This window comes from Ammospiza nelsoni, chromosome 2, assembly GCF_027579445.1.
Source record: "Ammospiza nelsoni isolate bAmmNel1 chromosome 2, bAmmNel1.pri, whole genome shotgun sequence".
In the NCBI taxonomy this organism is placed as follows: Eukaryota; Metazoa; Chordata; class Aves; order Passeriformes; family Passerellidae; genus Ammospiza; species Ammospiza nelsoni.
Window position 1 is genome coordinate 107,066,418 of NC_080634.1, and position 144,179 is coordinate 107,210,596.

Genomic DNA, 144,179 nt, shown 5'->3' on the forward strand with positions numbered 1-144,179 from the left:
TGTTTCTGGAATGACCAGGAATTACACCGACACCTTCCAGGAGGTCTTGGCACAGAGCTCACTGGGGAGCAGGGCATGAGATATTTGAGTGAAGACACTTTCTGTGAGGTTATCCATGCTGCTGAGCATGGTCAAAGACACAACACTCCTGGGCACACAAAACCACTTCCCATACCTTTTAATGCTTTTATAGCCTACAATGGGACAAGTTCTAGTTTGTGAATCTGCTATTTTCTGACACTTCAGCTTCATCACATGCAGCCAGCTGCTCCAGAACTCAGCTTCAACTGCAGCCTCACGTCCCTGTAACCTCCTTCCAGCCCTGTTTAGCTCTCCATGCTGCTTCACATGGTCGTTTTGCCATGGAGCCACCCTTTCTGATACTGCACATCCTCTCAGCTGCAGTTCAGGCAGCCCCAGTCCCTCCTGGGTGGCTCCTGCTCTGTCACTCCCTGCCACTCCAGGGCTGCTGTAACAGGGGCCGTGGGGCATCTGCTCCCCAGCACTGGGACCTTGGGACCCTCAGGTGCTTGCAGGGGTTGGTTGTATCTTGGCCAGACCTTTGTGAAGGTCTGGGAACCCTCTTGGAGGAACAGATTTGGGCAAAGGGATGATGCTTTCTGTAGATGAGAGGAGGGATGCAGCAGTTCTGAGTGTGGAGAATCCCATGAGATATTTGTGCACAATTTTTAATGTATGGAGAGGGTCATGACCCTGCAGTACTTAAACTCCCAATTTAAACCATGAGGAAACCCTGATGGGTTAATTACTTTGATGGACATCCACTGCACAATTTTGCTTCCAGCTCACTCATTTAGGGTCAGTATCATTATATTTGCCTGTCGAAACAGAGGCACATTTTTGACCTTGGAAGCAACTTGTCAGTAATAATTTATCACTCTCACATTTACACAAATGAATAATCTCTACCTTCCTCACACTAATTTGTAATAAAATATTCTGTTGTGAGTGATAATTTTGCCTAGGAAAATTAATTAAATCATTTAGCAAAATGAACCCTACTACTTTCCTTGAAAAGTCTTAAAGAATCAGTCTAAAGATGGTTCTGTTTCCTGTATTGTTGCTTCTAATGATTACTCCTTGAAATTTGCAGGTCAGTATTTCAGGCTTTTTAGGTCTTTCCAAAAGGTGCACTGAAGTTATTATGTTTGAATAATATGAGGAAGAGAAACTGGTATTTTCAATAATACTCTAATATTTTCATATAGGTGTATTTATTGTGAAATCAGCCTTTTAATTTACAGCACCTCCTATTGTTTTGACAGAATGCGACTGAAAAAAACCAAAATATAAGTTTTTACCAAGTTTAGAGAATTAAATAAATATTTTATAAAGTTGTTTTTGTTTGTCCATTTCACAAGAAAAGTAGTTTTCACTTTTATATACTCCTGGTTTTGTTATACTGGCACACAAATTTAAAAACCAAAGCAAACCCAAACAACTCATATTGAAAGTGAAACGCTAGGTCAGCAATCTGATGTATTGCTATGGCAACAAATGCTGCCTTCATGCAGCCCATGAAGCACCAATGCATAAACTTTTACACCTAAAGTTTTACAAATCTGAGGTTCTTGTTAAAGAAATTATAAAATGTGTGGTCAGTCATCAATTCCTGCTGATTCCTGGAGTTCCTCTCCAAGGTAATACATCTGAGATTAAAGTTTTGATTAATGGTGTTCCTGGGGTTAAAACAACTTTTCACAGAATTGAGAATTTTCCTAAATAAGAAAGAGTTGTCTTGCACAGATGTTTGGATGAAAGATCTATCACAAACAAACAAACAATGGTTTATGTTTGGGTAATTTTTCCATGTATCTTTTAAATAACAACAAAGCTCCAAGAAGAAGACAAATGACAGAAATTGGCACTTTTTTTTATTTTTTCCTCTAAACAGAAACATGAGGGCTGTGATAGGGTCAAGGATAACTATGATATATTGCTTTACCACAGGAAACACTGAAATATTGTAGATTTATTTTCAACCCTGAAGTTTTTCTTTCATCTCTGAATTACACATCATTACTTTCTCAATGTAATGCCCTGTTCTTACCCTGTCAACACCTTCCAATAGTCCCCAACAACCCATTTCCTCACCAGCTTCATGTTAGAAGCGTCCACAAGACAGCTGCACTCCTACATAACACACAGAGGTCCAGAGAAGACAAACACCCCAGGTCATAAATGTGCTTTGTCCACATTTCACTCTCTTAATTTTGATTCTGCACTCTGTGAGCACAGAAAGTTTATTAATTAGCTAAAGGAAGGGATTAAACTGTGGAGGCAAGAGAAGCGTAAAAGGAGGGACGTGTATTTTGCTTTAGCCTCTTTACCTGCTCATTGGAAAGGAGTGAGCTGGGCTGGAATTGTTGCTAGTGAAAATAAGTGGGATCAACACTGATGTCCCATTTAAGTCTGTCATAATTTGCTTCCCACTCTATTTTGGACCTGCAATAGCAATATTATTATGTTGCTAATATCTCTGGTCTGAATTGTCTCTCTAGAAAGAACCTTTCCCAGAAGGCAAATTGGAGAAGGAGCTTAAACAATCTGAAATAGCTTCCCTATTGCTGCAGAGAGACTAGCTGGGAAATTTGGGAGGCTCTGTTAATACTGAAGTTGTGTAGTCTCAATTCCCCACCACTACTTCACCCAAGTCCAAAAGTTAGACAAAATATCTTACCTTGCCCATAGTAGCAAGACCAGGTATTTTTTCTGATACTGTTTTGAGACTCCAAAAAATACCAGGCTTGCCTCCATTCAGGCATCTGTTTCCTGAGGGATGGACTGAGGGAAACAATAATAAAGGAATAAACCAGATTAAAGTAATATCAATGGATATTACAATGAATATATATCTTTGCTCTTCTGCAGAAGCAATATATTCATAACAGCATATTGGAGTTGGTCCCTGCTGATGAGACTTGGCTCTATGGTGGATAGGTAATGGAAAACAGCAGGAGAGATGCTTCCAAGAATGACAAAGATTTCTGATCATGTAGGGCCACAGATATCACCATGTTTTTTTTTTTCTAGATTAAAATCTGAAAGGTGTGATACCAGAATGTAAAGCACAAAATTTTGTCCACAGGTGGGTGTGGACACTCATTTTCCTCTGTGCAATAATAATCCAATTTCTGATCATCAAAAGACTACTGTATCTCCATCTATTTATTTGTCAGAAAACAATGTAGAGGGTTGGTTTAGTCTTCTTAAGTCAGCAAATTTAATTTCAGTAAACTATCTGATGAAGAATCTTTGGGCTATTTAACTATATTTAAGTACTGCATATTACAGCTAACACAATATATTGAATATAAAACGATTGTAGTCTGTCTTTATAGAACTTTATAGAGCTATAACATGCTCAGTTATAGCTTGTGCATATCTGTATCTCTATAGATACAGAAATGACAGATCTAATACTGCAAAAGCAATACTTTGTAGAATGTCTGTTTCACTGTCTAGCATCTGAAGCATTATTGCTTGAAGCTTTACAGGATAAAAAGTTTTCTGATCTCTTGCTGAAATGTTAAATCAGCTTGAGACTGGAAAGAGAAGGAGATTTCTTGTGTATATTAATGATCAGTGGGAACTAGAATGGCAAAATATGCTTTTGCTGCAGAAACTTTCAGCCTGGAATTCTTCTGATGACCTTCTCAGAACTACTGAAACTTTTAAAGGAAACAGAATTTGCTGATAATAAGAAAATCAGATGTAAAACCTTACGTGCTGCTGGTTTCCTTTACATAAAAGAATTCCATTATATTGAAGTAACTTGTGTATGAGATATTCCATAAATGTAATTTACTGACTATAACTGGAGAAGTAACCACTTAAGGAAGAATTAAATTTTGTAAACCGTCCTCTATAATTATTCAACAAAGTCTTTAATTCAAGCAGATTGATGCAGTGCACTATAGTATGGCATATTATTCAGCATTCCTGAAGACAGGGACATTAGAAATAAATTTCAGGACTGTGTACATGGAGTGTTGTAGTTAGTGCAAATGTTAGATGGGGTGGTTGGGCCAAGAATAGCTTGTTCTGCATATTTGCCTAGGTGTAAATAGAAAATTACTGTTGTAATTAAAATTGCAATTTATTTTATTACTATAACAGTTTTTATTGCTGACAGTAAAATTTACACATTCTTATGTGTAATTACATTTCCAAATACTAATTTACTTCAATGTGACTTTTTTGCTGCTCAGTAAATCATTCAAATCAATATTTCTCTGAGATACCTTCATTAGTTTTAAGAACTGTTGCTTCTATATTACCACAGCTAGCAATTCACTAAATATCTTGCTGTGAGCTGAAGGGAATGGCTTTTGTTTCCTCTTTTTCAACTGAACATTTTAATAAAACACACTTGATTCCTTCCCTGTAAGTTAGTTTCGGGGCATTTCATCCCAGTTATTTTGAAAAGTGCCAGTGAGACAGATTTTGTATGCAGAGTAGAGATTTGAAATTTCAAAACAACCCCACTTGAATCAGGTTACTATTGCAGTCATAGACTTGTTGCAAATATATTTAAAATGTGTCACAGAATAATTCTACAAAAGAAGTTATCTTCACATTTTTGCTACCCACTCTTTAAATGAGCCACATTTTCAAAATTCTGTTTTTCCTCATTTGCTGCCTATAATTATTAAAAATGGGTTTCGTATCTTCCATTTTAACCCAGTGTTTCAGGAAAACAACAACAAATAGCAGGCAAATCAGAGATACTTCTGCTTTGCCTTAATTTACTGATTTTTTTGAAGTGTGAATTTTAACGTTCAGTTAAAGCACTCTTCAGGAAACTCTTATACTTGCTTCACTTTGCCTCAAACCCAAAAATGCTAAAGCAATGCAAAGTAACTTATCAGCAAGATACATAGAGAAAAGGCTTCATGACTAGTGAAGAGTGGAATTAATGTGTCCCTGGTGCTGGGTCCTGAAGGGCTCTCTAAAGTCTTTTATTTCTGACCAAGATGCACTTTCACAATGAGGGGCACGAACAGGAACTCCCTCTTCTCTCTTACTATAGATAATGTCTGATGTCCTTTTAGCCTTTATCTCTTTCAAGTCTGCCTGACATTGCCCTGGGTGTTGACACAGTACTAGGGAAGAAAGAATCTACACATCCACGGGTATGCACAGAGTGCAATCTCATAGCCTCCTTTGCCAAGACCTAAATTGGCAAGAGCATTTCTTTAATTTTGTTATTTACTTTGTATTTATGGTCCCTTAACAAAATATCTTAACAAAAATCATTAAAGAGGATGCTCAGAGGCAGGAAGGTTAAATGTACATTTCCACAGGAGTTTCAGATATAGTTTACTCTGATTATGCTTTCAAGAATCTGGACCAGACTCAAGCAATCTGTGGCCTGTACCCCACACATTCTTTCATTCATGGACTGAATTCTTCAGTAAAAACTTGAATACTTGTGATCTTACCTGTCAGTTGCTTTCTCATGCCACTCTGCAGATCCATTCCACAAAGCCAGCCACCAAGTGGCACAAACAGGAAAACTGAACAATTTTTTTTGTTACAATCAGTAGAGAAAGGTGGAAGAGAGAGCTCTACTTTGGTAGGCAGAGATAGAGGGTGTAAATACATTTATTTGAAACTCACTGCTGATAAACACAAGTGCCTGACAGTCTATCCAGAAACTTAATTGGGCATCTGTGATTTAGAAAATTTCAATAAACTCTGTAAGTACATGCAGGAACACAGAGATGTTCCCATGTGCTCTCTCGCACACACACTTGAAGTAAATATTAGAACTTTTAGATTTCATTATCTCATTTCCACCTATAGAGCTGGCATAATTATTCTCTGCTTTTAATAGCCTATGTGGATACAAAGACCAGAATAAACTCTGCTTAAATTCTGTGAAGTCAGTGGAGTTACAGCAGATAGCAATTTTATTTATTGCTTTCAGTCATTCAATCCAAGCCCCATGTAAGGAATAACTAATCCAGTGTGAAGTTAAAATAATTTTACATATATGGTTAAACGGTAAAATATTTTTATGGTTTTTTTCCCTTGCTTATGATATAAGAAAATAGCTAATATACTAACTTAATCCTACTTTTCTTAATTCAGCAAACACAGAACATGATGAGAAGATGCTTTAATAGCCCTTTTCTTTTAATAATAAAATTCTTTTAATAATATTAAAATTCTTTTAATAATAAAAGAATTATTCAGAATAAATTATGTTAGCAGTATTTGTCCTGATCAGATCAGTGCAAATCCAGCTTTTAAAAAAGATATTTTTCCCATGCCTCCTCTTCCTGTTGAAAGTGGGAAGGAATTATGCCAAAAATAAAGGTAGCAGTAATTACAAATAAAAGCTTCTATGAGCAATGAAGAACTTTACAGTGACTGCATAATAGCCTGGAAGTAAATAAGGTATAGACATATATTTAATTTACTAGTGTGTGCAATTACACCAGATAAAAACTGAAAATGAATACAACTGAATCTGGGTTCTGTGACTGATTTGCACAGAAGTGGATTTTATCACTTGCTTACTATGTCTAATAATACAGGAGAAGTTTATAGCATTTTAATTGGTTTAGGTTATTGGTTCTTAAGTATACACTGTGTAATTTTTCCTTGATATCAAAACCCACGGTTGACTGGAACATAATTTGCTCTTCATCTTCCATTTCAGTGGCTCTGTTAATTCCATTCTATCATTCCTATCAATTACTAAATGACACTAAATGAGCATTCAAAATAATTTGCCTTGAATTCTTTGTTTTCTGACTTATACCCTATTTTTGAGTTGATTGGCAGCATGGGAGAAACAACTGTAGGAAACTGTTCTCTTTACTTCTGACTTGCCTCTCTAAAGAACAGATATGTTAATTAATTTTCTTCTTGTTTCCTTCTCTCTTGTCCTGTTAGCCCATTCTTGTTTTACCACTTAGAAATTCTGACTTCCTCAGCTTTCCAGGAAAGCTGCAGTTTTACAGGATAGAAAAATACAAAATTAATTTGTGCCATATCAGACAATGGACCACCACTGACAAAAGACCATGCAGCTTCCTTTGGTGGCTTGAACTAAGTTTTTTTCCTCAAATTGTTTGTAATGGAAATTTTATATCAGGAAATTCAGAAAATGGATGCATGAAAATATAGGAGACTGATAGGGTTTCTTATGTAAGGACATTCAGCCCACAGATAGCTCTCTGAATGGTCAGGTTTACATATTAAGAGACAAGAGGGAGATTTAAGGAAAAGTTATTGGATATGTTTGTTGCAGAACTTTAATAACTGGGAATTCATATTTCATGGGATCAGATACTGGAATCAATATGAGGATTGTCTGTTTTCTCTATTAAAAATGAGAGGAGTGAAAAAAAAGATTTGCAGGCAGAATCAACTTGAATATATGAAGGAAACTTAAATGTAAAAACTTGGTAAAACACTGTGAGATACACTGTTTGTGTTTAACCTGTTCCATATTTGGAGATTTCCCTACTTTGTTTGAAGGCAATGTAAATTTTCCGTCTAATGGCAATCAGTGCTTGAAATGACAGCTGATATTCTGTTTCAGTGTATCATTAGTACTGTAAAAATGCAGTGAAACTTTTAAAATTAAAATATACATGAAAAAAGAAATATCAGAATTACTGTATGCTAAAGCATGTTCATTTATAGCTTGTGCAGATACAAATGCTTGAATATGTGGAAAGGAAATCGTTTCAGTGCTTAATTACTCTGTGCAGTGATAAGACTTTAAGGCTTGAACAGTGGTGGTTTGGTCTTAAAAGTCACAAAAGAGAGTGATCTCATCTGATTTTATTAAAATAATCTCAGATAATTTTGAAATGAATAGGTTGATCTGAAAGCTGCAAAATTATGAGTAGATGCCTGATATTTTAAGGACCTTTTTGAAATTAATCTAGATTGAATGCTAATAAGGCAATGGAAAGGTGACAGTGGGGATATTTATTCTGATCTCAGCTGACTGGGGCAGAATTCACATGTCAGTGCTCTCACCAATGAGGCCTCTAGTGGGAGAATAAATGGAAGACTTCACTTCTAGCACATTGCAGTCCTGCAATGCAATCAAATAGTGCTGAAATGTTATAACACTCTCCTAACAATGGGCAGAGGTCCCTGAAATTGCTCCAGCACAAAAACATTCTATAATATGTACAGCTAATGAGAGCTGAATATGGGGAATAATTCAGGATGAAAGTTCTGCTCCTGTAGCCCAGACACATCAGACTTTTTCTGCTTACACATTGTGCATTTGTTATATGCTGCCTTGATTAATGCTGGTTTGGAAACTTCTGTGTCTGTGGAAAACACGTGTGTGGGCTTCTGTGCAAGCCAGGTACAGCTGTAACAAACACATCTGTGCTAACAGATGTGGAAGGGAGAGTAAGACAAACCCAGCCCTGAGGGATTTTAATAAACTGAATTTAATGGGAATTGAAGGCTCTTAGATCACTTTAGGACTTTAAATAAATCAGTTTTGCACCAAACTGGTTGTTGGATTAATTCTTCTAGTTTGAATTCAATGGTGTTCCACAGCATACTGAAAACCTTAATCAGATTTGGGCATGAACAAAGAAGAAAAATACAGCACCTGATTAAAAAAAATAACTGCTTGATATAAGTAGATGAGCTGTGATATAGTCTCTTTTTACTTGAGGATCTAAGAGCCTTTACTGGTAAGCAGATCAAAGAGATACCTATTAAATAGGAACCCATAAAGGAGACACATAGTGCCTATTTTGTGTATTTGTTACTGCAAATGCAAATGAGTGATTTTGCAGTCAGGGAGGATCAGATACCTGTAGTTATTAATTGAGTAGTTTTTAGAAAATGCTTGGAAATGCAAAAAAAAAGGTAAAGCACAAATAGTACTTTTAAAACTGTTTCCTTGGAACAGTATTTGCTGCTTATCACAATTTTTAGTTTGTTATGCTCTACAAATATATATATATATATACTAAATTTTATTTTTTTTTAATGTACTGATGGGACTCTAATTCCAATGTTGAACACTAACATTTGTTTTTATATTTTGTCTTGTGAGTGTGTAATTTTTAATATTTCCTTGTGACTGGAAAGATAGTAATGCTGCAAGTAAGTTGCTGCTGGAGTAATAGAAGATTAATTAGACCATGTAGTCTGACAACATCAAGAATAAAAGTTTGATTTAAAAAACTGCATTCTTGAATACATAAATCTTTTTCCAGATATAAGCATTCCTAGATCATCTCTCTTATCATCTTGTAAATCACATAGAGTTTTCAATAATTGCTGTGGTCTGTGTTATTTGACTAGAACTTATGTTAAAAGCAAAGCAATCTCTAAGTACCATGTCTTTGAATGTTATGAGACAGGCAGTTTAACTGTTGCTTGAATTACTTGATAAAGTGATGAGTGGAAACTGTATTTCCATTTACAGATATAAAATTGTTGGAGAATTTTTCTCAGACATGGCTTATAGAGTTTTGTTCAGACAAGCCATAATCATATACAGCTGATTGAAAAGTAAAAGGCAGCTGTAAGCAGCTAATTCTCAAAGCCTGTTCCTGTAAACAACAAAATTCTCAGGCATGTTTCTGTAAACAGCAGAAGTTCTCAGGTTGTTTTTTAATAACAAGTAAATATTTTGTCCTTGGATAGTATGGGAAAGCAAAAGTGACAAACATGGATGCCTTGAGAACCATTCATATCAGGATGAGAAAACAAGTCTTGGTCTCAATAACAAACCACACGTATTGAAAACAAAAGGGGGGGTTGATGTTTAATCTGTAACCAATGATGAGCTCGGGTTTTGCAATATGTATGAACTTAATTAACACAGTTATAAAATGTGCATGTTGGATCAATAAATTGGAGTTCGATGCTGATCAAAGAATGGGTCGTCTCCCTTCGCTTCTACATAAAATTTACAAATGCATTACATGTTAGCATAGTAGATACTGTACTAATATTTTCTCTTTCAGGGATGGAAAGCAAGCCACGATCCCTCATTAATATCCATAAGTCCTTTCCTATTTTCTGGATGACATCATTGTTTTTCAATGCAGAAAGAGATCAATATAGAGTATGCTACCTAAGGCTGAGCTCCCTTAAATTTTCCCTGAAGGGTAGGTAGTGGTATATTGTTAAATACTAAATGCTTTGTTGAAGAGAAATAAAAAGAAATTTTATTTTTGAAAAGTAATGACAGTTTCATAGAAAGTATACAGGAATTAATTCTAACAGAGCTTAATAAATGCTAGCTTGCATTCTTTCCATTTAGAATCTTGGTGGAGAGCTCTTATCCACCTACATTTAGGGCCTTGATAGTCTGTCACAGAGAGAGAAACTCAGAAATTTGCAACATCATCTGTCCAGCTGCAGAACCAGGCAACTGGGACCACTCAGATACAGCCCTACAGGATCTGCAGTCACTCCCAATATAAATTCACTGAACTTCACCTGTGGATGGAACAGAAGATCAAAAGCACAGTACTAATAAATATGTAAGACTATATACACTGGTTAGGGTTGAAGTTTCCTTTTTACTGTAAGGCTAAGTGGTTTTTCTCAGAGGCTTTTAGAAAACATGACAATATCTGGTGCAAACTGAAAGGCACTAACAGTTTGTCACCACAGCTATGGACAGTTCTCCCATATCTCTCAGATTCTTTCCTCTGTGTCTCATTAGTTTACTTCTGGTTACATTATTCAAAGGTTGTATGGGGCTTTGAGTGACCCTGTCTAGTGAGAAGTGACTCTGCCAAAGGCAGGGGGATTGGGTGATCTTTGATGTCCCTTCCACCTCAAGCCATTCTATGATTCTATGAGTCTAATGAAAGTGGATGCTAGCTCCTGACTTGCAGTGCCTTGAATTAAAAATACACTGCAGACAAAAACCTGAGCTGTAAGTCATCCTCTCTGAAAGAGCACATATCCGTAAGCTGTTAACTTCCAAAATGTGACAGCCATTTCCATTCTGTGTACTGGGAATGCTCCCTGACACAATTCCCACAGGTAACAGCTTCTGGGAGAGGCAAGACAATGGCAAGGCAGCATTTTCTCGAGTTAACAGCAGAGATAATTGAGGTTCCAGTGCCCAGGAACATTTGGACCCTAGAGGGAAAAGGGATCCAAGAAAACCAGTTGTTGTTTAAGGACAGCTTACTACAGAGACAGTTCATCCCAACAAACAGCAAGTCAGGGAAAATTTGACAAACCAGGAGATCTTAGAAAATCTGAAACAACCTAAAAAGGAAGTATGCAAAGGGTGGAATCAGGGATAGATGTTGCAGGAAGGATGCAGAGACGCTGCCTGAGCATGCAAAGATGCAGTCAGGAAATTCAAAGCTACCTTGAGTGGAACCTGGACAGGCATGTCAAGACATCAGGAAAAGCTTCCTGAATTTCATGAGCAGAAAGAATGAGGAAATGTGTCTCCACTGTTTAATTAGGAAGGACCCCCGGAGGCACAGGACACACAAAAAAGTGCTGAGTCTTCTTCACTTTAGTCTTTACTAGTATGACCAACCTTCAGGAATCCCAGGCCTTGGAGACCAGGGTGGAATGTCTGGAGCCAATTAAAACTACCACTGGTGGAAGATAATCAGATCAGATAATTCTGGTCATACAGAAGCCCATGGGCCACGAGAGCTGGGGAAGCTGGCAGATGTCACTGTGAGGCTATTCTTAATTATCTTCAGATGATCTGGTGGCTAGGAGACAATTCTGAGGGCTGGAAGGGGAAAAAATGTCACTTTTGTGTTCAAGAAAGGCAACAAAAAGGACACAGACTGATCAGCTAATCCTGTAGATAATTTTCAGAGACATGAATGACAAGAAGGTGATTTGGAGTAGTCAGCATGGATTCAAAGAGGGAAAGTCATGTTTAATGAACCCAGTCACTCTCTAAAGTAAAGTGACTAGCTGGGTGGTTGAGGAAAGAGCACTGGATATTCCCTCCTTGATGTCAGAGGGTCGTGCTGCCATCCAGAGGGATCTTGGCAGGCTGGAAAAATCAGCTGGTGGGCATCTCTTACAGTTCAAATAAAGGAAGTTCAAAGTTATTTATGCTGGGGAGGAGCAACCCAAGGTACCAGTGAGTGCTGGAGACCACCCAGTGATGCTCTGCAGAAAAGGAGACTTGGGGGTCCTGGTGGACACTGAGATGAACACGAGCCAGCAAAGCATTCTTACTAGATATGAGAAATAAAAGCTGTTAACAAGTCTTATTCACAAACTCTTACTCTGAAATATGAAAAGGTGTTTTCCAAAATCCTGAATTTCAAGGAAAAATCAAGATGTTTTGTTTCCTGTTTTGAGACTATGTGTTTTCTCTTTACTCTATTTCACTTTGTGTCCAAGCTGTTTCTATTTTTGTCTCTTCAGTGTTGTTATAAATGAGGTACTTCAGCTACTTTATATTCTCAATACAATTTCATCAGTCTAAATATTACTAATACACACAAAACCTGTTAGTCTTTCAACCATTTAATAAAAATCATTACAGCCCTTGATTTTTATGGCACTTTTAGTTTTTATTTTTATAAAGAAAAACCATCTACAATACTCCTCATGACTCTCAATGATTTTTCAGTCATATAACTAAAGCTCCAAGGTCTACCCAGATAAATTAGTGAAGTATGGGTCATTAGCAAAATGTGAATTAATGCGAAGTGCACAATAGGCTGCACATTTTATCCTTTCTCCAGATGGTTAATTAAATATTTGAAGGCACAATATGACAAAAGTTTGACAATATTATTACTTAATGGCAGTGAATATGAAAAGGGTTTAATTGTTCTATTTCTCTCTTTCATCATTGATTAAAATAATGTATTTCAATGAAATTTGGCACTGGTCAGCATCTCAGTATTTTCTCCTAGTTGAAAATTAGATCAGCTTCCATTAAAATAAGTAAAAATTATAATTTGCTGAACAAATTGGAATGTCACATTAAAAAGTACAGTCTTACAATATGTAACTTCTTTAAGGTGGAAATTAAACATCCCATATATATGCAACACTTTTAATTCCTAGGTATGTTCTTAAAAAACACGTTAGAACTCCTTCACTATTTATTAATAAAAAACCTTATCACTGAACATTATTATCTTGCAGTCATTCCCAGAACATTTCACAAAAATTGAGATTGCAGCTGTTTATTTGATGTGATGTATAAAGTAATGCTTATTTAAGAATTTTTTTAAAACATTACAGTTGCAGATTTTTAATTTATATTTCACTTACAATAGTTTTAAATTAAAGACCAATTATTAAAATTATTTTAATACAAATTTTTTAAACTGGTAAAATCTGTTTATGTGATTAGAGTAAGAACCAGCAGACCCTGGTGATTTGGTTTTCTAAACACCTCAGTCTGAGATGCAGACCCTGTGGCTTCACAGCAAGGCTCCTTGCAGGCTCTTCCTGCATCTGATAGGATACCATGTAGACCTATATTTTTTAGTCTGTAGTCTTACCTTATAAATGAGACTAGTTTTAGGACTGCATAATTACCTCAAATACAAGGAAAAAAAAATCTCTTTTGAATTGTGGTGAATAATGACATTGAACAGACAGGACCAGGAAGACACAGGGATTGTGAACTCTCTGTGAAGTCTGGATGGAAATCTAGGAAAAAAGATCAATCTGGGAAGGGAGATGAAATTTATAAATCAGAGCTTGCTAAAAATATCAATAATCTGTGTGTGTTCCATTTTTAACAAGTTCATTCAGGAGCTCAGGAACTGCTTTAGTGATTAACACCCTGCATGTTTGTACTGCAGAACCATGGCCATATTCTGAAGAATTGTTATGTGGCTTAACAGCACTGTAAATTCAGAAGCCATCTGAAGCTTATAAAGGATTTTAAAATATTGGTTGAAAGAGCCATCCAGGACCAAATAACTCACTTAAAACTTAATGCTCCTTAGAGAAAGCACACTTTGTTATTGAAATCTTTTGAGTGGCATAATTCTGAAAATCCCCCACAGTGCCTTTTTGACACATTCATTGTTTAAAGAGAGCATAAAAGTGTATGGAGATAAGAGACAATGGATATTAAAGATGAAGAATATAAGTGTTTTGAAAAAAGAAATAACCCTAAAAGTGGTGTATCTCTATTAATTTAGTAAAGCTCTATTAATTACACTCCAAATTTCCCTCCATCAATATCCATAAATAAGAGAAAACAGAAGGAAGATACCAGAGACCAGAACTTTTAAAATGTTAAGCACAGAGAAATATCCATAGCCTTAATAAAGATTTTAAATTACAGAAGTGAGTTTAGTAGTGACTACAATATTAGACCTTAGGAAAGTGCTATAAAGTGTGTATATTCTTTAACTCTTAATGAAGACTTCACAGTAACCTAGCTCTGTTTACACACAACCAACATAGACTCTTCAGGACAGGACAAACCTTTCATTCTCTGTAGAATTTGTTTCTCTAGTTTCTCCCTGAGAGTGAGTACATTGTTCAAAACTCATCCAGGTTTGCAACAGGTGCAGCTGAGACAGGAAATCCTGGGACTGGTTTGCGCTTCTAAAACGTGGGACTCTAAACTCTGTTGGGAAAAATTTATTCACCCTTTTGCCTCTCAGTCCCATCCCATCATGGGAAAGAACCTCCCTGCCTTGCCAGTGGGTCTGGAATCACTTGCAGTGTACAGTGTACAACCTCTGGCAGTGATTTCCTTATAAATAGCCTGCCCACTTGTAACACTTGAGCAGCACTGAGGATTTATAGTGAAATCCCAAGTACAGAAGTGCAGATGTCAAGGTGTGCAGAGCAGGTTCTGTTCCCAGAGTCTGGGGAATGACCCCAATCTCCCTGTGGTCAGTTCTGGAAGAGCACTGGCACTCTGCATCTCTATTCTGAATTGTGCATAATTTCTGGAAGGAGCTGAAGTCTGAGAAGAAAAAATAATTCCAAGGTTGGTAATTTAGTAATTTAAAAGAATGTCTTGACTCTACTAAATTTTATTCTATTCTTTAACTCTCTTGTGTGGTGAGTGATCCACTTGCATTCACTGCAGCTGAATTTAAAGAGTTGTGTAAAAAATCTATTGAAAAATTTTATCCTATTTTCCTTTCCTAGCTTGGGGCTTTTTTAACAGAATGGAATGTTCAGTACTGCAGTTCATAATAATGTACTGAATAGGGTTCAGATTTACAGCTGAATCTTGTATATTCATAGAATTCTTGCCTTTGGTAGTTGGGATTTAATTAATGTAAATGTACACAAACATATGTATATATAGTATGCATATATACACTTACATACACATATACACACACATTTTATCTATGCAACTCCATCTTAGCAATAGAGTAGATTTTTTAGAATTTGCCTATACCACAGGCCCACAGAGTGACTGTGGCACCCATGGAGATCACCCAGTACAGCCCTTTGCTCAGGGCAGCATCAACTACAGCAGGTCACTCAGACCTCTGATCACCCAAATATTAATATGTGCAAAAATGGAGATTTTAAAGTTTTCAAATTTTTTAGTTTCTTTCAAATACTTTTGAGGTTGAGAACTACATGATTTCTGAAAATGGTTAGATCAAATTTACCTGCTCACTCAGGGAAAAAAGAACTGAAATAAAGACTTAATATTCTCTTTGGTTAAGATAACAGGATAATGACTTGTTGGCATTAATATTTAATTTGTGCTGATCTAACTTGAATAATTAATGTTATTCTCATATTAAAATGCAGAAGGTGTATACTTCCTATTTTCTAGCCTGAATATAGTAGGAGCTTAGCTGTCAAATGACTTGTCATAGAGCCAAACATTTGCACAGATACTACTACCTGAGATCACATTTGAAAGGGGAAAAATGCTGTTATTATAGCAAAGCTCCAAATAATTATAGCATATGAAACAAAAGGTCAAGCCAAGGTGTTTTCTCACTGAAGAAACTCTTGGTATTACAAGAAAGAAAATCACTTTTGGTGAGCCCTTTTGACTACTGATTGTTAAATCTAAAGCTCATCAGAGACCAATTGGCGCATTTCAAGAGAAAATATGTAATGAGGTAGATTTAGATGTTTCTTTAAAACTACTTTCTTCTCTCATTTGTCTTTTTTCACTTCCTCAGAACAGATGAGGTACTTGCAGAAGCTGAACAGAGGTAAATATCTAGTGATGGTCTAAAAAGGGATCAGTTCCTTAGGGTACTCCAAGTCTATATGGAATCATTACTCTATGGGACAATTTGGCTTAAAATGGACTAGAAAAAATCTGCTATATTTGAGTTGATCAGAGGAAGGAAACTGCTTCTGCATCCTAAGAGCATATTTATATGACTGTGTTATGTCTTTTACATCCCCTAAGTCTTTGGCCAATATCAACATTTTGGCAAGAACACACTCCCAGGAGGACGAAGAGTGAATAATTCCAGTTACTAGATTGAGTGACAGTCATTCCTACAGCAAAGACCTTTTTTTTTTGTTGCGTGTTATTTACACATTAAAAAATACTAGAACACCTTTTTTTCTAGTCCATATTGGAAATTAGAATAGAAAAAGTAATATATAAGGAGACAAAGCTAAAGGCAGAAGAAATTTTAATAAAACATCAAAAAGTATGTACTCTCACAAGAATCTTCAAGGTTGGAAAAGACCTCCAAGTTAATTAGGTCCAACATTTGAACAAACACCACCATGTCAACTAAGCCATGGCCGAGTTCCACATCCAGATGTTTCTTGAACACTTCCTCCACCACCTCCCTGGACAGCCCGTTCCAATGTTTAATCATCCTTTTAGTGAAAAAATTCTTACTGATGTCCAACCTGAATCCCCCTGACCCAGCCTGAGGCCAGTTCCTCTTGTCCCATCACTGATTGCCTGGAAGAAGAAACCAACCCCACCTGGCTACACCCTGCATTCAGGGAGTTGTAGAGTGATAAGATCTCCTCTCAACCTCCTTTTCCCCAGGCTTTACATTCCCAGCTCCATCATAGGAATCTCTGGACCATTCCCCAGCTTCCTTGCCCTTCTCTGCACTCACTCCAGCCCTTCAATGTCTTTCTTGTAGTGAGTGTCCCAAAACTGGACACAGGATTTGAGGTGTGGCCTCACCAGTGCCAAGTACAGGGCACATGCACATACACACATTTATGTACATCCATGCAAAACAGAAAAAAATGGGAATCAGTGATCTATTCTTCTGTTCTGTTTGGAAAATAATTTTTTAAACCTGAAGAGAAAATTCCTCACAGTAGTTTGTTGTGAATATAGGAGTACATGCAAATTACTGCAGAAAGCAATCTTATAAAATCAGATTCTCCAAAATAAACAGGCAGAGGTATCCACTGTACAACCTGACAGTTTAACAGCTGAAATAATAGAGACATTCATGTGAATCTATACAGAAAAAAAAACAAACACAAAGAACCAAAAAACAAGAAATGAAACAAGTAGTAATCAAAACATATATTATATTGGCACTACTTAAATACTTTACTTCAGGTGGTCAAACCAACAGAATCCAGCAGGATTTTAAACAGGAGGTGCCTAGGCTGCTTTTCAGAGTTGAATTTTACAGGTCAGGCAGACATTTGCAATTATTCAGAACTTTGATAAACATATTTTAAGAAACAAGGCATGGAAGCAGAGGCTTTGGGTAGATAAGCTAGCATTATCAGAAATAAAGTATATGATAATTAACATGTGCAATCCAAGTTGTTGAGAATATGACTATAATCTAAAATGACAGTTTGTTGTTTTCTCAACAAATTATTTAAACCTATTATAGTTCACCCAACTACACATTTGTGCTTACACTGACTTAACTGATTTAGGTTAATTGTAATCTTTATTGCTAAGCAGGACAAGACAACTGTTTGAGAGTTCATAAAGCCTCTAAAACTACAAAAATCAGCCCAGTTATAAATTCAGAAACATCAATAATTTTGAAAGACGATATCACAGATCAATTTTCAAAATCTAACCTACTAGACCATCTGTTTATGATGAACAATTTTTGCCTAAGTGCAACCTTTTTTATCCCTGAAGTTATTTTCCTTACTTTTGTCTTGTATCCACATATAGAGACTTGTTTAAAGGTGACACAAAGACATATTCAGTCAAAAAAGAGCACTCGGGGATTTCTACACGCTTTTTTTAAAGGAGTGTTTTACCAAAAAATAGGTTGTGATGCACTAAGAAATTAATCTATATGTGATTGTTGGCAAGACAGGCCCCCATAAACTGGCATTTTTTATTATAATTACTGCAGACCAATGCAAATTTTTCTTTAACCTGGATTAATCTGTAGCTGTGTAGACTAACAGTAAGAAATTGTGTGGCATATCATGCTGGGAGTGCAGCAAATTAGTCTGTAAAATTTCATTTATATCTGCACAAGCCAATCAATCTCTGCAGTGTTAGGGGATTATAAAATTAATTTTCAGAAAGTGTTATGAGGTTTATATACAGTTCTGGTGGTATTTCCACCTTTTCTATTATCCTTCATACAGAAGCATAAGAGGATGTATACATCTATTTCTTTATTTTAATTATAGAACATAAATGAAAAAAGCTTTTCTAAGAATGAACTATGAATTGTTTATTGGATTCAGATTTATCTGTCCTTTAACACTTTAACTAAAATTACTGGTAATACTTCATAAGCAGAGAATGAGAAGCCAGTCACATAATCTACACTCTTCATTTTAATTTCAGTTAATATTTTGTATGAATTGTAATTTATACAATATTTATTAAAGGTAAAATTGCAAAGACAATTCTAGTATTATTTGGTGCTTTTCCATCATAGAAAAAAATCCACAGAACCATCTGTTGAGCAGAAGTTATCTTTTGCTTGAAATGAATTTTGATACATTTTCTATCAAATAAGCAATCTTATGAAGTTCAACTTCCTTTGCACTTCATAATGAAAAAGATCCAATCTAACTAACATTTATTTACTCATGGGCAAAACCATCTAGAATAAACCTACAAACAACCAGAGGAAGTTACAAGAATAGCATCTTTTTTACTATGTTATAAAAAACAACCAAAAAAATCTGATTTCTACATCTTGTTAATAAACTTTTAAACAATCTTCATTCTTGCAGCAGTTAAAAAATACTGGCTAAACATGAATATAATGTGAACATAAGCACTTCCAAGGAAGTAAGTGAGGCCACTCACAATGTTCTAACTTGGGCACGAGTATTATTGAATTACAGCCTAATAGAGTTTCTTGAGGAATATTCACTATTTAAAGATCAGGCTATAAATAACACTACTGCCTGGGCACACCACTATTAAAAAGGCTGGAGCAGAGGTGAACTGCAGCCAGCATGAAAAAAAAAAAAAAAAGAGTAAAGATATTAGAGGCAAGAAGAGATTATCTAGAAAAAATAGATCTGTCTAAATACAGGCAAGAGAAACAATCATAAATTTCTGAATATGGGCAGCAAAAGCAAAGAGACAGTGAAAAAGAGAGTCTGAGAATTAAATAGCAAAATGAGTAAAAATAATAATAAACCTGTTTTCAAACACACGCAGAGTAGAAAACTTGTCAGAGAATCTTGTATCTGCATAAAAGCAGAAGTGTTTATCAATTCTTTTGAGCACTGTTCACTTCAGGAGACACCCACACCAGAAGAGGATCTGTCTGAAACTGAAACAGCTGTAGATGTTAAACAAAGCTACACTAAAAAACTGCTTAGGCCAAATGTCATTAATCCAAGAGGACTGCAGGACCTGAGAGCTGAAGCAATAAAGCACACAACCTCTCTTTTAAGATGCTTTGATACTTCTGACTAAAAGTTGAAATATGATTCTCTTGTTTAAAGAATTGTTTATGGATTTCTCCTGGAACTGCAGCCCTCTAGTTCTGTTGTGCTAAGTGGAAATTAGTAGACACTTTTAGGAAAGAAGGGAATTAGTAGATACGGCTTAAAAATAATCAGTAGGAAAGGTTCAAAGGGACTTTTACAAAAGTCTTGTTTTTTGGGAGTGGTGATATTTGTAGTTCTTGAGCAGTTGAACAGAGGTGATTTCTGCAGTCTTCTTGAATTACTGGAAGGCTTTTGATATTGCAAGACCAAAGGCTTTTAAGGAAATTAAATGATCATGGCTCAGGTAGTAAAGGAAGAGTTTTCACAATATTGGGAACACTGGAATTCTACAGGCATCTTTGTTGGGTCTTATGCTGTATTTGTGAACTATTTTAGAAAAGAATATATAAGAGAACAAAAACATTTTGACATTAGTTTCTTGTTTTAGGGACAAGGACAAATCTAGATAGCTGGAGAAGGATCTTATGGTGCTCCCTGACTAATTAAAATGTCAGAAGGAACTCAACATTGAGCAATGTGTTTGCCAATGACAAGCAAAACTCATTCTACAGATAAATCACATGCTCACAGAATACCTTGGAGCTGATATTATCACTCAGGTATGACTTGAGTTTTTTGTTGGAAGATTCCTATGATATGCTTTCTTTTATTTACTGCTGCTCAAAATTAGGTTCATGCCATGAAACTGATAGGTAGGGAATACAAAATAAAATGGACTCACCTTATCATTATGTGAGTGTTTGAGACAGGAAACTGCTCCTGAAGTCCCTTCATCATGACACTGCACAATGCCATGGCTAATTTTCATGTGCAGTGTGATGTTCTGGTACATTCATCTCAAGGAAGATATGTTTGATCTTATTAAGCTTCAAAGAGAAAGCTGATCAAATATTGTGAAGAGCCTGTGTATGGGGAATAAGGAGTTCAACTAGGAATTGTCAGCGTGGAAAAGATATGCTTTAAGTGAGGTCTACAAAATAATTAGTGGCATGGTGAGCAAATCATTGTTCATATTGTCTTTCAGCATAAGAATTAATGGTGAGCCTGAAAATGCCTCTGTTAGCCAGTTTAAAAGCCAAATGATCTGATTTTGCTGATAGAAGAACTGTGGCACTTCTGTCAGAATGTTGTGGCTGCTAAATTTGGGGCTTGAGGGAAGACTGGGTAACTGCTTCAAAATGATTTAGTGATGATTACCTAATGTGTAAATTTTCACTCAGAATATTACATTAACAAGAGAAAATATGTGAAGCCAAGAACTTAATGATAGCCTAATTAAAACTTAATAATATCATCAAAAATGCAACAAAAAGTTGTTCAATTAAAATAATACTGAGATTGACAGAGCAAATTAATAGACAATAGCTGCATCACTAATAGTACATCTAAAACTATTATGCAAGAAAACTTACTAATGTTTACCCGTTGCTTTTTTCATTTTGATTATTCTGCAAAAATCCCTGTGGATTTCCAGGCTGACAGCAACAGTTTTCCTGAGGCATAGCAGCAGGGAAAAGGTTATCAGTGACATTCTCAGTTTTTTTGGCAAGGAACAATGTGCTGGTGGCAAGAGTAATTTCTCCTCACTCTTAGATCTGCTTTTATGTTTAGCAAGGTCTGATTCCACTTCACTGGTTCCCAGGTAAAGTTTGAAAATTGTGCAGTAGCATTTTACAGTAATTACTAACAGAAAGTGCTCTTGTTTGTTGTGCAGTGATAAGCCAGAGTTTTCAGACCTCTTACAGATCTGGTGTGTGTAGAGATTAGGGAAACACACTGTGGAAACAAATTAGAAATAGCTCACATGTAGGTAAGCTCAGAATAGTGCTGAGAACAGTGCTGAGACCCTGCATTATCAGGGCAATAAAGACTTATGGACTTCTTCTCGTAATAAAGTTGTGTTCTGTATGCTGCAAAAGAAAACAGATCCAGTTCTTGGAATTAAAATAGCCAAATAAAAAAAAAAATACAGACAAGATGTGTACAATTGTGTTTTTTTTTTTTTTTTTTTATTCTTATGAGTTCTGTTAGAAACCAAACCCTGCTGCCTTGATCTCACACAGCATGGTTATAATTATTATCTCTAAACAACTTAATATATCTCTAAACAAATTAATATATATTGCTTCTTAATTCCAGCAAACCCACACAGTGTTTCTGTGACTTAACCAAGAAGGTAAAATTGAGGGTTTCACTTCTAGCTGTGAATATGTGATATTTGCCTTTGGGTTTTCCCTCATGACTTCTCCATCCTGCACTTTTCTCTTTGGCTGAAAGCTATCAAGGGTCTCCTATCAGGAATGGCCTGACAGAGTTCTGAGGGTGTTTCTGGAGGAGTTAGGATTTGCTTCTCAGACAAAATAGAAATATTTTATGATGAAAAGTTAATTTTTGTAATGCCTTAAGTAATCTTGCCTGATTTCCTGCCAGGACAATGAACCTTCTGTCTTGAGAGAAACATTTTAGGTTTGCTTTTCTCATCTGCTCACAGAACAGGGCAAATACAGAACAATGATGCCGAGTTTCTTTGTTATTGTCAGGTCCTTCCATACTATGAGGATCTTAGAAACATGGGTGAACACTGTTGATCAGTTTATTTGTCATTTTTCATCATACCCTTCTAAAAACCAACATCAAGGGCTTTGTCATCTGACTGCTGAACCTTGTCAGAGCCTTGTTGCTGACTGAAGAGTAGCGCCCAACAGAGGACAACAGGGGACACCTGCAGGAGTTGCCTTGATCTTAGTCAGCACTGGGGGAACTTGTGGCACTTCATAGCAGCCTGTGGCAGTGTAAAATGGAGTTCCTGGGTAACAGAAATTTAATTTTGAAATTAAACTATTATGTGGTGTTTTTTTCAAGAAAGCATGTGGAAGGCCTTGAACTCAGTGGAAAAAAAGAAACAAACAAACCTCCCCAAACAAACAAAGAAACACACATACACAAATCAGAAACACAACCAAGCAACTCCCCCACAAACAAACAAACAAACAAACAGGACCCCACCTCCAAAAGATCCCTGTAAGATCTCCATGTTGAGCTTTGTTTCCTTCTATAATAGGAAAAACTCAACCAACCAACCAACCAACCAACCAACAAAAAACCCAACCAACCAAAAACTCAATCAGAAACTGTTCAGAAAAATAAAATATACTAAAATGTGCTTTCTAGTAAGAAAGGAAACACATGGATCATTGCTGTTTAGAATTGCTGTGCTATCTAAGATTTTCAACTTACTACTAGGTACCATGAAAAAAACCCCAATTCCTTAACTCTCCTTTCAGCCAGGAGGAGTTCTAGCACTTTCCTATTACTGTCAAAACCATAAATAACAATTTATAGTGTGGATATTTGGAGTTCTCTATTCAGGTTCTTCTTGAGTAAAAGTACATTTCATGCTGAATATTAAGAAGGTATTTTGGAGAACTAGCCCAACATTGTGTGCTACCTTCTTGAGAAAGGTAACATTTCTGCTTTAAATAAGACCCTCCTCTTCAAAAACACTCACTATTGTAAACAATTTTTCTCAGTATGTGAAAAATTTATGTCACATATTACAAAATATGTGACAAATATATGTCACATTTTACAAAATATTGAAAGTATAGTCTTAAAAGATAGTATAGAAAGCAGTGGTATCTTTATAAATAGAACAAAAAACACATGAAAAATTACAGAAGGATGGAAAGAAGCCACCTGTTCAGCCACCTTATTCATTCCTTACTAGTGAAAGGCTGTTCTCTAAGGTGCACACCTAGTGTTTATTAGCCCTTTCCAAAGCATCAAGCAGTGTAGCTGCATTTTATTCCCATGGGAGATTATTCAGTGATTTCAGTGATCTTACTGTCAGGAAGATTATCAGCATGCTATTTAACCTCAATTTTCCTTATCCTAATTTAGTGTCATTACTCTCAGTTACCCCATCATAACATGTTTTGAGATGTAATATGAACAAATAGATACTTAACAACAAGATAAACATCCCATCAGCCTTGCAAAGGGAGGATTATTTTTAGATTCTCTTTAAACTCAGAGGGTCTAGTCTGATGTCTCAGCTGAGGCAATAAAAATAGTACAAAAAAAATAATGTTACTGTCAAATAATGCATTTTCATAGATAGCTACCATATAACAATTACTGCAGGAGGTCCAGGTTGGTAACTCTTCCTTTTTTGCAATTGGTTATCCCTGGGTGACAATGCTTGTAATCATTTTGCTAACTCAGATTTTGCTAAAAAATAAACTCTGTGCTGCAATAATACATGTACAAAAAAAAAAAAAAAAAAAAAGAAAACAAACCAAAAAACCCAACTAGCCTCAGGATGTACAAAATAATGTGCAGAAAAAAAAGTCAGAATACTCCCTTATCAAAAAGAACAGCAGATTCTTGTTTTCTTTATTGGTATTTTGTCTTAGGCTGTTGAGTTTAGAATGCTGAAAAGCCAAATCAGCTGGTTGTTATACCAAAAAAAGATCAAATCCACAGTGTTGTAGTACAGTAGCAGTTGTAGTTGTAGTAGAAGGACTCAACTAATGCTGTTGATAAGTTCCCCTACTAAGAGAGCTCATTCCTGTGTAGTTTGGAGGCATACTAATAAATTGACAAAGCTGACTGATGTATGCCCTAGAGAGAGGGATATGAACTGAACCTGCCCTAGATGTCATCATTATGAACAGTAAAAAAGCACTGGACAGCTTTTTAATGACCTAAAAATGTGGGTAAAAGTCAAAAGTTTTCCAGGCAACCTCACACAGCATAAATTATTGCACTTCATTCCACCCCCAACCTCTCCCAAAAATTTTAATTGGAGTATACTTGTTTCACTGCCAATTACATCTACAAAAACTATTAAGACAGGGCTTCACACATTCTATTACAAGTCAGGTGTTGAGCTACCTTTTTGTCTTGCCTTTCCTAAGGCATTCCTCATCCATGCCCAAGGCACAAGTTTGTCCATCTGAATGGCTGTGCTAAACATGTATGCTCATGTTCCAGTTTCCCAAATTCCATTTTTTTCAGTTTTTCTAGCCACAGACATCAGAGTCTGTATAAGTGCAACAGGAGGAAGGAAAGGATAGACATTCCTGCCTTACAAGATCAGGCTTCTCTCCTGTCACGATAATCTCTCAATTATTCAGATGTAAGAGCTCAATGATGTGAAAATGAAAATTCACGTGAGTAAATCCAAGCAGGCAGTTTAAGGGTAGCAATCCAGTACAAATCTTAACAGATTTCCCTATATATGTGTATATATTTGTATATGAATTTTTCATTCAGTGTTTGTTAACATAAAACCATTCTTAGAAGAACTGTTTAAATTCCCTGTTGCCAGATTCAAAGCTCTGCATTTCATAGTCAATCTGATTTTATTGCTTACCTATAACTTTTTAAAAACACATATACAGAGACGTGCAATTTTCTTGCACTAGGAAAACTCCACAATTACTGAAGGCACTTCAGTTACTTTGAAGAGCTCATCTTTGGCCAGGAATCAACATAAATATTTTCAGTCCAGAAAAAAACTATCAAGAAGGTATCACTGTCGCAAAACTGGATGTGATTATAAAATATATTTTACAAACCTAATGATAGCATTTCTTGCTTAGTGACAGCTATAACAATGATTTGCTGCAAGATCACATCACAATTTTCAATAACCTTTCCATTCTCAGCATTTGGACACTGGCATGAAAGATAGTGTAATTCAGGGGAAGAGAAAGAGAGGGCGTCATCCATTTGTGTCTTCACCTTTTACTATCCAATTTATCCAACAGATTTTAAAACCAATACATGAAAAACCATTTACAATTCACAGAGTGAACAGATGGCACGGCAGCATTGTAAAAGTGTGTATACACACCGAATGAACTGGTGTTCTGCTCCAGTTAAGAAGCTGTCAACATTTGTATTACAAACCTCAGATTTCAAGGGTTTGTAAGCTGTCTCTTTTAGGTAACATCTGGAAAGATTGGCTTACAAGCTACATACCTAGGTACCATGTAGAAAAATTAATAAAACCAGGATGTTTATTACTTTCCTATCCTTTACACTCATTTAATAATATTTTAAATGTTATCTGAGACTTAAATTCCTGAGAGAGTGCATTTATTTTCCAGAGGGATTTGTATGGGTAGGTGAGTGTGTGAGTGGTTGTGCTGGCTGGGCACAGGAGAGTGTGTCCCAAATCTCCTCCTTTCCACAGGAGGCTTTAAGCATGACTGCTGAAACCTGCCCAAGCACCCAAACACCCCATACCTGGGATATTACTGTCTTCTGGGGCATTTCCAGACCCTGTGTGAAACGATTCCCCGGAACAAAAGTGATCAAGAAGCCAAACACAAATGATAAACCATTTTGTCACCAACACCTTTTCATAAAAATCCTTTCTTTAGGATTTTCCCTTCTGGGAAGCTGAGGCCCCAGAAAAAGAATATTAGCAATGGCTATCTGCTGCTGTGGAATGTAACAGGTGCACCTGTGACTGGCCCATGTTGGATGTGTATTGTTAGTGGCCAATCCCGGACCGAGCTCTCTCTGGGACAGAATCAGAGAGAGCTCCTTTGTTATTCATTCTTTTCTATTCTTAGCTTAGCTAGCTTCTGAGAACTTTCCTTCTTTTAGTGTAGTTATAATGTAATATATATATCATAAAATAATAAATCAAGCCTTCTGAACATGAGGTCAAGATTCTCGCCTCTCTCTTCACCCTGAAGACCCTTGCAAGCCCTGTACACCATTTTAGGTAGCACTATGCCCAAAGTAGCATAATGTTTGGGTTAAATACTACTTTTGGGCTTAGAAAGATTGCAAGCTGTGCTGAAACAATTAGTTTTTCACACTAATAGTGGTTTACACAGGGACAGGGGCAGCTTGAATTGCATGAAAATCCTGCTTATAGAAGGTGTCAATTTTGGCCACAAGTTGAAATCAGAAGATTGTAACATTTTGCCTTGAGAAAATGTAATGGCAGCTCAGGAGGGATTTCAGGATTTGGCTCACTAACCAAACAATTTTAAATTATATGCTGCTAAGCACTAAACTGCTTACAGGATTAGTATCAACATATTGTGCCCACCAGCTGTAGGTTTGAATCTGTACCATGATCTCTGTGGCTGGCAATAATCTTGAATTGAACATAAAGCCAAACTTTGGTCTTACTTGATAAATGGGCCTACATTGTTTAGTTTTGAAGTAAAAGTGAGAAATCAGTAAATATTGTAGTTATAGATTCATTGAAGCTATTCTATGAAGGGGTGTTTTGGACCATGAAAGAATATATAGAAAAAGCAAAGTTAATTATATGTACTAGAAGCAATAATGTGATTTTCAACTTGGATAACTGCAACCTCATTCTTTCAGGAGGAAACATCAGGAAATGAACAAACTAACCAACCAGTCAAATTGGAAATAACGTTTTTAGTGCCATTTAGAGGAAAAGAAATACAGTGCAATCAATCTGAGCTGCACCCACTGAGACACCCATATGTTAAAGAGATTCTTTCAATGGAATTATGAATCATTCCCCTAAAGTCCTAAATTAGGATTTTCACAAGTGTTTGTATCCAAATGCTCCTAGAATTCCATGACTACTGTATGCACCAGGCACATTTGAAATTTCCGTCTTGGATGGAATATGTATTACAAAAACTCTTCTGTTTCAGGACGTTGTCAAGAAAACCTTGAAGCATTTAAGAAAAACGAAATAGAGATAAAAGGCTAGAAAGGAGTGGGAGATTAATGTAAAACAATAATTAACGTGAATATTTTACAGAGCGAGTAAGTAGTGAGTACCAGTATTTGCTGGTATATCCAGTTATAATTTATTATGCAGCCAACATCCAAGTGAGAATGGGATAAATAATCAAAAAATTTCTGATTAATATAATGTGACTTTAAGCAAATAGCTAAAATCTGAAAGAGGAAAGTTAAGAGTAACAACTTCAAATATGGAAAGTGATGATAAATACCTACAGAGGTAAGAATACAAACATTAGGACTTTAAATGAAGATCTCATTATCTTTTAGCAGATGAGATCTGCTCAGCTTCTGTTCCTCACAGAACTAGATGGGAGATGAAAACTGAAGGTTGTGTCTTTCAATGAATGCAGCAGCAATGTCCTTGTTTTCATTTCCCTCGGATTTACTGAAACAACAAGAGTTGCTCTTCCCGGTCTCAGAGAGCCGCATGTACCTGTCTGCCTGTTCCCAGTAAGAACCCATTTCCTAAGGTCAACTCTCACTCAGGTATTAAATTCTTAACACATGATTTGATCTCTTTTGCCACACAGATGCTGTGCCCAGGCTGTGCCCCTTACCTTGCTCTGACCCACGACCCCAAGTACGCCAGGTGTCCTCCAGCTGTGTCCTTTGCTCCATCCGTGAATTTGGGGTCTGTGATGAACTCGCTTTGATTCCCTGCTGGCTGCTTGTAGTACCTTAAGCTTGTATTTTGAAATTAATGCATTTTGATTTCTGAGGAAAAGATAATTAAAATACATAGCGTTGATCCTTTTCATCCTTTTTGAGGAAACCTGAGATTCAAATATCTCAGTACAATATTAAGATAAACCCTGTGTTTCCCAAGATTTCTCTAGAGATTGTAGGGACTAAATTACATGGTTTCCATGTATCAGAAAATACCTTTTGAAATATTCTTTGGAACTTGAAATCTTAATAATTGACATATTTTGCTGGAATAACAAATTAAAGATGGCTATCTGTTAAAGAAAAATGTTATTATGAAGTTTATTTTGTCCAAGCAGAAAATAAGTTCTACAATTTAGACTGAGTCTTCCATGCAGTAAGATTTTCAGGAAAATCAAAGCTGGAAATCTCTTACTGACTGTGGCATAATCCAGGAATTTTCTCAAAGGCTGATGTTAAAATACTCTGGAAAAACTGGAATTTGATGACCTTTATTGATAAAATATTATAGAAGACATTAAATGCTGTTTGTTCTTTAAAGATTTTTTAAAATTATAACAGCCTTGAAACATTGTGTCCAACAGACACAATCCAGAAAATTAGCTACCTTCTCTCTCCTTGCTTAAAAAGTGAAACAAACATACAGGACAGACTGGAATTTTCAGACATTTGGCAATGTCTGAGAGAAAAAGAGATTTATTTTGAGAGACTGCAAGGTAATCTGAAGTGTCTGAGTGTGCAAAAATGACCTGAACTCTAGACTGAAATTCTCTGTGCCACCATCTTTCCAACTTTTCTGACATCTGTGGATGTCTGCAGAACAGATCAGTGTGTACTGCTGTTTTTCTGTGCTAATAATGCGGGTCAGGTTCAGCTGTTAATGCGTTTCCTTCAAGGTATTTGAAAGTCTGGGTATATCTAAATTAGAAATAAATGTATGTCTGCACTGCACAATCCAGCTTCTCTAGGACTTTGCTGATTCCTGTGCCAAAATAATTAATAAAAATATCAATAAGTATTTGCTGAATTGGTGAGCAGTGCATGCAAAACATTATCAATAACTTAATTTCAACCTAATATTTTTTTTCTTCCAGGACTCTTGAGTATTGACCTTTTATGAGGCCCTTTCTTGTGTCATATTTTTATTTATTCTCCTCTTTTCCCTCCTAATTAATAAGTTTCCTAATCTGATATTTTATAAAATTCTAATGTTGTTTAAATAATAACATACACAAAACAACCGTTATAAAAACAAATATATTAAATCTAGGTGCTAGCATCTCTTTTTATTTCCTTTTATTTCTTTCATTTCCTCACTCCATTAGCACTGGCTGGCATGGAAAATGCTTCTGGACATCGCATGCCTTGTGGTTGCACAGATGCTCAGCCCTTCATTCAGGTCAGGGCTGCATTGGCCCTTGCAGAGAGCTGTATATTACAGATGTCAGAATAATGAGCCTGAAAGAACCAAGATCACTTCACTGTCTTTTTAAAGCATAAATGTTCCTGAGACTGCAATTTCATGCACCAATTGTTTCAGATTTCTGAAATGAAGATTACCAGGTCCCTTCCCTCACTCAAGAGGACTATAGTCTTTGAGTTTCTACTACCTCTTTTGTGATAATTTCTGTTTCCATATTATTATTACTTGTTTCTAATCCTAGATTCAACAATAATTTTTTCTTTCCTGAGATTTTCTTCAATAACAATGGAGAGGCTATTGAATCTGAGCAGTGTTCTCATTTTTTAGTGATCTTTTAGCTCTACTTTAAACATTAATGCTGTTGAGAGCATACTTGTATGGTTTTCTTAAATTTCTGGCCAGTGACATTTTTGACATTTTTTTGTTTTACTGTGCTTCTGGTTTCTAATTATTTTATGGACAATAAATTTACTGTTGGTCCAGTTACATGGTTAGACATGGTCCAGTCATTCTTTGGACAGGTGCACTGTCCACATGTTCTTTCTCACCAACTTCTGTGTTGTTTAAACATTGCCGTTTAGATACTAAGTACATAAAATTAATTTTTTATTATGTAATTCAATGAACTCTACTAATATGGGCTTACTCCCTTTCCCCCCAATTTAATATTCAGGAAATGTTCCTATTTTTTTCACTTCCCTGGTCATCATTGTCTTCTGCTGCCCAAATTCCTGAAGCAGTTTTCCACAGTTATGGCATCATGTCCATACTTCATTTCCTAGCTGGAAGAGGTGGAGGTTTTCACTGTGTTTAAACATATAGCTATACTGTCTGGTAAATGAGTGTTCCCCCCATCTTCCTTTCCAAACTCCTGGTGCTCATTCTTTTATTCATAGTTTCATCCACTGTCAAACTTTAGGTCACCCAATTTCCCTCTTTTAAACCTATAGAGTAAATTGATTTTCTACTAATACTCTTGTCTAATTTTTTAGTTTTAATGGTAAAATCTTCATATTTTGATTCAATTATAGGTCTGTCTTGGATTGCAGAGCCACATGAAAACTCTTTACCCATTAACCACTAGCTACTGACAGGGTATTTTTACCTGTAACCCAGGAAAATATGCCTGTTGCAAGGTGTGACAAGACTCTGGGGACTGATGAAAAATAAATGCAGCTATCCCAGGCATTATCTGAAAGCTGCACTGAAATACATTTGCTAAGTTTCACCATAAATATTTTTACCTCCGTCCCCAGCACCAACTGAGGAATCCAGTGGCTATTGTGTGAGGCTAAATGCCTCAGTGAGAAAGAAAAAACCTTTCCTTCCCATAAAAAAGATAAATCAGTACTTAGGACTGCACAGAAGAGGTGAATACAGCACATTTCCCTTCCCCTCCCCCTTTTATTAGTTTGTAATCACCTGTTTCATGAAGCAGACATGAGTCTCATCTGGTATCTCACTATGGTGAATGGTGTTTGATATTTTGTGAACCATTTTGCCACCCAGCTGCCCACAGATTGTTGCAGTAAACATACATTTCTTCAAACAAATGAGGCATTTTACAGGAGTCCCATGTTGCATCAGCTATCAGTTTTGTAGCTGCAGACATTTAAATGAAATTTTCAAAGAACTCAGTTCTGTTCCTCCTAGAACGAGCATCTTTCTCTCTTTAGTCACTGTTAGTTTGAGAATTGGAGGACATGCAAAGATGAAAGAAAATCCTGGTATTGCTGTCACTTGTCCAAGCCAACCAACTGCATATCTTAACAATGGAGAATGGAAAAAAAATTATTTACTGCTACTCAGACATATTGCATAAGCTTTTTGTATGTTTACATCATTATCTATGCAGCATACATAGATATATTTACACCTTATCTGAAGAGCTGACAAAATAGATACCAAAAGTGGCTCATGAGAAAGGCAACTAATGCATTTTTATGTCCAATTTTATAAGCCCATTGAACATGGTAATGGGATAATTTTAGTACATGGGTGTTTTAATTGATATACATATTAATGAAGATATTAGTTAGCTTAAAATCTATTTGATCTATTGTGCATATATTTATCTTCTTGTTTCAATGATAAATCAAGGACAACAATAGTATTTATTTCATGTGTTATTGTATTTTCATGACTTTAATTTAATACTTGGTATAAAAATGTGTTTTGGCCTGTATAGGATAAAAGAAATGTGTAAGATTTTACTAGGAACACAAAGCATTGATCAAGTTAAACTTCTGTGCACATTTTAAAAGTCATCATTCACATGTGATAATATTTTTGAGCATCTTCTGTTACTCAGATTAAGAAAGTTAAAAAGTTATTGAATAATTCAAGTAAGAAAAGTTTAATTCAGGTTAGAAGGACTTCTATAAAGCAAGATAAGTATACTGTTAGTTTAAAAGTTGAAGCATAGATATTTGAGAATGAAATCTTGTTTACAAGCCCTGTTAGAATAGTGGAACACTACTGTTCCTGGTTTATCTCAATTTGCTCTATTCATAATATTATTTTATCTCAAGTCCCAAATTTTCCTAAAACTATTATGGAACATCCTTTATCAGATTTTCATACAGAATAAAAACTCTGACTCTTCTAGGTAAATACATAGCAATACATACAGTACATAGCAATAAATACATAGCAATACATACAGTAGTACAGGAGTACTCCTGTGTATTGTGCAAAATGCAGGAGATGTGTTTCTGTTTAAAATGAGATAGCAAGTTTCATTCGACCTCTCAGCTTGGTTTGTTTAAGACGGATTGACATTTTCCACTTGCTTGGAAGTGGTCTCCTCCTCTTTGTCTGCAGGTGGTCTCACTGTAGCAAACTGAAGGACCGCCCTGCAGCTTTTTTTCTGTGAATGCATCTCTACCTACAGGCATAGCTTCTTGACATAATGCTTCTGCAATTCTAAATGTCCATGTTTCACTCAAATCTGGTTGACAATCAGTTGCTGGTGTCGACAGAAATGGGACACATATGTTCTGATAATCCCAGCTATTTAACCTTGGCTGTCAGATTGGAGTGCACATATCTAAAGTCAAACTGAAACTGCATCCTGAGGCTTTGCTCTTTCCCAGCAAAACACCTGAGGAAAGCAACTTGAAAGCTGGGTCAGAACGGAAGATCAACACAGTACTGCATAGTCTCTGTTACACTAGGAAAGGAATGCTGTTATCTGACTTGACACTCAAGATAAAGAGCTTTGCTGATAATGCAAGATGAATTTCTTTTGATTAATACGATAACTGTGCCAGACTCCAACTTCACCTCTCCACTGTGTATGAGAATACCCAGTCTAAGCAAACTGCACCATACTCTGCATCATTCTCCATAGTGTTATGCAGAATAGCAAAAGATATTCTGCTGCTAATGAACAGAGGTACTTAGAGGAGGATTCATGGTTATAGCCTGCAGGCAAGCAAACAACATTAAGAGTAAAGAGTGTCATTTAAACGCTAAGGGTTATTTAAGACTGCTGGAGTAAAATTACTTTAAAGGGCTGAGTTAACAGCTTCAGCTATAAAGATGTATCTTAGAGATATTTTTCTTGAAGTGATTGTATGCTTATTTCTGTCATCTTTCCCAGTCCATTTCTCTTTACTTCCTAAGACTTCATAAATGATTCTTACAATTCAGTAAGCTGAGGATAAGCACTCTTCTACATGAAGGAGGGGAAATGAGGGCCATTGTCTGTGGAATATTTCCACGCTGCTTCTCTTGTTATCTTGTATCTTGTTATCTTGTATGCAGGTGCTGCTGGCCTGGTTACATTAATGTTCCATTGTTTTCTCACATGCACAAACTTCTCATTGTGATTGCTGCTGCTACCAATGCTTCACAGCCTGTGCCTTTTCTGCTTCCTCATGGCAGAAATGTTCCCCAGATTTCCTCATTCCCAGAAGAAAGAACTTAGAAATTATGTTAATAAAAAAGATGCTGAACCTTTGAAGCCCCTGTTCTGCCAAAGCAGGAGGGTGTTGTGGGTATCACTGTGGATAGACAAGCATGAAGTCAGCAGAGGCAGAGAAGAAAGAAGGGGCATAAACGAGAATTTCCATGTGTGCTAGACAGTGAGGGCTGTGACTTTCTGAAGCAGAACTGGGGAGAAACTAGCAGCAGGAGAGCCGAAAGAGAAAGGGAGGGAAGCCAGGGGAACCAGGGCTGGGCAAGCACCGTGGAGCAGATACCTGAGGTACTGCTCTGCTACAGATGTAGTTGGGGTGGTTTAGGGCCTCCCGCAGAAGCTGAGCTGCTCTCTTGTCTCATGTCCTGAAGGAAGGAAAATAATTTTTTGTGAGTCAAATAGGTGGAAGTGGTTCACAAGCTGAAATGCAGCATGCCTGTGACAGGGAAGGAAAACAAGGGGTTCCAGAGCACTGCCAGAGACAGGGCAGGAAGGATGGAGCCTGCTGGCACTTGGGCTTCAAAAAAAGGCATGCACGAAGTTTTAAGAAGGTAGAAACAGAAGTGGGTAGTACTTGAGAGTAAGCAAGCTGAGCTGTTATAAAACAGTGACTGGAAAGCAAGCATTTTGGCAGTGCTGGTTGTGAAATTTCTCTTTGCAAATAGCTAAAGCATAAAGTACTGTTTGATGTTTCTAAAATCCTATCTCTACCTCTCAATATCTTTTTCCTTCAACCAGAAGTGTAGCAGACTTTACACACAGACTGAAGACATTTCCAGAAATGTATTTCCTACCTGGGTTAAAGATAAAAACATAATTATTGTAAGTCCTGACCTGGACATGGTACCAGAAGTTTGAGGATAAGGTGACTTTGTTACCACTTGTTTCTGTGGAAATGACCAAAGGATCCACTTTATCAAAAGTGCAGGCTGTTTCTTAGGGACAGGTATATCTACCTGTGTAACTAAGAAGAACTCCTTGGGTTAAAACAAGTACATTATCAGTGCAGAGGACTACAGTGCACAGCAGCATGTACTGCAATTTTCTTACCTTTAGCACTTCATATAAAAATAGATACATCAAAATATTTGTCCCAAAATGCCCCCTCAGCTGTTAATTTATCAGCCATTTATAAATTAAAACAAAGGGCAGTGACAAGCAATAATTTTTGTATGTTTTATCAGTCTTTCTAATGGATTATTTCATTAAATAGTATAAATTGGCCATCTGAAACTGTATCTCTGTGAGGTAGGATTTGTATCCTTCTCTCCTTTCATCATCCTAAGCTAACATCAATTTTCAAGAGCAGAATTGAGAGATAAAGAAATCAAATAACTTCTCATGCCATTCCCTTAATGTGAATGAAGCACAATGTTATTTCAGCTAAGTATTCAAAGCCCCAACAATATTTCATCTTCAGTAAGTTGCTGAAAAATGATCAGTGCCAGCAGATCCAGGCTGATATATTCCTACAAGTAAGAACTGCCAGGACATACAAAAGGCTCCCTGTGTTCTTCAAATGTCTTGCTTTACAACAGAAAATGGACAGTACATTTGAGCTAACTATGGATAACTGTTTTATAAACCACTTTATAAGTAGTTGTTGCTACATTATGGATTAGTAAGAGCTTAGTTCCTAAACTGAATATTGATTAGGTTATACGCTGTGGTTTCTCTTTAGTGGTTGTATTTATCTCAATTGTCTTGGCTTATATCTCTCTGATTTTCTTTCACCACCCCTTAAACCAAAGTAATCTTAGTTGAACTCTATGTCTGGTCTCAGATGCATGCCATGAAGTCCAGAAGGGCTAAACTACCCACAAACAGATGTTACAAGGCTGGGAATTTGCTATGGCAAGACTAACTGGGATGGACTAATTGCATTCTGGCAGCAGCAGCTCTCCTGCAAAGCTGTGCCGTGGTAATTCCTGTGGATTACAGTCATCACCAATGACAAAGCACCTTCCTGTGGATTTGTGGATTTTTTTCCACAAACACTAAATCACTGGAATTCCGTTCTAGGACAACAATATAGAAAAGCACAATAATGCTTTACTACTAGGTTGTGGAGGGTCTAGCACTGGTTAAATGCAAGTGCACCTGCTAGAATATACTTACTCATTTCCTGCTGTGAGATAGGATTAGGAGGATGGCAAAGCAGGCTCAAAACTTGAAAATGGTATAAAGAAAAGTTTATTAATGATAACTAAAATAAAGAATAAAAAGAATTAGAAAAAAACTTTTAGAACACTTCTCCCTCTCTACAGCCTTTCCCACTAACAATATAAAGAGACAAAACCTCAAATTTTTAGTCAGTTTACCACCTCTAGAATAGTCTTATTTCAGTTTATTTAGGGAGAGGAGTCTCTCTTGAAAAGCTATGGAAACTTCTCTACAAGAAACAGTTCTTTTGTGGCTTTAATTTCTATAAATAACAGCTGCCCAGAAATCTGCATCGATGAAACCCCTCCCATTTTTTGAAGCCTTCCCACAGCTGTGTTCATGGGCCATGTCAACTTATGGGGTATTTTAAGGATAAGTTGTTCAAAAGCAAAAGTTCTCTCCATCTATCTCTGAGATCATCTTTATTTTTGGGAACAGAGACCTTCTCTGGGGGCAAAGGGCCTGAATTCATCACCCCTATCTCTTTCTGTTTGAGCTTCATCACAGCTATTTCAACATTTACCTGCTTCAGCAAGGATGCTTTACTTATACCTACAATTTGAACAATCTATCACCCCATATTTTCAATGAGTTACAGGGATATTTCAGTATATTATTGTCCATCACCATGGCTTATAAAACAATTTTTAGCCTAAAATTAAGCTCCAAAAAATCTAGGAAAAAACTATTGATATTAATATTTTTTGGGCTTGATAGTAATTTGGGCATGTTATAAAGACATTGTTAAAAATAATTTAATAAATGAAGTATACTTTGCAATTTTATTATACAGGCACATTTGAGATAATAGAATTGCAGAAGTAACGCTGATACAGAAAAATCCATTTGCTGATGACATCAGTGTCATAGTTTATCTGCATTACAAAATTTAATTAGTTAGGCAATTGTTAGGCAGTTTTTACTTTAATTATTTTTTATAGAGCCTGGACTGTATGCTACAGAATGCATCTCATTCTTCATACTTCTCTAAAATTCCTTTCCCTGTTCTGAAAAAATTCTCAAATTGTAGATACTCTTTGGATATTTTTTTTTCTCCTTATACTCTTTCCTTTTGTTGTCTTCTCTCCCCAAGATGGATTTTTACTTTTTATTTTAATCATAAAGACTTAAGGAATGGAGTATAATATAAAATAAACTTGTTTGGTGAAAATCTATAGACATCCCATCCCATGGCAACAAATCTATAAAATAATGCAGTGTGGGTTCACCATTTGAGTACATTGAAGCTACACAAAATAATTAATTTCCTGTAGTGTATTACAGGAAAATAATTACAAGATCCAGCACTGAATTACTGCTACAGTCTTAATCATCTCCTATCCACCATGAGGTAATCTTGAGCCAATTATAGATCCAGCTGGAAATGATTTAAAGCTAGATAGCTCTTCAGGTTTTTCTTGGCCAAGTGTAGGAATAGAAATGTCTTGACAGCGTAATTAATAGAAGCACCACTAACATTAAAATGCACACTATGTAACACTCCATGTGCCAGGTGCAATGCTGTGTCTTTTTGACTTAATGCTACAATTTGAAGCAGCTATGAAATGCCTTTATGTTATTCTCAGTAAGACTGAGAATTAAATTTCTTACTTAAAACAGGGGTAGTTTAGTGGTTTAAGGTTAATCAAGTTAAAATGCAATGTTATACCGGAGATTCCTTGGAGATTTTTAAAAAATGAAGCATTCTTCTAACTTGAAACATTTAAAGTTACTAATATTGGTGTTTGCTAAAACATCTGTTGTGAAATATAAAATATTCCTGAACTACTTTTTCAATAAATTCTCTGTTTCCACATCTGAGCATTGTCAGAAAGTTTCCAGGATGTCTTGCAGATCTTTATGTAAATGAAAGAAGGATATATCATCTACCCATAATACTCCTTCCAGAAAAATTGGAATAGCCAGTTTCCAATAAGTTAACTGTAGTACTTTTCTTCAGTCTCACGTAGAAAAACTATTTCACCCTGGTAATTCAATCAAATTTCTGTTACTCAAAGCCAATCTGTGTCTTCCATTTTGTCTTGTGCCTTTACAGTAGCTGGCACAAGATTTTTTTTTTATAACCATTCAGAAGTTTTTTTCCAGTCTCTGAGACCTTTAACACACACTTGTTCATGGTGCCTTTCTTTTATTTTCTCTTTCCTTGCTGCTTTTCTGACTCTAAAGACCAGATATCCCTTCTTTGTCTTCATTTCTCTTTCACATTTTTAAACAGGCAAAAAAGCCAGCTCAACTAAACTATCCAATGGTTTTAATATTTCAGTTTGTAAATTCTCAGAAGCCAAAGTCATTTCAAAGTCATGAAGCTTGACTATTCAGTCTTCAGTTCCACAACCAGATGTCTGCTCCATTTTCTCTGAGGCACCTCTGACATTCACTGTGCACACTGTGTGGAACTCATCTTTTGTAGCAATTATGGAAAACCTTCATCCACTTTTTAATTTTTGGTTTGCATGCCTACATTTCAGTTATGTGTGAAATTCTTTCAATGTCTGATCTTTATTTAGAGTTACACATGATGAAAAACTTAGGTACCTGTGGTATTTGCTGGGTGCCCAGGACAAAGGAGGAATTGAGAATCTGACTCCACGTTGTTAGAAGGAGAAGGCTTAACAAGATACTAACTAAAAACTCGTGACTCTCCAGAGCCTCGACACAGCTGGACTGTGATTGGTCATTATATAAAAACAATTCACCTGTTGGATAAACAATCTCCAACCACATTCCAAAGCAGCAAAACACAGGAGAAGTGGATATTATTATTTTCATTTTCCTCTTAGGCTTCTCAGCTTCTCATGAGAAGAAATCCTGGTGAGGGGTTTTTCAGAAAATATGACAGTGACAGGTATCTTAGAAACAATTCCTTTATCTGTGAAGAATGTTTGTTAGATTGGCCAAAGCTCATTCTTGCTGATGCCATGTGCTAGGTGCAGTCAGCTCTGTGCAGTTATGGAGGCTTATGTTAGGGTAGTTTCAAACTTGAGCATGAAACCTGTTCTGTGTATTCAAGCTTGACTGTATCATCAGTGCCTGCCTTTTAGGAAGTAGCTTTACAGTTTCAAACTGGATCCTCAGAGCAGAAAGGTAGTACAGCACTGACTACTTTGAGTGACTGATTTCTGATCTGGGGTGACTGCAGCATAGTGGGAATGTACATAAGTTATTTTTCTTGGAGCCAGCCCACCTCTGGGTATCCATTTATTACAGCAGCAGGAAGTGCAGTTTGGCATCGTCATGTTGTTAGGACTGATTCCAAATCTTTGACTTCTGAAAAGCTGACAAAATACTAACAACCTGCGTTGGAAAAGAATGAGCCATATGTTTAATAAGCCTCTTTTCACAAAATTTACTAACTAAAAAAAGTTACAAATGTTTGGATCTGCAAAGCAGTGATTTATCAGGGATGACACTTGGAGTTGTTAAGATTACCTGGGGCTATGATCAGGATGGATAATCTTTTTGAACTAGTTTTCCTGCTATTCCCAACTCTTATTAGTCAGTGGTAGGCTTTCCTTCTTCTTCACTCAGTCTTGATGTGCTCCAATTTAGTTATCTTAGCTCCCTCAGAAACAATATGTTGATCTTTGCTGTAGAGTAGGAATTGATGATTTCTGGATATTTTTACCCTTTTCCTCCTTAGCCTTGTCTTCTCTTCCAAAGAAAGAATTCTGTGAAGGAAGTTTATTTTGTTTTAAGAATAATTGAAACCATGCCTTTTAACAAATTTTGAAGTTCTTCAGCCAGTTCAAAAACTAATCCTTTTTCGTAAAAGTCTTTGCACCTTTTCAATAAATCATAATTTACTTTTTCTTTAGGAGATTGCTGTGAAAATGCTGACAAAATTAAACTGACTGAACTCAGAACCTAATAACATCAAGTATGATGCAGCCTGAGCATCTTAGAGCTGCAAGATAGGCAGCATTATTGATTGGGAGGTTTTGCTAAATGCAGCTTAGCTGTCAGCCAGCTGCCTCACATCCAGACAACAGCCTAAATATAGGGTCAGAGAGCTCAAATCAGGGTCACCAGGCTGTGTAAGACAGCCTTAGCTGCCCGACTGCTGGTGAGCAGAATAAAGTCTGAGAAAGCTTCCAGGCCAACCACTGCCCCTTTCAGTAGGTGACATGTCACACAGAATGATCAGCAGTTCTGCATGTGCATCTGGGCAGCCTAGGGGACAGGGTGTTGATTTTGTGCTTAAGGAAATAATTGTATCAGTTATAAAGCTAATAATTTGGTGTATACAGAAATAATAGAACTAATACTGAAACAGTAGAAATTAGGCTGAAAAGATGAGGGTTTGATGCACAAATTTTCCTCCACTTAAGGAGGTTTTTAAAATGCATGCATACTAATCTGTGTCTACTAGCAACTTTTAGAGACTTTCACAATTGCTAAAATGTAGAAGCCATTAATCGTAATAGAGCTTACTAAGACATTTCTTCATTTGTGCAATTGAATTTAGAAAAATTAACTAGTGGGATAAGAATTCTTACTGTGACAAGATGAAAAAGCAAGCTATAAAAATGGTGGAAGAGAAAACATTGAAAATTAATTTTTTTCTGTTTGGTTGTTTTCTAAATAATTGGAGAATATTTTAAAGAAAAAGAAATCCCTCAAACTTTACTAACCCATTAAAGAATTAAGGATTTGAACTTCTCCCAAACTTCCAAGTTTTACTCTTATTCAAAATGACATTTGGGTTTTGGTTTTAGCACAGTTTATCCACCATATAATGCTGGAAGATTTTTTTTTTTCTTCTGTATTCTGTTCCTCCTTACTGCATTTTTTTCCCTTTACTTTCTTGTGTTCAACTGCCCTTCTCCAGAATTAGGGCCATTTACACAACCCTAGGTGAGTACAGTTGGTGCAGGGAGAGATTTGTCAGCAGGGGTAAGGAGGGGTTGTTGTCAATGCAGGACAGTGTGTGTGTGTTCATGTGTGTGTGTGTCTCTAGGTATGGACAGGCTCCAGGCTACAGCTACAAGAAGAACCAGACACTTTGAAGTGTTCATGTGTCTGCAGAGAATTTGGTCCAGTCCATGTGATACTTCAGGCAGACAACCAAAAATACTCCTTTTATATTGATAACTAAAATCTGGCATCTGAAAGTCAAGAATCCTTCTCCTTTTAATCTTCACGCTCTAGAAATATTTGTGTCTGTAAATCCTGGAATGCTTAGTTTCTAAATCAAGTTGTCAAGGACTGGGTTCATATTCCACTTGGTTGTAACTTATTTTCGTTCTTTATCTATAGCACAAAGAAATAGTTTTTGTAGTGAGTTTAAAGAATTCCTTGTCCTTATATTTTTTAATAATATAATTTTGAAGGTACCAGAATATTTATTAGTTTTAAGTAAGAGTTATAATCTTTTTTGAAAAATAAGAATTGCACCATAGAGTATGTATTGTCCTCTGTTATAAAAAATATGTAGATAAATACCTATTAAAAGAAACCCAAAAAACTCCCCTGTGTTAAATAACTGAAAAGGCCTTGTTTTCTGGAATATTTCTAGACCTCATCTTATGATGGACCTTAAGAAATCATGTTTTCCATCTTGCAGGAGAACTTTAATCTAATTGTAGGGAGTTTCATTGTGCCTACAGATTTATCCTTCAGGTCATGGTTTTCAACCTAGACCTTTTGGAAAGTTTTCATATATTGACAAACAACCCAAAGACAAACACCTTGGACAAAAATCTCTCTAATTTGTATACTTAGAAAGAGATACAGAATAGTAGTTTTAGAAAGTTTTGTAGGGCGGTGATTAGATTATCTCTATAACTCATTGGAATTTTGAAATAAACCTTGAATCAACTCTGGCACTGCTGAGAAAATCCTACTATGAATCTCTGTTTGCTATTCAATGACTAAATAAATTTGAAAACCTGTCCTTTAAGCCTGGAGATCAACCCAAATATCTGGGGAAAAACAGCATAAAGAGTACAGACCTGGCATCCTTGTTGCTGAAGAAAGAGCAATTAGGTGGGCTTGGTGAGGTGACACATTTAGGTACACATTAGGTACTCTAGCTATTAGTGCTTTTAAATGTCTTTCTGTTTTGACTAACAATGATAGAAAAGCTAAGGTAAAATGCTATTATGCTACTCTCTCCCAGACATGTTTGCCTTACTCTTATTAATGACCTCCTCAACTTTGAACCATTTTGTGAAGAACTTGGGAGCATAACATTTACCTAAAACTTGATGCAGCCATCTAAAGACCCAGAGATTTTATCTTTAAATTTGAGAAATCACTGATGGAATACAAGAAAAAGATTGGAGTTATAATACTTCTTTTGAGAAATTTGATAGTCCAGAGACATAAAAGGGAAATGGGATCATGGAAAAGTCTATTGACACAATAACAAAATAAATACTATGTTTTTTTTTTTTGACAGATCAGTTGGCTTTTTAAATATCAGTATTTTCATTGTTTGACAACACTCCCAGTATTGTGGGGAGATTTTTAACTAGAAACAGAGGAATGGGAATCAGAAAGTATAGATCATCAAGGTATGACAGTAAAACTGCACTTATTTGCTACTCCTAGGTGAAAGCTGTCTCAGCATTTCAAGATATTTCTTACGCCTCTTAACAAACTCAATATCTTTAGCAACATGAGGCTCTTCTAATTAAGGCAAAGTAGAAAAAATATTCTTTTATTTCAAGTAGTATTGAATTTACGTGGAATATTTCAATATATATTTGCCACTAAGTTGCTGGTATTAAAGTCAGTTCATTATATCCATACTGTCAACCAAATTAAATATTGCCCTTAGGCCACAGAGCCAAATGCTTTTAGGAATGTGGCTTTAGTGCATTTAGCCACAATGCCTGTCTTAGAAAAGCTAATTTTTGCAAGCGTCTGTGCACTGAACAAGACTATAGGAAACTGTCTGGCACAAGAAAAGGGAGAAGTCTTTACCCCAGAATGTCTAATGCTGCCTCTCTGTGCTGTGTCCACAGACAAAGGGGCTGTCAGGCTCTGAATCTGGAATAACGTGGTTAAATCAATGGAATTACTCTGGATTTTCTCCAACTCAAGGGCATGCAGCTTTTGGCAGTGAGTACTCACCAGCTCATAGAAACCTGACCCTCACTTTATGTGTTAGCACAGCTCTCTTATCTCATTTCTGGCAGTTTTATTAAGTAAAATTGGCTTAAATAAACTGGCATGTGATTTAAGATCAGTTACTTCAGAAAACTCCAGTGCTGGAGTTACTACTTTGAAGGCCCACAAAAAGTCAAAACCTTACACTTAATAATATGAATATCTATAAACTCAAAGTCTAAACTATATGTCTCTGTATAATATATAAGCTCCTAGTTAATGAAGGCTTGAAAATACTCAAATGTACAGATGTGAGCAATGTTTGAAATCAATCCAGTTCCATGTCAGGAATGCATACCATGTCTACAGGACAAAAAAATTTTTTTTTGAAAGTGCTAATGTTTTTCCACCTGTCTGCTCTGCACATTGTCTGAGCATTTTCCAAGTGTGTTTCAAAGTATTAGCTGCAAACTTGACTTGAACAGTATAGGTTGCTACATCGTCACTAGTTCAGTAAAGGGATGAAAATGACTGATTTGCTCAATGACAACAATTTATCTTAAAATTTTCTCTCAAAAAAATTTCTCCTTCTGCCTAGTTCCTCTTAATATTTGTTTACATTATCAAAGGAGACCTTTATTTTCTAGCAAGTTGGTAAAACATTTAGTCTAAAATTCCTTAGCATCTATGTGTAGGGGGATAGAATATAGGAAAATAAAGATGGCGTAGAAAGTAATCTTATCCCTAAGGAGCTGCAGCTGAGCCAATTATCAAAGATTAGGAGCAGGCCTGACTTTAACAGGCCACAGCTGTAACCAATGAGAAGAAGATGCTATAAAAGAGTGGGGTGGCTGGGTGAGAAGGAACTGGAGTCTGTTGGCTGCTTTGGGAGAAGAAAGGGGCAGTGCTCTGAGGAGATGCCTGTGAGAAAAGACCAAGAAGGTATGAAGCTTTTGTGATAGGAGACAGCAGTATGGCATGCCTACAATAAGATAACAACATCTATGGATGTAGAGAAACTGGAAATAAGGGCCTGGGGCTGATTGGTGTCCTTCTTTAGGGCCATGAAAGAGGTAAAGAAAATGCATGTCTGTATTTCCTCTAGATTCAGTCCTCAGGAAACAGTGAAAGATAATGATGATCAAGTCTGCCTATTGATCAGTGCAAAAGAGGAGATCACATCCTTGCATGTACCTACTTACAGGAGTCCCTCAAACAGTTAGCACTCAATGGATGGTTTCTGCAGTGGTATCCTTCCCTCTGCCTTGGGAAACCTGCAGATTCTCAGCTTAGAATGGAAAGGACTCAACAAATCCCTGTCCCTTGAATAAGCTTGTGCCTCTCTACATGGGACAGACTGGCCTGCCGGTAAAGATGTGCAGGTAATTCTGGGCTGGCTGTGGTTAGCAGCTGATGGCTGGTAAGGAGTTAGACAAGGTGGAACAAAGATTAGACAGACAGAGCAGCACCTTGAAAAATTATTCTTCGTGTGTTTACCAGGAGTCAATGCACTCAGCCATAAATGGACAGAAAGGGCAGTGGGAGTTGAACTTGATAGAAAAGTTAGCAGAGAGGATACCCGCTATAAAAGAAACAGATCAAATTTTGCTCAAAAGTCAAACTGAATCTTGTCTACCTCATCAGTCATCATTTTATTATATTCAGGTAATACTGTGGTGCCTGATCAAGCCAGGCTAAGATGTACAGAATAGGAGCTATGGAACATTTCCCCTCACGTGTAGGGAAGATCCTGCTGCTTTCAACAATGAAGTCAAAAGTCTCTGAAAGAAGGAATGAGTAAGAATCAATGAACTGTGTTAATGAATGGGTTTTATTGTATTGACACTTCTCAGGGTAGCAAATTTATAGGAGGGAGAGGGAGGCCTTTGATTTTCTACCATTGCTTTTTAAAGTCCTTTTTGGCTGAACGAAATTCAAGTTTGCTAATACATTTAAAAGAAGAACATCTTTTTAATAGAGAACTATACATAGGCAATATAATGCATGGTAGTCAATTGTCAGGAATTATTAACAATAGATCATCACAGATTTATAATTTTTTCTTTAAGAAAGATCAAGAAAGGTCAGATATGAACCTTTCCTTCTTGACTAGTCTCAAATATCTAGCCAAATAAGTAGTGGTGTAAGTAGAAATTAGCTGGCTTTAAGGTGTTTATAAGGGTAAAACATCATTCACTCACTTACTACCTATCTAAAATTTGGCCTTTAAAATCAGATGTAAAACTCAAATCAGCTTTAAAGGAAGTGGAACATCAGCCTTACCACTAGTTTCAGTAGAGGATCAGTTCTGAAGAATAAAGTCTTTGACGTTCCTCCATGGCAAAAGCCTGTTGGGACTCTAAACCTTTGGAAAATGGTAAAAATTCCTTTATATGGAAAAACTTGGGACTTTTTTTGTATATTTTTCTTGATGAATATTTGTAGCAAGGACTTGAGTAGTGCATTAAAAATGGTGTAAAATGCCTCACTTGTAAAATTGTCATCTCTAAGGATTTTTTTTACTTGAAAACATTTATAAGATGCTTATTATTTATAATACCTCTGTCAGTATAATTCTATTTATGTCTTTTCACAAACCCATTACTTTAAACCTTAGGAACTGCATAGAGATTTATATTACCTGGAGTTGATATTCTATTTGATGGACTTTGATTTTACCTTTTAATGATTGGTTCTACACTCTTGTAAACATTTCAGCTATAGAATCATAGAGTATCCAGAGTTGGAAGATGCCCATAAGGATCTTGAAGTCCAAGTCCTGATGCTGCACAGAACAACAGCCAAAATCACACCATGTTTTTACATAGTGGTAGTGATACTAACAAACAGTGTGTTCTACTTAGAGTGGTAAGAATTCTGTAGTAGAGGCAGTCCAGAATGTTTAATGGTCTTCCTCAGGTGACCATTAATATTGTTCCAGTTTATATGCTGGAGTAATATGTGTTCCTCTCTACAATGAATTTATTTCATTGGAGCCTGAGAGTTATTTTGATTCAGTGTCATTCCTACTCTTCAGTTTTGTTTATACACCTTATGAAATTTTTAAGAGATGTATCAATGTTCAGTTAGGAAAAGCTTCCACATTACCTATGAGAATCTATTGTTACCTGATACTTCAGTTTCAGTGGTGGCCTTTTTCAATTTACTTTTCCAAAGGATGAATTTATGTATGAGATTTTTTTGGTTTTCTTGAGGTAACCTTTTCTTTCTAACACCTGATGGCTTGCTGATACATGAATGTGCAAGAGATACCTTTCATAACTTTTCTCACTTATCTCAGAAAAAAAAAGTACCCTAATGCAGCCAGTTTCTATGATATTCCCAATTCTCTAATCACATGTCAGTCTTAAATTTGTGTTAAATATTTCACAAGACTTCTAGTTATGTGTGTGCATTGTGCTGACTCAGTACTTTAAACTTCAGAAATGTTTCACTGTAAAAAAAAAAAAAAAAAGAGATAAAGTACAAAATAAAAGAAAAAAAGCCCCAGCTATAATATTTCAAACTCAGAGCTGTGTATATCTCTTCCTTACTGACTTTTCTTTCTACCTCAGTTCTATTCAGCTGGCCTTGAGTAATCCAAACAATCAACATATTAATAAATAACCTCTGACTTCTTAAGTTAAAAACCATCAAATCCAGCAGGTTTTCAATAAAACCAAAGGAATGTGAAGAAGATAACATTAAGGCCTTAGAGGTGAAAAACCAATGTTCCCCAGTTTTCACATGTCACATTAAATGACATGTCCTGCTATGTTATGATTTCCTTCTGAAAACCTTTAATTTACCCTTTATGGCATATCTTCACTTTTTCTTTCAAGAAATTAAAAAAACGTTTGTCTTCAGTTTTGATGCATTCCTCATTCTTATCAGAGGGTGTTTTTCAACACCATTTTGTCAGTATTTAAGCTTTTTCCCATGTTATTCAATCTGTCTATTTTTCAGTTTCTCTGCTACAAGTCTGTATTCCTCTACCTGCAATCCTACAGGCTCTGCGTGTGTGAAAATCTGGAACAAGTCAACTAAACAAAACTTGATTAATTAAGCACAGTTGTTAAGTAACAGCAGTTGGGGATGAAGAAAGGAAATGGCTGGATCTGTGTAAAATGTATCTTCCTGTGTGAATCAGATGAGAACATTCAGTGCAGAGACCACTTCTTGTTTATTTTTCAGCAACTGAAAAATGTAATCTATATTCAGAATCTCAGCACTACTGCTGTTAACAATTTGTTCTTAATAGAAGCAATAATTGAACACCACTTCTTATAAATGAAATCCTAATTGCATTCTCATTATTTCATTGTCATCATTTTCTTGGATAACAAGTTTCCTGAAGGTGCAATTTCATCTTCTATTTTTAATTTTAATAAAATACTTAATGCATTGAGACCAGCTGTTGTTTTGAAAGAAAAAATAACAAGGAACATGTAGAATTCACATATGTTTTTCCTTTTTGGAATTGATAATTGAAATTGTAAGACTGTAGAAAAATGTTAGTGTAAGGTACCCAAAAGACACAGTCTTCATACCTAACATATGTTTACAGTTCCTCTCAGGAAAATGAGTGTTAGGCTTCATACTGAGTTTCCAGTAATTTGGAATTTTGCAGATATTAATTTATGAGTGGGATCCGATTTTCAAAAATGCAGTAAGGCTATGTCAGGTGACTGGGGTCAAAGGAGGATCCAGTGAGGTGGTATCCAATGAGGTTAACTGGCTAGACAGATGAGAGAATGTGGGAGAATAGATTGTAAGAGATTAGAGAGATAGTGCTGTGGGCAATCTCACCCCTGATAAGCTGCAGCTGTGTGAGACAGGTGACCAGCATTGAAGGAGAAGAAGCACAGAATGCTGATGTGCATTGACCAATCACAATAGAGTAAATAGGCACACAGGTGTTGTGCATGTGAGATTCAGAGTATAAAAGGTTTTACTGGGGAATAATAATAGTGCTGATGTTTATCACCATCTTTGATATTAGTTTTGTGCCCTTTGTTAAGGAGAGCGAGTGGGTGCTGTCTACCTGGACTTCAGCAAATCTTCTGGCACTGCCTCCTGTGATGTCCTCCAGCAGACAAGTTCAGAAACTACATTCTGGACAAGTGCACATTGAGGTGGGTTAAGAACTGGCTGAATGACAGATCCCAGAGGATCATAATCAAAGGCACAGGGTCTAGTTGGAGGCCTGTCACTGATGGTGTCTACCAAGGTTCAATACTGGGCCCAGTATTGTTGAATTTAGCCATTAATGTCTTGCAGGAAAGGGCAGAGGCCTCCTCAGCGGGCTCACTGCAGACCCAGAGCTGGCGGGAGTGGCCAATACCCCCAGAGCTGGGCAGCCCTTCAGAAGGGCCTGACAGGCTGGAGAGAGGGGCAGAGGAATGGTCTGGGATTCAGACAAGGCAAATGCAGGGCCCTGCACTGGGGAAGGACCAGCCCAGGCAGCAGCACAGGCTGGGGGTGCCCTGCTGGAAAGCAGCTCTGCAGAGAAGGGCCTGGGGTCCCATGGACAATGAGCTGTCCATGAGCCAGCAGTGCCCTGGGGCCGAGAGGGCCAATGGATCCTGGGGTGCATTAGGGACAGCAGGGCAGGGAGGTGATCCTGCCCCTCCACCCAGCCCAGTGAGGCCTGTCTGCAGGGCTGGGTCCAGCTCTGGGCTCCTCAGCACAAGACAAACAGAGATTTCTGGAGCAGGTCCAGTGGAGGGCAACAGCAACGATGAAGCGACTGGAGCACCTCTCTTAGAAGGAAAGGCTGAGGGAGTTGGGCCTGTTCAGTCTCAAGAAGAGAAATACTGACGAGATACCTCATCAATATATGTCAGTATCTGAAGGGAGGGTGCCAAAAGGATCAGGCCAGGCTGTTCTCAGTGGTGCTGAACAGTAGAACAAGCAGCAGATGCTGGAAAAGAGGAAGTTCAGCCCAAACATGAGGAAGAATTTCTTTGCTGTGCAGGTGATGGAGCACTGGAGCAGGTTACCCACAGAGGTTGCAGTCTCCCTCACTGGAGATATTCAAGAAACATGTAGACACAATCACACAATCCTGTGCCGTGTGCTCTGGGATAGTCCTTCTTGAGCAGGGAGGCTGGGCCAGATGACCTTGCTAGCAGTCCCATCCTGCAATAGTCATTCTGTGAATGTATGAGTATAAAGTGCCCTTCTGAGGCCAAAGTTGGCTCACAATGATGACATATTAATTTGCTATAGATTAGATAAAATTTGCCTTATTAAGCCCCCACTTTAAAATATAGCTTTGGCAAGCACAGTCAATATAGGAAACCCATAACTGGTCAGCATTCCCTTTGATCTCTGTGGTACAAGTGCAAGCACTGTGATATATCTGTGTCTGCAGGGAAACAGGAGATCCTTACATGAATCAGAAATACGTGAACTCCTGCCTCACTTCCCAAGAGACAAAACACCTCAAACCCCACATAATACTAACCAATATAATAACTTCTGATGCCACCAAAGCAGGATTTTATTGTCATGCAGAAAGCCAACGCAGGGATAGACTGAGAAGCTTTCAGATTTGAAGCACCCACATATGGAGCTATACAATACTCAGGACAGCATCCAGCACCCACAGCCGTGTTCGCAGTCTGTCAGTACGTGACTCCATTCTAGCAAACCTCTCACAAAGGCTGTCAGTGTGTGACGCACCACAATGAGGTCTCTGGCTCTCGCTGGAAGATTTTCCTGGCTTCTGTGCCTCAGCTCCACACAGCCAGTTTTCTCTCATAAAAAAGATCCTCTTTTCTCTGTTCCCCAGCCATGTTCAGGCTATCACTTGTTATTTTTTCCAGTTTGTCCTGGTCTCAGTCCCTGAGAGACTATTTGTTTTTTCAAGTGGAGATGAAGGAATCTTTCTTTCATTTCCAAATCCTATGATCTTTGCTACAACTCCAGAAAGCTGCACTTGACAAATTCACGGGTTTCTGAAGGGGAAAAGAAAGAATTCAACCAAAGCAGAGAAATATGGAGGCACAAAATATATTTTACACTCCAAAAGAGACATTAGGCTGACTAATTTAAAAAATGTATTCTTTAGCTGCTTTAATGCAAGACCATAAAGAATATTTTAATTTTTTAATCAAAATATTCTAATATTTAAACTAAATATTATTCTAAATATTCAAATGTTCTCTTATGTAATAGTCTCCAAATATAATGCTAATATTCCCCAAATATAAAATTTCTATAATGTTCTTTTCTACGAATCATATAGACAAAAAAAATTCTCCCCGCTACAATCTGGGGGGAAAAAGGGAAGCATAAGAAACTAAATTGAATGTTTACAGGACTATGTATGTAAATTTTTCAACATTTTCAAGACCTTCATATTGAGCATATTCATTTTGGAAAATGCTGGCAGAAATAGATTATTATATGAAGGTTTGCCATGAGAAAACAGATTGTTTACTGAAAAGTTGATTGCCCACATGAGAAGGAAGATTCCTTTCTCAGTGTGGACTTGGAAAATGCATTGCCTGAGATTTGAACAATAAAAAATAAAATATAAAGTGAGTACAAGTGTCCAGAAAATTTTTAGTTACACATATGTTTGTTCCTGAGACTTTATTTCTGAAACCTTTAAGATTTCTTATATCTGTAATAGAGCCTGCCTGAATTTGCTAAGTATCAACTCATTTTTTTCAGCTGGAAAGCCAGCTTTTCCTTCAAATTAGCTCATTTTTTTAAAATAAGTATGTAAGAAATCAAATGAAGGAAAGAAAGAGTTGAGACAAACACTCAGAAGTACTTCATAAAAAGTATTTAATAAAATAGTAATTTGGTCCTCTAAAAAAGTAAATCTTAAAGTATTGAGTTATACTTTTAGGTGTGGACTATGAAATTTTGAAATAACCAAGAGATTTTTGCTGTGTATTTTTGTTTGTATCAAGTTGCTTTATGCTTCAAGAAATAAGAATCTTGTGCTGAATTTTACTAGAATGTCATTAGGTTTTTGACCTGCAGACATTTGCCCATCTGTTGGGTAAATTAGCTTTCAGTGAATGAAACAAGAGCAATGCAGGCAGAAATTAGTGTATTTTAATTAACCTACTTTTTGAACCCTAAACTTATCTTACTCTTGTAGCACTTATGTAAGGTTATGCTTTTATACATGGTAGTGAAAAAACTAAACTTTTCTAAACTAAAAGTCTCTTGAGGAAAGAGGTGATAATTTATTAAAATTATTACTTTAATACCTGGAGAGTTAATATGTGCGATGGAATGTGAATTTCAATACAAGTTTATCTACAAAATGCTGGATGTACAGGAAGAAAAGAGGATCATGATCAGTGACAGAAAGGTCTTAATTTACCATCTTTGCCTTAAAGTAGATGGTGCTGAGCAGTCACAGATTAAGAGGTGAGGAGGGATACATAAAATCATAGTGAATAAACTCCACTTGTATGAATATGGGTCACTATAGAAGTAGAATTGTAGCTATCTGAATTTCCTTATCTTCCTTAGAGTTGAAAAACTCGGTCTCTGGGGTTAGTGCAATTTTCCATCCTGTTGCTGGAGACTTTCAATTCTTAATGCTGTTTAGATGAGTGGTTGATAAGCTAAATGAGAATTACACCGAAATGACGAGCAAACTGCCTGTTTCCTTATCCAGTGTGAACACTGGCATACCAAGATATATGAGATTCTTCTTTCACCATTCCTGTAAAGTTTTCTCATTTTCCTCTTTCATAATAGAGGCCATTCTTAATTCCACATCAATCCCAGGATGGCTCTTCATTCACACAAAAATGGAATAGTTAATTTCAAATAACCAGGTGTTACACTTATGACCCAAATAAAAAATTACACTTCTCTTCCTCCCAAATAATTTTATAGAATAATGACCTTTACCCATTGACTTGTGTCTTGAGTTTTGAGCGTGCCTCATCCATATGGATTCTAACCAGGAGCTAAGGTCTATGATGGCACAAACAAGGTGAAGCTCCTCTGAAAACATCTTCCATGTAGTTGTGCCCCTTTTCTTGTTGAAAGGGTTTAAAAGTGACTTAGGAAGATTCAGCTTTTGTCAAATTGAGACACAGTGCAGATGATTCTACGTGAGCTGTCTTCAAACACTGAATTTTCATACACTGGAGTAAAGAAAAATCTTGGACTGGACATCAAAATAGTCACACTTTTAAAAAACCTTGAAATGGTCAATGAGCATTAATCTTGTAGTTTTCTTAGAGCACTGGCCACCCACCATCCAACCTGTCTTTGAGTCTGTCACATAATTTCTTTGAGCTTCTGTGTTTGATTTCTGTCTTAGCCTACTATTTGTCAGTGTACTAAAGGCTGAGACTGATATTTAAAATTTATTTTTAAAACTATTTTGATAGTATCTGATTCAAAATTTCACATTTAGTAGAACAAAAAAATATATCATTCTAAAAGAAAAATTCTTGCAGAGCCAAGTTTCTTTGCTGCAAATTACAATTTATTAAGGTTTAGTTTCAGTAGGTAGCTCAGCCTCACACAGCCACTTGCTCACTACCCCCTGGTGGGATGGGGGACAGAATTGGAAGGGTAAAAGTGTGGAGTCCCAAGGGTTGAAATAGAGATTGTATAGGTAAATCCAAAAAGCCAGGGCAAAAATTTTGAGTGGAAAATGTGCAGGGGATATTTATTCTCAGTGATCTCAGCTAAACAATTTTGCAGAAAATGTAACAGGTTTTCTCTGCTGCTTGAAGAAATAAATATTCTGTGTCTTCTCCACTGATAATGTACTATACAAGTGAAAAAAACAATCCTGGAAGTATTACTTTGCATTGTCAAAAATATCAGTTTGATAGAGATGTGGCTATTTTTCAACTCTTCCTCCTAGTTTTACTCTAAGATCACTTTTTTTGAACATTAATTTTTTTCAGATACTGTAAAGTGTGATTCAGTAGTTGCACCATTGTTATTTGGGTAAGAGACAAAGAGAGAAATTGTTCTGCTGCAGAACTGGTAAGGAATTAGAACTAGACTCATTGCCTTCAAATTCTAAGAGGAAATTTTACAGTGTCTTTCACTGGAACATTGATAATACACAATTAGAGCTGAAATAAATTCCTTGGAAGCTGACAAAATGATCTCTCATTTGGAATGACCTTTATTTGCTTTCATTCACAGTGTTTGGGACATCACTCAAGACTTAGAAAACATTTTCACCTTCTTTCTTCAAAGACATTTATTAATGCTCCAATTTTATTTTTATAATGCAGCTCTATCCCTGACACACTCCAGAATGTGTCCTTTTCTCCTCTTCTATTTATTTTACTGTTATAGTTAGTGGCTTGTGCAATTAGGATTAATGATCAAATTAAAAGGTATCCCAGTGGGTGACTTAAGTTAAATATTCGTACTACACCAGTAATGCCTTGTAATATCTAACAGATCTAGAAAGCTCAATTAAATCTTTACTTGAGAAAGGCTACTGAACCTCACCAGTGAGCCAGGACTGCTGGGAAATGATGGACAGCAGCTTCCCAAGCTCATCTGCTAGCTCCCTCATCACCCTGGGATGGATCCCATCTGGTCCCATAGATTTGTGAACTCAGCAGTTCTCTGACTGCCTCCTCCTGGATAAAAGGGACCATTCCGCTCCCTGACACCCTCTGCTAACCCAGGAGGACAGCTGTCCTGAGGACAAGCCATGTTCCCACTAAACACTGAGGCTAAGGAAGCGTTAAGCGCTTCCACATTCTCATCTGCATTTACTAAGTTCTCTCCCACATCCAGTAGGGAACAAAGGTTGGTCTTACCCTTCCTTTTGCTGTTAATATATTTGTAAGAACAGTTCTTATTATCCTTTACAAAGGTTGCCGAATTAAATTTGAACTGAGCTTCGGTCTCTCTAATTTTTTTTCCTACATGCCCTAGCAACCCCCTTAAAAACTTCCTGAGAGACCTGACCCTCCTTCCAAAGATGATGCATCCTGTTTTTACTCCGAAGTTCCTTCAGAACCTTGTTGCCCATCCAGGCTGGACGTTTGCTTTGTTGATTCATCTTTTGGCACTCAGGGACAGTCTGTTCCTGTGCCCTCAGGATCTCTGTTTTGAAGAACAACCACCTTTCCTGGACTCCTTGGTTTCAAGGGCTGCTTCCCAAGGAACTCTCTGATTAAGTCTCCTGAATAGGCCAAAATCTGCTCTCTGGAAGTCCAATGTAAGAATCTTATTGATGTTCCTCCTCATTTCACCAAACATCAAGAACTCTGCAATTTCATGTTCACTGTGCCCCAAGCGGCGTCCAACCTCCACAAACATCAACTGCATATTATGAGTAAGATAAGAGATGCCAAAGATTTTATACACTCATGCTAACCCAAAGGGTTTGTATGTCTAGTAATGGTGATTTTTTTTTTTATACCATAGATGAAGGAGAAGGACAGAACTTGATAAATAATTGAGTTTGTTCCAAAAAATTCAGTGGCAAAAACTAAGAAATATACATGAAAGAGGGTGAAGAGAATGGATTTGCCAGAGCTAAGGAGTGTAGGAGGAGATGAAAGTAGAGATGTGGCTTTGAAAGAAAGCTTTGAAACAAAGAAGCAGCATGGATAAGGGAGATTTGAGATGATACACTGAGAGAGAAGCCATAGAGAACTGAGTTTCAAGTGCAGCTGAGCTGGAAGCATTGAGAGTGAGACTGTATTATGGGAAATAGGAAATTAAGTTGAATATTCACAGTGGGGATGACAGCAGAGAGCACAGCTGGAGATGTAGAGAGTGGAGAAGCTTCAGGGTTTGGATATGAGGGTCCTGCAAGTGAAAACAATGGGGATACCAGCAATAAAAAAGGCTGATATCATCACACTATTAATAGGGAAAAGAAATGTGATATTATTCACATTGAGTCATATTCTCTGTGACTTAAATGCTCTTCACCAAACAGAGTTTACCTACAAGGTACACCACTAAGAGATCTTGAGGAACAATGATATCAGAAGAATATAAGCATTTTAGGTGTAACAGGATCTGTAGGAGATGGGGAAACAAGTTTGAGGGTATGGCACAGAAAGTCGCATTAGAGACTGAAAGAGGTAATTAGTGTGGGGGATCTTATCTGAGAGAAAATAAAATGAAAAACTAAGAATGTAACCTGAGAAATGTCATTGTTTTTTATCAGTTCTGCCTTCCTAAAGATGTATAAAATACATTTATTGCACCAAAGAGTTGCTACAATGCCAGTGGGCTACAGATACAGGAGTAGAAGGTTTGGTGCTTAAAACAAATGAAATTGCCTCTTGGGAGAAATGTGTGATAGTCTGCATTTTTAATTTCGTTTTAAGATATTGATTAAATCTATTTGCATCTTCTATTAAAGTGGAAACAAGCTGAATCCTAATCTCATTTTTTCAGTGCTCTAGGAATTTCGGAAAAAATAATTCAAAAAGCCTGAACTCTACTTTGAAGAATCAGCATGAATTTTGAGAAACCTCATATCTAGACACACAGGGCTGCATCTTTGAATTTTTTTTTTATGGAGTGTGTTTGTGGTAAATATGTTCAATTAGTGCTTTAAACCACCACAATTCAGGCAGTCACCTAGCATAAAGTCCGTAGTTCCTATTCTCCTCTGCATTTTATAAAGAGGAAACTTTATAAAGGGGATTTCTTATTAAAAGAATGCATTGATTTCCTAAAAATGCCTAGAGAGTAACAACACTTAAAGGCAGGTTGGTGTTTTGTACCTTCGACATTCTTGGGGTGTCCTGTGAAGGACCTGACATTGGACTTGAGGATCCTGATGGATCCTTTCCAACTCTGCATATTCTATTATTCTGTGATGTCCGACAGATTAGCAGACTGGGCTGTTTGTTTGTTTAAATAGAGAATATACTTCTGGTTAGTTTTTTATGACCGCTCTTTGAGAAAATCAAGATGCAGCTCTACTTAGTGATTCTTGAAATTTCTTTGAGAGGAATAACCCTTGACTGTGGGGGTAAACAGGTTAGCAGTGCTTCTCCTCACTCCTGGGAAATAGAATCATTGTGGTAAAGAGATGTTACTGATCAAGGGTGTAAAGGGATGCCACTGAGGTCAAATATATATCTGAGTTCAGAGAAGGAAAAAATCAGACATAACTATGGATAGGAAGCCCTTATGAAAGGCAGAAGACCAAAAAAAGAGCAAAAGTTTCAACCACAGAAGTACAGAAAATCAGTTAGCAAACAAAGGCCAGCTAAGGAACATATTTGGAAAGGATTTATGTTAAAAAAAATAAATTGAATTAAACAGAATACTGAAATTTTGCCTTGGACAGAAAAGGAAAGTTTTTTCTTCAACTGTAAGATAACACTAAATTATGTGATATGCTAATTTGTAATATTAAGATGAGTTGGGGGAAATAAGGAAGATACCTTAATTTTGAGATTTCTGAGGCTGAGATTTTTTTACACGAAGAATGATGGCTTGATATTTGAAAGTTGTTCTTTTGTTTACTAATGGAAAGAAGAAAAACGGCAAAAACTATTATAGATTATATATAAATGGATAAATAAATAGTCTGATTTATAAAGAACCTACCTGAGGAATGATTCTTTGTGGCTTTTCTCCATATCATGCCTTTTGAGATCTTTTTTTTACCATGTTTTGCTAAGGCGAACATTGAGAGAAGAAATGACATAAATAAGAGTACCAAAGTCATAACAGATACCCCAGATTTGTGTTTCAGTATTCTGTTTTTTCAGCAATAAAATATATCTCTCAATAACTCTGTTGCTACAATAGCTTATTGTTGGCTGAAGTCAAATCTTACGGAAACAGAAAATGTTAATTGGGCATTGCACAGCCTGATTATAAACTGATGAACAACAAAATATATTTCTTTGGTTTGATGACCATATTAGATTAAATCCTAGATGTGTGTTTTGGGATAAATGGCAGTGCAAAGCTTAATGGCAGAATGGAAAATTAATTTTTTTTTTTGGTTGTTTTTTCTTTTTAAGTATTTGGTAAGACATCAAGTGTCTTGTTAAGATTGCTTTGAAAGCAATTTCAAAGCTATAACCAGATCTGAATAACCAGATCTATGAAATAACATATAGTTCATGCAAAGAAAAACTCATTTGTGAAAAACTAAGTACCTTCTCTTTAATAATACTGTGTGTGACTTCTCCCTCTGCTGTCCTCAGGTTTGTCCTTGGCAAAATGCTGTCAAAATGCAGAGGGCACATGCAGAAATTAACCCACAAGGCATTTAATTTAAGATACACCAAAACTCATGAGAATAAATTGATCGGTTTTTTAAACACCAATTAAATTACCAGCATTACCAATATTTATAGTTTGTGGAACAGTGGCAGAATGAGTCTGCATTAGAGATTGCATACTCTGCTCCTCAGTTTAAAATACTTCCATGGAGCTCAGATGGATTTTTTGAGTGGAATGGCAGGAGAAATAACAAGATAAACAGGCAAAATTATAGCAGTAAAGTAGGGAGACTCTTTCAGGAAAAGAAAAAGTTACACTAGTATTTCTTCTTTTGAAACATACATAGGTGCTTTTGATCACATTGTATTACAATCCATTCCTTCTCCACCAAAATTCACAGATCTTATTATTCCCTGCCTCTACAGGGACAGGATACTTTGTAGATGAATAAAGAACTAAACAGTCTCTTTGAACTGTGAGGGGAAAAAAGGAACTTTTCTTTGAAAATATTAGTAAGTAATACTGTGCTAACAACAAAATTGCCAATCACTTCTGATGAACATATGTAATCATAGAGCTTGTATTTGAAAATTAATAGTCAAATGGATGGATATAATAAAATCTAGAGAAAGGGACACTGAGGCTGGGAGTACACTTGTTGAGAAATACATTTCTTCAAAAGAACCATAAGTTTATAAGTAGATAGATAGATAAAGTAAGAGCAGAACAAAAGCAGACTGGAGTCTCAGTTTATGGAAATAAATTTACATTAATTCCTCAATCTGAATGCCGCTGTCTTTCTGCATTTGTATTCTCATCCATAGTGGAATGCTTCTGCCACCAAAGATAAGGCAATCAATGTGGACTCAACTCTGATTTATGATTAGTTAACTCTTAAGCCTCTTTCAAATCTCTGCAGCCTAAGCAATCTTTTTAACTGTAAGGACATGACATCCATAATAAAAAACCTCAGCATTCAAGAATCAAAAATGTTCTTTCTATTATTTCTTCATTTATGGTATTATAGTATTACTTTGGCAACCCCACTGATAAATGTTGATTTCCTCTAAAAACTGTGGAATGGATTATGGGCAGAAACACTATTAAATCCACATATGCTGTATGGTATCCATAAGCTTCATCTCCAATGTAGTCTTTATGACATATTGTAAGAGATTTGTTACTGCTTTCCATATTGTTTCCATATCAAGTGACATGTGAAGAGACAGTGAACAGCAGTAAATTATAGCCCGGTTCTAAATTTCACTTACTATAAAACATTACTCCCTGCAGGCTGACTGTAAACATTCAGACAAGTATTTTTTTTCCTCTGCTACATTTGGAGTTGTACAATTAAAATCCCCAGAATGGAGTGATAGCTTTGCTCAGGTGAAATCTGAACAGAAAGGGTATTTGATGTGAATGACATTTCTCTAGTGCTTTTGACAAGAGTAATACCAGAAAGTTTACTTATTTAAGCAAATGTTACTCAAAGCTCATATACATCGGAGTCAACACAAATGCCAGTATATTCAAAGAGGATGGGGGAATTATTGTTTTTATAAAAATGATGAGATGTTTAACCAATAACATATTAAACACGAATTGCTCAAGAAGTGTTTTAAAAATGTATTCTGAATTTGGAAGTGTTACTGTCAATTTTATCCTTAAAAGAGATTCACTCATTTAAACAAACGGAGCCACAAAATTTTTTGCCAAGAGCCACAACACTCATTTTTCCCCCATATTTTCTTACTTCTGAACTCACTCAGAATAGAGCATTTGCTTTTCAAACTGCTGGAGTCACCCCCTAACATAGTGGAGTCCCTATGATAATGCTGGTGGTCAGGAAGAAGCAATTCAACAACCTTAGTAAATCTGTGCTCTTAGGTCACAGACAAAACAATTTCCTCATAGATATTAATAATTTTGTACATGTAGGTACCTGCTGGAAAAGCAAAAGCAGATTATTTCATCATGAAGGAACTTGAAAGGAATGTGAAAACAGTGTGGATTTTTGTGAAAAAGTGCAGTTTTTTAGCTCAGATCTGTTTAGGGAGTGCTGCCATGATACTCTGAGCATGCAAACTAGGCACCCAGGAGTGTAATTACAAATGTGAGTTTGCATCACATCTCCTGTGAACAGAGGAAAAAGTGTCAAATCCATACCAAATCTATAGAAGTGGTTTTTTTTCTTTGCCAAGCTTAAATAATTAAGACAGAAAATATTTTGCACCTCATTAATTCCTAATCATTCCTTAGGGTTGCTGTTTTGCTTTGAGCTTGGACTTTTTAAATTATTGTTATTTTATTGAATTTTCATTTCATTATCCTAGATGTCATCTTTTGACAAGCTAGATCTAAGTTAAGGTCTAATCTAAATCAAATTGGTTTTCCTTCATTGCTTTGTTCAAAATAGTGACATAAATAGCCGAAATTACTCCTAAATATTTTCAGCCTTGAAACAGTAGCATAAATTCTGTCCACTGTGTATGTGCCTGTGATTGTCCCTCATGAACATTGCACCAGTGCCTGCTCCCACCAAAAAAAAATCCCAAAACCCAAAACAAATGCCCAAATAACTCTTATAGTCTTAGTTAAATAAATTATTTATGAAAATTTTTATACCTTTGCTTATTGGAATAACTTTCATATTTAAAGTATAAATAGTAGTTCTTATAGTAGATCTTTATCTATAGTATCAAAAGTAACTTTTTAATTACTTCCATTAAAACCAATTAAATGCAGGAGAGAGTGTCTTTCAACATATTTTAACAATAATTTATTTAAGTGTGCTGTCCCTGATCCATTCTGAATTTATAAAGGGAAAGCTTAATGGAACAAGAAACAAAATATTTTGAAAAACCAACTTGTTTGAAATTGTTTTTGAACAGGAAATATGTTGCTCTTGGGTATTCCTAGTCTCAGAAATTCAGACATGATTATTATAGTTTTTTCCATGTGGAAAGGCCAGGGCAAAATTCCAAAATTCAAAAATATCAATGCCCAGAATTCCTAACCTGCATAAATTATTTATTTGTAGAACCACACATACGTTGGAAGGATGAGCCTTTGGAGCTGATTGCCAACTGGCTGCCTTTTTTGGCAGATGCATACTCCAACCCATTTCAGAGTTTTCCTTAATTTGCTCAGGGTATTGGTATGAAACCTTCACATCACTGCATTCCCTTGCAGGTCTTGGAGCCAGCTCAAGTCTGTGATAGTTCTTTGTGACAGACTGAGCAGGCTCTTCTACCAAGAGCAAAGCAACCAATATGGAATCATTGCTGCCTGAGGTAATCACACCACATTAAAAAAAAGAGATTAACAAAAACTGAGGTGAACAAATCCGAGCAAACTAGTAAGAAATCAGGTATTTTGCTCTTCTATGTTTATCCTTGTTCTTTGTAAAATATTCAGGATAAAAGTTAAAAAGCCAGATAAATGTGTATGTTGCTCATATAGTTTAGCTTGGGACTGTGTAATACTTTCACTTTTCCTACCAAAGGCACACTCAGGTGAGCTGATTGTGACATTCCAACTGTCATTCCGTCTGTGACATTCCTGTGCTCACGTGAAACTTCCCAGCCATGGTACACAGTGTGTGACAATAGGTCTAATTCAATAAATATTGCCCTGTTTCCATGTGTTTATCATGTTTAAATCACCTAGATATAAAAAAACCTCTTAATTCTCCTGAAAAATATTCCAGAGATGGAAAGAAAATCTTGAAATATCTCACATATTCCATGTTTGGTAGGACATCTGTGGAAAATAACATTGAGGCAATTATAAAGTAGAAGAACTGTACCATTTTATCATAAAAAGTATATTTATTCAGGAAAATGCAATAATTGTGAATTGCAAGTCCCCCGTCTCTTCTATGTCATCTAAATTGTTATTGTTTATGCCATTATAGGTCAATGCATGTTCAGGTCTGGAAAATAAATTCAGAATAATTGAACTTGATGTTCATTCACCATCATTCTTTTTTACCAGATATTTTTGATGGCAAGTTTGCAAGTCTTGGAATGCTTTCTTCATAGGAAAATAAATAAACACATAAATAAACAAATAAATAAATTAATAAATTAATAAATATTTGAGGAATTCTTGAATCCAGTAATTTCTTTCAAAGTATATTTAAATTGCGGTATTTTCCTTTGCTGATACATGTGGAAGAGGGAAGGGAAGGGAAGGGAAGGGAAGGGAAGGGAAGGGAAGGGAAGGGAAGGGAAGGGAAGGGAAGGGAAGGGAAGGGAAGGGAAGGGAAGGGAAGGGAAGGGAAGGGAAGGGAAGGGAAGGGAAGGGAAGGGAAGGGAAGGGAAGGATGCTAATATGAAAATGTAAGTTTTCTCAATTGTTATAAAATACAGTAACACTTCTGGATTTTCTGTCATCCTTGGGGACTCATTGACTATCTAGTAGATCTGAATCTCTGTTTTCTGAAATCAGAACTCAAATGTTCCCCTGGGGACAAGAGAAGGAATATTCTGAATATTTTGTTACACTGTGTATTTTTCCTGTCATTTCAATGGCAAACACCACCAGATTCCACAATGCAGCAGTTTTTCCAACTGATTTAAACAGCTCAATACCATCTGACATCTGATAAAACCCTGCTATTAGTCTCATCAAGAGAATTAATTGGGGGTGTATATTTTGATAAATTATGTTAAAGCAGTAAAATGAATAGGAATTTAACTTGGCTATGAGATGGAAGCCCCAAGTCCATTTCCACGAAAAGACTTTTTTTTAATGGCATACATAGATTATTTATGTGGGAGTGAGGGAATCAAGGAAACTGAGGGAAGTGATGAGAGAAGAGTGAGTAGGGTAAGGAAAAGTACATTTATCAAGCAGAGACCAGACTAAGAAATCAAGTGGTGCTTTCTTTTGCAGATGGGAGAAGTGCATCAGCTATGCCCTTTCATAAAACAGGTGAGACTGATTTGTCCCAATGTGTTCATCCTCAAGGCAGTTGCCTTAGATCTGGTAACTAAACACTGCTGCCTCACAGAAAAAAACCCCAAACTCCAAACTACCAAGGACACCCGTCTTAAAGGACATATTGCTGCCATAGAGATATAACTCAGTGACACAAAAAGCACTGGGGAGAGAATCACATTTATCTTTGGGATTTTTAGCAGTAAAAATTCTTGTGTACCTCAAATATTATTGAGCAGGACTTCCTTGTGTCTTCTAATATGTGCTTCCTCAGAAAAATAGTACAGATGTCCTCTCAGGTAAAAAAGCTTTATTTTTGGACTGCATGATCAGATTTTCTGCTATTGTTTAACTAAAAAGCAGTGGCTTGCAATGCAATAGTGTCAGCTACAAAACTATAATGCAGCTGTGATCAGTAATCTTCTGAGTCCTTTGTGTGAAGGTAAGTAGGAAATTGTTACCAAGGAAAATTAATGAGTCTGAGAGACCTCAACTTTACTTCCTTTTGCTTTTCTTGGATTTTAGAATTGCCGGTACTTTTGTGAGTAAATTTTAAAAGATGTAAAGTAATGTTACCTAAGCAAGTAAAAAAATAAATCATTTATTAAATTTTTCCCTTGTCAGACTATTCAGATCTCAGTCACCCAATCTGGCAGTGCCTAGATTGATTGAGTTAACACAACACCAGTAGGCAGTGCATTTATCTTTGTTTGCAAACCTGCACACTGGAAGCCAGTGCTTAAAACCTGTGTAGCATTATGTATTCATGCACTTCTCATTTTGTAGTCACCAAGGTATTCTGTTTTCTTGTTCTATACAGCAAAGCCTACTGTTTGTTTTTGGTGCACTTCCAAATGTGTGAGGTTTGCACTTCTCCTTGAATTATGTAGTTATGGTTCCAGTTTATTTTTCTTTATTCTACAAAGGGATTTTTCTTCCCTTTCTACTCTGGAACAGGAAAAGAAATGGTTTCAGCTGTTTTTTTGTTTGTTTGTTGGTTTGGGGTTTTTAAAAATGAACCTACACAGTGCTTAGTCAATTGAATTTTATTACTCATTGTTTAACTATAATTTGTAAGTTTTTTTCCTATCCCTTTGCATAAGGTTTTAGAAAATAATAGATGAAAAAATTAAAGATTAATCTAACAAGTTTATGTTTTTTCAATAAAAATGGTAATTTCCTACGCTTAAAAAAATGGATTTTGAAATGGAATTATTACCACATCCCTATCTTCATGTTTGTATATATGTATGGGTATATTTGTGCATGTGACTCCTGTTAAATAAGGTCCACTGATTAAACACACAAATTAATGGCAGTGGATATTAATACCTCTTTGTAATTCATGTTATTGAAGGCAGCAGAGGGAACTTGACTCTGCTCCCTTATGTATTGTTAACCACTCCATCAAAATAGAGTCAATGGGCAACATTCTCCTCCTCTTTTTCCCAGCTGAAGAAATCAAAACCCTACCTAGCAACAGAGCTCAGAGGGCAGACTGCCATGCAAGCTGCTCACCAGTTTTGGGTAATCAAGCCCCGAGGTACAGGCTGATATTGATGAACTGAAGATGGCCACTTGTCTTCTGAGAAAAGATGTGTTATGCCTTATAAAGCTCTGAAACGTGATCTGTTCAAATATGCCTGCATCAATCTCTATTTTTAAAGGAAACAAAGCCTACCTGCTCCAGTTTCCTGATTGCTAATACTTAAAAAATACAAATACTTATAGCCCATAACTTATTTTACAAAACTAATTGGAATTTGCCATACATTTCTTTCAATCCTTATGTTTTATGGATGGAAATATCTTTTCAGCTTCTCTGTACTGTTCCAGAATGTCATCATATTCAATAGGTTAGGCTCAGTCTTCATCAGGACTGTGTTATATGAGACACAGATTTAAGACAGGTAATATTTATTTAATCGTGTAGAGGGCTGGAAAGACATATTCTACATCACTAATAAATCTATTCATTGGTAGATAGTTGATAGTTCTATGGAAACTGGTTTTTTGAAGAAATGTCCTGCTGTGATAAACAGAGACACACAGAGGTCATGGCTTGTGGACAGGACAGAAAAGCAATCTTGTTCTCCTGATGAAAAAGCAGTGGCAAATGAGCAAATGGAAGTGCTGAACCAGCATGACTTGTCTGCCTGCCAGGAACAGCTATTTTGGTGCATTGCCAGGTGGACAAATGCTGAATTGCTCCTGGCCTGTGAAGGTGGAGGGAAGTAATCCAAGCGTAGGTTAGCAGAGCTGGCATGACTCAGAAATAAGAGAGGAGAAGCCTGGCTCATATCCAGGTGAAGGAATAGCAGGGTGGATCAAGGGGTGAAGAAATGCAGTTTATAAGTCCATAAATGAACCTTTTCCCTTGGAACCAGTGGTGCAGCCACATCACAATATGAGGTCTAGAGATGAAATAATGACCAAGGCTGATTTTGAGAGATTCAGTAAGAATAATTTTTCTTTATGATCAAAGTGTATTAATTTTGACTCTACCTCCCCACACAACCTTTCTGCTATTTTACAACTGTCTTTTGCTTGGAAACACTAAGCTGCTGTGCATTGCTGGTGCAGGCTGTGTGTAGATGCTGCCAGGCTCAGCACACGTGGCAAATAATGCAATTCCCACAATGTGAACTCTTGCCAGCTGACATATGTGTTGTGAACCTCAGCTACAGAGCTACCTTAAAAGCAGTCCAGATGAATGCAGTCTCCCAATGAATGCAAATCTAGAGTAATAAAATTATGATTCCCAAGACAAAGTAGCGATAATATGGTTATTTAACAGGGACAAGATAAAACAATCTCAAGGTGCACCAAAGAACATTTAGATTGGATCTTGGAAAAGAAAAATTCTTCACCACAGGGCTGCCAGGCACTGGAAAGTGCTCCCCAGGGAGTGGTGAAGTAACCATCCTTGGAGGTTTTTAAAAGAAGCTTAGTTGTGGCACTCAGGGATGTGATTTAGTGCAGGGCTTGGCAGTGCTGGGCTAGTCCAGTGTTGGACTTGATAATCTTAGAGGTCTTTTATAACCTAAATATTCTCTGATTCTATGATTTTGATCACATAATAACATATTGTACCTTTCAAATTATTTTGCTTGCTGAAGTTTGCAAGACTCACTCATTTTTTTCCCTGTTTGGAAATGATCTGTTTCCTGAGGAGAGCACAGAATTAAAACTGCAAAGGTATATACACATGCTGTGGTGACGCAATAGCATGCAAGAAGTAACACCTGTAGGAATTTCTCCCTTCTACCATGTGAAAACATTCATGGCTTGGGAGATCCAAATTCAATTGGTTCGTGCTCATGGCAGGGTGAGTTGGGACTGGATGATCTTAAAGCTCTATTCCAAACCTTTAATATTCCATGTTTCTATGAATTCTCCTTCTCTGCTTCATGAATTTCCATCTGTATTTCAAGTTTCTGAATAGGGCTCACACCACTGTAATTGCAGTAGTCCACATAGGCTTCTCTAATGTTTTTTTCTCTTCTGGATGAATATTTAGTAGTGGAGGGACTGAATCTCTGTCATCTTCTGAGTTTTACAGTTAGTGCAGAGCAGCATTTTTATGTTTTGGGTGCTTGGGTTCTTGTTTTTCTTGAGAGTGAGGAATGAAAAGCCGAAGGGAATATTAATTTAGCAGTTATTAATTTGAAATTATGTATTTTTGTGTGCTTTTCATGAGTTGTTCTACTTTCTATTAAAAATATGTAAGTGTTAGTGGTTTTCTGGGAAGTGTGGCACCTGAGTGTAACATCTGTTCTGGAATATATTTTTTTTTTTTTTGTAGAAGTGGAAAAGCATCAAGAGAATACAATGAATTAGCTTATAATTAAGACATTGTAGCTTGGTGAGTCCCTAGAAACCAGAAGGTGGTAGGTTCAAATTGACTGAGGGGGACAAAAAAATTTGAATTGTCCCCCTCCCATGGTGTTTGGATGCCCAACCTCCCTGTTACTTGACCATAAACACTGCTGCTTGTGTCAGTTGTGTGAAACCAGCCCTTTATTTTCTTCACTTTTCACATCTTCTCTGAAATCTTCTCTCAAAATATTATATTTTGGCTCAGAGAAAAGCAATTTCATCTAAGCTTGGTTTTGGGAAGACAAAAGCCCAAATAAATAATGTTTATTCAATTATTTTTTTCTAAATGGGCTTAATCAGTCAATGAAGTGGGCATGGGGGAGGGAGGTGGGGGCATCATTGATCTGTGTTTCCCAGCCTGATCCTCCTAAAAATTTCCCCCTTCTAGACCAAAAAAGCAAAATATGTGTTTATTTATTTAGAACATAAACAGAGATGAAAATCAACACACAGGAAAAATTGCAGTTTGGATAAAGGGAGGTCTATTTACTTCCCCACAAGTAGCACTGTCTAAATCCTTTACTCAGTATACTGAAATCCTTACAGTGCTTTGCAGGGCTTTGTCTGCAACTTGTAAATACACAGGAAAGAAGAAAAACAGCAGTAAGAGACTAAGGCAGTAGTAATGAACTGTGGAGTCAAACTGCTGATAACAACAGGAGTTTAATATCAGCCATTAACCTCTGCAATATCTCTGCATTCAACTTGGAACCAGATCTCAGAAAATATTACCTTCCCTATGGATATGCAACTGAGAGAAATATTCACTTCTAGAGTACATGCAATTGCAATATCTACTGTTGGTTAAGAGTGTTGAGGACAAAAGAGCTGAAATAACAGTGAAGCTTAAAATGTAGGGACGCTCAAAATTTTGCAAGCAATATTTTTTTTGGTGGAAGAGTTTGTCACTTCTGTGTAGCTAAATGATTTCTCCTGCAGAGTATGCAGGTTATCTTCAATAGTTAAAGATGGATTTTTGAACTGCAGGAGGCAGGGAAGTGCCTGTCTTGCTGAAACTTCAAGCAAATTCTCAGAGTTAACTGAGTAACTAAAAGAGTTCATGTGCAAGTACAAACACACTACAGGAAAAACATATTTCTAAGTGTAGTAGAGGAAAGAGAGGGAGACTAAGCATTTCCTTTATTATCATATTTTAAGCAGCTCTTTTCTTTGAAAAGACTGCTGCTAGCTCATATGATGGCTTGAGTTTTCATTATGAGTAGTGGCCAAGTTTTTCAGGAAGAGATGATGTATTTTACTGACTAGACTTCACCTTCTTCCAGCTTTGTCAGACAAGCTTCTGGGAACAGAGTCTGAAGTAATTCAACAAGGGTAACAAAAATAGTAATACTTCCTGCCAAACACTACCTTGCATTTATCTTTAGGTTATTTTGGATACAACTAATGTTATTGCTATGAAAATAATATCAAAGGTGGGGATTTTTTTCAGTTTTGGAACTTCTTACAGGTCTAATTTATTGCTCTGGACACATTTAACTCTTTGAACCATTATTATGCTTACTGCACTGTAAACCTTGATTCCCTAAGCTCAATTCTTCTGGAAATTGTAAAGGGACTTATGTATTAAAATATATGAAACTTTCAAACTTCCATTAAGTTCCTTTTGTTACTAAGTTTTACATTCAGAATGTAGAAGCAGAGAAATCTGTTGTTCTTTCATTCTATGAATATTTGAAAACTTTTCTCCAGCCCTATTGGTCTTTGAGAGGGTTTCAAATTATCTCATAACTTGGCCACCTTAAAGCACCATGGTATTTTAATAATGAAATGCAAACAAAATAACAGCAACAACAAAAACCCAAAATCTGTCTCCTGGAAATGCTGCAGTAATTTTGTGATGCAATTAATGTATAATTAATTGTTAATGTAAGCATTACTCTTAGCCTGTCATCTTATGATATTCTTTTCAAAATGGATCACAAGATGAAAGGAAAACAAATGATGACCTTTCAGCATGACTTAGCTTGCTTACATAATATTTCTTCCCGTCCAGCTAATTTCTCTCCTTCAGGGGAAAGGTGAGGGCAATTATTTGAATTGCTGAAAAAGTGGGAAAAATCTTCAAGATGTTTTGCTTGAAGCAGAGAGAAACCAAAATTAAAAAATTAAATAACCAGCCTCCAAACCCCCAAGAAAACAAACATCTATGTGGCTAACAACATTTCTATATTTTTCCATCTTATGGGTTTAATTAAATTGTGTGCTTTGGGTTTAGATACTGAAAAGAAAATATTAAATTTCAACAAGAAAACCTCAGACCAAACAACTCCTGTAAGAGTTTTAGCACCAAAAGGAAAAAAAACCCCTCTTTTAAAATTCCTAAACATTAGAGTTTTTCACCATATTAAGTGTGGTTCTTCATCACTGTCTCATCTCAATGGTAGCTTTTTTCTACTCTTCTGTTCCATCAAGAGAAAATAGTCTTATTTCAGAGGCTAGTTCTTAGCACTTTGTAGACTCCATTTTCTAAATCACACTGATTTCTATCTATCATCTTTTTGTCTAGTTCAAGTTCCTTCCTAAGTTAACTTTTGCCTATCCAATGGATTTTATTGATAACCATAAGCAATCTATTCCAAACATCTCTTTTAATCTTCCATCTTGCAGATTCATAATAAGGTTATTTTTAATTGATTCAAATTACAATGATGGTATGTATCAAGGCTGTTCTAAAAAAATGAAAGCAAGATTTAAACCAAGAAAAGGGTTGGGAAATCTTTTATATGAATTCACCTTTTTCATCCTTAAAAATTGTCAAATTTTGTAGTTTTTCATGCAAAGTGAATAGGGCACTAACTCCAAAATCAAAAAGTAACATACTGGGATTTTCAGAATCCCAGTGGTGAAGGAGTTGAAGCTTTAAAAAAAATCCAGTATTTAAAATATTGAGATAAACTAAAAGAGTTTGAACTATTATAAACATGATGTGTACCATCTTTTCAGTAAAATTTTGCTGTTGGGTATAATGCTGAATGCATTAATGCCAATTATTTAGTTTTTTTAAAAAGTGTAAAAAAAGAGTACTATTCTCTTGGGCAAGACATTATTCAGGATAATGAAAATTTGTTAGTTGACATGTTTATGGTATGCTGAAAGCACAGTAGAAAATATAAAAAAAACCACTTCGACTTCTACATGATAAATTTGTTCACTCTTGCTAAAATAGTGTGTTTATTTTTAGCTCTTCAGGAAGTGTTATCACCAAGCTAATGATACAGTCATAACTTTCCACTTTGATGTCTTAATCAAAGTTCTTCTTTCTTTTAAAAATTAAAAGTTACTTCTTGGGATTCAAAGGGTGGCTAAACTCCTTAAAACAAGGTGGTGAGACAAAATTCTTGGGGAAACCCCTAATGCACACCTGGATTATATGACCAAAAGCCAAGGAAATGTAAGACTAGGTTTCTTTCACATGCCCATCTCCCACTGAAAAATGGAAAGGGAATAACATCAGTTTCCTATAAATATTTCAGAAAAAAAGGCTAATGTAACAGGCAGAGTTTTTAGCAATATATGCACCATCTTTTTCCTGCTTCTTTCACCCAGTACTGTCTCCCATGCCAGGATAATTTTTTTCATTAGCTATCCTTTCCAGAAGCTAATAACAATAAAAATATGTGGTGTCAGAAGCCAAGAAACTGCTTGGTATATATAAGAATATTTTTTTATATACAGGCCACAACCATATCCTAATTATTGGGTGTTGTTCTAATTTGATTAAAGGACTTTAACATGCAAGTTTTTTTGCAAGATTGAAGCTGAAGATTATTGACACGAGCAGACCAGTGTTATTGGTGTGATGAACTATTAGGTATTTGAAAAGGGAGGTCACTTTAAAGAATGTAATGAATCATGGTTTATTAAACTTCAAATCAATATTGTTAAAAAGAGACACCTTTTTTTGCTCTCAGCCTAATTCTTTTTCCTGTTGCTTTTAGATATTTTTGTCTTTATTTTCATCCTCCTTTTAATGAAGATCCTTCCTGTACATCTTTGTCTCCTCACACTGCTTTTATTCTCTCTTTCCTTTTAGTACCATTTTGCTTGTTCTCTCTTTATACTCCTATTTAGTAAAGGACAGTGACTGCAAACTTTTCCTGCAAGTCACTACTACCTTTCAGCAGATGGCACTGTTATTTAGTCTAACCAGCAGGGCAAGATAATTAACTTAAGCTCCTTTCTTAAACAATGAAATAAAGACACCTTTTTGACTGCATTTCCACCTTACAAACAAAAACAGTGGCAAAATTACTGCTAAAATGCTGCAGCATTATTTTAACCACGCAGAAATATGTTGCTAGATGCCAGACCTCCTTTAAAGGGGCTCTGGAGCCGTTTAGAAAAACTGCTTCTCTTAGCAAACAAGTTTTGGGGGTGTGGGGGCAAATTTATAGCATGCACATAACCTCATTACCCTGCAGCCTTGCTGTGGTTGGTATGGTTACCTTTGTGTGGGTGAGAGCAGCGCTCCAGGCGGGAGTGCAGCTGCCCTGCCCGCGTGTGGTACCCGCTGGCCTGGCACCGAGCCCACCAGGCTCCGCACTGCAGGTTCCCAGCGACGCCTGGGGAGCCTGGTGGAGAACAAGCAAGCGCTCTGCCAAGGCTGTCAGGAAAACATGCAACTTCTGTCAGCTCCAATTACAAGGAGAAGATGAATCACATCTCTTAGCTCTGTCCCTGGTGGCACCCTGGCTGCTGGAAGGCAGCTGTAAGCAGGAGTTTCTCCAGTCTGCTGCCAGCCCCACTGTTTTTCCAGCAGCTCCATTTTGAGGTTCCCTGAGGTGGAAAACCATATTCTATTAGTTTGCTCCAACTGATCCATGAACTACTACTTGCAGTGTGCTCCCATGATAGTTCTCTTACAGTTAGCACAGGTTCCTTTACCTCTAACACATCCTGTGGCCTTCCAGGTTCAGCTGCCTTTTGTGCTCTTGCCAGAGCAAACTCTGAATGGTAGAGTTGCAACTATTACCCCTTGTTGTGCTTCCACCATTTGGGAAAGAGCAGGAAAAGTGGACTGGGATGGGAAAAAATTTGATGTGAACAGGGGACTCCCTGCGGTCAGCAATACTGGGCTGAAGGGGCTCACCTCAAGTATAGGCATGTAAATAAGAGACAGCCTACAGGACATGGTCCTGGGCAAAGCTCTCACAACTTTTCTGGATGGTTCTCTGAAACACCTGAACAGCAGGATGCACTAGAGGTCTGTGTGAAGTTACAGGACTGCTGCCTCACTCAGATGATATGGGCAGGGTGGTACAGCTCACACAGCACGATGATGGGCAGCTAGAGGCTCTGGGAAGTGTGGCTGGGAAGGTAGAGAGAGTGAGCTGCCTTTTATGGGAGCTACAGGAATGCATAAAGCTCTGCCTAGACACCAACAATGAGCAGTCATGAGCTGGGCCAAGAGCAAGCTGACAAATATTGGTGATTTTGTGGTGGGTGTCTGCTACACACCACCTGATCTGGATGTAATAGGAGATGAAGTCTTCTTTGGACAAGTGGGAGCACCCTTATTTTTGCCAGATCTGGTCCTCATGGGCAACCTAAACCATCCTAATATCTGCTGGAGGGGCAACACAGGTTTGGGTACAGTAGTGAAAAATTGCTAACACAGATGATCAAGGAGTCCACAAGGAGAGGACACTCTGACAGGTCAGATTGATCCAAGAACTGATCAGGGATGTGAGGGTCTGCAGCAGCCTTGATTGCAGGGAACATGAGATGGTGAAGTTCACGATACTCAGAAGAGAAAGCAAGGCTAAAAGCACAGTATCATCCCTGGTCTTCATGAAAGCAGAGTTTAGCACTTTCAGGAGCCTGCTTTAAAAAATCTGATGTAATACAATCCAGGCAAAAAAAAAAAAAAAAAAAACAAAAGCAGACTTCAGGAAGGCTGGTTGACTTTCAAAAGTTGCAGGAGGCCTTCATGGATGAACCAGGATCTCCTGACTAGGCTCAAATGTTAAAAGGAAGTAGATAAAAGATGGGGGCAGCATTGGACAAGCCAGAAAGAACATAGAAATACTGTCCAAGTATGTGGGGATAGTATTATGAAAGCCAAAATCCACTTGAATTTACAACTGGCAAGGGATATAAAGAGAGACTTCTGTGGGCCCAGTGCCAGCAGAGTTAAGAGCCTTTTCTCCCTTTTCCCTTCACTCTCACTTACCTCAACCCTCCTAAACATTACTGTTGCTCTCAACAGCAGGCTCTTCTTCTAATTTACTTTACTCCAGCCACCACCATGCAAGATGCACAGTTTTTTCAATATCATGTCTTTTCCTATTTGCCATCTGAGTTGTATTGTTTTCTATAATTCTCATCTCTGCTTCTCATTTCTTTCATGGTCCTGTCTTTTTCTCTTGACTATCAAGACACTTTCTAGAGGAAGTGATAGTCCACCACCTCCCAGAAAAACACATAATTAAGGCAAATTAAGTTGCCAGGTTTTGTCTCTGATTCATAAGCTGAGAATGGAGGTACAGAAGCAAAGCCTTTTAGATGCTGTACTTTTGTTTCTGAAAAACTTCCTGCTGCTATTCCCATGCCCTCCATTGCTCTTACACAGCTTCCTTCTGTGTTTCATGCTTCCTGGTGCATGTCCATGTCCCATCCTGTCAGAGTATTTCCATTGTCCATTTGCCATTCACTGAACAGTAACCAAAGTCTTTCATCCTTCAGTCATGATTCTGTAAGTTTGCCTGAAAGACTTTTAAATTTCATTACGTTTTTGTCTGTCTGCTTAATAATTAGAAAATCTTATGAATTCCTTTAACTTCAGATGTGACTTTCCTACTCCTGCATTCATCTTAGCTATGATTCTGCAAATCTTTTTTAGGATTACTCGCTCATCACAGGTTCCTTTCATCAAGACTTAATCCTTACTCCAAATGTTGCGTTGCAATTGCTTTCCAGTCCTTCTAAAAGGGAGAAAGTTAATGTTGGAAAGCTTCCAAGTGCATCAAAGTGAGGAAAGGGTGCTAAACAGTAATGAATCCGTGAGCAGATGGTGTGGCTGTGTGATTGCTATGGAAAATATTTAGATTTTAATCAACATACAAATATTAGGAGAGAAAAAAAATAATCTCAATTCTGCTAGTATTTTTATTTAAACATATTTTTCCTGGAAATGTAATATGAAAACCATGTTTTTACAAGACTGTCATTTAATGCCATCAAGAGTATCACTGCAGAAGAAGTTGTTTTTCAAATCACATAATTGCATCCTTATTAGAATAATTTTATGGCATATAAACATCATTTACATATGAATTGTAGTAGTATCCTATTATCTTTCTTGCTGAAATAACTTTTCTCACAAGAATTTTAGGTTTCTGGATTAAAAGGAACAAAAATATTTTGCACACTGAGAGATGAATTAATTTACTATAAATTTAATACAATCTAACTTGATGGTTGCAAAAAGCCCTTTATCTGTTGGACTACAGATGAACAGAAACTGCCCTTTTATTGGGCCAAGCAGGAGAAAATGTGGATGGAAAATGTGACTATTGTTTTCTGGAGAAGCCAGAATATAACACAACAACAGCATCAATTTTTATTAACAGTTATTGTCCTTTTTGGCATGAAATGTTTAAGATTTTAAAATATTTAATATTTCAAAAATTACCTTCAAAAATAATGTGATGAAATCTGATCTGTGTTCCTTGTTTAAACAGATCATCTAGAATTGGATGAGAGTTCTTAAGCTTTTGAACAAGCAAATTAATTTATACTCCATTAATTTGCCATTCTTACATTGCTTTGTTTTTTCAGTAAAAATACTGTCTTACAGCCAAAATATTTGCTGTCAGAAAACAAAACAGATTTTAGCATAAACCCCCAAAACTCAATAGTTTTGAAACATTTTGCTGTAAATATCAAAAGGACACATTCAAAATATTTTGCCTGCCCCTCTGGAAAAATGAATTACCCCTCCTGTTTCCCTTCCACCACCCAAAGCTGACATAAGTTGCTTTATTATAGGTAAGAGTGTCAATACTTAGCATTCTTTGATTCAGAAACATCCCAGCATCCTCCTCTGGCTCAGACCAGAATAAAACCTGCTCTAAGAGGAAGCGTCTTATACAAAGGAAGATTTTATTTATGTACTAAAAAATCACAAAATGTGACAGTATTTGGAAATTTCCAATTTAGAAATTTCAGAATTTAGAAGATGGAATTTAGAAATTTCCAATTTCAAGTATTTGGAAGCAAATTTATTTATGAGATATAAAACCATTTAAACTACTTAACTACTTCATGAGCATTGATATATCAGTAATATTCCACATCTCCACCATAGATTTTACTTGATTTAATTCTGTAATGTTGTTGGAGCTCCCATTTTCATCCATGTTCTTATCCTTTGATTTAGTCTTACCATTGATGAGAAGAAAAATGCTCTCTACCTTAGTGGAAGTTCAATATTTATTAGAAACAACATTTTTTAAAATTTTGAAAGTCTTCTGGAATATCTGAGCATTTTTTTAATATCTGAAAATTCTCTTGTATATTTCCTCCTTATGACTTTTCTTTGCCATAATATTGCTGAAACATTTTGCAGTTTTTCAGACAAGATGTTATTTTAAGAATTTTTGTTCATGTTAAATAACAAATTTTAAAAAGACCAATTTTTTAATTTTGTGCTTTTACATAATCAGGGAGAATTACTGTTTTACTCAGGGGAAATTATTGTTGTTTTCCATCCTTGACTGGTATTGCTTTGCAAGGAACTGAAACTTTAAATTAGTTTTTGATTTTTTTTTTTTTTTTAATACTACAGATTATTTCCTTTAACCACTTTCTTATAATTTTTGATGAAGCAAAATATCCTTATCTACTGTATAACATCTGACATGAGATGAATTATTAATAATGGCAAACTAGCTACCTTAGCAAGTTGTGCCTCTTGTGCTTTTGAAAGTAGGACTCTTCACACAGGTAGAATAAATGTTTTCTAATTTTTTTTCATTTATCTAGAAGGAAAAAGTGGTTGGAGGGCAGGGGTCTAGGTCAAATAAGACACTGAGTTTTGCATACACCTAGGAAAAAAGTATGTATTTGAAAATCCCCAAACTTTGTTTTTCCTTATCAGAATGTATTTGCCTATTAGGGTGTCTTTGGAGAAAATGTATGGCTATAACCTAGGTAAGAGAATACCACATTTCAGAAGCACTGAAGAGTATCAGCACTTTTATTTTCATTCTAAAAACTAATTACAATACGAAAGTTAATTTTTAATTAGATGCAACTCATTTAATGATGATATAAAATTACTTCCCAGCTATAATAATGTAGTTAGATAAGGTATATTTTAATTAGTTCAGATATCTTAAATTGGAAGTACAGGAAGGCATCGATTTGGACAAATGCACAGTTAGATGCATTCCAAGTAGGAGGACTGCAATTTATTCACATGACCAAACACAAAGGTAAAAGCCTTTTTGGACTATTAATAACCAACTGAAGAACCTGGTTCTAAAAATCCTGAAGGAAGCATATGGTAAGGAATTTTTTACAGTAATTATAGTGGCATCAATTAAATCCTTACTCCACTAGAATAATAGTTATACAGAATATTTTGAACCAGAGCAAAGTATATGCTTATATCTCTATCAACTGTATTTTAAATTGAGCTTTCTCAATGGCAATGTGGGAATTTCAAAGCTTGTTCCCACTTTCTTTTTCAGTTTAACTCTCTGCAAGGAGATTGTTGCAATTTCAGATCAAGAGGTAAAATGTCAGAGGAGATTTACAGCAGGTTGACCAGACTTCAGTGAGATTTAGAAGATTTTACAGGAATTTCATTATTAGATACATATCCAAAGCCAGTGGGATTCTTTGTGATGCTCATGAATTGCTTCAGTGTGACAGGACTAGAAAGCCTGTAATGATTTTATGCCATCTGCAGGGGGGAAACACAAGAGCTTTTATGAAGCTGATGTGACCAAAAGTGACCAAATATAGTCCAGGATTTCCCATCTCAGGACAAGCTGGTAATAGAAATTCCTGGATAGTACACATCAATAAATTTACTTCTATAACTCAAATGAACAATGAACAGTTTACTGAGATACATTTTCTGTGGTTAAGTCTGGTGGTCAGGCTGGACAGGACACTTTTAACCTGCTTCATCATCTTCCTTGGTACTGAGGTCAGACTGACAGATCTGAAATTCCTGTCCTTCCAATCCTTCTTGTAGCTGAGTGTTACATTTGCTAATTTCCAGTCAGCAGGGACTTCCTCAGTTAACCAGAAGTGCTTGTAAATGAATGACTGAAAGCAGCTTGGCAAGCTCTTTTGCCAGCCCAAAGATTTGTGGGTGTCTGTTTGGCATAGCAGGTCACTAACCATTCCTCCTGCATCATTCGCTCAGCATTCACTCATTCACTCTCCATCACTGACTTCCAGCTCTGAGGGATCCTGAGGGATCCTGAGTACAACTGGTTTTGTTACTAAAGACTGAAGACAAGAAGGCATAAAGTACTTCATGCTTTTCCTCATCGCTGGCAGTGTGCTACCCTTTGCATCCAGCCCAGGTTATTTTTTTTTTTGCTGTTAATCTATCTATAGAAAGTGATATCCAGTGGTCAAAGATTTTGACATGTCCATGGTTTTTCCTCTTCCCTACATCCCTTGTGTTGCAGACATCTTTTATGAAAAGTCCTTTCTTAGGATTTTTCCTTCTGAGAAGCTGCAGTTTCAGCAACAAAATGTAAACAATGATTATCTGCTGCTGTGGAATGCAACAGGTTCAAACAGGTTCACCTGTGATTGGCCCATCTTGGATGTTTATAATTAATGGCCAATCAAGGACCGAGGTATCTTGGACAGAGTCCGAGAGAGATGTTTTTTGTAATCATTCTTTTATATTCGTAGATTAGCTAGGCTTCTGAGAGGAAACCTTTCCTTCTATTTCTATTTCTTTTTAGTATAGTTATAATGTAATATATATATATATATATAAAATAAAATAATAAATCAAGCCTTCTGAAACATGGAGTCAACATTCTCGTCTCTTCCCTCATCCAAGAACCTTTGTGACCACGGTCACACCCTTGTTTACAGGGTTTTCCTTATAAAGCATCCTTCTCCCTGAGTGTTGTTTCAGCAGCTGAAGGACAATGCAGGGCTGCTCTCTTCCCTGGAATTCCTAAACCCTCTTCCTGCAGCAGCCCCACGGCCCCTCTTATCAGAGAGAGATGAGGGGGCCAGGACATCAGGGAGCACACTGGGGCAGTGCTTCACTGCAAGGATGTGCCAGCATGAGGACCAGGGTGTGCCTCAGATAAAACATCATTTGGCAGCTTTCCTGTCTGCTTCTTCCCCTTCTTTCTCAATTTTTTGTTTAGGATTATTTGGTGTGAAGATTAGCAACCTTCCCTCATTTGCACACACAAGCTTTTCTAACTTGGCAAGTAAGGTAGAAAAAGATGAAAAGGGAAACAAGCTGTGCATCCAGCTTAGGTATGTAACATACCAGTGATATTTATATAGTCTTTATCTGTGGCCTGAGACTGTCATTGCTTCTCCAGCCAGAAGAACTTGGATTGTATTAGATATCCTCATGAGAGTTCCTCCTAACTTTTCCCCCTATCACTGACAATCATTATCATTATAGCTTAACATTACAGGTTATCACTGTAGCTTAATTTGTACAGCTTCAGTCACTGTGGGAAAGTGAATATATTCCTTTCTGGGAAAGGGAAAGAACTGTGTGCTATCTCAGAAAGGCTGTGGGGTAGGTACCAATCCAAAGCTCAAAATGTCCTCCCTTTTTCTGTAAATAACTGCAGTGCAACTAATGTAGAAGAGGAAAGAGCAGTCCTATAGCAGCAAAATAGAAAAGAAACCTCTAGAGTTTCAGGAAAGTCACAACATAGTAATTAAGAAATTTGCATCCTCTGTCCTTTCAAACAAAACGAGAAGTTCCACAGAAATGAAGGCAAATGATAGAAGCCATTCTTTCTGTTTATGTGTTTTCCTTTGCCATAAAAATGCACAAGGATGTCTCTGGTTACCTCTCAGTTTAAAGTTGAGTCATTTGCACTGGAACAGCTTGATTTGTCAAAGCAAAAATTCATCTGGTCTGGCAGACAATCTTTTGTTTCTGAGCAATCATGGGTATTCACAGGAGGTGGGGACTGCTTTCCTCAGCCCTGCTATGGCTGCAGCCCTTTGGCTGCTTGGCATCTCTGTGAAAGACAGTCCTGAGTGATTCCCTGCTGAACCAGCTTCAGCGTTCCATGGCAATGCAGAGCTCACTGATGCAGAACATGCTAATCACATCCCGAGCAAAGTTCAGCAGGGGTGTCCTCACCACTGGAAGGAGATGCAGCCTAAATGACTGAACTGCTCTATTGAGGTGGCAAAGAGCACACAAAATCTTCTCTGCCCACTAAAAATTCAGGGCAGTAAATCTATTCTAACAACTTGACACTGATTCTTGTCAAAGTGTGTGGGACAAGAATTTTTATTCTCAGTAGTTTTATGTGCATTTTTATGCTGTCTCATGCTCTGTGTCTTTCCAGCTCCCCCTCCTTGTCCTCCTGCCCACACCATCAGGTAAAATTACACAAACCATCAGGTAAAATTACACAAACCTATCTGATAATTCATATCAAAGAGCAAACCTGCACATCATCCTTCACAATTCTCTCTGGCAACACAAGAAATATCAAAATACAATTCCTCACAGTTAATAATTTATAAAATCAACACTCCTTGTCATTCTACAGGCAAAGTATTTAAAATATTTTTAAATTAACTTGTCTTTAATCTAGAGACTGTATATTTTTTAAAACATTATACTTTTTCCATTTATAACACACACATTTGTGTGGACATAAGTGTATGTACACATAAAAGAAATGCTTTCTTTCCAGAAATGCTCTGGTCTCCAAGTCAATTTTAAAGATACAGCAAAGACATGGGATAACAGCAGAGATTTTGAGAATTTTGCATCTAAGGATTGACAAATGCAGCATGATGAATAAATTAATTTTATATTATTCCAAAAATCTGGAAATGAATACATTAACAAATTAAATTTCAAGAGAACCATAATTTGCTGTCTGAGTTCACAGTCAGATCAATGAAAGAATTATGCAAAGAGTGATAGGACTAAACAATTTCAAATTATATCATTTATGTCGGTGGCAGATGCAAAAGTTTGCATCTAGAAGTTTTAATAGACATTGTTAGGGGTTAGTATTACAGAAATTAAAAAGTTTTCACCAAAAGATATATATATATATATATATATATATGTGTGTGTGTATGTGTGTGTGTGTGTGTATTTATGGTGGGAAAGTATCTAAAAGGATTTTTTACTTGAATCTGGAAAGGACATTGAAACTTCCATCAGGATGGCTGATTTTGTCTTTTGTGGGTTGGATTTTTCTGTTTTTAATTTATTTTTAAGGAAAAGAGAAAGGACTGGACTCTCATTTGTCATTGCAGAAACTCTCTCTCCAGCCTCAAAAGTTGCAATCTTTCTTTCAAAGTCTTCAAAATTCTCTTGCACTGAGCATCTTTCCAACTCTGCAATTTTTCTGCCCTTCTCCTTACATTATTTTTTATAACATCAAACACCAGCTACTTATTTTTACATAAGTGTCTTACAGGCTATCCTTCCTTTGGTTATATCTCTATATATCTACCTTATTATAAACAGATAAACTCACATGACTTACTGTGGTTTGAACATAAAGTTCTTAGGTATTTTTTCTTATTTTTTGACTTTCCTTGTCTTTAGTCTTTTCTAGTGACATTTTTTTTCCCTTCAAAATGCATGCAGTTATTTCATTCTTCTTTTTCAAGTCCACAAGACTCTATCAATAATTTGTTTTTTTCTAACAAGCTTATTCTTTCTATTTTTCATAAACATGGGATTACGACCTGATCTGTTTAATGCAGACCCTGCCCATGGCAGAGGGGTTGGAACTAATGATCTTGAAGGTCTCTTCCAACCTTATCCTTTTTATGATTCTATGACTTTTAGTAAAATTATATTGGGTTTTTATTCGTTACCCATGATATTGTCAGCTACAATCTGTGCCCTGCTGCATTGTATCTGACAGAAATATCTTCCTCATCTACATTTTATCATTCAATATCTGTTTGTCATTCCTTCCTTCAGGTGGATTAAGGTATTATCTCTGGATTGGGAGAACTCACATTGTGAGACTTTTCCCATTTCAATCTACATTACTGTCTTTCCTATTAAATTGAGGGGAAATTTCTTCTGATTCCACAAAAAATCCCACTGAGAAGTTTCATTTTTCTTTAAGAACAGTATTTCCAAAGGATTGTAAGCAGAATTCATGTTTATGTTTCTCAAACTTGTTTTCCTGTCAGGGTATTTATTGTAAGAAATCCATAAACTTCACTGTTGTACATAATGTACATGACGTTTTTATAATTTTTTCTTTAGTTGAAAAAATAGAGCCTAGATTAAGCAGGGAACTGGTTCAATTGTCTGTGCTTAGGTAAGGCACTGTTTGTGCAAAAGTTTGCCTCAGGTGCTTTCTTAGCAGTCAGAAGTTATTTCATGGTCATTTTCTGATTTATAAAAGAAGGGCTTTAAGTTCTTGCAGGAAGACTGAACTCAGAAGGTACCAGTTGCCATCCCAGCCACCTCTGCTCTGAACATCCATAAACTACCAATAAAAGTCAGAACTTTATATTAACAACCAATTAATTGGTTGTTAAACCAATTCAACAAAGGTACACTACAGCTAGGAAATGATTAACTATTTATTCTGCTTTCCATGCTAGTTAGTTTCAATACAGTCAATCCACATGAAGAAGTGCTTTGCTCATGAGAAAAGAAGTAGCTGCTCTACCTTTCTGCTTCCAGCTCAGTTCCTTTAAAAAATGTACTTTACTGCTAAGACTCCACACATCATTATTCATTTTCACAAGAGAGAAAGATTTTTTGTGTGTTACAACTCCAATAAAAAGTAGTAGGGGTAAACAATACACCTTACTGCTTACCAAACACCCATTTATGGCTTTCTGCATGTCCAGCTTTGCAAAGTCACTCACACAATTCAAACTGCCTGGGAAGATGCTCAACTCAAAGTCAAAAATACCTGGTTGAAGGGGAAAATTGTCACTTGGCTTAGAATAAGTGCTGTCTGTCAATCTGCAAGAATGCAAACCTGCTTTCTTTTATTACTTTCTCCTTTTCTTAATCTCTGACAGGGAGCGAGGAAAAATATGCTGATTGTGAGGAACTAAGGCAATTTTGTTTAGAATTATTCAGTTTACAGAAGGACCAGTTCTGCTGACTTTAGGTGACCCTCTAGGTCTGTTTCTTCCCATAGGCTTTTCCTGAGGGAAAACAAAAATTCTTCAAAGAAGTTTGGTACAGCTGGTAGCTATGTCAAGTAAAGTTCAGGCTTCAGAAAAAGCCTGCTTGTTGGCTGCCAAGTCTAATTATTGTTGCTTTATTGGATGTGCATATGTCTGGAACAAGGAATACACACATTTTTATTAATAAGTTCAAAAATTGAAATGACAGCTAAATCATTAAGTTGTGTATTTCAACTTCAGTTTTGTGTTTGGCAAGTACTCCTTTATATTAATGGCTATTATTAATTTTACTTTGAAAAAATTATAAATATTCATTGTTGCTTGGTTTATAACACTAATTGAAAATGCTTAACATAGACACATAAACAGTCTGGTGTATGTTAAAGCACTTACACCAAACCTGCTGGTTCTCCTGAGCCTTCTGTGCAATAAAGTAGCAGAGGCACTTTTAAAAAATAAAACAAAACAAAACCTCAAAAAGCCAACCAAAGGTTTTTTAAAAACCTTTGAGTGTTTTGTAATAATTTTGGATTATATTCTTTTTTTCTGAAAGCACTGAAAATTTCTAAGTTTCTTAAAACTTAGAAATATACGCATTAATATATACCTGATTAATAAACATCATAATATACACATGTTTATAATATACTTCTTAGATAGTCTTTTCAACTTAAAAATAACATTATTACATTTTCAATTGACTACTGTAGTCTTTGTCATTAGAATTCTAGTGTCAACTTTTGTACCAATTTCTGAGATCACAACAAATATTAAGTTTCATTTTGGGCTTTGATTTTTTTTTATTTTATTGGAGTTTGTTGTTGTTTTGGGTTGAGCTTTACATGTTGACCATCCACATGAACTTAAACCCACTAGTAAGCACTCATTACAGTACCTTGTTTTAAGAGTATCTTTAATTTTTTTATTAGCAATAATTTCACTGAAAGACTGAAATCCCAAACAGAATATATATATATCTATATAAATATATGTGTGTATCTATATATATATATATGTGTGTGTGTGTGTATATATATATCTATATATGTGTGTGTTTATATATCTATATATATATCTATATATATATATCTGTGTGTGTATATATAGATAGATATAGATATATAGATATAAATTTATAGATGTGAACTGCTCACAAAGCCTGGATAAGTGGATTGAAAGCCATATGCATTTTAGTTTTATCAACCTTAAGAATTCCTATGTAAACCTGTATATTCTATGCTGCTGGATCAGCATATCTGACTGCCACAAATTACACCCGAAGTTACTCTCCATCAGGAATGTTTCAGATTTGTGCTCTGAGGCTGTGGAAATCACTTGTTTGGATGAGGTGGTGGCCCCAGAGAGCACAGAGCATGTTCTCTGTGGGACTGTATTTATACTGAGGTAGAAAAGAGTTCACAGGTTTTTCCATTTGACTTTTTATTTTGAATAAATATAGCTGTGCTGGATTTAGAGCAGCAAGAAACTCCTGGGTTTGGTAATGAAAATAAAAGTATAGATTTAATCTATCAAGAGGTGAAAGCTTTGAGCCCACACAAATTATTTTTATTTTGGCCATAATCACTGTCCCTTTCCAGCAGGTGTGTAATATCCTCTGTCTAGAATGGAAACCCTAAGAAATGTCATTGTACTCCAGTGCTTGTACCCTTTCTAATAATAGTTCAGAAACAGGCATAAATTCATGGGTTGCACTGCTTGGGGTTTTCTAATTATCATTATCCATAGCTTTTTTAGCCATAGAAAGGATGTTTTCCACTTTGTAAAACTGTACTTTCTGGTTTGTTTCTGTGGTACTGCAACATCATAGCGTGGTAAAGCATGGCTGAACTATTTTGTTGGATCTTGGAAAACCCTAACAGCACAGACCAGGAATTAAAATGTTTTAGAAGTTTAAATTGACATCTCTGTTGCACTGCCTTCCAGCCATCAGAGGAATATAAAGATTTTTAACTATGCTAAGAAATTTTTTTTCAGGGAAGAAAACCAGAAATACAACAAAACAATTAGGTGATGTGAAATTATAGTAATTTTTTATGTAACAAAGCTCTTAATTTACAGAAATCAGATGAAAATAAAGATCACCATGGATTTTTATACTATGCAATGTGACCTACCTCTTTTTAAAAATAAAAATTATTTTCTTGTATGAAAAATCTGGATTGCTTTGTATTATAGCTATGACATAAGTTCATTTAAAAATATATCAGACTAAACATTTATGGAAGAAAAACATATTCACTTGAAGCTCAGCTCAGGAAACTTAGTAGCTGTGGGATAAATTGAAACACACCTTTCTCAAATAGTTTGGCTTCTTATTATTCCTGAATGTGGAGGGCCTCCATTATTTTGGGGAAAATGCAGAAATGGAAAAAAATCTTAACTAAAATTTTACAAGTTTTTCTCAAATCTCCTTACACAGTTCTTAAGTTCTTGGGTATCATGAAATTAGGAGCTGAGTATTGCCTTGAAAATACTGAAAAGCTGTGATTCTTCATCTCTATGCATGCACCTTATCAGGCTTCCCAAATTTAAAATTACACTGAATTACTGTCATGGAAGACCCCAGGAAACACGTGGAGAACAAGAAGTCGCACGTCTTTCAAAAGAGATGAATTATACCATAAAACGTATTTGGCTTTCATAACATACACTTACATTCATGCCTGGGGGAGGAGGGGCCGTGGCGGGGAAGGCTCAGATCCACTTTGTAAGAGCAGGAATACCAAATACAATCATTACATTCACCCTACACCAGTACCTGTTTCCTGGCCCACAGGCTGTTTCCAGGCAACTCATACATTCTTCCCTCTTTCCCATTATTCATACACTGCAAACTTTCCAGAGCATTAACCTGCAATCTTTCATCTCTCTGTAACACCTGCCTCACAGTCCTTGCATGCTTGCTGCAATCCTGAGTGCTTTCCCCAGCACACTTGTGTCAAAAAATCATCCTTCTAGGACTTTAGTTATATTGTCTAGCTCATGCTTCTTTTAATTAGTTTATCTCTTGCAATATTCAAGCACACTTTCCTGCCATATAGCTACTAGTCAAAAGGCTGTCTTAATTATGTTAATCAGACTTTCCCAGCTAATACAATTAGCTATAATTAGCTGATCCCTTTTCTCCTACACTTTGTTCCCCCAGGGGCATTAGAAGTTATTAGACTGGATGAATACCCAATCCCTCTTGCATGACTATCCTCCAGAAGAGCCCCAGGGCCAGAATGCAGGAGCTGCACTGCCCATGCTCTTGCCTGACCCCGCCTGAATGAGCAGCAGAAGAACCTTGAAGAGGCTTTGACTGAAAATGTGCCTTCCATTATAATCACTTTACATGGAGGATGGAAGTCATGGCAAGGCATTCTGCTTAATCATTAAAGTGTATTTTAAAGTTGCTGTGGACTTCCCTGCAGTACTAAGCTAGTGATTGTCACCAGCTCTGCTGCAGAGGCACAGGCTGCAGATGCACACACTGCAGTTTCTGCTGCACAGCTCTTGCTTTTCTTACACTGCAGACAAAGCTCCCTTACAGGTACAGAGCTGATTGTCAACTGCCTGGCATGCAGAGTGGTCCTGTACTGTTAGATGAGTCACAAAGCTGCATTTACAGTGAATGAGTTGCAAAGGAATCATGTCCCATCTGGCATTGTTGTTCTGTCACTGTTTTGCCACGAGTGACCACCACACTGCTAAAGCAATCTCCAGAGATCTCACATGATATTTCTCTATAAGTACTGTCACCACCTGTTGTAGCCATGACATTTTCTGAAAAATCCTTTCCTTAGGATTTTTTTCTCCTGAGAAGCAGAGAGGCCTCGGGAACAAAATGTAAACATTGATTATCTGCTGCTGTGGAATGCAACAGGTGCATCTGTGATTGGCCCATGTGGTTGTTTCTAATTAATGGCCAATCACAGCCAGCTGGCTTGGACTCTCTGTCCAGGACACAAGCCTTTGTTATTGATTCTTTTTTTTTCTATTCTTAGCTAGCCTTCTGATGAAATCCTTTCTTCTATTCTTTTAGTATAGTTTTAATATAACATATATCATAAAATAATAAATCAAGCCTTCTGAAACATGGAGTCAACATTCTTGTCTCTTCCCTCATCCTCGGACCCCTGTGAATGCTGTCACAACCTGTTGCAAAGGCACATTGCTCACAAGCTAGAGGTTCCAAATGCTTTGTACAGGCTTATGATGCAGAAGGCATATGTAAGATCTACAAAGGATGCAAATACATAAAAAAAAAAAAAAAAATTGAAGAGGTAATTTGGCTACTCTGGATGACCTGAAAATACATGATCCAACAACACAATAAAGCTTTTGAAAGCCTGGTATAATGGAATAGAGAAAGGAAGTGAGCATTTCTCAAAAGCATGCTTATCACCACAAAACAGAAGTACCTGCAACTTACTGACAAATAGAAAAAAATCGGTGAAATTACTATTAGAAAAGGGAAATATAAATGAGTAAAAGTAAAATAAATGTGTGCCAGGAGCAGTCCTCAATTAGCAGGGATAATGGTAGATGACAGAATAACCTATTGAAGCCCAAACTCAGCCCTTTACTGACACCATTCATCTCTTCCTGCCTTTTATATGCTCAGTGTGCATACAAATGATCACATAGTGACACTGTGACACAGACAGCAAGATTTGAAAGGGTATATCTGCTAGCATCATCCTGAGTCACATTCTTTGCATATGTTATAATTCAAATAATTTTTACCATTGTGACTGTAAGTTCAGGCTGCTGACAGTGAAATTGTAAATGGCCATGCTCCAGGGACAGAGAGCCTTCTCATACATCTCAGCCTCAGGGAGGACTTTCAAACTGAAACCACAAACTGATTTGAGTACCTACTGCCATCCTTCATTTGTGTATTTAATGACAATAAAGTGATGCCTGTGACCTCTGTGAAAATGACAGTTTTAGGTTTAGAATCTACATGTTCCAAGGCACGTGTATTGCAAATAGAAATGCTTCTTTTCATGGACAGCTTTGCAGTATTGCAGGGGGAGGATTGAAGGAAAGTGTGTCAAATGAGACTGCAGCAAGGAAGAGAAAAGATCAGCAGATCTTGCAGTGGGAGGGATGAGTTAAGCACAGTTATACCTTGAGATTGTCTAGAGATTAAGAAAGGGCCTAGAATATTTGCTGAAAGTATGTCTCTCTGTAAATTTCTGTGTTGTATTCAAGATCTTGTTTCTTGGCAAAATGGAAAGACACTTTATATATGAAGCAAATAATTTATTGCTGATAAAACTGATACTTTTACACTGTAATCCAGGAATCATTAATAGTTCAGACATATTTATTATGTAAAAAGAAAGAACCTTCTATATGAAAGAGTCAATGATACAGTTAAAATTGCTATACATACACTTAGTTTCTATCCCTTGGTGCAGTGCTTACCCTTCCCCTGGTTCTCTGGGCCCTGATGTTGGTGGTTTCACTCTCGTGGTGATGGTGGGGTATTTTCAGGGGGTTGTTGGCACCTGAGTCCTCTGCTAGTAGGAACTTGATGATCACCATGGTGTTTTCTTCTTCCTCACATTAGAGATCCATATGTGGTCGTATGTATGCGTTTCTATTAATTTTAAGGGAATATGCTTTTACATCTTCCTCTTTCTTATTTGCCTCTGTATCCACATTATATTCATTATTTATTATATGGTGCATTTTACTTATGGCTTTAAAGATGTTGATTGTTGCTTTTATAGTATGTGTATAGATATATGTAAGCCTTTAGTTTATGTATCTCTGTCTTTCTGCATTCATATACAGAAATTGACACTGTTTTCTACATTGCATTTTTGCAGACTTGCAAGTGAATTCTTTTGGAAGATTGAGAGACACAAAGTTTTACATTCAGTATTTTTAACATGGTTTCTGTGTGGCAAGCATATCCCAGAAAATAATTCCTTCCACTTTTGTCTGGGAAATGACCCTGTGCTCCAAATTCTTCACATGTAAGTTATAACTGCTGGGGTTTCATTAGATATTGGTTGAATTGTCACAAGCAGATCTAATGGAATGCAAATTAGCATTAATTGATTTTAGCTCATCACATGTGATACACACTTCTGAATTAGGCTAAAAGAATTTTAAACTGATCTGTAAACTTAATTTATCCTGAAGGACAGATTACATTAAATTTAACTTAGTGGGAAAACATACATACACAGATGAACTTTAGAAATAATTTTCTAGTACACATCTTATCTGCCTCATATCTGTGTAAGAAATGAATCTATTGCAAGGGGCTGTGTAGTTTCAATACAATTTACTTTTCCATTCACAGCCAGAAACACTGGGACACAATGAAAACAGAGTTTGGCAGTAAAGTGCAGCCACGTTATAGAGCAGGGTACCCTGGAAGTGTCAAAGCCTTTGAGTGTCACCATGATTAGTGATAAAGAGTGGAACAGTAACAAGATGTGTCATAAAGGGGACACCTGTGAGATGGTGGAAGTGACTTACAGACTGAGGCACAGCAGACACAGCAGGAAAAAAGAAATACTACTGTGAAAGAAAAGTAAAAACAGTTTAATTTAAAAAAGTAAATCTGGAAGCAGGGGGAGTCAATACCAAACAGAACTGAGAGAGGAGCCTGGGAGAAATTGCAATAGATGTGCCAGAACAGAAGGAGCATGTGGGGGAGGCACCTCTTCTCTAAAACAAGGTTACAGACAAATCTTTTACCTTTCCATTTGTCCCCTGTAAGGAAATAACTTTGCTCTCAGGTTTGTTTGCAGTGATGTGAACACTCCTAAACCTTATTTCAGATGGAAGGAGCCAGTTTAGCAAAGAGTACTCATTAAAATGTCTAAAGCTTATCTGACTTCTTTGAATTGAAACACATTATAAACCTATATTCATAGGAATATATTCTATATTCATTTATAGTAGTGGAGGCACCTGATTGAAGAGGGAAAAGGCAACCAGCAATAGGCTGAGGAGCTGCTAGAAGCATCATAGACATTGCCAGAAGAGAATGCATTTGTCTATTACTGTCTTGCAGAAAGTTTCCCTGGTACCCAGGGCAGAACAGACTTCTCAAGTGCGGTGTGTCCTCTTGGTAGCTAACTGCATGTCCACCCCTGGATGACAAGAACTGTACAAAAATCAATGTTTAATTAAAGTAAGTGGTAGAAAGCAAGAAGAGAGAAACAAAAAAATCCCCTGCCCAACCAAACTGAAACAAAAAGCCCAAACTGAAACAAAACCTCAAAGAAACCAGCAGAGGGATACAAAGTGTGCTGGAAGGAAGGGGTTAAAAGTGAAGGATTTGGTGAGGAGGACAATAGGTTTGCTCAAGTGACCTTGTAGCTGGGAATGCCAAGGCTTGGAGAATATGGAAAATCCTCTCCTTTGCCTACTGCTGTTTATCCTTTGTCTGTTTTGAAAAGTAGAATTTCTGTGCAGAGATGACATAGGTGTTTACAGAGACCTGGACACCCTCTCCCAGATGTGCTTGACCTCCCTGTCTTGGGAGAGAGATCAAATCAGAGATCATAAAAGCAGAGAGGAAAAGCACAACCATGGGAAAGATTGCACACGTGCCAGGCCTTTTGGATATGTGAGGCTGGCAGAGGCCTGGGACTTTTTGGAATAAACTTGGCAATGTGTGCGTCTGCTTTACCCAGAGTGGTTATGGAATAAATCTACTCTCTCACTTCAGCTGTGGGTTTTGGCCATCTTCATTACCTGCTGACACTGGGTTCACACCATGTACCAGCAATTCTGCTCTGTACAGAAATCTGACCAGCAGCAGGAGGTTTGGAAAATCCTGCTCTGTGCATTAGGCATGTACATGACTATACTAGAGGAAATGGAATATTTTATTCACAATGAAATAGGCATGGCTGCAATGGATTATAATGTCGATTTCCTGTCCTACAGAAAGTTTTAAGTGTAGGCTGCAGCTTTTCCATCATACAGGTGTTTGTATGACTCCACCTCTTTTTTCAATTTTATTTGAAATTAGAGAGCAAAGGGGAAAAACTCACTAAAGAACATGCTGTAATCCTCTGTGAAGGCTTGCATTCACTGAAAGAATTAGAGTATGACAGTAGTATGAATATTTATGGATATTGAGCATGAGTATAGCAAATATATGTTTATAGTTACAAGTAAAGATATATGCATATGTACATATATGAATATCCAAAAATCATATATAAATGAATTTTAATTAATAATTCTTACTCTTTACCTCTTCTTTGGGATTCTAGAGACATATATTTCTATTTAGCTTGCTTTCGGCTATGTAGTTTGTAAATAAAATTTGTAAGAATCTATGACTTGTAACATTTTTTAAGGCAGATGTGAGTATTGTATCTAATACCAGAGTATTACAGCTAATATGAATAATTTATTTTTCTGTATTTTGTTTCTTGATGGCTGAGTTAGTATAATTTTAATTCAGTGTATTAGACCAGTTTTGTATTTTCTTTCAGCTCAAAAAAACAATCAACGTGGTAATCCCAACTCATATAAGTAAATATTTTTTGGCCTTCTGCTAATCTAAGAAATTCTCTTCTCCTACACATTATTAGGACAGAAGACAAGATTGTGTATTTAGAAATATCTTCCAGGTGGAAGCATTTGCAGCTGGAGATGAAATAGGGACTGTGGACTATTTACCCCTTAAAATTATCTCTCCATTTGCAGGAGATAGTGACAGTGTCTCTCATTCGACAGGACTCAGTTCAAGCTTTTTTAAATTGAGTCTCCAGTTTTGGTTTGAGCAGGGAATAATTTTAACTGGTCTCACTTTTATTTGTATTACCTAGCTACATTCTGCTTTATCTTAACCACTAATAATATTATCCCTTCTATTTTATTGTGGCAGCTGACTCCAGGCAAACAAATTAATGTCAAATTGAGCATGAATTTATTACATATAGTCATTACTTTAGTACATAATTCCATAATTAATAATGATAATTACAAACAGTAATTTAAAATCCAAAATAATGTATGGCAAATTCTTTACATTTCAACTCCTATTGAAAACTTTCTTCATCATTTCTGTTTGTAAATTCATCATCAAGCTGAAACTTTAGCACTCAGCTTCCTGAGTAGCAGGTTTTGAACATGCTCAGCCCTCTCTTTTCTCTTTCCTCTTTTGCATCCATAGACATGGAATAGGATCTCATCAAAGACATATAGGAAGACCATGTGAAAAAACCTTGCATATAGTTAAATATACTGGAATACTCAAAGTTACTTCATGGTGAAATTCAAGCCTGGCCATCACTTGAAAAAGAAGGGCCTAGGTGCTGCCACCTAATAATTCCCTGTCTAATTTGGGCATTTGTCTAATTTGGGGATTGGTTTCAAGTGTCAGAAATCTGATATTATTACTAAAATTCATTAAAAAATAAAAAGATGGTAATGGTCTTGACAGCAGAGACAGGTAGTATATTCTCCTATTATTTATAGTGGTTTGGAATACTGGTGCAGCATATGTGTTCTGGAAATTAGATATAGAACTGTATTTAAGGTCAATTGAAGAATCATATACTGTTAATCCTTTCATTATTGTTTTGATGAAGAAACAGTAATGCAGGCTGATTTGCACAAGTAAGGTTAAAAGCTGACTGGAGAAGAATTTATAAGCATCAATATATTTAATTAAATTTCATGTGTAAGTGAACTTCTGTACTTGTAAGTTTGTATGTAACCCATACTTGTAAGTTTGGGTTATTGATCCAGTAAAATATTACTTGAAAAGCAAAAATGCTCTGGCACTGGCTATCTGAATTATTTTCATACACATTTAGTTGTACAGAATCAAACCAGGTCTCAGAATCTGCATAGAGCATGTGTCCAAATTATTTGAACCAGGCTCTTTAGCTGTCCTAGAGAGGAGGAAGAGCTTTATGCATTAAAACAACTCAAGTAGCTTTGTCCTAGCAGTGATTTCAGTAATCAAAACAAATATTTTTCTTGCTGTACTGTTGAAGTTTCAGGTGAGTCAGCAGCCATGCACCAATTAGAATTCACCACCAAGGACTGCAAAGGTCATGGCTGGAGCAGCACCAGCCCTCACTCTCTCTCCATTATCGAACTTTCCTATACAGGTAAATGTGTCCTTTGCATCTTTGCTTAAAAAAAAATTGGTCATACACTGCAGAAACTAAAAAAGGGTTCAGTGAGCTGTTCTGGGAGAAGAGCTGAAGGAGATTGCACCAGAATGACTTCTCAGAAATGTCTGAAATTCACATATTCAAAATAAATATTTTGAAATACTTAAAATAACGAAGTAGCAATACTTACTCTAAAAATATATATTAAAGAAAATGTTCTGTTTACAGCCCTGTCCTATTTACTAATCAATGTCAGAATCTGTACATGGCAAAATTTTCCTTGATCCTGGGTATGTAAACAGCCTGCAAAATAATGAATATTTGACTAGTCTGTGTTCTTCTTTTGATTTCCTAATATTAAAACATATTGCATATTAAATCTTAAGTTTACTCTTTCTTCAGTTATGAAACAGATGCTGTACAATTAATTTCATAGAATTTCTTAAAATTTAGCCTTTGAAGTCTCTTAGATTCCTCCCACAAGCTGGATCCTGAATGCAGCAGGACATTGGCCGGGTCTGTAAAAGCCTTGCTGCCCTGGGCAGCTCTGCACGGGGAGGGGACCCAGGAGCAGAGGGTGACAGCACCACAGGCACAGCAGCAAGGACTGACATCCTGCAGGGCCCGAGCAAGATAAAGCCCAGGGATGGCAACCAGAGCCAGTCAAGAGCTCACTGATTGACAAGCAAGTCCATGGAGAGGACAAGCCAGAAAGTCACATAAGCAGATCAAGATCCTGATCACCAAGAACAAGCAAAGTTGCAAAATAAGTCAGATAATGAACTATGAACAGGGACAACTGGACTGTTAAATCATACAAATACTTATGACTCACTCTCAATGTATATTTTTAATTCTGGAAAATGTTGAAGCAGAAAATAATATAATTAATAATATAAAATAATTAATTTTTGTTTTATTTCTAATATAATAGTAGAAATAAAGTAATAGAGAAACAAGGCTCCACAAACTGGGAATTCCACATGATTTTCAAAGTAATTTGCTATATTCAACTTTATTGTTACTTAGGGAAACTGATCTCAAGTTTTGGTTCCAGTATTTTTACTACTCACTGTAGATTTGTGTAGTGATTTTAATTTCTCGTACTCATGAACCACCGCTTATGAAAACAAGTTTTAAAGCCTGTGGTTCCTTTTGGCATTTCTTGTAGTTTTCTCCAAGAAGCAATTTCTGAGAATTCATAATTCAAAGCCTTATGACTGGCATATTTTTATTTCTGTAGCCATGCTCTAGTCTGATGACCTAATTAGATAAATTTGACAAACCAATATGCCAACAGTCATGCAAAGCATATAATTTTTGTATTTTGATGATTATCTTCTTTCCAAGATGATGTAAAAAAAATTGTTTTAGAGATAACCATAGAAAGCAAAAAATAAAAATCAAAAAATTTTAAGAAAATGTGTGCTATATGAGTTGAGGCTTTTAGTCCTTTTTCTTGGCCTTCCTTTTCTCCTTCATGTAAAGACAAAATGGCTTGATTGTGTCATTCTTATTAACACATATTGGTGTAATTTTAGTTCTCATTATACTCTGTGTACCTGATTTCTGTGGCCAAAGGTCTTTATTGGTGTAGCTGGACTACTTCTGTAGCCTGAAGTGCTGATGTTTCTACTGCTAATTGGTTTTCATGTTTACTTCCCCTGAAGTACTTAAGAATGGATTTGTATCATCCATCTCTAAGTGGAGAGGAAATGTTCCAGCATTAAGCTTTATTACATTTCTAGCTCCTTCCTTAATACTTCCTCCTTACCACCTGCTTGGCTTCATACTGTTTGTTCTCTTTGTCTCTTAATTTAAGCTTGCTAATCATCTGTTAATGCAGTTTCAACGAAACATCCCTTGCATGAAACCCCATCAGCTACCTCATTACCAGATCTTATTGAAGTCTCTCCACCTATTACCACCTGGCCAAACTTCCATTATGCTTTGTCATTGAGAGTGTGGGCAAGGAGAGATTCAGTTACGTGAGCACTAATAGGAAATAAAAAAAAATTAATTTGACTTAACCTTGGTACAATGAATAAATGTTTCACGTCTTGAAAAAATAGAGTCCAGCTTAAATTACACTTCCAGGCATCTGTTTGCTTGCCAATTTAGCTGGATATGACATTCAGGTACTAGAAATGCATGCAAAAGCCAAATCAAGAACATGTAATGAAGTATTCAGAAAGACTAGCCATTCCAAATAATCTCTGGCATTAGGGGATACAAGGCAAAAATGCAATTTAGTAATATTACCACTTATTTGCATTTTAGTTCTTGGGTTAATAATTATTTGTTCTTCTCATCTTACACTGAGACAAGAAATAAACAAGCTATAAAAAAAAGTCACAGGTTATGATGTCAATATATAAAAGTGTCAGTTTTGCAGAATTCTATAATTTTCTTTGTACAAGACTGTCTTTTGCTTTAGGTATACCTAAGTAAAGTTCCTAGAACAGCTGTGAGATTATTATTTAAAGACAAACTTTGCACTGCAGATGCTAAAAAGTAGTCCAATGAAAGTTTCACAGGCTTTGTAGTATTTTAAAGATATTAATTTTTGCCTTCTCAAAGTTATTAATTAGGAGGTTTAAATTACTGTGTCATAGTCACATGGACAAACTCTACAAGAAATGCAGCAGCAACACAAAGCACAAAGGGTAGTTATGTGAGTACAAGAATTTAGTCATTACAATTTAACCCATGTATTGCAGGACAGAACTATAGTTACCATAAGATTTAATCTCTAAATAACATATTGCACATGAAGACTGTCAATTGCTTGCTGTGGTGGGTGGACCTATTTGTTCGATCCCTCTGCAGAAGCTGAGTAAATGTTTTGCCTTGCCAGTATATTTTTCATGCTCCAGATATGGGAACAATTCAATTTCCGTGGTGGCAGCAGTTTTGGACCTTTCTTTGAATGATACTGACAAGTGTAAAATCTCTGTGAGGTTGTAATATCAGAATAGAAATTCAGTGAATTTCTCAAAATGCCAACAAAAGAAATAAATATTTATTCAGATATCTGATGAGATAAACAAGTTTTTTTCAGAGAAAGAACACTGTGGAAAATTTTCACTAATGAAAAGCAGTGAAATATCTCATATTTCAACCTAAATTTCAAAGTGTTTCCTTACCTTATGTAATAGAATTGAACTTCAAATTGTTCTAATCTGATATCTCATATAATGCAGACTGTAGAATGTTTTTATTATTCCTGTATGAAATCCAGCATCCTCTAAGTGCAAAGCCTCTAAATTTACATGTTCAGATTTCATATAAAATATTAATTTCTTTGAGTTCTACATAAGAATGATTTGTAAACTTATTGTCATGAAGTCTACATAGTTATTATGTGTATCTTTACTTCAATGGGGATCTACAATATCATCTTCCATCAAGACAAATAGTCTTGATTTGCATCTCAGAGAATTTTTCTCTTCTTTCTAGTTAGTTCTGATGGCTAATCACAGTCTCAATTAAAAAAAAAATCCCTAATTTGAATATGCTTTTCAACCAGTAACTTTTTAATGGTCTTCTCTGCTAGATCAACAAATTCTTTGGGAGAAAAAATTCATGTGGTGAAGAAGACTTGATCCATTATGTGCAGACCTTCCAGCCAAATTAATAGAGTCTCTAAAATCTATCTTCAGACTTTTTTACTAGCCCTTCCATTTGTGGTTCTCTTCTTATTATTGTCCATCACTTTTTAAGTAAGATTTTCATAACTGAATTTCATTCTTTATTTATGTACCATCCCTTTTGGGTTTGTTTTTAATTAAAGATATATTTCCCTTCTTTATCATGGTTCTGTTTATACTTCAAAATTCCATATATCCTTGACAGGTTTGTGTTCCTGCTGTGCAGTGTCCACTTCACAGATCAGTATTGTCTTCCTTTATGAATTAGATCTGAGGGAATTTTTTAAATTTAATTTTTCATCAGTCAACCCACGACAAGTTCAGAATTTAAAATAATGTCAAAATTAATGTTAATAATTGAATAAACTGTTTAGATAGATCCAGTGTATAAATTCTTACATAAAACTCCTTCTTCCTGTCTTCCAGTTGGTCAGTTCTTAATCCCTTTTTTCAAGGGATTGTGAATACTATCTGCTAATTATTTAAGTCCATACAACTGTAAATCTTGCTTTTGTAACATGTAAGTATATTACATCTGTGGTTGCCTCTGTCAGTCCAAATTGAAATCTCATAAAAAATTAAATTAGTTTTATTTTATAAGACTGTCCTCCATCATGTGTTATTGATTGCATTTATATTCCTCTTAATTTAATTATGTATTGATTGAATCATGTCAGCTTTCCATTCTTCTGCTCAAGGATGACAACCTGGTAATCATATATAAATATATATACTTAAGCTGGGTCAACCTACTGTCTCCACTGGGACATTATTAATCTTTTATCTCGAAAAATTACACTTCTATTCTACTATTGGTGTCATTTTCTATTAATCACTACCCATAAATAATAAATAGAAGGAAGCTTGACAGAACCCCTGCTGAATGTTTACAAGCCTTGGGTTCATTTATGTTATTTGGACCTGCTAATTTAAGAGGTCTTAATGAAGAAAAGAAAAAACATGAAGAGTGACATTCATATGATAGGTTTTTATTTGCTTAAACATCATATTTGGGGCTTTGATCAGGATCCTCCGTCTCAAAACATCTGATTTATGAACAAAGTGTGATCACAAGATCTTTGTTACCTTGAGCACAGCAGACACACAACAATTATTCAGAGATTGTTGGCACGATTTTCCAGCTGGTCTCAGATCTCCCTCCTACTTTCCTGTGAGTGATAGGGAATGCCTCTCTACAGTAAGTGTTTTCTGTTTCTGTTGTGTAGAAATGCACTTGAACTCCATAGAGTGTTCTGAACTCTCTTATTGGCAACATTAATTATTTTCTCTTGCTCTTGCTCAGGTTGTCCCGTAAGCAGGGCTTTGAATGGGGCTCCCCATGCTCTGGCCAACAGCCTCCAAGACACAGAAAACTTTGTCCTTCAGACTGGTGTGGAAGGGTCCCATCCTCCCAGCTGCCCCTGATCTGCCGTCACTGACACAGAGACAGAAAGGGAAATGGAGACAGAGCTGGGTGGGTGCAGCTGATTCAGCCTGGAAGAGCTTTGATCTGCTTGCTTTCTTACAGACTCTGCTCCCTCTGTGGTCCTGCCTACCAGGGCACTTAATATTCCTAATTAATTCATTCTATCACTGCAATCACCTCCGCAATAAAAAGCTTTACTGGTAATAGAAGAACTTTTGTGTCCTGAAGGAAGCCCAGTGTGAGGGACAAAGGCTCAGATATCAACAGAACAGACACAATTATCTATATGTTCTTTACCTGACACTTTAAAAAATAGGTGCTTATGTACAAATCAGTATGCACTTATTCAACTATCTAAATCCATTAGAAATGGATCGATTAACCACTTATTTTTCTGTTTGTCACTATAAGGAGTGCTACTTCTATCACAGGAATGACAATATATCACTTTTCCATCTGAAGAGTTTTATAGCAGACCACCTCTCAGCCAGACTGAGAAAAAAGTATTTAAAGTTACTAGTAAAATTACTCATAGTTACTATGCAGTGAGCAGGCAAAAGGAGTGCCCTAAGCCAGGGGTAATGGATGATCAAAAGTTTTGATTGCATAGTGATAGTGTTGAACTACCTGATTTCCACTTATCATAAAAACAAAATCCAGAATTTTCTTCGTGAAATTAATAGAAAAAAACAAACAAAAAAAATTCGGACATGAAATTAATAGCAGAAAGTTAGTTGTTTGAAGATTCACTGGAAATACATACATCAGTATTCTTCTAATTAAATTTTTACTGTGTTGTCACAATGGTGTGGTGGTTTAGATTTTCAAATCAGTAAGGCTAATATTGTATTTACTGCTTAGTGTTTGTACCCATCAGAGCACAAATTCATAGTATTCATCCATTTAGCCTTTTCATTGCTAACACTAAGAGAAAAAGAACCACTGAAACATGCAGTTCTTCTCACAACCAATGTATTTTATCCTTAGGGGTATCCACACTTTTAAAGTTACATCATTGCATTAATCCTTCATTTCTACAACACATTAAAAATATTCACTTCATATCTGTTTTTATAACCAGTTGGTGTAAAGTTTATAAAAAGTTGGTGTAAAGTTTAGATACATGCCCCCAAATCATTGAGTACCTCCCAAATCTTGTTATTCTAGAAGTATGTGCATGTATCACTTGAAAAAAATACTAAAAATGTAAAGTACAACTCTAGTTATGATGGTTAGTTTTCTATATTAAAAGGAAAATGTGAGCCACCAAAATCAATACTTCCATTGGAATTATTATTTCTTCCACAGCTCTGAATACAAATAGACTGAGATCATTAAGCTTTTACCATTTATGGTCCTTAAAAATCTATATCCTAATCTCAGAACCCAGTGTGTAATACCACAGAACAAAACTACTCAATGAGAAACATGCTGAGCTGGGGACAGCCTTCAGAGAGCAGAAAAAGTAAGTCAGCCCAAATTTCTGACAATGTAAGACTAATAAAAATAAGAGTTCTCTCATGAGATTGGAAAGAACTACACTGAGTCACTTCCAGAGGCATTCTGATGAGTAAGGTGACTTTTGTCAATGATTTACTTGCATTTTTTACATTTACTTGCCCAGAGTGGTCTCGATTGGCTGGATGTGATCCTGCTGTGCCCTTCCCAGAAGTGACTGCTCCTGGCTCCCAGCTCCCATTAAATGCATAACTCGGAGGAAACCCCTCCTAGGGAATTTTGCCATGGGAGGAGCTCAAGACTCCTCTTGCATGGGAGCTCTGTGGGAACTGGGAGTTTCCAGGCCATGAAGATGCCCTTGGCCACAGTCCTTGTGTTTTGGAATCACAGCTCACAGATCCCTTGTGAGCAAAGCAAAGTTTTAATTTACACACTGAGTGATAGTAAAGCAAAGCTGACACATCTTAAATTAGAATAATACAAATAATCATACCTCCAAAAGTAAACTCATGAGAAGATGATTACCTTCAACATCCACTTGTTTTCTGATTGAAATACGTTTTTGTCACATTATCAGCATCTCTTTTAAATGGCCTTTCACTTTTGGAGTATCCCTTTCATTTTAATTACAGGTTATATATTGGATTACAGGTTATATATTTGTCATCCTTATTAATCATTACGCAAATTATTTGTTAGATATTTTGAATAAAACGTATTTCGTCTAAAAGGTGAATAAAAGCTAACTATATTTATTAACAGGTAAGCTGCATTCAATAATGAGGTAGTTCCATCTGCTTCAGGTTTGGGTGGACTTATGATTGTCATCTGTGGCAACTCAATTCTGTGGGCTGATTTCTTTATAATTTTGGAGCGATGTAGCTTCATCCTTCTATTTTCTTTAAAAAGGTAGATAGAATTTGTAATAACTGATGGTGTCTGCCTTCTTTATAATGTGCTGAGCTCATGCATAATCTAAAAATAAAGAGAAACATGAAATTATAAACACTATTCTCATATGGAGATTAGTATATTTGTTTGATTTAATTTCTTTTAGCTCTTTAAATCTGCAAGGATTTTGCCTCTTCTATGAATTAATGTTTTGAAATGGATGACCTGTGAATGTGTGAGGGACAGCCTTTAACCTGACAGGGATAAAGCTGCTGTAATTAGACTGACAAGGGAAAAGAAAGGAAATTTGAATGAAACTCTCATTTTCTAATAGACATGGTTCAGGCAGGTTGTATCATGTGGATTCCCACTGTCTGTGATTTGACAAGCTGTGGCCCTTGTTGAAGAGACCTCTTCAAAGGAAGCAGCAAATTTCTCATCTTCAGGTGCAGAAGCAACATAAAACCAATTCTAGAACAAGAGGAAAAAATGTCAGATACAGAAATGAGGTCACTGAGCTGGTTCCAGCATCTCTTTACATCTCAGCAATGTGGCCACAGAAGATTAAGCACCAAATCATACTGCATAATTCTTTACCAGTGTCACCTTATCATTCTATTAATTCATGGTATGAGAGATAATTTTAAAAGAATTTCTGTTTCAGCTTTTGTGCAAATGCCAAAGAAAAATAAAAGATGACCTTGAAACTCATTGAAAGTCATGGTTAGGGACTCAGGCCAAGTTAGAAAAAGTGCTTTCTCGGTACTTTTTCCATGAGACCCTATACACTGGGAATTATAGATTATTTTTGGGAAAAAATAGTTGTCAGAGGTTTATGTTATGTTTAGCTTTGATACACATATATTCACTGGGCAGAATATATTTACTATCCAGTTTCAAAATAACCACAACTTAGTTAAGGAATTTCACAGGAAGCTGAAATACATTATAGTTTATTCATCTTCTTTACATTTTTTGGAGGGCAGCCAAAAGGGGATTTTCCTGAATACTTAGAGCTTTTTCTATAATAAATATTTTTTTTTCCTAGAGGAATTTTCAGTTTAGTTTTATTTTCCTATTACTTTCAATGTATAGGCAAAGACACAATGTATCATATAAAATTATCCTGGATAAGAAAATAGAAGCTCTCTGATAGGATTAACTCCTTCATGAAATGCCAATGGTGAAAATTTCAATCAATATACATTTTCAAACTTGATGACTGCATTTATTCCTAACCTCACTTGGATTTCAGGAAAATTTCTTACGTTAATACAGAATTTTAGCACATGCTCTACCTATTCTTCAAACCTTTATGCTTCCATTTATTCTAGTAGTGTTAACACTCCCCATAATTTCTAATATATTTATTATGCTACATATCCCCAGTAGTCTGTAGAGCTCTTTGACTTCACAGGGATAGGAGCTGATCTTCTAGCAGGACCAAAATAATTTACTTCTGTTCATGATGTCCTTTTCTTAAAAGGCATATTTGTGACTTTCTTTTACTGCAAAAAGGAGTTTAATTCTTACTCATCACCAGAAAGGCAACATGGCAGCTACATTTAGTCTTCAGCACTGACAAATGCTTAATATAGAAATGTCTTACATCAAAGTGTAGAACCTATCAGTGTAAAATCCTGAACATTCTCAATGAGAAGAAGTCAGCCCAAGTTTAATTAATTAAGCTCTCAATTTATTTTCTTTATCACATGTTTGTTTCTAAGTCTGTGTATACTCAAGGGCTTTATCTAAAAGAGAATATTGTGTTGATGCTTTTTTAAATTAAGTAAAGATAATAGTAATTAAATCTGTCTGAAAACTGGGGTGGATGTTTATTAATGCTTTGTGAGCGTGTCATCTAGATTTTCAATGAAAAAGAATTTTTGATTTTTTATCAAAACAAATTTGTAGGTTAAATCTAAAACCAATAGTAAAGAAGAAGTGTTAAAAACACTCATGGAATTTGGGATTTTCCTTGTGTTATAATTTTTAAATGAATATTTGCAATTTTTCAATGAATAATCTCCTTCTTGTGACACACATGACAAGAGAAAAGCTGTTTTCTTGTCCATGGCACATGCAGCTATAGAGTTAGTGTAACATTCTTATCCTACCAATAAAATTACTCTCTGTTAATAGGGGAGGATTACAGCTGATAGAGCATCTGAGACAGATTAATTTGTTGCTTTTTCTTTCTGCTAGGACTAGCAGATAAGGTGACAATTAGTGTCATTTAAGTTTCTCTTTCTGTTGGTACAGATGTTTATGACTGTATTTAAATAGTCATTTACACCCTATTTTGAAGCTGCATTTCCAGCTGTATACTTATATTAGGCCAGGTGAATCCACTGAAGGGTGAATTGTGATGACAAGAAGAAAATAAAATGTTCATTTACTTCCTTACCTAGACAAGCCTACAGTTATATGTGTGCATTATAATTTGTAGCTCCTTAGGCATGTCATAGCATAATTTTTCACCTATTTTTTGAATACACTTAGAAGATATTATACAAACACATAGCATTTCAATTGAGGGAAGGGCATTAAGTGACAAAAGCAATAACACACAGTGCCTGTGATGCAAAATGCACTGCTATGCTATGAGTTCTTTGTTGTTACAAGGTTGTGTCAAAAAACGTCAGAAAAATATAATCTTTTCTTGTATTTGCAGGGTTCCCAGACAAAGGAAGGAACAATGAATCTGACTCCATGTTCTTAGAAGGCTAATTTATTATTTTAAGATACTGTATTATATTAAAGAATACTATACTAAACTATATTAAAGAATACAGAAAGGATACTTACAGAAGGTTAGAAAGATAATAACGAAAACTCGTGACTCCTTCCAATGTCTTGACACAGCTTGACCCTGATTGGCCAATAAGTCAAAACAATTCACATGAAACCAATGAAACAATCATCTGTTGGATAAACAATCTCCAAACACATTCCACGTGTGAGCACAACACAGGAGAAGCAAATGAGATAAGAATTTGTTTTCCTTTTTCTCTGAGGCTTCTCATCTTCTCAGGAGAAAATCCTGGGCCAAGGGATTTTTCAGGAAATATGACTTACACAATCTTGTCCTCTGAGAATCTTGATGGTTTTGGCTGGGATTGAGCTAATTTTCCTCAGAGTGTCTGGCATGGTGCTATGTTTGGATTGTGTCACCCAAGCAGTGTTGATAAGACAGGGATCTTTAGCCATGGCTGAGCAGAGCCCTATCAGTGTCAATTAAGGTCTTTTCCTCCTGCTGTACGGCCAGGGAGGATGTTGAGGGATGTGCCATAGCTTAGGAGGGGACATGACCAGGCAGATGACTGGAGCTAACCAAAGAGATATTTCACACCACAGAGAAAAATGAGCATGTCTGGAGTTATGGCATTTCTATTTCAAAGTCCCCATCATGCCTGATGGCCTGGCTTTCCTGGGGATGGCTCCAAGCAGCTGCATAGCCATGGGAAGCAGTGAATCAACTCCTTCTTTTTCTTTGCCTGCATGTGTAGCTTTGGCTTTACCTACCAAATTGCCTTTATCCCATCCCATGAGTTGTGTTGCTTTACCCTCCCTGCTCTCTCCCCAGGAGCTGCAGGGAGCAGCACATCCTGCAGTGATAAGGGCTGTGTGGGGCAGACATACACATTGGGGTTAAACCACAACAGGAGCTAACCTGCAGGGCTTTTCCAAAGTGCTAATCCTCAGAGATGAGTGCTCAGCCTGTGTTGAGCCTGTTGAAGGGATTTTTGTCTCCATACCTGCAGATGGCTCTGTGATCAGAAGGATGGAAGGAAGAAGCCTCTGTTAACACAAAGGATATCATTATTGCTGCTGTCCTCAGCGTGCTGTCCGAGTTAGCACTTCAGAAACGGCACCACATTTTTAAAAGTAGTTTGAATGCTGCTAATATGAAATTAATATTGACTAATATTGTCAAAACTGTGCAACTCCTGCACTCTGACACCTTTTGCCTGTGTTGGGGCAGAAGTAAAGAGTGTCCCCCACCAATTTCCTGTTGTCTTAATAGTATATGATGTTTTAACTTCCACTTCTCTCAATTTTTCTGCCTTTCCCTATCTCAATCACTCTGCATAGTGAAAAGTCCATGTATTAAAAAGGCATGTTGAGGCTTTCTAGCCAAATTTCCACTCAAACTAACCGGACTTTCAATTCTATTATGTACAAAAGAAAATATTGATTTACCCACTGTCAGTAAGACTTTATTATACAACATGAGGATGAAACAGATTGTATCATTGAGAGCTGCATATTATAAATGAAATTGCTGTGAACAGTGAGAAAATCTAGAAGAATTGGAAATCTCTGCCTTACTTTTGGTTACCTAAACTGTGTCAATTTATGATATTTAGTAGTCAGAGAACTTGTTAAAAACCATCAATTAATATTCACAAGAATTCCAATTATACTTAGCGTAAAGACAGAAATCTAACTATCTTGCAAGGACTGCTTTGGACACTGTGGCATATGCTACTATGATTTTGTTTTTCAAAAACATTATTTACCTGCCCATGTCCTGCACATGGCCTAAAAGTAAATTTCCATGAGTCTTTCTCAATGAACAAGTCGATTATCCTTCAACAATCAAATTATATTCCTGCTTGACTCAAAACTAGAGAGATTTTTTCTTCTTTCATCCACCTATGAATATTTATTACCCTGCTAGGTGAGTCTAATAAGAGTCTGATTTAAAACCCATTCAACTCAAAGGAGGCTTTCAGATTATTTTAATGGGATTTGATGCTGACCTTAAGACTTTGTGTCAGTAGACATTGCTGGAGCTGTAAGCATCCTGAAGAGATTGGGAATGAACACAAAGGAGCAGAGGCGGGGTTGCATGTATAAAAAACTGGGTGTTTCAGTTTTCACTAAGAGGTTTTTGTTTGGCTGCTATATCAGCTGAGGCTGACTTTGGTATCTTACAGGGTGTCAGAAGTCTGCTTATTTCTGTGTATTTTATTTACCTACATTCTCTTTGATACCCACAAGAAAAATGAGATTGTACTGTGCTGCAAACAACAGAGGGATATAGGCTGGAGTATCTGTCTAAGCTGTGGTTTGAAGATTCTTCCACAAAATAATGGGAGACTATACCTAGCAGAAATTTACAGAAGGAACTCTAGAAAAATATCTCTTGAACCAAAGTATTTATTTTTTAAATACACGTATATATGTGTACAAGATGAAAAGCAACCCTTAAGTTTATTATTCATATATGAACAAATAAAATAATATATAGGCGTTTAAATATTCTCAATGTCCACATGGAAACCAGTAATGAATATTACATCAGGTCCAAATGAGGGCCATGGAGATGGGCAGAGATCTGAAATATTTCTCCTGCTAAGAAGTTGATGTTTAGTCTGTAAAAGGGAAAGCTCCAGAAAGATTTTATTGTTGTCTTTCAGTACTTAAAGGGGCTTATAAGAAACATCAATAAATACCTTTTCCCAGGGCTTGTAGAAGTCTGTGTATTCTTTATAATATTCCCTGAACTATGGCTCTGTATAAATGAGAAAGCATGAATATAAGTAAAAGTGGATTTTAAAAAATATTTTAAGATGCAAATTTGCATTTGTTCCTCGGCACAATTTAAAGCAAAAAACATAATTAGACTGGAATTAAGGATTGTCAGTTTGTTGTTAAATTTATGTTTACACTAATTATTTTTATAATATTTAAGAATATTTTTAAACAGAATTAGAAAGTTTGTCAAAATAAATTGAAGTATGATCAGCAAATATATAAAATTAACACAAATTATTTCTGTTCTGCATTTTGCATTTATTATTTCCTGTTGAATTTGAGATGCTTTAAATGAAATATGTCTTCCTTCTATTGCCACTGAAAGACGGAGCTAAAAAGGATTATGCGGTATAAATATCTTATTATATCAAATGACAATATGGTGTACTTCCACTAATAAGTAATTAAAGACCTGAACAAAAATTTACCAAAAAAAGTGTTAAAAATGGGGGATTGCACAAAATCTCTGTAATATGAGTAGACATCAAATTGCAGTGTGGATGTCTCCTCCATCATGATACTCCATGGGCTAAAAGGAGGCAGCTCAGTCAGGTTCAAGTGTCCTAAATCCAGCAGTGAAAGGACTCTGCAGGGGTGTTGGGGTGGCCTTTGAAGCTCCACATCCTAGGGCCTAAGGAACAATAACTACATTAAATAAAAGTGCAGGTTTAAAATTTCCTGTTTCAATGTTCATTTCACAGTCTGCTTTTACACCAATTAGGGCAGCATGTGGTCCATGACATGTCTTGGTCTCCAAGTGTTTTAGGCCATTGAACAGTAATTTCCATTTTATAGAAAAGATAGTGAAAGAGACTGAACACATGGTTTCCATGAATGAGTCTTGAATTTCAAGGTAGAGTTTCAGAAAAAAAAAATTCAGTATCTTCTTCAGACACATGAGGATGATTTCAAACTCCTAATAAGAGTGTGTCAACTGGCTTTGAATTCTACATTCAGAAATATGAAGTTCTGCAGGATGTTGCAGTCATATTTTTAAGCTGTTTTCATATATAGGTAATAGACGCTAGAAATATTTTCTATATTAAAATAGAGTATGAAAAAGGTTCAAAGACACTGTTTTTCAAATTTTTATTACGCATATGTATGCGTGTGTTTTTGTACTCAGAATGTGAACCTCTATCATAAAGATGGTAATTATTTTGCTTGGTAGGGCTATTATTGCTCTACCATTTTATATCTTTGGAAAGATATCAAATTTTGTTCTATTTCTAGGCCTTAAATAGTCTACTATTCTTAATTAAATATTCTCTTGTTAACTGCATAAGGACAGTAACATATCCTTTAGCTTCAGCTAAATTCCTTGGGTTTTTTTTGAAAAGCTAAAGGTGGTGAGTTTATTTGAGTTATGTTTACTTTGAGGTTCTGTTTCATTACTAGAATAAATAGAGACATACTTGGGTCATTATTTAAGCTACTGTATATGCTGTTTTCCCTCCTGCATCTGACTATCACTTAAAGAAGCTGAATATACTATTGAACAACACAGCAAGTCACTTTGTGTACGATTAAAATATTTAATTTCTGACCAGATTTCCTTCCTTCACCAAAGGTATACATTAGGCCTTTAATGGTGCATGAAGACAAATTCCAGTTGCAAATGCACAAGCCTTCTTAATATTTTAGGGAACCAATAATTAGCATTTTGGAATTGTGTGTGTGCATCTCACAAGCAATCTGGTTCTCCTCCTCCTTCTTCCTGTTTTTCAGTCAGTAGCTGGTGTCACACCAGCCATCTGCAGTTCTGCAGGCAGGTGCAGGGTCAGCATCACAGCTCCAAGAATGGGGTTCAGAGAGAGATGAAAAAATTGCTAAGCAACTAAGAAGAATTTCCAGCATAATTAAAAACCTCCACCAGCATTCATTTCTAAAAATATGCATGTTTTTATTTGGGTTTTTTTCCTAACGTTTCTCTGGACATGGTTTGCTCAGAAGAAACAACACATGGACTTGCTTGCAAATTTAAACTGTGTAGGAATAATGGGAAATATATAAAGCTAGCCATAAAACAAAGGGGGAAAATCCACATGGTTTGTTGAAGGCTTGTGCCTTGGAGTTAAAAGACCATTCCACAGTATTGATTGCCTTGGGAGCATGATGCTGCTCTCTAAGAGCAGTAGGCACCAACCAAAATGCTGAGGTGGAGCAAGTGTCAGATAAGCACAGCACAGGAGATCAGGCTAGTGAACTCTCCAATCTTTACACATTGTTGCACCTGCTCAAATTTCAGGGTTTTTTTAGTGGACTGAACACTTCCTACAAACTCCTCCACTTTCTGCACATTTCCTCTCCCTTTAATTTGGACCTATCAGTGGGGTTTTAGGCAAAGAGGATTAAAATAGCACCATCCTCTATGTAAATAATTATAAACGTAACGAGTACACCTTGCATGAAATAAATTCTGCTCCCACACCTGTCCAAAAAGCAAGGGGTTCAGTGAAGTATACAACTGGAGATTTCATATGCATTGAAAAGCACTTCCTCCTTGTCAGGCAAATAGAATTTTCTTTCAACATCTTCTGAAAATACTGCTGTTGGGTGAAATTTTGGTAGTAGGTAGGAAAAGATTTTTTCCCCCTTTTTTTTATAGACAAAGTGATTTCAGGATCAGTAAGTCTAGCTAGCATTCACTGGTGAAATTTTCATATGAAAAATATATTCTAGTTGAAATTATTTATGTATCTAATGATGAAAACTTTTGGTATTACTGCCTAGTGGTAGCCCTAATAATTTTTCTTTGATTTTGATATCATATCAGGGCTTTAGTGACCCCCTAAATTATAAGAGGTTTTAGCATATAAAAATATCAACTTTGATTATTTTAAGTTTCACTAGTAAAATCTCAAATGTGAATGATGTTATTAATGAAACGTAGATCAATAAAATTGAGAAAAGTATAAATTTCTTCAAAATATTGTGATTTAGATGAAATGGAAATCCTGGGGTATTTTTAGACTAAAGCCAAGAAGTCTCACTTAAAGGTCATTAAATTTGTATATGCACATAATTAAATCATAGGTGGCATTTCAATTTAGCAATTAGAAAGGTTAGGCAAGGCATCAATGTCTTTTCAGTGAAAATCCTTGCTAAATGACACTATTAGCAAAAAAAGAAATTGTGTTCTTTAATTGTGTTCCAAACTTATCTTAACCTCAAAACGTGAACTGATTGTATAAATTTGTAATTATCTAGCCCTGATTTTTTTGGTTTTTGTTAGTTTGATTGGTTTTTTCTTCAATAAAGTTACTTGCTGAGATGCTTCTACTGCTATAACATAAGCAAAACATAAAATAAATCTTATTTCAAATGTAGGGCATACATTTAGTATATTGACATTACTTCTTCATTTTCTCCTGTGCATTATCTAATGCATTTGCATTGTTTGATTTCCATTTATATGCTGATATTTCAGAAGAATGTTCATCCATTCCAGAAATTTAGATGCCTAGTCATACACAAATTTTGATCTGATTCTCCTTTTGCCTACAAAGACATCACTTTCCTATTCTAAATCTAATTTACAAATTAAAATATCATTTTAAAATGAGTATATGAAGGTCTTTTGAGAAGATGTACTGTTTAATAATTCATTTCCTATGTGCTCTCATGCTGAGCAGCAAGTGTTAAAAATGATTAATCCAGTCTGGCTACCAAAAGGTCCTTTCTTAACTTATTCCAGCAGGCAAACATAGGTGAAATTCTTGTGAAGAGTGAGCTCAATAAATGTAAACAGGCACATGTGAGGGCATGGCGTGGGGTTTAACCAACTAAACTGGACGTGAGGTGCTGCTGGACATGGCAAGAGAAATTGCTGGGTACGAGAGATAACAGAGGAGAAGCTGACAAGTGTTATGGGTGCACTGTGAATAATGGCCAGATTTTGCACGCAGTTACTCACCAGTGAGGGGAGAGATGGCCAAAGCTCATAAATAATTGAAGGATCAGCTGGGGATCTTTCAGAAGTGAGGTATAGCAAGGTCAGCAAGCCCTCAGCAACCACAATCTGAGATACCAAACTGGAGTAAAAAAAGCAATTCCAGTAGGGAAAGTGTAATGAACAACAGGGTGTAGAATTGGGATGAAACACAGGTGGAGAAAGGGAGGGATGAAGATGGATGTGGAAAACAGGCATGGGAAATGCAGGGGAGCTGGAACAAGAGAGGCTGATTGAGGGCAAGGAATGTGTTCTCCACGTCACTGCTGATGGGACACGGCCACAGGGAGCCTCTGCATCCATGAGTCCTGGATGAAATTATTAATTTTTTTTTTTTTTAAAGGTCTGAGATGGAAAAATGTCCTCTCTGCATTCCAGGAAGAATTCCATTCTCATGGAATTCCCTGAGTCACAAAGTCTGCCAGGTCTGGCTGCCTTCTACTATAGCTTTCACACGTTAATCAGGATGAACACTATGTTGTCCTCTAGTCTCTAATTCATCCTTAAATGAGCCATCAGCAGAAAAATTGATTTTTTTCATGAGAAAAACAATTCATACTTGAGGTAATGACTTTTACTATTTGTGTTAAGGCCCCTAAAATCATAGCAAATTAGCTAGGAACAAATGATACAAAATATACCCATCTTATTTTCTAATAAATCTAGGCTTAAAAGTCAAATCTCTGCCAGGAAAAAAGCTAGGTTATGTAATTTAGTATTTAAACAGGCCTATTTCTAAATCTTATTATATTTTGCTGCTGGTTTCTGCTGCAAGCCAGAAATTAAGTGTGTGAACTCTCTTAGGAGGCTGCAAAGTCTGACAGGAAACATTAATACTTTTTTTTGTAATATGCAAGTATTTTGACAAATATATTTGAAATTATATGTAATAAAATTTATATGTATTTATTACTCCTTGAAGGACGATTATTTTTTTATCATTTTACCAGAAAATTTATCAGCACTGGTTTTATTTCCCTGATTGTGTAAACCAATTTCCAAGCACATTTACCTTCTATCCTGCACCATTACCAGCAGTATGAAGTAATTTGTAGATAAGTCATTAATCATTTCCTTTTATGTTTCATGCAATAATATTAATCATGAGCAAACAAATCGAGTAATCACATAGCTCTAATATGTGATTCCCTCAGGACCCCAGTGGTAATTTACTAATTACCACCATGACACAATATTGTAGGCTCAATCAAAAAGTGCAGTTTACTACTTTAATAATCTTTTAATTCCCAAGCTGCAGCAGCAATAGCTGGCCATGAACACGCCCCCTACTTCAATGGACCCTGCAAGGTTCACAGTGCCAGGAAAAAAGAGACAAAGAGGTTGCAGAAATGACCAAACCACTAGTAACTTTAGTGTGGATCTTTTCCTGAAGAATTAATGAAATTATTAACTTTTTCAGATAATTATTTATTTAGCAGGAAAAAAAAAATCTAGTTCCTGCATATGATCTGATGCACAATAACTATAATGCTGACTAAACCCAGAGAAAATAAAGCAGAGAGGCTATCATAATCTATGTCACTCTGATAACATGGTTTCTTAAAAGTTTTACATCTACTTTTCATTTTTCATTCATCTGTTATGATATTATCATAAATGTGAACACAATGAGGAAGGGTAACCAAAGTGAGCAGCCAGTGCTGTAAAAGGAGTACAATGTGATATGCACTTTGGTGTACAGTCAAATAATCACATTTTTTTTACATGACCTTAAGCAAAGATATTTTTTCCTTGTACTTAGTTGTTGTAGAGTTGTGCTAACCTTTGTATTTCAGCAGGGGTCCACAGAGCCTTATACAATGTTTCAGAGGGGCTGTTTTAACAAAAAAAAAGGTTCACAGTTCTTTGTGTGTAAATACACTAATGTAGGTTGAACATGGCAAACATTGCTAAGCATCTATTCTAAACATTTTCTGCAGTCACTTGTTGGAACAAATGCTCTGCATCTGTGAGGAGTTACCTACATGTCATTGTAGAAGCATTAATAACATATATTTTGGTGTTTCATTTCTTGGCAGTCTTGAAATCCTCTGTGCCTTTTTAAATTCTTCTGTCATACAATCATAAAACTACCAAAAGACACTTGTTTTTCTTCAAAGCATGCATGGCTCATGGACATTTTCATTAAGCTTTATTCAGCATCTGATTATTCCCTCCTAATCCAGAAATTCATCAGAAGTTCTTACCAGCAAGTATTGAAACAAATTTCTACATCTCTCAAACAAAATTCTCAAACAAATTTCTACATCTCTCAGTAGTGATGAAATGTTTGGGAAGGCTTTGGCTGGAAATTTTTCTGTGCTATGATGTGTTGTCAGTTCTGAAAGGGGTTTCTTTTGTTTGTTTGTTTGGGGTTTTGTAATCAGCTGCCTTTATTATAAAAGGTATGCATTTTAGTTTAAAAAACTTCCTTAAAGACAATGAAAATAGAAGACCTTATCAAGTAGACTCTGAATATTTTGCTATTTCACATATTATTCTAGCTTCATCATAATCCTACTGCAAACCCTTTCTTGGTTTAATGTTTGCATAATCTCTTCTTCAGTCAGTGTTTTCTTCCAGAAGTCTTAAGGGCAAAATATTATCTACTCCTCTTATTCTATTGGTGAAAAGATATTTTATTTAATATAATACTTTCAGTTATGAAGTCATTAATATCGTGGTATTTCAAAGAATTCTACTTGGGATAAGGGTTAATGTGTTATCTCTTAAGAGAAAAACTTGTGTGCTGAAAGAATATTACAGAGGTGAATTTCATCTGAATGCCTGACTTAACTATGGACCCCTACATGATTATGGCATCTCCAGCATATTCTGAGTGGGAAGAAATTTGAACAGCACAAATCTATTCCTCTGCTAACTGTGTTACCCTGCAGCAGAAGCTTTGTCACTGAGATCAGCAATATCACTGACAAGCAGGATGTTGACATCTGACCATTGACTTCCTGAGGCTTTGTTGTTATGTTAAATTAAGATTAAAATTCATCATATACAGAGACTTGATGAACCATAGGAGATTCATATAAACTGACCTCTTTTTGCATTGTCAGTGATGCTTAGGCCCCTTGAAAATGCTGGGGGTTTTTGTTTTATTTTGTTAGGCTTTTTTTTTTTTTTTTTTTTTTTTTTTTTTTTTGGTAGAAATCAGCCTTTTGTTTTTCCCCCACTGTTCAAAATTCAGTTTCATAAATACATTTTTTGAAACTTGTAAATTTATTAAAGAGTGACTAGGGATGAATAGATGATATAACAACACTAAAGCAAGAGTTTGGTGAGTTCTTCCTGCTGTGTGTGCTATTGCTCTTTGGTATTTATCCCAGAAGAGTTTGGAGGAGACAAAAGTATAAAACTAAGGAATTAAGAGCAGAAAGTAGGGCAGTAGTCACAAAACATTGAATTTAGTGCATAATGGGTACAGTGCACTGACAGCAATCTGTCAGCTGCACTCTTAGCTGGGCACTTGATAAATACTACCAGTAATTCTTAGTGGAGTAAGAGATGGGAAATGTGACTACAAAGAGGAACAGTGAATTCACTCAGGAGAGTGACATGATTTGGTGGTGCTTCCTTAAGCCTAAAGGTCTTCTGGACCCGGACAGCTGTGGGAGTCACCTGCACTCCCCAACAGATAAAACAGACAGCCTGTGCAAGCTGGAGAGCTGCCTCAGTCTCTGAGTGTTAATCTTGTCACAAAATTCTTCTTTCAACCTGGTTAGCTTTTGTTTAATCAACATAAAAACAAGATCCAGTAGTTTCTCACGGAATTCCAGAATGGTTTGGGTTGGAAGGGTCCTGAAGGATCATCTGCTTCCAACAATCCCTGCTATGGGCAAGAGCACTCCAGTAGACCGGGTTGCTCAGAGCCCCATTCAGCCTGGTCTTGAACACCACCAAGAACAAGGCATCCACAGCTTCTCTGGGCAGTCTGCTCCAGTGTCTCACCACCCTCAGAGTTATGTTTTTTCCTTAAATCTAATCTAAATCTGCTCTCTTTTAGTTTAAAGCCAGTGTCCCTTGTCCTATCACTACATACTCTTACACATAGTCCCTCTTCAACTCAGTAGTAGGCTGCTAGAAGGTATCCCCAGAGCTTTCTCTTCTCCAGGATGAACTACTCTCAGCCCATACTCATGGCAAAGCTGCTCCAGCCCTGTGATGATCTCCTTCTTATGCCCCTCTTCCTTGCAGGACTTTATCCCACAGTCTGCTCTCCTGATGTACAGTGAGCTTGTTTGTGAACCCTCCTCACACCCCTAAGGATGTTGAATTCCACTGCTCCGTGGTCACTGCAGCCCAGGCTGCAGCCCAGGATGCTCCTTCCCATTTCCCAGCACAACCCCTCAGTGTGGGTGAGAACAAGGTCCTGCACAGCCCCTGTCCGTGTTGTGTCCTGTGTCACCTGGAGAAGGAAGTTATCATCAGCACATCCCAGGAGCCTCTGGGATCACCTGTGCCCTGCTGTTTTGTTCCTTCATCCTGTATCAGGGTGGTTAAAGCTCCCCACGAGGACCACAGCTTGTGAATATGAGGCTGCTCCTATCTGTATGCAGAAGCATCATCTGCTCAGTTGTCCTGGTCAGGCAGCCTGCAGCAGATCCCCACTGTAATGTCTCCTGTCCCTGCTGTCCCTTTGGTCCTTACCCATAAACTCTAGGTCAGCTTCCCATCCATCCTCAGGCAGAGCTCCATGCATCCCACATGGACAATCTGGAGACTGCAACTTCTTTTTCAGAAGGGTATGTATATTTGACAAGATTTTTTTCCAGAGAAAAATAAAAGCTATTGCCTCTACCAGCTGCTCTGAAACTCTTGACTGTGGTATGACAAGTGATAATACTCTTTCCCTTATGACAGTGTAGAAATGGTAAAATAGTGCCATGTTCAACATAGGAATAATTCAGGCCCTTTAAAATTTGGATCTAAATCCTTGATGCAAAAATGGTTGCAAGAAAGTACTTGTTTGACTCATTGACAATTTGCTAAATGTAGCAAAGAAAATTGAACATATGCATTAGATTTGCTAGGTGAGTTTCTTTTTTACAGGTAAGGAAGAACTATTTAATTTTTTTCTGGTCATTGATCTCACCTATTATTTTTCATTCAAGAATACACAAAGTGGGAGTGACTGATTGCATGGGTGGGTGTTTTTTAGTGAAAGTTAATCTACCACAGATATTGAACAGCCTTTCTTATTTTAAAGAAATTACTGATTTTACATGCTTAATTTCATTAATCCTATTCTGCTTTTATGTAAACACCTCACTGTTATGTGAGTGTTTGTAAATAAAGGTTCAGAAATAATCTGTGTACAACACTTTGGAGAAAAGCAGCACCACAATTTTTATTTCAATAGTTACAATTAGTGGATGAAATGTGCATTAATCTGGAGATATAGATATGCAGAATTTGTTTTATATATACAGTTTATTTAGGCCAGCCATCCACAAACAGAATCTTTTCTGGTCTGTAAGACTGTTAATGAAAATTGAGGTGGAATATTAGCAAGAGAAACTAGGAAAATAAAAATATTTGTTCAGGGTCCTCCAAGGAAAGTGTTCAATTTTCTCATATTGAGAAGGGTAAAGCTTTGAAGTATCAAGCACAGGATTCCATTTGATCTCAATTCTCTGAGTATACCATGAAAAAGGAAACATGCCTTTGGGAAAACAGAATGGAAACATTGTTGTAGAAAGTTAATGACAAGTTTTATTTGCCCAAACTAATAACAATCATAATAATTAGGATTAAAGCATAAAGGTCTGGTAAAAAGCCTATATCTTCAACATTAATAATCAGCAGCAATTAAGTTGTTTTCCCACCAAGTACTTCTATTTGCTCCTCAATGCAATTTTTAAAATGGTTTACCAAAGGAGAAGAAAACCCAAAACTGATTAGCTAAAAATATAGATGCCAAATGCAGAAGATAGTCTGAGAAAATAACATGAATAAAATGCATCCTTGTCAAAACGTGCTGCTTGCTGCAGAACAGCAGCGCAGCTGATGTGGAGAGCTGTCTCATTGCTGTGTAAAACTTTCAGAGCCTTAATTAAAGTGAGAAGAAACGAATTGTCTTTTTTCTGTTCTATCAGCCACAAACTGCAGCATTCTTGTTGAGCATTCCAGCTTGAGACACATATGGAGAACTATCTATTATTTGATATCCCAAATTTCAACAGAGGCTTCAAAAAAATTGTCAGTATCTGTAACTCACTGATACATCTGACTTTATTTTCATCAGCAGGTATTTTTTTCTCACTCTGAGATGAGTTGATAATTGCAAGTTTAAGGGCTTCTGGACATGTTAGTTCTATGCACAATTTGTTTAAAACTCTTTTGCCTATTGGGTGTTCCAGTAGGCAGCAAGGAAGAAATAGGCTGCCTTGAATCCTTAAGAAATGAGAAGGAGAGAGGCATATTTTTCAAATGTACCAGAGATAATTTCTTCTTAATCATTCAAAGAAATTCCTCAGCTACATGCACAAATGCATCTCATCAAGTGAAAAAGCATTCTATCTTTTCAGGTTAAATGTAGAAATGAGTTTTCTATTCCTCTCAAGTGCACACACAAAAGTGAAGGGTCACAGAACTGTCTTCTTGGCTAAGAATTAGCACATTGAAACTCTGAGCCCTAAATTTAAATGAAGAAAATGAAAAATCTGAGTTATCTTTTGTAGAATTTCAAAGAATTTCTGTTCTGTGAAAGCCTTAAGAAAATCCTCCAATACCTTGGTATTTCCAGAATTACTGTGATAGTGTGAGATTCCCAAATGTCCTGCTAGAAATTTTAAAAGATATTTCAGTTTGATGGACTCAAGAAAATGAGAAATCTGATCTCTGAGCAGATCAGCTGAGGGCTCATATAACTTTACTTACTGAGCTCTGATCCCACAAAATGGAGACACAGAAAGGTATAAAAGAACCTAGAGAGCTAAGTGTCTTATAAAGCTCTGAAGGAACTGGAACAAAGCTTACCTTCGGTATCGGATAACAATTTGTCTCACAACTGCCTTCATCCATCTCCAAATCTGTGATGAAAATGTTGTCATGAAAAGGCTGCTGTCATGGCAGGAGAATTTCACTGTTGGTATGAATGAAAATGTATTCAATCCTGCTGTCAATATTCTGTGTCATTTTCCTAAATATGTTTTTATTTCTCAGTGAGTGAGGCAGATATTGCTACTTTCAACATGACTTAACTAGTTTGTTCCCATTTGAGGCAATGGGCTCTTTCATAAATAACTTACATAACTCATGGTTCATGATGGTTTTCTAAGCTATAAGTAGCATCTAAATTATTAGTTAACTGCTCCTGATCTTAAGAGATATAAACTAAACCAGAAATGATAAAATTGAGCTTAATGACTGATACAGAGTCAGAAAGAAATATATATGCATACTTATTCTTTAAAAATGCTGATTTCCACATTATTATAAAACTGATAAGAACAATGTATTCAGTATTTATGTCAGTTTTGGCAGTCACAGACATATTTTCATTATAATTAGATATGTTTTATTAACTATAAAACCCTTATTTCTTATGCTAAAGCATTCAACCTACTGATCATGTATACAGCAGATCTGGATTGTCCCAATGTGGATATTAGAATTTTTTTTAAAACAAGTAATGAGTTTAGTGGTTTGATATCTTAATCATAGCATCTTTTCTGTTTTTTAAGGGAGGGCAACACAAGAAGTTTTGTTCACTTTGATGCTTTTAAATGCTCTTAAGATAAAATGACTTTTGTGATTAAAAATGTACCTTGCCTATTCCTATTGAAACTGTTGCTTCTTGAAGCATTGCAGAACTGGGGTAAATTCAGGCTACTCTATTTTGCACTCTTTGCGGAAAATTGTTTTATCACATTTAAATAGTTCCGTAATCTGTAGCCTAACTGATGTTTTTTGAGTGGAGCCCAAAATGCCAATTTAAGTTGCTTATCAAAGCTTTTTCTGCCTAAAACCCTTTCTGTCTCTTGTGGAGACTAACAGGAATTCTTCAACTAGAAAACTTTTGATTCCCTATGAATCAAACATGCTATATGGTTGCATATTGAGAATTTCAGTGCATGCTTTCATTTTACTTCAAGAGGGAGAATGCTCATGATATTGGTTTTGTTCTGTGTCTCTCCTACCATGAAGCACATCAACTATTAGAGAAAGGTTTGTCCAAAACTCTTGCTTACCATGACACCAGGATAAAATTATTTCAGAATAGATATAATTCTCTCTTACAAAGGGCCATAACTTTAAATTAATAGTCCCAGTGTTTTGAGCAGGCTTCCTAAGTGTTCAGAGCTATGTGTAGTGACATCTATGTAAGGAGGCTTTGTAATTAGTATAATTGATAAGTACAGTTAAAACTGTTACTTGATTAACACAATGCTGCTTGAATCAGCAGGTATTTGTGCTTTCAACATCTTTTTGGATCCAAAATGTGTTGGGAAGCTGTCAAGGGAAAACTCTGAATCAGACAAAAGTATTGTGTAGAGTAAAACACAAATCATCAGGGACATGAAATTCTCTTAGTAAAAATTTATGCAAATCCCATGCATTGCTTAGATTACTTACAGAGCTGCCACTCGCATTGATTAAATTAAAACTCATTCACTTTTCAGCACCTCAGGATGGTTCTTAAAAGAAAAAGTTGTCATATTTTGATGTCTCTATGAACTCCTCAAATATGTATTTCTATGTCTTCATTCTGATGCACTGTTGCTCTGGTTTCGATAGGCATGTTAAATAAAAAATTAATTCAAGAGCCTCAGTAATGGATTAAAATTAAAGAGAGGGCAATAGCCTCTAACATAGTAAACACAGTTTTCTTAATCTTTGAAAATGAAGAATTGTAATGTTGCAAATTCGCTTCTCACAGTAATTTGAAAGTTTCAATTACATTCGAAGATGGAAAAAATCTTGTCACAGATACTTCAGATTAAAATACCTGGCTGGGTCCTTGTCCAAGTTTCCAATGAACTTTACTGAGAGCCAAAAAAAAAATTCAGCTTTAGAAATCTGGGTTCTAAAACACAGGTGGTAATGCAGGATGCAAGCAAGCCTATGAATTAGTGTTTCAAAGCAAACTGGAGCAAATGTGGCATATAATTGTTCGTGACAATCTCTCCATATTAAATTAGAGATCAAAGCTTCTAGTTGCATCCTCAGGTCCCAGAGGTTATGAAATTTAACTGTCTATGAAAATATTATTCATTATTTCCTTTACAAAGGGAAAAAAACTGGAGCACAACTTTCATATCTGCATAGTTTGTGGCTATTTAACTGTCACAAACTGGCAGTTTAACTCATTTTAAGCTGTTGCCACATTCATGATTACACCACATGCGTTGTTTTGATTAATCAACTCCTTTTCATTACCCAGCATTAGCAACAACTGACATCTTCTCTGAACCACAAAATGCTGTGCTTAATATTTTTACAGAAGAGCAAGGTAATGTTTAAAAAGAGGGATGGCATCGTGGGAAGGGCAAAAGAATTATATCATTCCCAAGAACGCCAGCATCTTCTGTCAATCTGTGTGTGCAGAGCAAGGGGAAGGTATAAGTGAAGTAACTCAAGGCTTGCTGGGACTGAATTGCCTCTTGTGCTTTTAATCCTCGGGGACAAATAGCAGGTGCTCCATCCAGTGTCTGCCAGATGCCAAAAGAGGAGGTAACGAGCTGTGAACCAACCTCAGCCTGGCTGATTTTGCCATGCCCAGTGGAAAAAGACGCACAAGACTTGCACTAGACAAACTCAACAGTCAAATGGCATGTGAAGACAGAGGTACCTCCTCCATGCATGACCTAAATCAAGGCACTCCCTCTCTGCTTGTTCCTCTGACAGGGCAGTGCCTCTCACCTCACCAAACCACACATTTTGATAATTCATGAAACCTAGAAATGTAGGCGACAATGGGAAAGCACAGCAAACAAGAAAGTTTTCCATCAGAACAAGATGTAAAGTAGGATGCCTTAGAATCACTATGTATTTGAACTTCTGAAAATACCTATTAAGTCTGGATGTCGTAATTTGCTTTCATACTTCAAAAAATAAAAATGGAACATATTAGTATAAATATTATATATTTAATTACATTAATAAAGGTAATTTAATTAAAAATGAGACCGTATTTTTATAAAACTGAGTGATATTTAATAGTCTATCTACTCACAATACCACTGAACAAAATTGAAATTAAGGTAGTTATTTTATACTGGTGAACAAAACAGAAACTGTTAAAAGAGCATTTTGATTTAATCTCTATTTTCCTTTGTCTACCACAAAAGTACAATGTATAAAAGTGTAAATCACTTGACTGTTCTTGGGAAATGCAAGTTATTTTAGTTCAAGGAGTACAAGCTTTAAGTTAAATAGTATTTGAATGTTTCCTCAGGATACAGTGATATTCATCTTTTTCTCAGTACAAAATTGAAGAAGTAATCATCATTGGCATGTAATTCCTATTCCATTATTAAATGTTATTACCTACCCTGCACTGTTGATATAAGGGTTGAGATAATCTACCTAGTAGATCAAAACAATGAAGTGATCCTGATTAAAATAATTTACAAATATTTTATTTCTATTAAAATCATCCATCATAAAGATTTGCTTATATGAATGCATTGGTTGTTTTTGCTAGTTAGTAATATTTCACAAATTTGCTTCCCATAATGAACCATTTTGAAACCTTTTCATTTTGTATATGGCATGAGTCACTTAAATCAAGTCAATGGTTTCTAAATCTTATCAAGATGATTAAAATTGGAGATAGGGACATTTTTCAGATAAATGTAGAATATTGATTACTCCTCAATATATATCTGCACTGCCATATCTTGACAGCTGTTTTTATCTCTAGAAAATAACATAAATGTGCATAAAAATGAGCAAGAGAGAGCTAAAGCTCTCAGAATTTTCTGTCCTGGCATAATTGTGCTGTAGTTTTAAAAGCAATTATAAAGTTTCTCTAGATCAGCACTAAAAGCATAATGAATACACCCAAAAACTGGTTCAAAGAGAAAGAGACAATGTAGCTGCACATACACATCCTCTCTTACTGCAATTAAATGGTTCCTTTTGAAACATTGAAAAATCCACACTTTATTTTTTCTCATAATTCTGCATAAAATTTCCCAAGGTCTTTTAAAACTTAAAATATTAGATTGTTATTTGAGTAAATAGCATAGAATTAATTTGATTTTAATTACCTAATAAAATAAAAACTATTTTTTTTAATAAACAGGAGGAAGATTGTCCTAGGTTCAAGTCAGTTTTGAAAAGGGCTTGTGGGTTTATTTTGTTTTGTTTTGTTTTAAGTATTTCTCTGTGGTGCCTTAAATTTATGGATTCTTTTGTGGCCCTTGTAACTCATGCTATTTATATTCAGACAAAACTGTGGTTGTTTCCCATTAAATCAATAAACCCAAAGTTATTAAAATTCTCTTAGACTAGACTTCATCGCTAGCAAACATGCATTGGGGAAAACAACTCAGTGTGTGTTTAACATTACACATATCCCTAAACACCATTGAGTTCAATGGGCTTTATGGACACACTTTAAAATTATCATATGCCTAATTTATTTTGTGCATAAGGAATGTCAAACAGGAGCTTAGTTAATTCCAGAAACCTAGTGACATTCTGCAGCAGAACTATCCATATTTATGATCCACCAGAGTAAATAAATATTTTCTTTAACTGTTTAAAAATATTTTACCTTTAGAATTCACATCCATACTTCAATCAAAAATATCTAATATTTTAAGTATTTTTCATCTAAATCGAATTTTATTAAGCAGTTAGTATTTGATCTGGTATGTATCACTTACATGCTCTGGGTCATAATTTTCTTCATTTATTACATGGCTGCATTTGTAATTATGTCTTGAAAACTCTTCCACTGGGAGATAAGAATTCAGTTCCAAAACACTCCATGTCAATTCTGTCTGCACAGAAACTGGTACCAGGCTTAATAGAGTGGATTTACACAGCTGCAGCAGCTCTGCCTTAGGATTCATCTTGTTGAAGACTAAGAATATTAAACACACTTTTCTTAATCAAACAAGAAAACAGGGACTGTTTATTTTCATCCACAAAAAATGGAATTTCATAAAAACAGTCATCTTTCATTTAAATCAGAGAGAAGCTTTCTAGGTACTCCATTTAAAACTGAATTGGGTCTCAAAATATCCTGCACACACAGGAAAGCTGAAAGCTGCCTCAGAGCCAGGCTCACATGCTGACAGCTTTGTGACACACTTGAACAACTCCTATTTGCTGGTGCTGCCTGAAAGGACTTGAAGAGGTTGTTTCTGAATGTTATTATGGGAGCTCAAATCTCATTATTCTCCCAGCCAAATGTAAGGTGATTTCTGAATAGAATAAAAATGAGTTGCTGTTGTAATTTGCTGATATCAAAAGCTGCATTTATTAATTCAGTAACGTCATCTTAGATAAGTAGGCTTCAGAAGAGAAAAAATAAAAAAATAATGATTTCAGGCTCCTGCATTCCCTGTGTATGTTGTGGTGTTTGCATTTAAAATGTGTTACTACTAGTTCAGAAAGGGCTATTTCACTCTCATCTTTCAGTGTATTAGCTGCTAACATTTTCCCTTTTTGGTCTTTGCTCAGTAAGTAGAAAATATTCCACTGCTTCTGTTCATTAAAATTTAAATGTATCATTTTCCTTACCTTCTTGAATTAGCAACAAATTTCAATGCTTCATAAAATGTTTAATTTCTAAAATTCCAAACTATAAAGTAATTTTTCAGAGTTTTTTTGTTAATATTTAATTTTAAATGTTTCCTGGGAACGAGGAATATCTCTGAAATCCAATGATATTTTGATCAGAATCTGAATTAATAAAAAATATATAACAAATACATAGAAAGCCTGCATCAAAAAATGCTCATTGAGTCAGAAGCACAGGTCTAGATTCTTTTATTCTCTGACATCAGACTCATACCCTAGTAGTACATTTTCAACCTTATTTTCTAGAAAATAGAAGAAATAAGAGTTAGCCAAATCGTTGCTTCATCCCATTTTCTTTTACACATGATTTTTTAGAAATCCTACATGTCAAAAATATTTTACATATTTATAAAAAAATCCAAAAGCAGTAGAAAGGTTTTCCTTCCTGAACTACTGAAAGTATTTTAATCACAGTCCTAAATTTTGCATCTGTGATCCTCAAGTATCTCAAGTTGAAAAGGACACCTTGGGAGATCTTTGGTTCAACCTCCTGATCAAAGGTCTGATCAAGGCTGAATACAGTAGAGTTTTGAAAACTGCTAAAGACAACTGTACAAACTCTTGGAGCAGACTGTGCCAATGCTTAGTTATCCTCAGTGGTGGTCTGGATTTTGGATTTTGTCTTTTTTTACATTTGTTTTTAGTTCAAATACTTATGTTTCATGAACAAATAAAAAACTATGTAAAAATTATCTGTGGTAACCAGGGTGATTCTACTGCACCATTCTTGTGGCTTGATACATCCTTTCATACTTTTTCAGATAATAAAATTTATTTAACTTGGTTGACATAGAATAGCACAGCTTCTCAGCAGGGGCTCAGCCACAGGAGGTGTGCAGTATTAAAGATGTCTTTTTTTTGCGTGTTGAGAAAATTCTTCTCAAAAGTCAGAGCAGATATTAGTAATCTGATTTTATCAGTAGATTAATAAAAGGCATGTGCTGCCTGCAGTTTGGTGGGTGACTGAATGTTAGCAGGGAAGCTGCAAATAAGTTTTATATTTAATGGTTTCCAGTAATTGCACCCTACACTGATATTTGACAGTGACCAGAAATGTGTTATTATATGTCACCATTAAATCCACGGCCCCAAGGCATGTATCTGTGGTACCAACCCTTTGCTATGTAAAACATGACAGACAAAAGCCTTTGAAAATCCTGGTGTTTGGCAGTGCTCTTCTGTAGAAAAACATGTAACTTTAATATATAGATAGGAAACCTTTCTGTCAACAGTCAGTATTTTAAAAATCTTCCAGTGAGGGAACTGATGTTGGCCTGTCTTGTATCATCATCATAAATATTACTCTGGATAGCATTAGATGTTTCTGGTCATGAAATATTTTCCCAGTTGATCCACATGCCAGTCTCTTCTGTCGTCTTTTAGAAAGTGATATAGCTATCATATAGAAAAGTTTAGGCTAATTTATCACACAGCAAACAGTAGCTGCTATACATCAAGTGGAGAATATTTTGCAGATATTAGTAAGACTTAATATTCATATGTATTTATAGCAATGCATGAAAATGATCTGAATATTTTTATAGATTTTGTTACCTCAGCCTCTTTTAATTTCTGTTTTATCTTCTGGACTCATTGATAAATTTATAATGAATTGTTGCACTAGGTGTTAGTCAGCTGTCTAAAAGAGATTGTGAGTGATATAGGAAACAAAATTTATTTATGAGATCTTCCCTTCTGGACTCTAGACAAAAAGCTTTTGCTTCCCAAGAATATTTCAAAGGACATTGAGGTGATGGACTTTGTACAGAGCAGGGCAACAAAGCTGATGAAGATCTAGAAATCTGAATCTAGAAAAACATGTCTAGAAAACATCCTGTAAGAAGAGGCTGAGGCAACTGGGGTTGTTTAGTCTGGAGAAAAAGAGGGATTTCATTGTCCTCTACAACCACCTGAAAGGAGATTGTTGGTATCTTCTGCCATGTCTCAAGTGAAAGGGCAAGAGGAAATGGCCTCAAATTGTGTCAAGGGAGGCTCAGAATAGATATTAGAAATTTTATTTTTCTTTGAAAGAGTGATCAGGCACTGGGGCAGGTGTCCAGGGAGGTGCTGGGATATTGTCCCTGGAAGTGTTCAGGAGATATCTGGATGTGGCATTGGGGGCAAGGTTTGGGGGTGATTATGGTAGTGCTAAGTTGAAGATGGACTGGATGATTTTCAATTTCCAACTATAATGGTTCTGTGATTATAATACAGTTATGGCCAGTGAAGTGGCAGTGCAGCACCTGTATGTTTGTCTCTCTTACTGAAAGAAAGCACCTTCCTCCATGCTGAGTACACTGCAGAGGCTCATACGACATGACTGCAGAATCTGGACCCTACACAACTTTCCTTTCCTTTGGCTCATGGCTGTAGAAAATTAAACAAAACTCTGCTAGCTTGGCCATTTCACACACCAGTAATTTACAGCTACTTCTAGGGAGCATCATGCACAGCCACAAGGATTTCAAGCACAGGGTCTGGGTGACTGAAACCACACTATGCATAGGAAATAAATATATGTATGTATTATGCATGTGGCCAGGAGCATGTGCTGCTCCTGAATAGATTTAAAGAGTCTGTTGGCCACAATACACAGAGTGGTCTAAAAAGTGGCAGCAAGGAATGAAAAATGCAATTGATTCTTCTGTAGTGCCTATCAGCTGCAAAAAGCTCATTGTTCCTTCCCCAAATGTTTATTTAGGGAGAGGAAGGAGGATGGTGATGATATTTTAGAACCTTGGAAGATGTAATTAGGAATGTGCATCTTAAGAATATGTACGTCTTTAGCTTGAGTCTTAAAATTATTTGTATTCCAGTGTTTATATGAGATTTTTTGTTGTCAGCTATTCTACCTATGTTAAATTTGAGTCTAAGTGGCATCAGAGGTTCATTTTATAACTCCCTCCTAGAATATTTAAAACATTAGTTAACTAACATTCTGTTAATTTCAAAGAACTGCAAGGCTGTGTTTCTTTTTATTTTGTTTTTTAAGACGCCAAATGCAATCCCTAAATAAAGAAGAAAAAAAAGTGTGTGCTTGTTTGTTTTTGTAGAAGTCTCAGGTAGTAAACTGCACTGTTACAAATGTTTAAATGGCTGAAGACCTGAGTGGAAAATTTTCAATGTTTTGTTGTTTATTGCATTTATCTGTGATACATGTCTTTGGATTTATTGATTTATCCAGCTAAGGCCCTAACCTCATGGAAATCCTGGTGAAATATGAGAAGGCAACCTGCTGGTTGTGTCAGAGCTGGGGCACGACAAGTCCCGTAAAGAGGATGGAACCCTTGCCTCCTTAAGGCTCAGAAGTGAGGAGAAAGGGTGAACTGAGCTCCTGTTCCTCACAAATGGCACAAAGATCCTTCTGCAGAAAGGCACCTGCTGCTGGCTCACCCCCTTGCTAAATTCAACAATATTCCAGCTCCATAGCTGGGAAGGGCCCTAAGCAAGTCCTTTCCTATTCCAGGCACTAAAAATGCTTATCACTGCTCCTGATTATAATAGCATTTAATTCAGGAAACAAGAACATAAAGTTCTTATTTCAAGTAGCCAGAAAAAAAGAAAGTTGGAATGCTGGTGTGGACATTAAGAGGGGGTTGTACTCTGTGTGAGTTGATGTAAAGAAAGAAATCTTTAACACCTGCTGCCATAGACAGAGTGATAACAAGGGACATTCCTTTCTGGGAATCTCAAATCTGACCATTCACCTACCAAACACACCTAGCAGGCCATGTGCAGGAGAGAAGGTGTCCTGCCCCTTCCCAACCATGCAGGAGTCTCACAGGCCAATTGTCATTTTGTCCCAGATTTTATAGTCTGGAGGTGATCATCCAGCAGAATGGCTCAGTGCCAACTACTTTAACAGATAAATAGGCAAGCTGAGTTTGTAGCTGGAAGAATTTATTTCTCAGGGGCTCAGTAATGGCCTCCTATAAATGTGAATCTTGATCCAGACTTGTGTCACATTCAAGAGCAGTCAAGTAACCCAGGGAGTGAGAATCAGCCATTACACGGTTGAATGTAGTGCCCCAACAGCAGAAATTAGTGTGGTTTGATTAGATTTGCCTAACAGCTTACCTAAAAAGAGGAAATTGAATGCTCCTGAAGAAATTGGATTGCCTTTTAAATGGAAAACGAAACTTTTTTTTTGCTGTACATAATTGTAGGGTTTTCCTAACCTTTACAGAGAAGGGAAGAGAAGAGAAGAGAAGAGAAGAGAAGAGAAGAGAAGAGAAGAGAAGAGAAGAGAAGAGAAGAGAAGAGAAGAGAAGAGAAGAGAAGAGAAGAGAAGAGAAGAGAAGAGAAGAGAAGAGAAGAGAAGAGAAGAGGAGAGAGAGTTTGTTATTTTCAGGATCTTGTTCAGGTGCTACTCTCTTTATGAGAAAAAACAAAAACAAGAAGGAAGAAAAAAGAGACAAATGAGAATGGCATAAAAAATTATATGTCTTTTACACTTTAAAAAATATTATTAAAGATATTTTGCAGTCTAAGAGAATGATAATTCTTAGAAAAATCACAATATTTTCAAATTTACAGTAGAAATTATTTTCTTTTGCTTTCACATCAATTATACCTAAGAAGTTTTTTTCAACTTTAAAATTGAAACAAAGAATTGATTGAGATATTATTTTCTATTTCACATAATCTCATACATTATTCTGATTCTTACTAGGATTCTTTCAGTTTGATAAAAAAAATTGATGAAATATCTAATTTGAGTCGCTTTGACAGGATGGAAGTAGTGATCCATTAGGACCTTTACCTGTCTGTTTTGAAAACCAAAATTGAGGAATTTTGTGTCTAAAGAGTTGCAAATTATGAAATTAATATTAATTACCATCCCCCCTTTTTTTTTTTTAACTTGTTATCTTTCTACAACCAAAACTCGCTCAGAAACATCAGAGATACTTAATATAGTACCCCACATGCTCTATGTGATACTTGTTAATATCTTTGAGTGTGACCTAGAACAGATTATTCAGGGAGGTTCTGGAGTCTCCATCATTGGGGATATTCAAACTCTGTCTGGACATGGCCCTGAACAACCAGCTGTAGGTGAAGCTGAACTGGTGAAGTTGGACCAGGTGATGACCAGAGGTGCCTTCCAACCTCAACTCTTCTGTGATTATGAAAATATAGATTGGAACAAATGGAAATAAAATGATAACAATCCTTGTCCCACTCAGATCCACCTTCTCCTCACCCTCACATTTCTATCTATGCAAGTAGTTGATCAAATAAGACAGAATAAACCATTTTTTTTTTAAACCATGCTCTCATTTAGGGGAAAGTCTGTGCTTACTGATATCCTACTGTGATTAGCCCTCATACATCACTGTGACTCCACTGAAAGGAGTGGAATTAAAAGGGAGGAAAAGTGATACCATGCACTGATAAACAAGGCCTGTATGTTTGTAAGAGGAAGTTTATTCAGAGCTTATGCCTTTAATAGATCATTAATGAGATGAGCTCATTAATAGATCATTAATGAGCTCATTAATAGATCATTAATGAGAAAAAACTGGAAATGCTGTGGAGGGAATATGTTCCTCTGGCTTTAACTATGTTGGATTTTCTCTGTAACTAACAGATTTGAACTCCATTGTCTTTTTCTTCATTCCCCATTTATTACTGTTTTAGTTGCATTTGCCAGTTCTGCAGTACTGTTTGTTAGGGAACTCTTATCCTTAGTGCAGTACTCTTACTGTATCCTACAGTACCTAAAACATCTCTGAAGGACTTATTGCTTTCCATGGATCTACAGATAATTTAGCAGAGTTATTTTTCTTTTGATTGTGGATATATACTATGCAGTTCTAAGTTTCATCTGTTCAGAGTAGTGTTTTCTACAGTAGATGAGTAAATGTGTCATATTATTTCACAGTTTTGTACAGTTGTAATACTCAACTTTTCCATGAGATACACTAGGGGGAAGGGACATGATTTTAAATAATATAAATGTCTGAATGCATAAATAAATGCTTAAGGGTATCAACACTTTTATAGAATGAAGGAAGTAGAAAAGCTACAAATTATACTGAAAAGTTTTAATGACTTCAAGGAAAGCTCTCATATTTATGAATATCAGAGTACTTTCCAAAAATACTTGAGGCAAAATAACAGCTACCAGGAAACTTCAAACTTGTTTTTTTCTCTGTGTATTGACGTGTTGTCAATCCTTTTCACCTGTGTTCCCACAGCCTATAGGCTCTTAATGATTTCATTTAACATACCTTTATAGAAAAGCAGGCTTTGATTCTTATGAATTCCTTCCTGAAAATATGTATAGTGCTCACTCATTGATTTATATTTTAGTAAAAGAGTATATACACATATACAATAAAGGCATCAAATTAATTTTTAACTTTGTGAAAATTAATTCTCCTTCATTGTCTGGAACTTCTGTCTCTATGAATAAATGAGCAAATTATATTTCATGTAAGCTAATACAGGACACTTTATTTTGGCTGATCCAACCAGCCAGCACAGAACATTTCTTCCAGAGCTGAAGATACAACATATGTCAACTCTACAAGCCTTAGAAAGGGTTATCAAGCACTAAATCCAAGGGTCTCTGATCCCTTGAAAGTTTACAACCTGAGTGGCAAATCGGGTCTTACAAGTTAAATAAAAGGTGATAAAAATTGATATCTGTACAGGAGAAAAAGACACTATTTATTTTAACATGTTACATCAATTTTGATAGGAATCACCAAAACTGTGTAACACTGAGATTTACTAATCTTAAACTTAATTTAGGTTTTTTTTTTCCAAATAAATGTGGGTGATACAACAAGAAAAGTTGTACCACCCACTCTTGATATCAAAGCCTATTATTGAATTTTATTAGAATGTAAGCTGAAGTATTTAAGAGTGTTCAAAGTGTTTTTTTCTTTCATCATATCAAAATTAATGGTGAAACAGCAGACTTATCCATAGTGGCAACAGGCACACAGCAGTCACCCCTAAGCATAAGTGATGCTTGTCCCTTTCAGTAATCAGTGTCAGACCTGGCTGAACCAAGGCAATGATGTGCAAAGAGTTACTGAGCATCCTTCCTGAGGGGGTGCATTCTCACACCAAGCTTTTAAAGCAGATGATGATGCTGATTTGCTGCTGTCACAGAGTGGTAAGAAAATTAAGGGGTTTTTTTCACTGTTAAGTTTTAATCACTAAGGTTCTAAATTCTCTGCTTTCTGCTGCCAGTAGAGGTGAAATAGGGCAGCAGAATCTGTCCTCTCTTTGCACCAGTGGTGTGAAGCAAACTTTGGGGTCTAGTGGCTTCTGAAATCTGTGCTTCTGGGTTTTTGTGAGAGTGAAAAAGCTTTCTGGAAGGATGAACTAGCTGTACACTGCTCCTGGACCACAGAGCAAATATATACAAATATGTACAAAATGTATTTTGCGTAGAAAGTACTCAGGCACTATATCTCCAAAGATCACCACTTGGAAAATCAGGTTGCAGATTTCCTTATATAGCTGAATTAATTTATTTGAAAAAAACCCCAAAACAACAAAAACAATAGCAAAACCAAAAAACAGGTATCAGAAGAGAACAAGTCATAATCTTTTTAACTGAAGTGTTAAAAAGGACCCAAGAACCTTAATTTTCCTTTTGCTTCTAAATATGTGGGTGTATGGTTTGTTCATATAGAGGAAGATTAAAATGTTTTGAACTACCAGAGAGGAGAGACTGAAGAGGAATCAGTTACCTCAATCCATATCTGCAGGAGTCATTTCAGAGGAGAGCAGTCATATGACCATTATTTTGCCTAACACAAGGTGTGGACAACACTGAGATGTCAGGTCTCTGAAGCTCAGATCTGCCAAATAAATTTTCAGTTATAGGAAATTTGAGGAAAAACCCCAAAGTTATTTCTCCTCTCTTATGTTATTCTGGAACAATTTTCACATGAAGCTTGGTAAATAATTTTGTTCAATATAGTTTTTCCGGAATTTTCTATTTAGGAAATAACTCAAAATTGCTCTAGAGAAGGAAGCTGCATCCATTTTTTATTTACTGGATAATGCTTTAATGGGCATGGGGGATAGGTTTCATTTTCTCATTTACCTGAAGGCGTCTGAGCTGACTTTTCTCATCTGACATTTTCAGCCATCACAGGACTCAGAGCCCCATCTCTAACAGCTGTAAAATTGCAGACAATTTAAGCAGATCAATTTGATCCTGCCATACATAATTTGCCTAATCAAGTGATAATCTAGATTAATCAATAATTGCAAACAAGTATAATTACAATAGTGTAAGTGTTCAGTGTGGAAAAAACACAAAAAGAGTAACGTGGCATATAAAATATTGTCTGAACACCTAAATTTCACATAGAATTCTGCAGGAGTTAGAGACAACTGCCTTTGATAATCAGATCACAGAAATGCAGACAGAAGACATCTAAATTACAGGGTGCAGCTGTGTACTTCATTTATTATCTATTCTAGATCTGAGAGGGAGGTGAGAATCCCCAAAATACCAAAGACTGTAATCACCATGATCATTATTAATTTTTTCTCACGAGCTGCACACCAGCAGACAAACACAAAGCTTTGCTTTTGGCACCTGGTTAAACCCTCGTGCATGTCCTGTTTTTTCAGGAATTGGAGAGAAGGCTTATAAGCAAATAGAATAATTTCAGTTCTTTTTAATATCGAGAATTTTGATTTACCTTAAGGTGAAAACCAGACTTAATAGTTAGGGGGTTATTTTTATACAGTGGAAAATTTACTGGATATTCTATCATACTGAAGGTATGACATAAATTGCACATTTATTCATTATATATTTTTTATATTTTAAAATATACCTGCTTCAAGGTCAAAGTAAAAATCTTAGTGAAATATTGTTAACTGCAGGGAAATTATTTTTAGAAAATTTTAAGATTGCTCCAAAGAGGAAATTTATGAGGTCTGTGCAGAACAGCTAGAAAACGAGAAGAAGTTAGTGTGCATTTGCTACCAAGTAAAAAGCAAATTCAGTTTATAAAACTGCTAAATATAAGCAACTCTAAATTTTATTTGCATATCCAAACAGAAAAGAAAGCTTCTAATAATGTACAGAAATTCATACTTTTCTGTGTAGGTAATTAGAAGGATCAAGAAACATTAAAACCCTGCATAGGAAAAATGAGATTGAGAAAGAAAGTTTATCTGCCCTTAGCTTCTTGACCTAGGTCTGCACAAACCTTATTTGCCTGGTGAAATGTAAAAATGTAAAACAAACTTGTAATTGGCACAAGAAAGAAAATTCAAATCTTCTCTTTTTGTCTCCCTTAAATGAAATAAACCAGCAAGCACTCATGGAAGAACCTTAGTTATTGTTTTTCATTTAGAATTTTTATTGATCTGTGGAAAGAGGAGGCAATGATTTTTCTCTCTCTAGGACAGCAGGTCCTTCCTTCCAAGGACACCAAACATGGATGCTGAACTTCGGTTGTTTCCATCTGAAGCAGTGAGTTTATTTAGTGAAAAGGAAGTCTGATGCAAAATTATCTCTGGAGTACAACATGAATACTGTGAGCAGTACAATCTATAGCAACAGACAAAAGTGGAGCAGCTGCTGAGGTTTTGTTCAGCAGTCATGCATTTTAGGTAGTTTAGTAGGGATCTATGAACTTATAGTGACAAAAATGATATTCTATTGATTTAAACTACTCAAACACCTCACTGTAATACCTGTGGAAATCAGTAAGATCCTGACCCAGGCAGCTGAAAATTTTGGCTGTTCAGGGATCTCTGTCTGATTTATCTTTGGCTCTTGGAAGGGTTGAGGGGTTTACCTGTAAAATGGGGGGCATGGAAGAGGAAATTCCATTTTCCAATATTATGCTGCCTACATGAATGAAACATAGGTGCTTGAGCTGAAACTCCATCAATACAAAAAAATAAATGAAATTGAATTGGAGCCTGAGCCTCTTTGATAAGCTATTCAATGACTGGGATGCAGGAGCACAGGCTGGGAAATGTATAATTTGATTTAAGTGTCCTCTGCAAGGTTTACCAGGTCCATGGCTGAGCCAGCACTCCTTTGATTATGTGACTGTTCAGCAATGTGTCAGGACTGGGGAGAAGGCACTCGGGTGATGCTGAGCGGGTTTGGTGTAGGAGAATAAGGTGGAGAGTTGATTCATGGAACTATGATATTGATCTAGTTATCATTCTTTAATTATTCTTACATATTTCTATAATTATTACCTTTTGTGATAGAAGTGCAAGCTGCTCCAGAGAGCTTGGCTTTGGTTCATTCTGCTGTGGTTACTTCTCACCTTTGGATGGCTTTCACTGGCCCCTTGTTCTTCTCCAGCTCTGGGGGTTATTTCTGTTTTTGAACCTCCACTGTGTTGCTGTGCTTAGCTTTTTGTTTTCTCTGAGCACGACAAATCCTTCCTGTGTTATCTTGATTTCCCCTAAATTTATGACAAATTTCATCATCTTAGAAAGCCAAAAATTTTCATATTATGCAAAGAGTGAAAGGAACAGTCTACTTCTCTACTGACCATAACAGAGTTTGATTTGTGGGCAGAGTAATAATGCCATCATTGCTATAATTTATTTACTTCAGGGTAGAAAACATAGATTCTAACCTAATTTCTTCCAAGGAATAGCCAAGACACTGACAGGAAATGAGGTTAAAATCTTCCATGAGAGGTGATCAGATATTTTAACCAAGGCATTTTTAGGGGTAAATGCTGCTAGTTTTTAGCCACTATTTGGTATATTTGTAAGAATATGCCCCTTCCAATGACTAGGAGTTTATCTCATAATGGAATATCCTGGCCAAAATGAGAGAGAACATCCCGCAGCTCAAAGCACAGAATAGCCAACAGCTTCGTAGGGGTGGTCTTCCAAAAGACAAATGAGCTAAATCCTTGCTGGATACTGACTTGAAAAGAAGCCTCACCACCCAAATCAGTGTCCTGTAAGATATCCCGGTGTGTCTGCATAAGGAAGAGAAAAGATACCCACCTTTCCCCAATCTAATGGGAGTTCAGAGGGACACTCAGTGCATCTTTAGTGCAGTGTCCCAGCTCCTTCCTGCTTACTACCACACTCCTTGCAAAGACAGTATCAGGAACAGTGTGGCCAGCAGGAGCAGGGAGGTCATTCTGCCCCTGTACTCAGCACTGGTGAGGCCTCACCTGGAGTATTGCGTCCAGTTCTGGCCCCTCACTTTAGGAGGGACGTTGAGTTGCTTGAGCGTGTCCAGAGGAGAGCAACGAGGCTGGTGAGGGGCTTGGAACACAAGCAGTATGAAGAACGACTGAGGGAGCTGGGGTTGTTCAGCCTGGAGAAAAGGAGACTCAGGGGTGACCTTATCACTCTCTTCAGCTTCCTGAAGGGTGGCTGTGGTGAGCTGGGGGTCGGTCTCTTTCTCCGGGCAACAACAGACAGAACAAGAGGACACAGTCTCAAGCTGCGCCAAGGGAGATACAGGCTAGAATTAAGGAGGAAGTATTTTACAGAAAGAGTGGTCAAATACTGGAATCATCTACCAAGGGAGGTGGTAGAGTCACCATCCCTTGAAGAGTTTAAAAAAAGACTGGATGTGGCACTTGGTGCCATGATCTAGTTGAGGTGTTAGAACGTGGGTTGGACTCGATGATCTTAAAGGTCTCTTCCAACCTAGAAATTCTGTGATTCTGTGATTCTGTGACAATTGGCAACTTCCTTGACAAAAAAATGTATCTTTCTATAACTGACAATTTATGACTTGATTTGCAATGAAAAATCTGCAGTTTAGTGGTATAACATTCTGTATATTCTTGGAAGCCCAACTACCTGTATGGTGAGAGACATTCAAGGAATTTGCCATTGGAAAATGACTTTGCAGTGTCTAGATGTGTGGTATAAGAGCTTATGTGTTAAGAATATATAGAGTAATTTTTATCACTTAAAGCATCTAAGGGGAAAATTTTTAAATATATTATTTACAATAAAGGAAAATATTTATGAAACATATTTTCTATCATTAAATCTATATGAACTGTTCTTTTCTATCTTAAAGATGAAAAAGCATCATTTGCCTTTTAAAAAACTTATTCTCTTGCAGCTTCTTCTTGGTCTCTGTGACATCTCACACTGAAACAATGTTCAGATAATTTTCTCTGTTCCTAAATTTCTTGGAAAATATTTCTATTTTGTACCTTAATTAGCAAATTCCTTGCTTAAGACCTTAGCATACTTCCCCCCTTTGAAAGAATTAAAGGGTTTCTTTTTAAACAGACTTTACAGAGAGTTTACTATGAAGTCTAAACACACCAGAAAACTGATTTGAGGATTGGTTGCCAATAATCCTGAAGATCTGTTTCGTTATTATTAGGGGAACCACAAAAAGACAAACCACAAAAATTTTTTGTCTTTCACTGTTCAAACTACACAGAAACAGGGTAGCATTTAGCCCTTCAACCTTATAAATAAAAGAAAGAAAGAGAAAGTATCACAGAAAACATCTTTGCTAGCTGCTCTCAAAATCCATCCTCTTCCTATGACTATCATGACCAAACATTTCTGTCCTACAGCCTCCCTTTTCCAGACCTTCAAGCAGTTTTTTATTGCAAAATCTTGATCATTATTTACCCAAGATGTATTTTTTGAGGTACTGCATTTTGTTTTCAGCAGGTTCATTCTTTAGCATCACAGAGATCAATGCTGGATGAAAGACAGCAGGCTACCTCTCCATGGATAACAAAATAATTCAGGGATTATACAGTACCTTGTCATCACAGCGCAGCACAGGTCATCTCTATCACTTATCACCAGCAAAGGCAGGCACCCAGCAGCAGAATCACCAGTGCTCTCATTTGTTTTGGTAGTGGGTATCACCTTTGACTGTGCAGCCGAATTTCAAACTATCATTAAAAAATCATTACAACCCCAAATGGGAAATTGTGAAGCTATGCTTCATCCAGAGCAGTTTTCCTGAGCTCTCACAAAGATGAGAGTAGCAATATCAGTAATGTAAATAAATTGCTGTGCTGTACCATCGACATTTTTATTGTGGGTTTCTTTAACCCAGCACTTCTTTTAAGCCTCTCTGAAGCACAAAGTGAACTCCTTTTTACACATTGAGAGACTGGGGATACTATGTAAAGCTGCACCAAAGATGCTTCTTTATGCAGATCATTATTGGTGTCATGCTATTCATTTTCCATAAGGCACTTCATTTCGAAATGCCTTGATGCCCTGAACCTTAATGGTTCCTTTGAGAGCTCTAGTACCTGTAAAATCCATGAGCCAGTCTTTGTGTAAATGCTTTATATCAGTCTTCAATTGCATACACACTTTTAACTAAAAATAGTTAACTTAAAACAGGCTAAACCTGATTTAATGGATAGCCAGTAAGAGATGTTATTGACATCACAAACTTCTTTGGGACATGTATTATGTATTTTACAAGAAAGAAACAATTTTCTTCTTTGAGTCTGAAACTTCTCATTTCCTGACCAGACACAGCTCTTAGCCTCTTTTGCAGCCAACTTCTTCTAAATGGCCCAATGTCAATCAGAGTAAAAAAATAATGGTCTTTCTTTACAGAAAACCTGAGATTTATGTGTGTGTATCAAGTAGACAAAGCTACTCAATGCATTGACATGTTTCTTACTTAAAGCACACAGAGCAGCATCACCCAAAGAAACTGTTTCATTACATTTGCTTAGCAAAGTCTAACTCCTTTCTTATGAAAGTATGCTGATAGGATTGAAGTAAGAAACCTAAAATTTGTATCATATTTCAATCCAGGTAAAGGCCCTACCCGTATAATCTATGGAATTAATGCAGTTTGTCTGTCTTTCAACATACTTGCTTGAAGAGGGAAAGTTCTGCAGAGCCTTTTTAGAAATTAATGATTTTAGTTTTCCGCGAAAAATAAAATATTCAATTACAAACCATGAATAAAAATTTCTTTGGGGAAGATCTATCTGCATGGAAACTGCATCTTCTTATAGCTGTGAACCCAGCCTCATGAATTTAATGTTAAAATTCATAATCAAAGGTCATGTAAGGATTCTGGCTGGGGAGTGCCTACTCATTTAATTCTCTGAGCTCCCTGGAGACAAAATCATTACCAGGGTATAAAATAGGCCAGACTCTGGTGCTTACCAGCTTTATGTACAACATCTGATCATACATTTGTGATGGAAGGAGGATCCTCCATAGGACTGATCCCTATGGATGACAAACAAATGTACAGCTCTTGCTGACATGTAGGATCACTCCTCCCAAGGCTGACACAACCCTGCAGTGTGGCACAGCAGCTTCTTATGAAGGACAAGTTTTCTATTCCTTCCTCAAGGGGGGACTCCTCATTAAGCACTGTTCTTCACAGAGACTGTAAGGAATGTTCATGGTGCACTGTTCCTCACGGAGACTGTAAGGAATGTATCTCCCACTCCTCTCTGGTCCCTCTGCAGAATGTTCCTCTGGTGTGTGCTCCCGCTGACCCCAGAGAACGAGAACATTCAGCAGAATGGGGTGATGAGGGCAGCAAAGGGATTCATGAGGCTCTTCTGGAGAGATCCTAGGATATTTGTTTACATGGCTCCTGAAAATGACACTGCACTTTCTGGATTTGGAAAAACTGTGCCTAACCTTCTTGGAAAGTTCTGTCTTTTTATTCATTCTCTGTGTAGGATTTGATGAAATTCCTGTGTGTTTTCAGCTGTAACTATTTCCTCTTACTTTTGACTTCCAAAGTGTCTGCAAAACTTTTTTAGTCAAAAACAGCACAGGAAAATACTCGAGTGAGAAGAGGATTAGAAGCAGAAATGAGGAAAATATTGTTTCACTTCATTGAAGGTGGTAATAGATAAAACACAGGAAAAACAAGTATTGTAATCTGGAAGTTTGAAAAAGTTGTATGAAAAGCAAGTTACCTTTTTAAGGAGAAAAACAAGTGTTTTCTAGCTTGCTATTTTCTGGTTATGCAAAATGCTGAGAGAGATTTAAAAAGAGAGAATTTATTTACAATTCTGATGGAGGAGTGGGTGTTGTAAACACTGTGTGAGTACAAGCATGATGTGTTCTGGGCTGCTGGAGACTGTCTGGTGTACTGTGCAAGGAAACCGCAGAGTTCACCAAGCTCTGCAGAGCTCAGCTCTGCCCTGCCTGGCACTGATCAACCCCTGAGATGTGCTCTGGGCTCTGGCTTCTGCCTTGGCAAAGCTCAGCTGTCCTGCTTGAAGAATACAATTAATATTTCTATGCCATTCTGCAAAGGAGGGAGAAAGGGATGAGAATACATAAGTATTTATTTCCACCTTATTGAGAAAAAAAGATAAAGGAGGAAGGGTTTTGCTGTGGGCAAAGTGCATCTACAATGCAGCAGGTTTACTGAGGGACCTAAAACGAGATCAGATGCTTCTAATGCAATTGGAAAAATGACATAAACTCTCTCCTGTTATGGTACTTGTGTCACTCATGGCACTGCAGCAAAAGGAAGAAACCCACGAACTGCATGGAGCCTCCAGTCCCAGCCTCTGCCAGATAAAAATGTGCTCATTTATCTGAGGGCAGGATTTTAACTGCCTGTCATGTAATCTATGATAAAGGTTCTGGACACTTAAGACTAAGTGCTTTAGACAAAGTTATTAAATGCATTGTGAATGACCAGAGCTCCCAATCTGATAAAAAATTCACAAGCAAGAGACTATTTTAAAATCTTTGAAATATTTTCACTTTACCTTTGTTTGCACTGTATTTCGTGGTTGTTTCCAAGAGCTGAGAGTTATATTTTTCTAAAGAAGACTTAAGATGGAGATTTTTGTTTCCTGTTTGTCACTACTCCAACTGCACTGGAACCCAAGAATATTCTGCATTTTTCCAAACAAATAAAGACAGCTTGCATCAAAATAATCAGTGTAAATTTACACATACATTTCAATATATATGTAAATAATTTTGAAAACTTGCTCCTGTTTTGTGGGTATTTACTGTAGGAATGATAAGGATTTGCAAATGAGGTGTCATTACAGGAGCTGTGCAATTCAATGAAGCATTAAAAAAAAGAAATTAATTGCCCATTTTACTTCTTAAACTCCTTTCTCTTCTCTGCCCCCTTGCTCAGTTGAGTGCTTGCTATTTTTCACTGAAAACTCTAGGAAAAAAAAATCTACTTAATTTAAATAGAGAGCTCAGGTATTTTTACTTATATCTATAACCCCTGAAAGCAATATTGCTTCTGGAGTCAGCTGAAAGGATGCATGATATTACTATAAAACATATATTTATTAGGAGATTCCCATCAGGTAATCATGAGAATAAAATATTATATTAGACTTATTCTCTTGAAAATATTTATATACTAAAACCAGCGGGCTCAAGGAACTCACATAAATAATTTTTAATGTTACTTCAGTGGCCAAATCCAAGCACAGCTGCAAAATCAGCCACCTTAGAGAGAATGTTTCAGATTTGATTTACAATTCATCTCAAATCCCAGAAAAGCCATCTACATCTGGTTTTACCAGTGCTTGTTTTCCTCCAATGCTCTAGTACTCTTGACATAAATGTTAGATAAAGATTTTAGCAAAAGATCAGATTTATCATATATGCATTTATTTCAGGGACATTATTGCTTTTAAATGTCTAATTTGCATAGAGTTTTTGTGAATTACTAAGGTAAATCTTTTTTGGTTCGTTTCTATTTTATTTTCAACAATAATATTAAGTGGATTAAACTGATCCTTTCTGTAACTCTACAGATGTCACTGGAGTGACATTAGGGACATGTTAAGCCTGTGTGTCTCATCAAGCATCAGGGAAATATGCTTGGAAAATTCTTGGAATTCAATGTCTTTTGATGCCATCTAAATATAAAATATAAATTCCTGCAAAGATTTTCCAGTCCAGCATGGTTCAGAATTTCATTTCAGTAGCTGATATGAAACCAAAAACCTTAAAAGATGGCAACAAAGGCAGAAATATTCTATAAAATAAAAGAATGAATTATTAATTGTTTGAAAACAGTCTTGTGAGTTACTGTAATTTTGAGGAATTTTTCTTGCTTTGAACCCATCCCAAAGTATTGTATTTAAATTTTTAAAGAAGCTTAAAAAAGACAGTAAGCACAGAACGAAACACATGATGCTCTTTTTGAATATCAGGAAACATTTTGCATTGTTTGGGTGGCAGAGCACTGATACAAGTTGCCCAGGGTTGTTGTCTCCATCCTTGAGGATGTTGAAAAGTTGTCTGGAATAACTCTAGGAGACTCTTCTTGAGCAGGGCAGTTAACATCAGATGATCCCCAGAGATACAAACCCATCTCAACCATTTTGTGATTCCGTTACTGGAGCCAAAGATGATCCTACAGGAAGGACTTTTGCACAAATCTCTCTTGCCTTAACCTTTCCTTTCCAAGAAAAGTGAAAAGGGCCTTGCTACACAGCTATGCTTTAATACTAGATTACAAGGTCAAGGCTAATTGGAAAAAAAATTATCCATTATTCCTTGAATTTGCATTTTTTCTTTTTCTGAGAACTGTTAGATTCATAGCTCCCTTAATATTCAGTATTAACTGATTGTTCTGCCTTTGATTTTGTACAGCAAATTTATACTGAGCCACATTATTTAGACACTTTCATTAACCATTGAGACTTCCATTGTTTCAAAACTGGCAATAAAAAGCATGTTCCTTGAAATCAGCTTTGTAACCTGACAGCACTGGAAATAAACCCTGCAGTCCTTTACTTTAAAATGCTGTCTCAAATCCAGCTTATGCATCTCTGCATTTTCTGTTCAATAGTTTTTGTCATAAGACACAGCAAAAGAATTTTTGTGTCATTATCTCACACATTTCTCCTATGGGTGCTGCATATGAACTGCATATATTTAAGAAAACAAGGTCCATTTTCCCAAAAAAGTGACAATTTTTTTTTTTTTTCAAAATACAAATTTATCCTGAAACTCTTTACTCATGATCCATTTTTTCTCTACTTTTTCCCCAACTCTTCTCTCCTTGCTGAGGCTACACAGTCTCAGGTTCTGCTCTGCCTTTGATGAATTGGAGTCCTGAAGGTGATCTCTGGTGATGAGAAAAGGAAAGCTCTATTTCAGTAGCTTTTTCATTGAAGATATTTGTGGTGTTGTGAGGTCCCCAGGACGAGGTGAGAGATGAGAATTTGACTCCAAGTTCTCAGAAGGCTGATTTATTATTTTATGATATTCTATTCTATTAAAAGAAATTATGTACTAACACTATACTAAAGAAAGTGAAAGGATACAGAGAGAAAGCTAGAAAAGAATTAATAAAAAGCCCGTGACTCCTCAGAGTCTCGACACAGCTGGACCATGATTGGTCATTGAATTAAAACAATTCACATGGTGGATAAACATTCCAGAGCAGCAAAACATGGAGAAGTTGAAGCTTCCCAGCTTCCCAGGAAAAGAAATCCTGGTGAAGGGATTTTTCAGAAAACATCATGGGGACAGATATTTCAACAGAAAATGGAATTGTATACAAATAGAATTAGGAGAATAGAAAATTTTCCTAACACATAGAAATCTTCTGAAAAATTAACATTTCTGCAATTGTTCTAGGAAAACAACATTAACTGGATAGGAACATGTTGAACACATTTTTGTTCATGTGGAGAAAAAGTCAGTTGTTGAACCACATTGTTACCATTGCCTGCACCTCTGTCTTATAAAAATTTACGAAAGGGAGTCTCTGATTTTTCTTGGTTGACTGTGAACACAGCCAGACCAGGGACAGCTGAGTCCTTCTTACTTGCAAAGATTTTGCAACAATTTACCTGCCTTTGAAAAAAATATTATCTTGATTGGTCATTGCAAAAATTGTTAGACTATCCAGGTGTTTGTTCAAGTCATTTTCCTTACTTGGTGTATTTTTTGTCTATGCAAGAGCCCAGGAGAACTTCACAGACAATACGGCAGGGAATCCAATTTGGCACTCCAAGTCTAATTAGAACTCTCATGATCACAAAAGGTAAAATAGGGTGGTGTTGACATGATAAGTCTGGGCACATTTGCAGTCCCAGATGCACAATAGCATGAGTTCCACTATAAGCCTGGGCACATTCCTTAAGATTTCAGATTCATAAATATTGAAATTTATAGATTAGTGTGATAGGATTAGGTTCAGAAATTGCCATTGATAAATCCACTGATATCAGAAAACATAAGCAATACTACTACTGCAGAATAAAGCTTATCCAAAAGGCATTCTTGTGGGGGAGGAGATGGGTACATCCTTTGGACCTCCAGTATACAGAAGTAGACTCTCCAACCTTCTTTTTCACTTGATTTACATTTATATTGTTTTCTTTAAGAGAAAAGAGAAAATTTCATCATTAGGTGAAGTTTAAGTGACTTTAGTAATTACACGTAAAGCATGTGCAGGTTTTTACTTTACTAACATATCTGGAGCATAAAAATTCAGCTGTATTGTTGAGTTGATAAAACATGGTTCAACTTTTGGTTGCTGTTTAGGTCATTCCTTTGGCTTAATTCCCATTACCTGCATTGATTGAAACAGGACATGACCACTACCCCTCAGTGCCACTCCATCCTTTGTTTCCTCCTCTCCCAGGGCAGAACACCAAGTTCCCTCACAGAACCTGCTCCTAAGGTTTGCAGAGAGTTTGTTTCTGGTGAACTATTGCCAACATGGCCCTTCTCCTTGCTGAGTTTTGTCTTTTAGTATTTTTCCACAATCTCTCTCACTGAAATGTTCCTATTATCATTTGGTTTTTCTCCAGGAACCTAAAAGTTATTTCACTCAGATAAGAGAGGAAAACATAATACATGATAGCATTGCCATCGTAGCTCTTGCTTTTCTATTAAGAAAAACCAATAAAATCTCTATTTGTATCCTGGTTTTTGCTTTATTCCTGTCACCTCTTATCATTTTATGGTCACAGTTTGCTTCCAGTTCAGTGGAGTCTGAATTAAGAAAATGCTTGAGACTCAAACATTGACATTTTTGCAGTTGTCCTACAGGACAAGAGGAATGGTGTTGTGCAGGGCCAGGAGCTGAATTCAATGGTCCTTGCGAGTCCCTTCCAACTCAGCATTTTCTGTGATTCTGTGATTAAGGACAAGAACAGCTGTAGTTTCCTGAAGTGCGAAATAAAACACGCATATCACACAGCTGAAATACAGGTTACTATAAAATGCTATGATGTGTTAGAAAGCAGTTACTTAAATGGAGACTTGATCAAGTATTTGGTTTCAGTTTGATAGTGTGAGCAGCAGCAGGAACTCTTTCTCTGGGTTTCCAGTCAAGAGGGGCTCAGGAGAAAAAAGCTGATGCACTTGTTTGGTGTAGTCTTATGTTTACAAGGTGTAAACATAAGGTCTGTAAACATATGTTTATATATGTTTACATTCAGGTGTTGGGATACTCTGCCCAAGCCTAGTGTTTAAATCCCATCTTTGTAAAATGAATCTGATTGCCAATTTCCTGAATCTGTGCTTTGGCTCTTCTCAAATTTTGAAATTTATATTACCCTTTCAGATCAGGAGTTGTCTGTGCTTAGTTAAATATTGAGTTGTCTGTGCTTAGTTAAATATTCAGTGTAATCACACAAGGTCTAAGGTCTTTCCTACGTATTTAAAGCCTTTTATGGATTTTCTTTTTCAAATAATTTTTGCTTTTAGATATATTAAATTTTGGGTGCATGAATTTCTTCGATTCACTGTATTTTTTTCCTGCTTCACCTGTTGCCAAATCATAGCTGATCAGTTAAAAAAAAAAAAGAAAATATACTGTAAAGTTTTAAGTTATATATCAAATATTATCAGGCAGACGAAAATCAGCTTTTATCACATCTGCCTGTGATTTTGCCAAAATACAATGAGAATTAACATTTTACTGGCTGCTAAAAAAACAAAAACAAAAAACAAACCAAAATCCAACAACCCCAGAAAAATAAGCACTGTAGAAACAGCGCTGGTGGCATTCATTTAAACATCAATGTAGCGTAAACTTCAGATACTGCTCTCACCCTCTTTGGTGGCTGTGAAAACATTTGCTAATTGCCTGTACTCCCACGATCCTCCTCCCTTCTGCTGAGACTCTCCATCAGCAGCTGCATAATCATCAGTCTTTGAAGTCAGGAGCAGTCTGCTAACAGAGCAATTAGTTGAAGCACCATGAGCCAAAGGTGGGAGATGTGTTCCTTTTTTTTTCTGTGACATATAAACAGCACTTACATGAACTTGAAAAGATTAATAATATACACATGGATTTGCTACATGCTTTTATTTTTTCCTGTTTGAACACGGTGAGTGAATGCCAGCTATTATTATTTGAAAAGAGGCTTGTCAGGCCACAGAAGCTGGTGTGTCAGATCCCAGGATCCTGACCCACAACACACATCATGGGGCATCAAGAATCCACATCTGAACAGCTAAAATGACATTCATCTGACTGACTGTAGTAATTTTATATTGTAATTTATATAAAATTTTAATTTTATATAATTTAAATCATAGTAATTTATATTTATCCATATATCTATATGGACTTCCATTTTTGTCAATGGGAAGAAATAGATTTATTGCTTCTTTAAAGTGCTTTATTTAAAGTACATGCATAATGGTGCATGGCCATTCATAGATAGTTTTATGATATTAATAAAAATGGACATAGTCATTGTATTAGTTGGAACTCAAAATGATCTTCCCTGGGCATCTGGATATAGGAACAATATTGAGTATTTCTGGGTAATAGCAAAAACCTGGTTAAAAGATAATTTCTCAGAATTTTTATTGTTACCTGCTGCATTTCATCAATCATAGGAATACTTCAAATTTAGGGAAGCCTTGAATATGATTTTATTTCTTTTCAAATCCATAAACTTCAAAATCATCTCTACAAAAAGTCTTGCAGCTGCAACAGTTATATGAAGAGTCCTTTCAAGGTTGTTGCATTGATCTGCTGAATGAGCTCATCAAGGCACCTTTACAGATATTCCACAGTATATGCTTCTCTTTTTAATATATTTAGTGAAGAAAAGAGGGATAAATAACAGCATTCAATAAAATGTTCAATAATGCTTGTTTGTATTAAGAATTATCCATTAGAAATGAATGGCAAGAACAAAACATAACCAAAATTACATAATTATGCCCTGATAATCCAGTCCTTTTAATTAATAATTTATTAGTAAAAATTTCTTTAAAAGAAAGAGAAATGTAAAATCATGTTTACATCTCCATCTGCCTCTCATTTTTTATCTTATGCAAAGTCTCAGATTATTTCAAAGACTGGAGGCAGATGACAGTGAGCTGAAGAATCACCTTTGCTGCAGAGTAGAGGAAAAGTGAAGAAAGGAAAAAAATAGCGTGCATATTGCTATTATGTGATATTCAGTGCAAACAGAACTCTAGAGAGATGCCCAAAGACAGCACCTCTTTACTGAAATTATTCAATACATTCACACTCTGAGCCACAGATGCATATTTTAACTAACACATCTTCCTTGTAAATGTGTTCTACTGCATCCACTACAGCTTAGACAATGCAAACTGAATTTGCTCCTCTTGACAGAAACGTTTAATTGTTAAAGCGCAGCATTACACATTAGTCTGTTACACAAACAGGCTAGAGACACATTAGGCTGCATTTTATTGAACACAGAACATTTTCTGATGTGAATTTTATCTTAAATTTGCAATTAAAAATCTGGTCAGTGGACATATAGCATTAATAATCATGAAAAGCTATTTTATCATGTGTGGACAGACATGTGTGGACTGCGCTGCAGTTTTAAGGTATTTCCTCTTTTTAATAAACAATATGAAGGTATTCCCTTTCTTCCCCCTCCGCCCCATTAAAAGTTCTAAATAAAATGAAGGTATGAAATAGCAGTACAGATGAGTATGTCATTGGAGTTGTAGTAAAAATGGAACTTCTATCCCATGGAGAAGGTGGTGTAGAATGCAACATGGTATTAGGGCAGAGAGAAGTGAGATCTGGGGAAGAGTCCTGAATGAAGGGATTCAGCTAGGTGCATTTGTTCTATGACTGAAAATTGCACTGATGTTCATGTGTTGGAGAATTTTGCTCAGAAATGGCTTAAAAGGCAGCTGTGAGGAGCAAATTCTCACAGCCTGTTTCTGTAAACAGCTAAGTTCTCAGGCAGTCTTCTCATAACAGGTAAACATTCTGTCCTTGGCTGTTTTGGGAACAGACATGGAGGTTTGAGAACC